The 110567-nt window shown below is 43.4% G+C and overlaps 1 protein-coding gene across 5 annotated transcripts; it reads left to right on the top strand.

The window, feature by feature from the left end:
* Positions 1-4029: 4029 nt before the first annotated feature.
* Positions 4030-59468, top strand: LOC123481191 (signal-induced proliferation-associated 1-like protein 2; the record flags this gene model as incomplete). Of its 5 annotated transcripts, none has more annotated exon segments than XM_045218754.1 (19): positions 4030-4204; positions 7038-7141; positions 10991-11148; positions 19281-19860; positions 22581-22855; positions 26506-26721; positions 30530-30679; positions 32662-32759; positions 33380-33477; positions 35341-35726; positions 39586-39810; positions 42711-42764; positions 43814-43934; positions 44821-45055; positions 47270-47401; positions 54742-54804; positions 56771-56891; positions 57373-57454; positions 58044-59468. In XM_045218754.1, coding segments are annotated over 19 exon segments (3423 nt in total), but the record flags the coding sequence as incomplete, so codon positions are not given.
* Between the last annotated feature and the right edge of the window lie 51099 nt (positions 59469-110567).

A 110567-nucleotide genomic window follows, 5' to 3' on the forward strand; every position in this document is an offset into this window, starting at 1 on the left:
CCGGTAGTGTGTGTGTGTATGTATGTATGTATGTATGTCTATATACTGGCCGTGATTGGTAGTCCGGGTTTGGCCGGTATAGGCCGTCATTGTAAATAAGAATTTGTTCTTAACTGACTTGCCTAGTTAAATAAAGGTTTAAAAAAAAAACATTTTACATGTTTGTCATTTAGCAGACGCTCTTATCCAGAGCGACTTACAGTTAGAGTGCATACATTTTCATACTGGTCCCCCGTGGGAATCGAACCCACAACCCTGGCGTTGCAAGCGCCATGCTCTACCAACTGAGCTACACAGGACCACATACACACACAATTTCCAAACGCCTGAAGGTACCACGTTCATCTGTACAAACAATAGCACGCAAGTATAAACACCATGGGACCACGCAGCCGTCATACCGCTCAGGAAGGAGACGCGTTCCGTCTCCTAGAGATGAACGTACTTTGGTGCGAAAGGTGCAAATCAATCCCAGAACAACAGCAAAGGACCTTGTGAAGATGCTGGAGGAAACAGGTACAAAAGTATCTATATCCACAGTAAAATGAGTCCTATATTGACATAATCTGAAAGGCCGCTCAGCAAGGAAGAAGCCACTGCTCCAAAACCACAATAAAAAAGCCAGACTACGGTTTGCAACTGCACATGGGGACAAAGATCGTACTTTTTGAAGAAATGTCCTCTGGTCTGATGAAACACAAATAGAACTGTTTGGCCATAATGACCATCGTTATCTTTGGAGGAAAAAGGGGGTGCTTGCAAGCCGAAGAACACCATCCCAACCGTGAAGCACGGGGGTGGCAGCATCATGCTGTGGGGGTGCTTTGCTGCAGGAGGGGCTGGTGCACTTCACAAAATAGATGGCATCATGAGGAAGGAAATTATATGGATATATTGAAGCAACATCTCAAGACCTCAGTCAGGAAGTTAAAGCTTGGTCGCAAATGGGTCTTCCAAATGGACAATGACCCCAAGCTTTCTTCCAAAGTTTTGCCAAAATGTCTTAAGTACAACAAAGTCAAGGTATTGGAGTGGCCATCACAAAGCCCTGACCTCAGTCCTATAGAAAATATGTGGGCGAGCAAGGAGGCCTACAAACCTGACTCAGTTACACCAGCTCTGTCAGGAGGAATGGGCCAAAATTCACCCAACTAATTGTGGGAAGCTTGTGGAAGGCTACCCGAAACGTTTGACCCAAGTTAAACAATTTAAAGGCCATGCTACCAAATACTAATTGAGTGTGTGTGAACTTCTGACCCACTGGGAATGTGATGAAGGAAAGAAAAGCTGAAATAAATCATTCTCTCTACTAATATTCTGACATTTCACATTCTTAAAATAAAGTGGTGATCCTAACTGACCTAAGACAGAGAATTCTTACTAGGATTAAATGTCAGGAATTGTGAAAAACTGAGTTTAAATGTATTTGGTTAAGGTGTATGTAAACTTCCGACTTCAACTGTATGTGTTTATCTTGTTGTTGGGTTATTACACAAATGTTTGGTGATCGACTAGGAATGCCTTGGAGATTGACCAGTCGATCGTGATTGACCGGTTGGTGGCCACTGGTCTAAAAGAAACAAATAGTTTCTTAGCAAAGAGCAATTTCTCAAGCAATAATTTTGCTAGGACTGTCTGGGAGTGGTCTGAGTGAGGAGGAGTAAACTGAAAACTAGATGTTATTGGCACAGAGGTTTGGAAATCTCTTTTTGGTCTATTAACTAATTTACTGCCTGGTGATGTAACCAGGCAGGCCAAAACTCCATCCCACAAAAACCTTCAGACATTTCTGGCGGTCTTTTCACATAGCTCATACACTAAAAGGGCATGATCATTGTCACAATTTCACAGTATTATTCCAACCTCCAAAAAAACACAGGATTTTGACTGCATTGGGCCTTTTAATGTGACTCGTAAATGACTAAGGTATTTGTATTGCAATAGAGCGCACAATATGACACATCCTACTACAATCACGTATGTTATACGTCACTGTTGTCACAAGTAAGTATTTCCGCTTACAACAAGGGATTACACTGCAGATTTTGATTGCTTTACTGTATTCAGCAAAAACCCATATTTGTAGTTTGCTGTTTTCGAGTCCTTATCATCAATCAAGCCCTTATGGATTTAGCATACTGCCTTTCGGGCTATGTCTGGCACAGCGGGAAACCAGGAAATGGTACAAATACGCAACTCACCACTCAGTCAGAGGCTAGAATTTAATGAAATGTATTTTCCCCTTTTGACTGCCATGCAAAGAAATCAAATTGCCACCATCTGAGGGGCTTTTCACATTCTAGTAATTATATTTCTATGCTTCCATGTCTCCGATATCTAGTATCAATATCGTGGAATATTCACTCAACTCTGGACAGGGGAAAAACAATAAGCGGTATTGCCATGTAACTGGATTTCTGGGTAACCCGAGACGTGCATTGAGACAGATCGATCCCTAAAGCATGTAACAGCAGGGGGAGAAATGGCATCGGGGTGCAATAACGGAGAATTGATAAGATCAAGTTTCATACAAGCCTCTTTCATTTGGGGAGCATGACGGGTGGTTTGTAAATCTATTGGAGAGCAAAGCTGGCGAGAGATGAGGAGGGGGAATCTTGACCTCAAGGAATGTCTAGGGGTCACATCTCTTACTCCTCAATTCGATTAAGTTCAATTCCATGTTCCTTAATTCAATGAAGTTTAAGTACATTACATTTCATTGATGTGATATTCATAATATCATAATGAGCTTTCACCGGTTATATCTACTGCAAGTAGGACTGGAATGCTATTATTGTTTTAACTACTCGGTAAGCAACCGTGGAGCTACGTAGTGAAGACAACCATCAATGGCAGTCTAACTTCGCTTTACCAGCAGTACTTCCCCCATCCCCCTCAAGTGTGAATCATTTACTAATCCAAAACAATATGGCCTTGCCTCCCACTGAATTTTTGCAGTGTTGCCACGACAACTGCCGTGGCGGCACCACGAGGCGAGCCCCTTTATTTCCTTTGTTAGGAGTGTTGGAAAGAGACCAGCCAAGCAAATTTAGACTTTTCTCGATTTAATACATTTTTCTTTTGACCGCTCGTCTCATGTTGCCTAGCTGTCAGCAGTGGGCTCTCCCACTGTCTTGTTATGAGGACCTTCTTTGAGTTTCGCAAGGGTCTGCTGATCCTGGTCTCGCGCACACACACACAGCCTCCCCCACACACACACACACACACACACACACACAACCCCCCAAGCCTCCCCCACACACACACACACACACACACACACACACACAACCTCCCCAATCCTCCCCCACACACAAAAAAACCTTTACATCCTATAGCATTTCTAAGATTAATAAATTATTCAGGACCAACAGTTAGGTGTTGTCTGAGGGCCACTCACACTGTAATTACTTCCTCTTTTGTGTGTCCAGTCCTCTGTTCAGATTGATAGCGCACTTAGCGCTAGCTATCTCAGCACCAGGTGTCAGGTAATAGTTATTGATAGCAGGAGATTAAATGCACTGAGCTGGTAAAACGCTTGGTTTATTCCTCCCTCCCTGAGTGCTTACAGGGGCGTTTCAGTCTAATTTGACACAGTATACCGGCGCCAGCAACCGTCTCTGACTCTACAGAGCATTTCAATCGAGTGTAGATAAGGAGGAATGAATTGTTGAATACTGTATGTCCCATCTCAGTGTTGCGCTGAAATAATGTCTTATGAAAAACTGCACCTGCTATAATGTTGGTATTGGTAATATTGGTAATGTTGGTAATGAGCCCAAACATTTTGAGAAATGTTTCACAAGCGTTATGCCAGGTATCTTATATGATCTGAATTGAGATTTTAAAAAATACGTATTTATTATCGTATAATAAACAGACATTAGGTAGACATAGGCAGGTCATAACCCCAGGTTATAACCCACCTCTATATTACAAGGTTCTTCCACCCATTAGCATGGCATAAACAGATATTGGGCAGACATTGGCATGTCATAACCCCACTTCTATTGTTCTTTGTGGTTCCAGTTGAGCTTCCAGCACAAGGTGGGCATTATGTACTGCCAGGCGGGCCAGAGCACCGAAGAGGAGATGTACAACAATGAGAGTGCTAGCCCCGCCCTGGAGGAGTTCATGGAGCTGCTGGGCCAGAAGGTCAGGCTGAAGGGCTTCACCAAGTACCGGGCCCAGCTGGACAACAAAAGTAAGAGTCCACGACTCAACACACACATCATTTGTTTATATATTTTATTATCATTTGATTTATCATCTGATCAGGGCCCAGCTGGACACATACAGTACATCACCTTGTACAGAAAAGAAGAATAATGCAGTTTTGAATTATTTATCTTTTGATAGGAGCAAACTTGGAAGTTAGTCCTTTTCTGTGTTAGAAAAAATTTGGTAGATTGCACAAAACAATAAAAATTTCTCTCTGTGCACTGAAAAATGCTTCAAAAGGCGTTACATGGCCAGGATTTTTTTTGAACGGTGCAAACTTAATACGATTTAAAAAAGAAATGATACACATAAGTGCCTTGGAGTTTTTTTGTAATGCAGCAAAGGACTACCTTCCAAGTTTGTTCCTATCAGTCAATACCTGTTTCCAAAGAGAACTGTTCCGCCACACCCAAACCCACGCAGCTCCTACCCTTTGTTTCTCTTTCGCTTTGAAAGTTTGGAGTATGTGAAACAAGTCATAATTTAATATAAAAACCGAGCCAATGTATATGGAGAAATGCCCAAGGTCTATGGAGGTACTGTATGAGTTTGGCCAACTTCAGATCTGTTGTTGCCTTCTGCTTAATTACATTTACATTTTAGTCATTTAGCAGACGCTCTTATCCAGAGCGACTTACAGTTAGTGAATACATATATATTTTTATATATATATACTGGCCCCCCATGGGAAACAAACCCACAACCCTGGCGTTGCAAACACCATGCTCTATCAACTGAGCTACATCCCTGCCGGCCATTCCCTCCCCTACCCTGGATGACGCTGGGCCAATTGTGCGCCGCCCATGAGTCTCCCGGTCGCGGCCGGCTGCGACAGATCCTGGATTCGAACCAGGATCTCTAGTGGCACAGTTAGCACTGCGATGCAGTGCCTTAGACCACTGCAACACCTGAGTTATGGGACTGATTCCCACATGGGCCATATATCCATACATATATACAGACAGGCAACAATTTCAAAGATTTTACTGAGTTACAGTTCATATAAAGAAATCAGTCAATTGAAATAAATTCATTAGTCCCTAATCTATGGATTTCACATGACTGGGCAGGGGTGCAGCCATGGGTGGGCATAGTCCCACCCACTGGGCAGCCAGGCCCAGCCAGATGATCCCGCAGGTGAAGAAGCCGGATGTGGAGGTCCTGGCCTGGCGTGGTTTCACGTGGTCTGCGGTTGTGAGGCCTGTTGAACGTACTGCCAAATTCTCTAAAACGACGTTGGAGGCAGTTTATGGTAGTGAAATTAACATTCAATTATCTGGCAACAGCTCTGGTGGACATTCCTGCAGTGAACATGCCAATTGCACGCTCCCTCAAAACTTGAGACGTCTGTGGCGTTGTGTGACAAAACTGCACATTTTAGAGTGACCTTTTATTGTCCCCAGTATAAGCTGCACCTGTGTAATTATCATGCTGTTTAATCAGCTTCTTAGATATGCCACACCTGTCAGGTGGATGGATTATTTTGGCAAAGGAGAAATGCTCACTAACAGGGATATAAACAAATTTGTGCACAACATTTGAGAGAAATAAGCTTTTTGTGCGTTTGGAAAATGTCTGGGATTTTTTGTTTCAGCTCATGTAAAGTGTTGGTCCCATGTTTCATGTTGCATTTACAGTTTTGTTCAGTGTATATTAAGATAGAGATCTATATTTATCTCTGCTAAAGTACAGGAATTTAGAAATACCCAGAAACATAGGGCAGTTCAGGCAAATGCAAGATGGGCTGGTCGCATGCACTCCATGCACTCCTCAGTTAAATTCCCCACTCTGCTTGGTGGAGAGGCAGTCTTTAGTTATTATGCCCCCAGCCTCTGGAATAGCCTACCAGAGAACCTGAGGGGGGCCGAAACTGTGGACATATTTAAGAGATCTTAAAAGTAATATTTTTAGCTTTGCTTTTCCTTAGGGTGCTTTTTAATCATTCAGTTTTTGTCACTCTTTAGTTTTTATTCTTATGTTTGTTGTGTAGTAAATATTTCAGCTTTTATTTTCCTTGTTTTTTATTAGTTTTTTCCTGTGAAGCACATTGCGTTGCATTCCATGTCTGAAATGATCTGTATAAATAAAGCTTGATTTGACTTGGTGTCTTTGGATATACCCGGGTGGGTCTTTCTATCTAGACCATAGCAACACTCTCTATAAATGAATTGTCATGTGTACCCTGTTGGTTCTATTTGCTTTGCAGTGTCTTGTGTAAAGCTCTTGGGAAAAGCATTCAGATCACTGTTTTTTGATTAATGGACTATTCTGGAGGTCTGAAATTCAGTTACAGGAATATAGATTTTAGGGCATCTTAAAGCTGTGTCTGTCTGTCAATCCTGATTCCTGGACATAACACACAAACTGCCCAGCGTTCATATAAAGCCACCTATACAGGAACGAGGGCCAGTATCATTTCCGAGCTCTAGGGAAAGAGAACGTGACATTTTGAAATACCCAGAAACAGACTGGCCATAGGGCAAATGCAAGATTGGCTGGTCTGTCTTAAGCCCAGTGGGCCTGTGTACATTTGTAAAAAAAAAATATATATATATTCCTATTTGCGCAGTATTATAATTATTTCACTCATAATGGGGGGCCTCAAGGAAACAAATGTTAGAAATGCCCATTTCTGGTCCCAGTCCGTCCCTGCCAATACCACAGGATTATTAGTGCAGTGTACAATGATCTTATTGCAGATCATGTAATTTGGTATTGTTTTTCAGAGACTACAGTATTCATTCTTTTCAATTCTATTGTTTAGAATGTCTCTGTCTGAGCTGCTCTGACCTAAATTCTTTGTTTGGGTGTTACAGCGGATTCCACTGGAACACATTCTCTCTACACTACTTACAAAGACTTTGAGCTGATGTTCCACGTGTCCACACTGCTCCCCTATACCCCCAACAACAGACAACAGGTGAGTGGACACACACAGGAAGTCTATGGGGATCTGCGGTAATGCTATCTCTAACTTCCTTCATACTGGACACAGATGCATAACATTTTTATTCAGAAGTTCATCTGACTCTGGGAAAGTAGATAAAGGGCCTCATTGCCAAAATCCCAAAGTATCCCTTTAAAGCAGCACTAGTCAATCTGTGTCCACCGACAGTGGGCCCCCAACATTTGTGTAAGTATACTGAGAGACTGGTCTTGGCAAATGTCACTGAGGTATCTGAATATTGTTGTAACTGCCCTTAAAGCCAAAACAGACAGATTTAGGAGTGCTGCTTCAAAAGAGCTATTTAACACTTTTTGATAATTAACACAAAGATCTAGTAGGTCATATTTTCAAAACATTAAGGGCTGAATCAAAACTTGATGTGCACATAACCCTCTTGAGTCAATTTCCGCGGTCCCGCAGAAATCTAATTAGCATAATAAAACAATCCCCATCAAAATCCGTCTGTTTAAGATAGTTGTCTTTTTTATGTTGTTGCATGGGCTGTCTCAATCCACCGCATCCGCCAATGGTGGCCTGCCGCATGTGTGGTGGAAGGTGGCTGAGCTACAGCAGTGTTAGTCAGACCATGAGACATCCCGTAGCGTCCGAACGGTTTGGCCTAATAAAAAGAATATGACCCTCTACAGAAAGATGAGATTTAGGAATACGTACATGTCGGTGGTTTTACTCCACAAGACTCACCTGAAGGCAACCTGGTACCAGTTTAAAAAATGAATGGAAGTATACAGTTGAAATCGGAAGTTTACATACACTTAGGTTGGAGTCATTAAAACTCGTTTTTCAACAACTCCACAAATTTCTTGTTAACAAACTATAGTTTTGGCAAGTCGGTTAGGACATCTACTTTGTGCATGACACAAGTAATTTTTCCAACAATTGTTTACAGACAGATTATTTCACTTATAATTCACTGTATCACAATTCCAGTGGGTCAGATGTTTACATACACTAAGTTGACTGTGCCTTTAAACAGCTTGGAAAATTCCAGAAAATGATGTCATGGCTTTAGAAGCTTCTGATAGGCTAATTGACATCATTTGAATGAATTGGAGATGTACCTGTGGATGTATTTCAAGGCTTACCTTCAAACTCAGTGCCTCTTTGCTTGACATCATGGGAAAATCAAAAGAAATCAGCCAAGACCTCAGAAACAAAATTGTAGACCTCCACAAATCTGGTTCATCCTTGGGAGCAATTTCCAAAGGTACCACGTTCATCTGTACAAACAATAGTACGCAAGTATAAACACCATGGGACCACGCAGCCATCATACCGCTCAGGAAGGAGACGCGTTCTGTCTCCTAGAGATGAGCGTACTTTGGTGCGAAAAGTACAAATCAATCCCAAAACAACAGCAAAGGACTTTGTGAAGATGCTGGAGGAAACAGTTACAAAAGTATCTATATCCACAGTAAAACGAGTCCTATATCGACATAACCTGAAAGGCCGCTCAGCAAGGAAGAAGCCACTGCTCCAAAACCACCATAAAAAAGCCAGACTACGGTTTGCAACTGCACATGGGGACAAAGATCGTACTTTTTGGAGAAATGTCCTCTGGTCTGATCAAACAAAAATAGAACTGTTTGGCCATAATGACCATGGTTATGTTTGGAGGAGAAAGGGGGAGCTTGCAAGCCGAAGAACACCATCCCAACTATGAAGCACAGGGGTGGCGTCATCATGCTGTGGGGGTGCTTTGCTGCAGGAGGGACTGGGGCACTTCACAAAATAGATGGCATCATGAGGAAGGAAAATTATGTGGATATATTGAAGCAAAATCTCAAGACATCAGTCAGGAAGTTAAAGCTTGGTCGCAAATGGGTCTTCCAAATGGACAATGACCCCAAGCATACTTCCAAAGTTGTGGCAAAATGGCTTAAGGACAACAAAGTCAAAGTGTTGGAGTGGCCATCACAAAGCCCTGACCTCAATCCTATAGAAAATATGTGGGCAGAACTGAAAAAGCGTGTGCGAGCAAGGATGCCTACAAACCTGACTCAGTTACACCAGCTCTGTCAGGAGGAATGGGCAAAATATATTGTGGGAAGCTTGTGGAAGGCTACCCGAAATGTTTGACTCAAGTTAAACAATTTAAAGGCAATGCTACCAAATACTAATTGAGTGTGTGTAAACTTCTGACCCACTGGGAATGTGATGAAAGATAGAAAAGCTGAAATAAATCATTCTCTCTACTATTATTCTGACATTTCACATTCTTAAAATAAAGTGGCGATCCTAACTAAGACAGGGAATTTTTACTAGGATTAAATGTCAGGAATTGTGAAAAACTGAGTTTAAATGTATTTGGCTAAGGTGTATGTAAACTTCCGACTTCAACTGTATATGGAAGTAGTTTAGTAGCAACATGTTTTTGGTGAAATATGTGTAAAATAAATTATTAAATCGTTTCCTGATCTTATATCTCAGACACTTCAAAACAATCTTCCTTTTTATAATATCTTATTTTTTTACTATCTGTTTTTCCATGTATGAATCTGTTATTAAATGCGTTTCTATTGGCTTAATGCAATAAGCCCAAAATCCTTGCTATGACCATCTTAAAACAATTCCATATGTAAGCTTAGTAACCCCCCCGAAACTCAAGTCAAGTGCACATTTTTTATGCTGCTCTGAAAAGGCTTACATTTTTTCACTAACTAACTGCAACCCTTTTTATTTTATTTATTATTATTAACATTACTTATAGTTTCTACCCATTACTACAACAGGTAGCTTGCCATCTTGATCCTTTAGTCACAATCTGCTTTCCAATATTAGAAATTGGCACTCATCATTTCGGAGTCGCGTATAATTTCCCCAGTCAGTCCCTTGTTAATTGGAAATACTATTGCTGGAGATGTTGCCACGACAACAATTTTGCATGCACTCCTCAATTAAATTGCCCACTCTGCTTGGTGTCTGTGAATATGCCTGAGTGGGTCTTTCTATCTAGACCATACCAACACGCCCTATAAATGAATTGTCATGTGCACCATGTTAAATCTATTTGCTTTGCAGTTGTATCTTACGTAAAGCTCTTGGGAACAGCATTCATATCACTGTTTTTTGATTAATGGACTCTTCTGGAGGTCTGTAATTCAGTTACAGCACTAAGGATTTTAGGCCATCTTAAAGCTGTGACCATCTGTCAATCCTGATTCCTGGACATAACACGCAATCTGCCCAGCGTTCATAGAAAGCCACCTATACAGGAACGAGGGCCAGTATCGTTTCCGAGCTCTAGGGAAATAGAACGGGCCAAGTGTCTTGGGCATCGCATGTGTCTTGGGCCTTGATTATCAGGATTTACTGGATTAGCAGTAAGCCCCCCAAGGTCTGCAGAGGCTCTGCCACTACTTGAGCCCCTTGATCCGGCCTATTCCACCCCTCATCCCGTTTGTTTACCACCTACACCAAGGGACTAAAGAGACTATGGCCTCCTGGTGAGGAGACTATTGCCCTGTTAAAAAACCCTGGACCCTAGCCACTGACCCCTTTAGCACTTCTGTCGATTGGCAAGGATATGAGAGGTATAAGCAATATGACAGTACTGTAGCTCCCACTTGCCCTCTGATAGACTCCAAATAAACATGTTTTACTCTCCTCCATATCCTTTCCTTGACCACTTAACAGCTTGACTCATGATAGATTAAGAATGGGATAGATTTCCACCATGTAGGTCTTCATCAGCCGTTTGAGACCATTGAGACATTGTCCTAGTCTCTCATGCACTGTAAGGGCATTTACTTTTCTGAATTCTAATGTGCTTTTTCTTTTCTGTTTCCTTTTCTTGCCATTTAGCTACTGAGGAAAAGACACATTGGAAATGACATCGTCACCGTCATCTTCCAGGAACCTGGTGCTCTTCCCTTCACTCCGAAAAACATTCGCTCGCACTTCCAGCACGTGTTCATCATCGTCAAAGTCCAAAACCCTTGCACAGAAAATGTTTGCTACAGGTGAGCAAAGCGGACCGCCGATACTTCTAAAATACTTGGTGTGAGAGATGTGTAGAGCTAGTTTAAATTACAGTTTTTTACAATCCCTTTGGCACTAATTTCAGAACCTTGACGTAATTTTTCAAAACTCTAGACACAAAACTCGAAACGGTCATCACTTGTAACACAGGCTGTCCAATGTTCAAAACATTGCATTGTGCATTCATATCTTTAAAGAAATCTTGCACTTGCACAATCATTGGTTCAAAAAACAAATTTATTGTGAAATACCAATGAAACTTTAATTTAGATCACCCACACACAAGCAACCGATAGTTGCACTGTGTCATTGTTCGTACAATCATGAAATATTGTAGTACAAAATAGGTGATACATGTTTCATTATGGTACTACATGTAAATACATCCCTGTAAAAGTACTGCAGTAGTAGAGAGAATACTACAGACACAGTGGAATCATTGAACAAAATCTGAAATATATTGATGAAAAACAATACAGTACTGTAAAACATCAAATGCAGTGTTCTTCAACTTGCTTGTACTGTAAAAAGCAAAAACATAGGAGTGATTACTGTACTTCTCCATTTTCATCAACTCGGTCTTGTGGATTTTTGGCCACAGGTTCTCATCTACATCACAATGGATGTTTTCATCAGCCAAACATCTTGGAAAAAACCTTCGGGCATGGCGAATCCAGGCCTGACACTGGTCTGCCGTGATGTCATTGCATGTGTCATCCATGGCCTGGAGAAGAGTGACTTGTTCATGAGGGCACCTGTCATAAACCTTCCATCTCCATGTGTAGAAAAAATTCCATCAATCGGGTTAAGGAAAGGAGAGTACGGGGGTAAATACAGGGTGGTAAATTGTGCATGGGCCTGAAACCATGCTTGCACCATATGAGCATGGTGGAACCTGACATTATCCCACACAGTGACATAGGTCACGCCATCGGCTCTACAGACCTGATCGAGCTCGTCAAGGAAGGTTACAAGGAGAGCTGCATTATATGATCCAATACGAGGTCTGCGTCCCACCACACCATCTTCTGATATAGCCGCACACATGGTAATGTTGGCCCCCACGTTGTCCAGGTACTTGGATGGTTGCCCGCTGGCCAATGAAATTCCAAACCTCTCCTCCTTGTCTTGGCCAGGTTAAAGCCTGCCTCACCCAAATATATGAATTTGTGATGGTTGTCGTCAGCATCCAGCTCCATCACCCTCTAAAAATACATTTTGGAAAGAGATTTACTGATTACTGTACAATGTAGAATTATTAGGGAATTTTATTACAACAGCCATCTTGAAACTGAACATACCTGAACATTCTCAGTCCTCATTTGCTTCACTCTGTCTGCATTTCTTTCAAAAGGCACACGGTATAGTTGTTTTAAAGACACCTGGTGCCTTTTCAGCATGCGTGCAATAGTCGGCAAACTTATGGATTCCACATTGTTAAACATGTCTTCATTGTCCAAGATATGCATGCGAATTTCTGTAAGGCGAATATAATTTCTGGCCCGAACCAAATCGACCACAGCCTGCTCTTGTTGGTCAGTCAAAATTTTGCCTCTGCCTCTCCTATTTGGCCTAGTCTCAATTCTACAGGGAACATTACAGTAAGAAGAAACTTGGTCACATCACCTACTCTGTGATACACATTGGTATGCAGTCATTTGACAGTTGAGAGTAGCATAATGCTGACGACTTACCGGTTCTCATTGCGGAAAGTTCGGATTATTGAAGCCACGGTTGACCTTCTGAGGTTTGGTTGTATCATTGTAGCCGCCTCAGTCATTGTCATGCCATGATTTATGACATGGTCTACAGCTATTGCTCGGATTTCATTGGTGTTGCTGCCGCTGTCTTGGTCCGTGGCCTTGTCCTCTACCACGTTCCCCCACGACCCCCTCTCAGAAGGGGTGCTTGTCCCCTGCCATTCCTTTGACCAACACGTCTTCCTCCCACCACTGCTTGACCTCTATTGTGACCTGGATCACCTGCCGGCTCCATGTTACAGTACGTATCGCTATGTTGTTGCAAGTGGATCCCAATCAATTCTTTATATACTCGTTCCACAATGTGAACTCATCAGTAACGAGTTGGCAGAATTGGACAAGCAATTACAAGGGCCTGCATCCGTACAGTGCAGTACTGTCAATACTGTAAATAGTCTGAAAAGGTGGTACATGGGACCATAGAAACGGTGTCTGATAAAGAATGATGATGAAATATTACATCCATAGATAATGTCGTCTAATTGGTTCATGCTCCACGCTAATTGGTGACAATGAATCTCGTTATCTTGAAACTTTCATGATCTAAACATGGAATATTGTTTGTCTGTTTCCATACAACTATGCATTAAGAGCAATGCAACAGTTACTTATCATTTTGAGCAGTTATATCAATTGATAGTTGGATAATTGTAATGAAATGAATAGACACTCATCTGAAAAGTAATGTGTGAATTGCCTTTTGAAATAGTAGTACTTTGATGTTAAGTTGTGTCATATTGAACAGGTGATTTTTGTTAAATGAACAAATGATCTTAGTTTTATGTGTATTGTATCCAAGCAATTGAAAAAAAGTGTTAGAGTTTTGAAAAATGTGCATTTTGATCATTGGTTGTGAGTTTTGTGTCTAGAGTTTTGAAAAATTACATCAAGGTTCTGAAATTAGTGCCAAAGTGATTGTAAAAAAACTGTAACTTGCATTGATTCAAGCATTCATGTACCTAAGGGCCCAATTTCAATACGGCTGGAATCCGATCATTCAGAAGTATGTTTATTAATGATTGTTGAATCAAGTGTCAACTCCCTCCATCGCTAACGTTCCTAGACAATAAAGTAGATGAGCTTAGGGCGAGGATCTCCTTCCAGAAAGACATCAGGGACTGTAACATACTCTTTTTTTTTTTTTATGTAATCATCGCTCTCTGCGGATATATTGTCCACGTCCATTCAGCCAGCAGGGTTCTCTCTGTCCATCGTGCAGACAGGAAAAAAAAACTCTCAGGGAAAAAGAAAGGCGGAGGGGTTTGTTTCATGATTAACATTGGGGCGGGCTACAAAGCCCTCCCCCGCCCTCCCTTCGGCAAATCGATCACACCTCTCTTCTGTTCCTCCCCACCTTTATAGGCAGAAGCTTAAACAGGAAGCTCCCGTGGTAAGGACTGCTCAATGTTGGTCTGACCAATCGAAATCTATGCTTCAAGATTGTTTTGATCACATGGACCTGGAAATGTTCCGGGTCACCTCTGAGAATAGTATTGACGTATACATTGACTCGATGACTAGGTTCATCAGGAAGTGCATAGAGGATGTTGTTCCCACTGTGACGATTAGAACTCATCCAAACCAAAAACCGTAGATAGATTGCAGCATTCACGCTTTAGCGCAAACCACCGTATTTAACCATGGCAAGGTGACTGGGAACATAGACGTGTACAAGCAGACCAGCTATGACCTCCGCAACGCAATCAAGAGGCAAAACAACCGTACACAGTGAAGTTCCATTAAACGGCTCAGACATCAGACATATGTGGCAGGGACTCCAGACAATCACAGATTATGAAGGGAAAGCGAGCCACGTCGCGTACACCTACACCTTGCTCCCGGATGAGATAAACACCTTTGCCCGCTTCGAGGAAAACAACATCGAGCTGCCGATGTGGGCCACCGACGCTCACGAGGACTCTGTGCTTTCGTTCTCTGTGGCCGACGTGAGTAATTTAAGCGTGTTAACCCTTGCAAGGCTGCCAGCCCAGACTGCATGCCAAGCCGCATCCTCAGAGCATGTGCAGACCAGCTGGCTGGAGTATTTACGGACATATTTAATATCCCTGTCTGTTGTCCCCACTTGCATGAAGATGTCCACCATTGTTCCTGTACCCAAGAAAGCGAAGGTAACTGAACTAAATGACTATTGCCCCGTTGCACTCATTTCTGTCATCATGAAGTTCTTTGAGAGGCTTTTTAAGGACCATATCACCTCCACCTTACCTGACACCCATACCCACTACAATTCACATATCGCCTCAACAGATCCCCGGGCGACGCAATCGCCATTGCACTACACCCTGCCCTATCCCACCTGAACAAGATAAATACCTACAATGGGGAGAACAAGTATTTGATACACTGCTGATTTTGCAGGTTATCCTACTTACAAAGCATGTAGAGGTCTGTAATTTTTATCATAGGTACACTTCAACTGTGAGAGATGGAATCTAAAACAAAGATCACATTGTATGATTGCCTATTGTCCTGTAGCCCATCCCAGCCTTGTGCAGGTCTACAATTTTATCCCTGATGCCTTACAGAGCTCTCTGGTCTTGGCATTTGTGGAGAGGTTGGAGTCTGTTTGATTGAGTGTGTGGACAGGTGTCTTTTATACAGGTAACGAGTTCAAACAGGTGTAGTTAATACAGGCAATGAGTGGAGAACAGGAGGGCTTCTTAAAGAAAAACTAACAGGTCTGTGAGAGCCAGAATTCTTACTGGTTGGTAGGTGATCAAATACTTATGTCATGCAATAAAATGCAAATTAATTACTTAAAAATCATACAATGTGATTATCTGGATTTTTGTTTTAGGTTCCATCTCTCTCAGTTGAAGTGTACCTATGATAAAAATTACAGACCTCTACATGCTTTGTAAGTAGGAAAACCTGCAAAATCGGCAGTGTATCAAATACTTGTTCTCCCCACTGTATGTAAGAATACTGTTAATCAATTACAGCTCAGGGCCCAGGGGCTTAACCCCTGCCTGTGCAACTGGGTCCTGGACTTCCTGACGGGCTGACCCCAAGTGGTGAAGATAGGCAACAACACATCCGCCACGCTGATCTTCAACAGGGGGGCCCCACAGGGGTGAGTGCTCAGCCCCTTCCTGTGCTCCCTGTTTACCCTTGACTGCGTGGCCACGCACTTCTCCAACTCAATCATCAAGTTTGCTGACGACACAACTGTGGTAGGCCTGATTACCAACAACGATGAGACAGCCTACAGGGAGGAGGTGAGGGCCCTGGTGAAGAGGTACCAGGAAATTAACCTCTCCCTCAGCAAAACAAAGGAGCTGATTGTAGACTACAGGAGACAGCAGAGAGAGCACTCCCCCATCCACATCGACGGGGCCGCAGTGGAGAAGGAGAAAAGTTCAAGTTCCTCTGCATACACATCACTGACAACCTGAAAGGGTCCCTTCACACAGACAGCGTGGTGAAGAAGACGCAACAGCGCCTTTTCAACTTCAGGAGGCTGAAGAAATTTGGCTTATCTCCTAAAGGCGTCCGCATGCTTCCCAGCCAAAACAGTTTGGAAGAGTTGTGCATATATGTGCATATATCATGACGACAATTTGTGGCGTTTTTGTTCGTTTCGGACTTCGTAAGAGTTTTTTCCGGCTGTTCGGGCACACACATTTTTCTCGAGGCCAGCCGAAGTTCGGGAGCCGAAGTCTACGCCCCTTTGTCCGTGATTGGTCAGCTGTAGGGATTCTTCAATAGTCTTTGTTGTCATTCAATGCGAGACGACTCGTTTCCATGCACATTTTTTCATTGAGAAATACTGCACCAAACATCCTAGTTAGATGTAAAATTGAGCAACTATAGAACTCCTCTGCAAAAATGTCAAAATGAATGATAGATTTCTTGAGTTATCTTAGATTAATTCAGACTATTTTGAGTAATAGCTACGACTGGCTACGGCGTCTCTAATAGGACAAACAGTACTATTGCTGCTTTTTTCTTGTTTTTCAAGCTAAGGTCTTTTAAGGGAGTATGCGAGCACACTCGTTCATCTAGCCGACTTCGGCTAGCCTCCAGCCAAACTGAAGCGTGCTGAAGCCTTTAGACCCTCACATTCAGTACCCTGCCCTGAACCTCAGCCACTGTTCTAGCTGGCTACCACCCGGTACTCCACCCTGCACCTTAGAGACTGCTGCCCTATGTACATAGTCATTGAACACTGGTCACTTTAATAGTGTTTACATACTGTTTTACCCACTTTATATGTACAGTGCATTCGGAAAATATTCAGACCCCTTGACTTTTTCCACATTTTGTTACGTTACAGCCATATTCTAAAATGGATTAAATAATACAAATTCCTCATCAACCTACACACAAAACCCCATAATGACAAAGTGAAACAGGTTTTTAGAAATGTTTGCAAATTTATACCAAATTAAAAACAAAATATTTACATAAGTATTCAGACCCTTTGCTATGAGACTAAAAATTAAGCTCCGGTGCATCCTGTTTCCATTGATCATCCTTGATGTTTCTACAACTTGTTTGTAGTCCACCTGTGGCAAATTCTGTTGATTGGCCATGATTTGGAAAGGCACACACCTGTCTATATAATGTCCCATAGTTGACAGTGCATGTCAGAGCAAAAACCAGTCATGATGTCGAGGGAATTGTCCGTAGAGCTCCGAGACAGGATTGTGTCGAGGCACAGATCTGGGGAAGGGTACCAAAAAATGTCTGCAGCATTGAAGGTCCCCAAGAACACAGTGGCCTCCATCCTTCTTAAATGGATGAAGTTTGGAACCACCAAGACTCTTCCTAGAGCTGGCCGCCCAGCCAAAATGAGCAATCAGGAGAGAAAGGTCTTGGTCAGGGAAGTGACCAAAAACCTGATGGTCACTCTGATAGTGCTCCAAGTTCCTCTGTGGAGATGGGAGAACCTTCCAGAAGGACAACCACCTCTGCAGCACTCCACCAATCAGGCCTTTATGGAGAGTGGCCAGATGGAAGCCACTCCTCAGTAAAAGGCACCTGACAGCCCGCTTGGAGTTTTCCAAAAGGCATCTAAAGACTCTCAGACCATGAGAAACAACATTCTCTAGTCTAATAAAACCAAGATTGAACTCTTTGGCCTGAATGCCAAGTGTCACGTCTGGAGGAAACCTGGCACCATCCCTACGGTGAAGTATGGTGGTGGCAGCATCATGCTGTGGGGATGTTTTTCAGTGGCAGGGACTGGGAGACTAGTCAGGATCGAGGGAAAGATGAATGGAGCAATGTACAGAGAGATCCTTGATGAAAAATTGCTCCAGAGGGCTCTCAGGACCTTAGACTGGGGCGAAGGTTCACCTTCCAACAGGACAATGACCCCAAGTACAAAGCCAAGACAATGCAGGAGTGGCTTCGGGACATGTCTCTGAATTTCCTTGAGTGACCAAGCCAGAGCCCGGACTTGAACCCGATCGAACATCTCTGGAGAGACCTGAAAATAGCTGGGCAGCTACGTTCCCCATCCAACCTGACACAGCTTGAGAGGATCTGCAGAGAAGAATGGGAGAAACTCCCCCAAAAATTGTTTTATGCTTTTGCTTTGTCATTATGGGGTATTGTTTGTAGATTGATGAGGGGAAAAAAACAATTTAATCAATTTTAGAATAAGGCTGCGTAACAAAATATGGAAAAAGTCAGGGGTCTGAATACTTTCCGAATACACTGTATGTACATATCTTTATGTTCAAGTCTCTTGTCTGCTATTACTGCACTGTTGGAGCTAGAAACACAAGCATTTCGCTGCACCTGTGATAACATCTGCAAATCTGTGTACACGACCAATAAACTTTGATTTGGATATGCTGCTGTACAATTCAAAGAAACTTCTGAAAATCCACTACAATGATTTCCGGCCCTTACTGTTAGAAGACCTGAGTCTTGAATCAGAATTCTGATCATACAGTAACACCAGTTGCTTGTCTCTACCTACACCACTGTGATGGTTGAAACAACCTATATTTGTTGAAACTGAAACCACACCTCTATTTATAATAGGTGATTATAAAAAAGCTTGTGTAGTCAGTGTTAAATTATATTCACGCGATGGAACAGAACTTTAGCTATCTAATATGACGTACAGTTGATCGGGAAACCACTTGTTCTGCTCTTGTAATTGCCCCCATCTGTAACAGCAAGTGCTCTTTGGATTAGCAGAACAACAGTTTGAAACCTTTCCATTTCCAGAGAGGGGTCGTAATGGCTGTAATTCAAAATCCCCCAACAGATCTCTCTCAAATGTATTGTCATGACCTATTTGTGTTACTTATAAAAGATTATGATGCAAAATGACAGAGGGATTAAAATGGCTGTTTTTCTTCATTTGGTTTTAGTGTGGCGGTCACCAGATCTAAAGACGTGCCCGCCTTCGGTCCTCCTATCCCCCAGGGGGTGCTCTTCCCAAAGTCGGCCATGTTCCGGGACTTCCTCCTGGCCAAGATGTTGAACGGCGAGAATGCGGTGCATAAGTCTGACAAGTTCCGCGCCATGGCTATGCGCACGCGCCAAGAGTACCTGAAGGATTTGGCCGAGAACTTTGTAAGCGCCACCCCCGTGGACTCTTCGGCGGCTAAGTTCAGCTTCATCTCGTTGGGTGTCAAGAAGAAGGAGCGCAGCCGACCCCGGCGGAACGCCCACCTCCAGAGCTACGGTGCGGTCACTTGGGCTGTGGTGGCACGGGACTTTGGCCAGTCGGCGGACATCGGCTGCCTGCTGGCCGTCTCCAATGAGTTTGTGGTGCTGATCGAAGAGGCGTCCAAGGAGGTGGTGTTCAACTGCTACTGCCGCGACGTCCTCGGTTGGAGCGCAACATCCGGAAGTGTCCGGCTTTTCTACGAGCGCGGTGAGTGCGTGGTGTTCTCCACGCAGGAAGGATGCTGGGACGACATCCGGGAGATCATGCAGAGGTTGGAGGTAAGAGGGTTGTGTGGGGGGCTAAAAGACCACATAATTCAGTGGTGGTTTCCTGTACACAGATTAAGCCTAATCCTGGACTAAAAAGCATTTTCAACTAAGATTTTCCATTGAGAATGATAATTTTGTCAAGGACTAGGCTTAATTTGTGTCTGGGAAACCATGCCTCAGTGTTAAAGTCCTTAAACCAGGGGTCACCAATCAAACATACAAGGAACATATCTGATTCAACCTCCAAGTATTTACTGAAGATTAAGTTTAGTTGATCACTTGAATTGGGTTTGTTACTGCTTGGCTGTACCCACACTGGCCCAGAGAGAAAATTGGCCACCTCTGCCTGAGACATACAGTGGGGAAAAAAAGTATTTAGTCAGCCACCAATTGTGCAAGTTCTCCCACTTAAAAAGATGAGAGAGGCCTGTATTTTTCATCATAGGTACACGTCAACTATGACAGACAAAATGAGATTTTTTTTTCCAGAAAATCACATTGTAGGATTTTTTATGAATTTATTTGCAAATTATGGTGGAAAATAAGTATTTGGTCAATAACAAAAGTTTCTCAATACTTTGTTATATACCCTTTGTTGGCAATGACACAGGTCAAACGTTTTCTGTAAGTCTTCACAAGGTTTTCACACACTGTTGCTGGTATTTTGGCCCATTCCTCCATGCAGATCTCCTCTAGAGCAGTGATGTTTTGGGGCTGTCGCTGGGCAACACAGACTTTCAACTCCCTCCAAAGATTTTCTATGGGGTTGAGATCTGGAGACTGGCTAGGCCACTCCAGGACCTTGAAATGCTTCTTACGAAGCCACTCCTTCGTTGCCCGGGCGGTGTGTTTGGGATCATTGTCATGCTGAAAGACCCAGCCATGTTTCATCTTCAATGCCCTTGCTGATGGAAGGAGGTTTTCACACAAAATCTCACGATACATGGCCCCATTCATTCTTTCCTTTACACGGATCAGTCGTCCTGGTCCCTTTGCAGAAAAACAGCCCCAAAGCATGATGTTTCCACCCCCATGCTTCACAGTAGGTATGGTGTTCTTTGGATGCAACTCAGCATTCTTTGTCCTCCAAATACGACGAGTTGAGTTTTTAACAAAAAGTTCTATTTTGGTTTCATCTGACCATATGACATTCTCCCAATCCTCTTCTGGATCATCCAAATGCACTCTAGCAAACTTCAGACGGGCCTGGACATGTACTGGCTAAAGCAGGGGGACACGTCTTGCACTGCAGGATTTGAGTCCCTGGCGGCGTAGTGTGTTACTGATGGTAGGCTTTGTTACTTTGGTCCCAGCTCTCTGCAGGTCATTCACTAGGTCCCCCCGTGTGGTTCTGGGATTTTTGCTCACCGTTCTTGTGATCATTTTGACCCCACGGGGTGAGATCTTGCGTGGAGCCCCAGATCGAGGGAGATTATCAGTGGTCTTGTATGTCTTCCATTTCCCTAATAATTGCTCCCACAGTTGATTTCTTCAAACCAAGCTGCTTACCTATTGCAGATTCAGTCTTCCCAGCCTGGTGCAGGTCTACAATTTTGTTTCTGGTGTCCTTTGACAGCTCTTTGGTCTTGGCCATAGTGGAGTTTGGAGTGTGACTGTTTGAGGTTGTGGACAGGTGTCTTTATACTGATAACAAGTTCAAACAGGTGCCATTAATACAGGTAATGAGTGGAGGACAGAGGAGCCTCTTAAAGAAGAAGTTACAGGTCTGTGAGAGCCAGAAATATTGCTTGTTTGTAGGTGACCAAATACTTATTTTCCACCATAATTTGCAAATAAATTCATTAAAAATCCTACAATGTGATTTTCTGGATTTTTTTTCTTCTCAATTTGTCTGTCATAGTTGACGTGTACCTATGATGAAAATTACAGGCCTCTCTCATCTTTTTAAGTGGGAGAACTTGCACAATTGGTGGCTGACTAAATACTTTTTTCCCCACTGTAAGTATCATAAAACACTTGCATGAAATCCTTGTACCTGCGTTTAGACAGGCATCCCAATTCTGATCTTTTCTCACTAATTGGTATTTTGACCAATCAGATCAGCTCTGTAAAAGATCTGATGTGAAAATATATGTTTAAGCTAAGTAGTTTACTGTGGGTAAACACTGCAGTGAGGTGATTACTCAAGTCATGGGAGCCGGCCCAAGTCACAGCAGTTTAGTCAGCAGGTCGGCATTTGTGCCCCTTTATACCTCCACCATACCTCAGCCTCACGACAATATGTTTGTTGTTAAAAGTTACTGTTCTTGAATCACTGATGGTAATAAAGGCCTGCTGGGGCATGTACTTTCATCCTGCTTCTTTTGCCAGGAATGGATTTAGTCGTTTGGTTGATAATTGTATTATTTAGGGGGAGACGAGAGGTTGTGTAGGATCGGGTGTCCCTCAGCGCTCTATCCCCGGCCATTTTAATTTCGGTTATGGAGCCCTTAGTCTTTTCAACCAACTTTAAAATGGAAAGGGATAATGGCTTAAGTTCTCATCGGCTTCGGTGCTATTAAGGTTTTGTATTTGTGTGGATTGTGTCAAACCACAAAGTTACTAATTACTGCCCCTCCTTAACTGGGGTAAAGGTTGACCTACAGTAGGCCTTATAAGGTAATGCTCATAACTTATCAAAACAGTTGCCAACATGGTTCAACCCTAATAAAGCCGTTGTAGTAGATCAGAGTATGCTGGAATTGACTCTCTTGGTCATGTCACCCTAGATTGTCACCCGGGGCTGCGAGACAGTGGAGATGACCCTCCGGCGGAACGGTCTGGGCCAGCTGGGATTCCACGTCAACTTCGAGGGCGTGGTGGCGGACGTGGAGCCCTTCGGCTTCGCCTGGCAGGTGGGTCTCCGTCCGGGTAGCCGGCTGATGGAGATCTGCAAGGTGGCCGTGGCCACACTGTCCCACGAGCAGATGATCGACCTGCTGCGCACGTCCAACACGGTCAGTGTGGTCATCGTCCAGCCCCACGAGGACGGCACACCCAGGAGGTAGGTTAAACACCACTTCCTTCTTCTTTGCACTTAACTTAAACTAAGCTTAATAGCTCTTACAAAAACATCTGTCCCAGTTTTCTTATACTGAACAAATATATATTCGCAACATGCAACAATTGCTATGATTTTACTGTGTTACAGTTCATATAAGGAAATCAGTCAATTGAAATAAATTCATTAGGGCCTAATATATGGATTTCCCATGACTATGCAGGGGTGCAGCCATGGGTGGGCATAGGCCCACCCACATAGGAGCCAGGCCCAGCCAATCAGAATGATTTTTTTCCCCACAAAAGGGCTTTATTACAGACAGAAATACTCCTCAGTTTAATCAGCTGTCCGGGTGGCTGGTTTCAGGCGATCCAGCAGGTGAAGAAGTTGGATGTGTAAATCCTGGGCTGGCATGGTTACACTTGGTCTGCAGTTGTGAGGCCGGTTGGGCGTTATGCCAAATTCTCTAAAACGACGTTGGAGGCGGCTTATGGTAGAGAAATTAACATTAATTATCTGGCAACAGCTCTGGTGGACATTTCTGCAGTCAGCATGCAAATTGCACGCTCCCTCAAAACTTGAGACATCTGTGGCATTGTGTTGTGTGGCAAAACTGCACATTTTAGAGTGGCCTTTTATTGTCCCCAGCACAAAGTGCACCTGTGTAATCAGCTTCTTGATATTCCTCACCTGTCAGGTGGATGGATTGTCTTGGCAAAGGAGAAATTCTCACTAACAGGGATGTAAAGAAATGTGTGCACAAAACTTGAGAAATAAGCTTTTTGTGCATTTGGAACATTTCTGGGATCTTTTATTTCAGCTCATGAAACATAGGACCATGTTTGTTCAGTATATAACCAATTCATTCTTTATAGGTACAATCTGTAACCTTTATTTTTCTCAAAAGGGCAGGGTTTTTTATTTTTAGCTTTCCTTCTTGGTGTTTGTAGTATCTTAAGTTGCCACTGGCAAAATTTAAGTTACAAATTGCTACTTTAAACACTCTGTTAGTATCAGTGTTTCATCAATGTCCCACGATTTCGACCACTATAACCTGTTGAGTTTTACATCAGTAATTCTCCTTTGCCAAGATAATCCATCCACCGGACAGGTGTGGCATATCAAGAAGCTGATTAAACAGCATGATAATTACACAAGTGCACCTTGTGCTGGGGACAATAAAAGGGCGCTCAAAAATATGCCGTTTTGTCACAACACAATGTCACAGATGTCAGAGGTTTTGAGGGAGCATGGAATTGGCATGCTAACTGCAGGAATGTCCACCAGAGCTGTTGCCAGATGATATAATGTTCATTTCTCTACCATAAGCCGCCTCCAATGTCATTTTAGAGAATTTGACAGTACGTCCAACCAACCTCACATCCGCAGACCACGTGTAACCATGCCAGCCTATCACCTCCACATCCAGCTTCTTCACCTACGGGATCGTCTGAGACCAGCCACCCGGACAGCTGATAAAACTGTGGGTTTGCACAACCGAAGCATTTCTTCAGAAACTGTTTCAGGAATGCTCAGCGGCGTGCTCGTCGTCCTCACCAGGGTCTTGACCTGACTGCAGTGCGGCGTCGTAACTGACTTCAGTGGGCAAATGCTCACCTTCGATGGCCACTGGCTTACTGGAGAAGTGTGCTCTTCACGGATGAATCCCGGTTTCAACTGTACTGGGCAGATGGCATGTATTGCATCTTGTGGGCGAGGGGTTTGCTGATGTCAACGCTGTGAACAGAGTGCCCCATGGTGGCAGTGGAGTTATGGTATGGGCAGACATAAGCTACAGACAACGAACACAATTGCAATTTTATCAATGGCAATTTGAATGCACAGAGATACCTTGATGAGATCCTGAGGACCATTGTTGTGCCATTCATCTGCCACCATCACCATATTTCAGCATGATAATGCACTGCCCCATGTCGCAAGGATCTGTACACAATTCCTGGATGCTGAAAATGTCCCAGTTCTTCCATGGCCTGCATACTCACCAGACATGTCACCTATTGAGCATGTTTGGGATGCTCTGGATCAACATGTACGACAGCGTGTTCCAGATCTAGCCAATATCCAGCAACTTCGCACAGCCATTGAAAAGGAGTGGGACAACGTTCCACAGGCCACAATCAACAGCCTGATCAACTCTATGTGAAGGAGATGTCGCACTGCATGATGCAAATGGTGGTCACCAGATACTGACTGGTTTTCTGATCCACACTCCTACCTTTTTTTAAAGGTATCTTTGACCAACAGATGCATATCTGTATTCCCAGGCATGTGAAATCCATAGATTAGGGCCTAATGAATTGATTTCAATTGACTGATTTCCTTATATGAACTGTAACTCAGTAAAATCTTTGAAATTGTTGCATGTTGCGTTTCTATTTATATATATCGTATTACTTTAGGCCAGAGCCCTATGGGGCCTGGTCAAAAGTTGTGCCTTTGAAAGGAAATGGGTCCCATTTGAGTATTAGACTAGGCCAACATGTATGAATCAAGACGGGGCTTTCGCGCTTTGCCATTTTTTTGAACATTTGAACTGTTGGATTGAGGACTTGAGACTTTCCAAATCATGTTTAAACAGGAATCAAGCAGAGTGAAAGACAAAACATTATCAATAGTTTGTACTATATGTGCTTAAGGAACATTTCTGGGATATTTTATTTCAGCTCATGAAACATGGGATCAACACTTTACATGTTGCATTTATATTTTTGTTCAGTATAGGAAATAGGGTACCTTTTGGGACCCAGCCTATATCTCCCAGCTAGTTCAAAGCTAATTATCTCTGTAGTCATGACCTAATGGGTTTGTTAAATGTATCAATATTGTCTATTAATGTTATGTATAATGTCATGTTTTCTTTGGACTCCTTGAAGAGTAGCTGCTGCTTTCGCAACAGCTAATGGGGATCCTAATAAAATACCAGTGTTATTGATGTCAATCGGCCACAGGCTTAGTCAATGCAGCTCATATCCATCAGCAAATATTTTACATATTTAACTGTAGCAAAGTAGCAGTAAATGTAGTCCCGTGTAGCTCAGTTGGTAGAGCATGGCGCTTGCAACGCCAGGGTTGTGGGTTAGTTTCCCACGGGGGGGGCAGTATGAAAATGTGTGCACTCACTAACTGTAAGTCGCTCTGGATAAGAGCGTCTGCTAAATGACTAAAATGTAAATGTGAATTGGGATGAAGTTGGACACCGACTGGTCCCAAATGCAATGGGAAGTTGGTCATCTCTTTCGCACCCAGAATATTGGGTTAATAGTATATTCTGATGGTTAAATCAAGCAAGAAAGAGGTGGAACGGGGCTGTACCACTTTGGAAACGGACGTATCAAGTAGTGAGGTTTGAGGAAAAATGACACAGGCAGTGGAAAATCTCTAAATACCAAACACTCAAAATGCAGTCCATCTGCCAAATCTCAATTTAACTCTCCCATTGACTTACAGTATAGCCTATTTGGCAAGTTTGAGGATTGTGTCACACTTTTTACATTAGATGCACTTAATAACACAGTAACAACACTTACTCATGCTCTTACAGTATAATGTAAGTCCATTAACTTCTACTTACCATTTAAGATTGTTTTGTAAGACGCTCCATTGCTAATGTGTCTTTTGATTTGTTTTATCAGGAGCTGCTCTGAGATGTACCGCATCCCCGTGGTGGAGTACAAGACCACCACGGCTGCTGGCTGGCACCGCGTCTCGGCCGCCCCGGGTGGCGGCCTGCCCCTGTCCCGGACCTCCCCTACACAGGGCCCCAGCCCCGGGCAGCAGATGTTTCACTACGCCCAGGGGGCCATCTCCCGCAGCACCTCCTTCGACAAGAAGCAACAGGACGGGACCAGGTACACCTCAGCACCCACCTCCATCTTCTTTGGCTCAATTGACTCATAGTTCCTAGTTCAAACCCCCTACATCAGAGGTACTCAAGTACTCAAAGTGCTGCCGGTTTTCTTTTCTAACAGAGTTAACTGACTGTCACTGGTTGGTTAGAGATTCCACTCACCAGCACTGTCTTAATCAGTCTCTACATAGAGAGAATAATTTATATCAGCAGTATTTGTCTGGAGATTTGTGTATCCCTGCCTTTGACGCTCAAAATCATGCTCAAAGTGTGTGACCAAAAGAAATACCGGTATATTACATCAAGCATGCTTCCTTGCTTGGCATAAAGAATCACTCAGATTCAGAACATCTTTTCAGATACATATACGTATTTGCTGGCCAATCATGTCTGACTCATCCCAAGGACCTGTACTAATAATTGAATAGGACCCATAGCCGACTTGTTTCCTTTAGGGCCACTGATTTGAATGGACAGGATAAGGTGAAAAGCAATTTGAACCCCAGAAAAGTAGTATTTCCTGTGTTAGCTTCAATTTTAACGCTACCCATTCTCAAGCCCAGAGTTTCTTCATTTAATTTATTTGTCATTTACATGCATTCTTTTTGTTAGTGAAATTGTATAATTTTCCCGACAGGACACAATGGCACCTCTATCCTTAGTATCACTCACACCGTACAACATTAGCATAGGCCGTGAATAATGAGGTCAAGGTTTTTGTAATGTGATTAGCATAAAATGATCAAGTGGCAAGTACATGACTGGGAAACCGAGACTAGGATCTGACAGGAAGAAAAACAAGATGGCGGAAGGGGCATGTTCATTAGGGAAAGCAACTGAGTGTTTTGAAACGATTTGCAATGGAAAACAAGAATGATCTTTTGTTATTTGACAAGTCTAGGTAAACCGTCCCTGTTTGTCTGTTTTCTACCGTTGATGAACTCGACCCAGCTCTACTTCCCACTCTAACATACTGTAGCTACTATACTTAAAGCAGTGTTTCTCACAGACCTTGGTTCAGATGGTATTTGCACACACAGTGGGTCCCAGGACTAGAGAAAACAACTGAATCAATAATGAATGTCGATGAGAAGCACTCTTTGGCATTGTGATATATTGCTAACAGAAAAACGAACAGAAAAGAGACTATAGAAGGTTATTCCTTGTCGTTTTGTTGTTGCCCTTATGTTGGGTCATTTTTTACACCTGGCATATCTATGGAGTGATTTTAGTGGCAACAGAATATTTATCCGAATTTAATAATTGAATTTGTATTATGACATGTTTCATTTTGTTATCACTAATATCACTCCATAAGCGTCTGCTTTTTTTTTAGCCTGTATTTAGAGTGACTGTTTCTTACTCTGTGTCTATTAGGAATGACCTCCATGTTGTGCCCCTGTTATTTAACACACGCTTTCACACACATACGCACACACACACATACGCACACAAACACACAGCGACAGCAAGCCTACCTCAGCACTGGTCTTTCGGGTAGTGTTGCATTACATTTCAGCTATGCAATTGTGCATCAGGTTGAACGCGTGTGTGTCCATGCCATTGCGTGTGTGTGCGCATGTCCTTTTACAACTTTGTGACAACTGTATGTGTGCATGTATACATGGGAGTAGTGCATTTGTGTGGGATCAGTTTGACCTTTTGTAGAAAGAAAAGCCTTTTTCCTTATAGTCATTGGTTTCACAGGAATGATTACGGCATGGATTGGCCTCAGGAGTGAAAACTCTATTTTCAGATTGGAGTGTCCTTGTATATGTCTGTATGAAAGACTTTACAAGTCTACACTGAGTGTATTAGGAACGTGTTCTTAATGTTTTGTACAATCAGTGTATGTTAGACCTGTCTCTCTCTCTTGGAGACATGGGCATTTCAAATGGAGTGCACTTCACACAGAAGAGGTTATTGTTCATTGCTGGGTAAATAATGAGAATGACCACGTATTTCCAAGACACCAGCCTTCTCAGTCTACCTTTTGGACCAGACCAGTTAATATACTGTAGTAACATACTGGTTCTTATAAGCACTGTGGAACGTACCGGGAGTCACCACACCATTACCAGCAGGAAATATAAAAACGGGTTTCTGGGTTATGATTCATGTAACATGACATTTCCTGCACACTTTTACCATACCATATTTGTCATATGTGACACTGTCTGGGTTCTACTAAAAAACCATAAGTGATATACTCTGAGGTAGTACAATGGAACCATTAAGGTGACATGTTTTCCTAAGGGAAACAGACATGGAGACACTGTGTGGGGGTTGTTCGAATTCCAACACTTTGTGGCTTCCTATTCTTAACGTGTCCCTTGGAGCTTCGGCAGCTAATTAAGAGGGAGTGGGACTCAATTTACATCTGCCAACGCCTTGCGAAGCAGGACTGCTCCGAAGCTGCTGAATATGCAGAGTTTTATTCCGCCCCATCTGGAAAGACCCCTCCTCCCTTTCACGCCCCCTCATCCCTTCCTCCCTGCCCTATATACCCAATATTATGCAAGCTTCCTGTCGTGGAAATGTATGTATACTGAGAGAGACTTGGACAATTATTCAAACAATCAATCTTTATTTAACATCGATTAATTATTGCAATAATGAAGCTGGTCGACCGCACACTCTGAAGCGTGTGTGCCGAGAGCTTGACCTTACAGAGGAATCCTGGTTCTTATATAGCTGACACTAAAATGCTTAGTCATGGCTGGTTCCACCCCTCCCATGCAGATCAAGTGGCATCATAAGCCACCTTGGGTTCATCCTTATGGTTATCTGCACCAGGTGTTGTTTTAACCCCCAGCCCGGCTTAGTTTCCCAAATGCAAGAATGATTAGAAACAATGAGGGGTTTAGCTCAAGCTATCTCTAGTGACCACACGCCCAGATTAGCTGCAGGGAGCTGGAGTAGAAACCATCCCTTTTACACAAACACAGCATTAGCAGAACAGAAATGTCTTACGCTTTGTTAAGTATATAATTGTTAACTATTAATATCAAACAAATCAGGTAAATACGGAATTTTTCTCTCACATTCCCCATTGCACGTTGACAATCTCATCTCAGCTTTTCCATATGATCCATGATTCTGTATTTTTCGAGGGCTCAGCGTTCCTCTCCGGGCCGGTGGGAGAGTTGGGTTTCACGAGTTGGAGGCTCGAGCATCTCCCACTCCATGGAGGCTTGGAACAGTCCGTTCAGGCTAAGAATAGCGCCTTGCCTAATTGTTACTTACACTATGTTCCGCAAGTATTTCCCCAAGCACTCTTCATAAATTGGTGGGATTCTAGAAGTCCAGTTACTATTTATGGTCACAGTACAGTGGATGACCCCTGTTCCACTATTTGTATTGTCCATATCTAATAAAACGTTGTCTACACTGTTTAATTTGACCTTTGGCTTCACAGTGGCATAACAGACATGGTGAGACACAAAACTAACAAACATCAGGAGCACAATCATACACCGGATTAGGTGTTGAGTTGTATTGACATGCCTGCATTGTCATGACGGCTCTTTTATTTTGTTTGACAACTCTGAGAATAATAGGAGTGATAACATAGTCGTTTAGCAGATTTATGTGTTTAGTGTTTAACCAAAGTGACCCACCCAGTGGGCAATATAGTTTTGTCTGCTAGGTACAGTCAAAGTGTTTTCTTAGACCTAATGTATGTGGCCCTTTTGAGAATCCAACTAACAACTAACCCTTTCCATTCAACTGAGCCATTGGAGCTGTAGCCTACAGGTGGGGAACTTGGGTGGTTCGAGGCCTCTAAACGTTCCTTTGTTGGTTTTCAGGGTACTGCAGGAATATGAGATATCCCCTACGGCCTCCTGTAGCAGTCGGGAAGCAGGACAACTCTACTGCAGCTCCCCCAGCAACCAGTCCACCTCCAGCGACCCCGGACCATGCGGCACCTGGTCCCAGAAGGCAGGATACATTAACGGGTAAGTGCATTACATTTTATGACGGCTATGGTATATATTTTAGGACAACTACGGTGTGCGTTTTAGGACACTCTCAACCTCATGCCTCACCCCTCCATGGAGAGTTACGTACACAGCAGACTGGGTTTGAATACAATTATATTCAAATACTGTATCTGCGCTTGATTGAGCTTGTCTGGGGCAATGGTACCGATGGAATAGTACCAAAAGTGCAAACCCTGCCCACCTATCTGTTTAAAGGGATAGTTCAGTCCAAAATCAAAGTTTTGTTAGATGTTTCCGTTCCTCAAAATAATCAAGTCCATATTTGATGGCATCTTGTGTGTACCGGTTACCGATAGGCCTACAGCTATGAGAGCATTAAGAGAAATCTACAGACCCCAAGCCCAAATGAATGGGAGAAATGGCTATCATCTAATAAGATGCATTTAGGTGTTTTTCTTTGCTCCGAGATTAGATCAACTTTATTATCCCAACAGGGGGAAATTCATTTGGCAGTGTGCTTAAAAAGACAAAGTACATAATACATAGAGACACAGTTAACATTAATATGAAAAGTGCAACAGGCTACATATTTACATCGAAAGTGCAATACATATTTACACTCCTATCAACCCTCTTAAACCAGACTATCCCCTCCTGTGCATAGATGGCACATAGTCTATAGAGAAAGAGGACCGTAATAATAATACTATGGTCATTTAGCATTTTTATCCAAAGCCATTTTCATAACTGTTCGGCATTGACAGTGACCCATACTGTATATGAATCAATCAAATTCAATCACATTTATTTTAAAAGCCCTTTTTACCTCAGCAGTTGTCACAAAGTGCTTTCCAGATACCAGCCTAAAACCCCAAAGAGCAAGCAATGCAGAAACATCAGTGTAGTGTTTATTCAGTACATCAGCCCATACTGGATATTCAGCATAGTGTATATATTCAATACATACATATATTCAGTATATGTAGTGGGACCAGTCGTGTGTTATATGATAGGCCATCTCCTCTATCTAGGACAGAACAATGCCATTACCACCCCCCATCCTGGTTCTTCCAGAGACGCCATTCCTTGACCTTCTGCAGTCCAGACAAGTCTATAGTCGTCAGGCCAGAGGCCGCAGCTGGACCCTGGCTCTCAGGTTGCAAGGCATTCCTTCAATATCCCAACAGCATCCGTTGTGGAAATGTGTCTGGGCAGCCGCAGCTTAACGGATACTGTTACACACCAAGGGAAAGGTTTCAAATAGCTCTGTGCGACTAGCCAAGTGGTGAGAAACAGTGAAACAATGGCCAGTGGTGCGAAAAGCAGGAAGTGGGCCGGATAAGTGTTACAATGCACTTTTAAAGGTTCCGATGCAAAGCAATGGCAAAGCGTTGAGGATGCTGTGGGAGAATACTATAATTTGAACACATTTTCTCAATTGTAGTGTTTGGGAGCCATGATATGCTGGTTAGCATTCTCTTTTCTCTTTGAGGTGTGAGTTTTGGACAACGATTCTCATTTGACAGAATTATTGCATTGAAAGTTGATACAGTTGTGATTAGGTAGGGCAGGGGTAGGCAACCCTGTTCTTGGAGTTCCGCAGGTACCGCAGCATTTTGCTCCAACAAGGTACCACACCTGACCAACTGAGGTAATTGATCAGTTAAATGATTGCATAAATTCACCTGGTCTTCCAGGTCAGTTAAATCAAAAACATGAAGTGCCCGCGGCGCTCCAGGACCAGGGTTGCCTACCCCTGAGCTAGGGTCTGGCAGCTTTACATTGGATCATGCAGGTGCGGGTCAGTAAAAGAAAAACTGGGAGTCTGTTCGGGTAAAAAGAAAAAAAAATGGCTGACCTGCGCGTCATTGACTGACTGTCTTCATGGTTAGAATGTTCAACAAAGACGTCATATCTTGCCTCCCCCTTTTGCAGATTTAAACCAGTTTGCTGGTACCTCTAGCTTTATGTCGTGTCCTTCTTTCATGCACCTGTAGATGCCAGTCCCCTGCACTGCTCCTGGACCAGCCGAGCGACAAGGAGGGAGAGGGCCGGAGAGAGAGGGAGCCCAAGCTGGAGAGGACCAGATCTGCAGGTATGGGTTACTCTTCTTCATCACCAGCATCATGTTTCAGCAATATAATTATCAGCATCATCATCATCATCAACTGTGCTATGAAAGAGACTCGCCAGTCAGTAGAAATGCACTTAGCAGAAAGGTCAGCTGGAGACAGACAAAACAGAAAGCAATATTAACTGTCATTCTTACAGATTCAAGATTGGCATTCACACTAAGTGTTACCAAACGTGTCATGATTATGTGATGTCAACAAATGACAAATGTGCTTTCATAGCCTATACCATAGATTAGAATGACCAAAGAACTGCCATTCCAATACATTTTGGGGCATTTCAGGAACTGCATTGAAAAAATGCCAGTAATGGCAACTAGGGTCATATTCATTAGTTCACAATGTATCAAAAGGTTTTGCAATGGAAAATGAAAACAAGCGTTTCTTATTGGACAAATTCAGGTAGTCCCTCCCCACTTCAATCTGTTTGCTTCCATTTGGTTCCTAGTGAATATGACCCAGTTCAAGTCCTGAATTTATGGTGAATTGACCTGACATCAGCTCTGGTGGACCACAAGTATTTTAATGAGAAAATGATATCTCAAAGAAAACAATCACGAATTGTCTTCTTCCTCTTTTGCAGAGGCCAAGTGGCACCATCCCTCCACAAAGATTCTGAACGTGAGGGAGAGAAGCCAGCCGAGACAAGGAGCAAAGGACTCCCCCAATAAATACCAACATGTGAGTACTCATACTTGGAAATAGTTATTTTAATGTTTAATGAGGGTTGCCAGGTTGACTTTGATTTTACACTGTAATGCTTTTTTCTGGTCATGTTGGATTTGGGTTAGTTTGTTGCGTCTATGTCATCTCATGCAATAGCCTACATTTGAGCATCAAAGGAAAAAATGTCTTGTAACACTGTTTCAGGACAAAAGACCCTTTAAATAAACAAAGTAATTAATTAATCATATGTTTCATTGGTTTCATATGAAAGCATTAGTGTCATCCAATGACAGAACATCATGGCTATTTGGTGAACGTATCCCGTAGGAGTATGTCTCGTCAATCGGAGAAAAGGCTTCGGTAGACCTACCTATGCGCTCCCAGAGCACCTTATCCTCTACTAGCAACATTCATGGTCTTAGGTTTGGACCGCAACACAACACCCTTGACAGATGGGCCATGATACCGTATGTATAGTAATCTGATCTTTAGGGAGCTGGGTGTCACACCCAGCAGTAGAGAACTGCTCGGTTACCCATACAGCCCCAAGGCTACACAGTACGATGGTGTGTAGCGCTATGCCTACAGAGAACGAGGCCCCCCTCCTCTCGTCAGGTTGACTAGAACTCTCCTTGACGGATCAGGCTAGAAAAGGTCAGCTTACCCTTGTCGGTGATGACGTTTTTGCTAACAGCAAACTGTCGCTTCGGATCTGTTCTCCTGTACTATCCCCCACCCACCCCACCTAATCTGGAATAATTTAAAATGTGTATTGGAAGTAATGGAGACGCATGGTGAATATCGATTTATGTGCATTATTTATTTGCATTATCTGTGCATTAATATTTCTATAAATGAGGAAGCATCCCAAAAATTGTTCCTGGAAAAATATTGCAATGTTTGAAGCTTGAGGGGATGCTGCTTCTATTGCTAATAAACAGAACGTGGGGGAGAATGTATTTGTCTCCCTGTGCAGAGCGCATTAAAGTTTCATATGCCCTCCTAACTCAAATGGAATGGCTTGGTTTATGGAATTTCAGTTAATTGCAGCTTCAGGAATTATTTATCTGACTACGGTGTAGTGTAAATGGGACCCGGGTCGGCTATGAATATAGCTCTCTCTTAATAGGAGTAGGAAGCTCAATGCTCTAGTAAATCAAAACGTGAATGGTTTAAAGTCCAAAACGCGTATCATCCAGCAACAAGAAAAGTATGTTTTAACTGAAATGCAGTTTTGTTACTATAAAGGCCTGCGAAGTGGTATGTTGATCATTTTCCCACACACCTTATTGTTGGATTAGATTAGGGTTAGGATTAGGGTCATTTACTGCTGTAAATGCATTGTAACAATGAAGAATTACAATAGAACAATATGAACACTGTAAAGTGTACCAAACATTTCCAGGATCCCAATTCCATCATTCTCAAGTTTTAAGCGGTTAATAGGGAAAGGAAAGGGGGATACCTAGTCAGTTGTACAACTGAATGCATTCAACTGAAATGTGTCTTCCGCATTTAACCCAACCCCTCTGAATCTGAGAGGTGCGGGGGCTGCCATAATCGTCATCCACGTCAATACATTCCGAAACAGTGAATAAACCCACAATGTGTTTTTCCGCTTTTATCTGAGATTTGATTGAATTGTGGCGTAAGGATACATAGCCTATGTATACTAGCTGCCGAATCCTTGTTTCCTCAATTCCTCTCAAAGCTCATTGGAGGTCGGAGGGAGGGTTCATGGATCCTTTACGCCAATGCGCTTTGAGAGGAACTGAGGAAACAAGGATGGAGGAAGCAAGGATTTGATCGCAAATTTACAGACAAATTAATGCCGATAACCATTAACTAGTGTTGTTTGATCTCCATCTCTTCTCCCAGTCTGGCTCCAGCCACTCCAGCAGCAACACGCTCTCCAGCAACGCCTCCAGCGGCAGCAGCGACGACAAGGACCCCATGGACCCCGATGCCCTGGGCCTCATCTACATCAAGGGCGCGTCCACCGACAGCGGCATCGACACGGCGCCTTGCATGCCCCCGCCGCCTCCCCCTCTACCTGGCTGCAGCAGAGGTGGCGTACCGGGGGTCTCAGCCGGCCGGCCAGTCCCCCAGGATGCCCGAGGGGAGCAGTGGGTGCTGGAGTACCCCAGGACGGGGGCGCCGGAAGGAGGGTTGACGTCGCAAGGCTACAGCACCCAGGCCACTTCGGCTGGGCACGTAACGGACGGGAGCCTGGGCGACCTGAGCGAGATTTCCTCCATGTCCAGGTAAGGTGTAGCTCCAAGATAAAGTTCCCTAAGTACAGATCTAGGATCAGCTTCCCCTCCCCCAATCCATTAGTGGGGAAACCGCAGAACTCACCCATGATCAACGTCGAGGGGCAACTTCACCCTATACCAAGAGGCTGACTGGATCCCTCTTGTCTGACCAATGACCAGTGCTTCAATTGTGACCACGGCTCACCGATACGGAGTACCAGCATCTGAAATGTTCTTCTGCTTGATTATTGGCACCTCTTGTAGAATATTCACTCTAAAATGAACCCTGGTACTGTAAAATTGAAATCAGTACTGGTACCCTTTTCATTCCAATTCAACCACTGCCAATGACACATCGTCAGGCTAAGTAATGTGAGGTCAAACTGCCCCTGTTTTCAATGTCTGTCATTATTGGCTGCGAGTTATTTTTGCTCTAGGCATGTACACATTACACATTGGCATGATGAGTAAGCAGGGACCGCCTAGGACAAAACAATTGCCCTGGACTTTGACCCAGACTTGCCCACCACAACCAGCCCACGGATACACCACCGCCCCCGCCGACGCACACACACCAGCCCCTGATACCACCACCTAGCTGCACCACAGCTATTGTACACTAATGCAGTACTATTTTCAGAGTGCTACAGAACACACATACACACGCGCTGTACACTGTTAAAAGAGTTCTACAGAACACATCCTGAATTGTCATGATTGAACAACATCCCATCATCTGAAGCCTAGAATAAAACCGAGAAGGTATAATAGCTAGACATAGAACACTGGCTGGCTGTTTTTCAGGGAGGGATCGCTGGCTTCACTCTGTCTAAAGTAGTACAGACAGCCTAGTGAACCAAGAAAAAGACACCCGAAATGTGCGCGTAAAGAGAATGGTAAGTAAGCGAGTTCTAGAAGAATATGGCCTGGCTACCTAATTGGAGGATCAGGTTTCTCAGCAGCACACTTTTCTCTAGCTTAGCACAAAAATTCTGTTGTAATTCATAGTTGTTTTAGCTACAGATTATAAATATAGCAACATAGTGGAAACAATAGCTTCATAGTCAGAATTAATCATCATAAAATGAATGAATAAAAGGCGGCTGTGCTGTGTCAAGGACTGACTTTACAACCATTTCACTACACCCGCAATAACATCTGCTTAATATGTGTGCGCGACCAATACAATTTGATTTGATTTGACTAATGTCAATAGTAGGGCTTCAAACAAACATGAACCTGTTGAATGTAATGTAGAATTCCGCCTAAATATACATTCCCAAAAGTAATTATTTTTCATGAGTGCCATAAACAATAACTAGTAATGCTGCGTACTTCCAAGAAATAAAAAAAAATCGCAACTTTCTGGTCAAAATAGTTAGAAATTGCTGCGGTGTACTGACTTTTAAAGTTCAAGTACATAGCAAAACTATGATTTAAAATATGAAATATCATATGTTGTAGTTCCTATTGAACAAAGTTGAGGAATAGGGCTTGAAATGACTCTGTCTGGCATGTACATCAATCAACAAACTGTCTGGCTGGCATCATGTTACTGGTATAGTTAGCCTAGTTAGTTTGCCCAATATTGATGTTGTGTTATCCATGTCTCCCTCCCTGCCCTTGATCCCTGGATCCTACCGCTTCGGCTGCACTGACTTTTGCTTGTGCTCACAATCGTCGGCTGTCCTCATCTTCTGCTAGAACTCTTTGACCCGGGGCTGTGGCGTCCTCCTCGGCATGGGCTACATGCACGTTGACGTTAGCATTGGCACTAGCAGCAGCACTACCGAATAAGTCTGTTAATTTCCTACATTCGGCTGCATCTGACTCAAGGGACTTTTTTGTCCCTTAACTTTCCAGCCCCACCTTTTGCGTTTTTTTTTTAGTGTGGTGGTGTTACTTTTCCATGTTGATTTGGGAGTTTTCCTACGCGGACTTCTCTTGATAGCTAGCTCAACTTCTCGTGAACGGGAGCCCCTGCTCCCGCTAGTTTTTCTCCACACTCTACTTGGTTCACTATCACTACGACTCTCTGGTTCGTTCGTATGTTGTCTGGGCTGTGTTCAGTGAACGGAAATGTTTGGAACGTTGCAGATAGAAATTTAATAAATAGAGCTGACACGATTCTCTAATGTAGTGTTAGCCATTTCGGTGCTCCAGGTGGCTAGTCTGCTACTGTGAGTAAGGCTAAATAGGTCATTGTTGCGAGGCTGTGCCTGCACTATTTGTTATTCATTCACATAGACACCGGGCACATCAGCAACGATAATGACGCAGCTAAAGTAGCCAGCTAAGCTACTTAGCCAGCAACTAAGCAAAAAACACCATGTCGTCATCATCACAGAATCTCCCCACCAGATTTCCAATCCATTATTCTCGCACTTCCTCTCTAAGCTTGTGCACAGTAGCCTGGAGTCAAGGTTACCTTTCCAACATTTCATGTCCTTCATTTTTGGGTCAGACAGAACGAAACAGAGTATACACTTTCCTGCCCTCTATTTTGGGGTCAGACAGTATGAGCCCAACTCTGCAGTTTCCTGCTGGGCTAGGCTGAGAGGTGACACCAGTTCCCCCATTTTGGGGTCAGATACGACCAGATATAGTCTTCATTTTCATGCTGTGCCAGGCTGAGTCAAACTGCAGTTTCCTGCCGGGCCAGACTAAATGTAACCCTCCTCCTCTACCTATTGCGCACAGCCTATATAAGCCTGGGCTATCAACCACTCTAAGTTGGCCTTAGTGGGAGTGGCCATAGAATTCTAATACTTTACTCAGTGCTCTACTGAGTAAAGTATTTGTCATTTAATTTTAGCGAATCACACGACTTCGAGGCGTGCCTCTGTGCTTGTGATGTGCTAGCATACGGGGAGGGTTACGTGGAAAGTGTTCTGGGAGATGATTGGTTTTTAGATTAAGCCAATGCCTATGCACCGGAAGTTTCTCTGGGCTCTCTGTATTGGCTAACAAAGGCCAAGTTTGACGTGTTGGTCCACCAGACTCTTTGTGCATTTGGGTCGAAAGTGTCTGGGAACAAGATTAGGCTAAAAGGTGACGACCGGTCTGCCATGTTGTGGCAGGCTCACTGTGGCCATGGCATGATCCTGCCTCCCCCCGCAGTGTGCACAATGCAGCATTTAATGAGGTGTGACACATTTGCCCTTCGCTGCCAGCGGCACCAATGCAGTTTCATCATGCCCCAATTCGTATCACTATGTTGTCCACATAGGCAGGGTTGGCATGAATTCTGCTGTAGTACGCTAGTGGAGTCATAGGAGTTGGGATCAAAACCTGCTCCGAGAATCACACCGAGCCCATCGTGAGGAGAACCACTGATATGGGTGGCAGGGTTTGGTTCAATTCAGTCAATTCAGGAGGGGAATTATCCCTCCTGATAATCCCCTGATTTGACTGATATCAAATGGACTGACCCCAACCCTGGTACCTATACAGGTAGTAGCTGTTTTCATCATTGTTGGACCCCTCTGTGAGCAGGTTTTTGTTGTTGCCTTCATTTTGTCCTGTATAATTTGACCTGTTTATTGACTATGATGTGGATATCTTAAGATGAATACACGTACTGTAAGTCGCTTTGCATAAAAGCGTCTTCTAAATGACAACAATTTAAATGTATGTCATACTGTATCAGGGTTTCTCACTTGAGAGAAAGATACTTTAAATAAATGTACCTTAGTAGATTTGAAGGACTGTAAGCAGGTCTGTACTAATGATGTGGATTTTCTGTGAATATGGTTTGGAATGAAAGTAATCTTACACATTTGTCCTCTTGTACTGGATTTTTGGTTGCCACTCATCTTTGACGTAATTGGCCAACTGTGATCACATGCTTCTGTCTCGGTTTTCCTAGTGGCTCACGGCACTCTGGCAGCCCTTCGGAACGTGTTCCGAAGACCTCCACCTCGGTCGACTCCTCCAAAGTCTACACAGTCGTCTCCGGCGGCACGGCGACAGGGGCGGGGCTTAATGGTCCCGTCCATGCCCGCCAATCACCAGGTGAAGAGTATCTGATTGGCTGGAAGAAAGCTGAGGATGGCTCTCCAATGGAGGATCCGGGCAGGCCAAAAGACTATGGGTGAGTAAAGAAGCAGTGTTTTGTGGGGTTGTATTCTTACTTGGACATAAAACTTGTTCCTAGAGTGCTGTCAACATGCTCTATAGCACAGTAATAGTTGCCAGTGCCACACGTCCTTTTTCTCCCTCCCTCCCAGACTGACAATTTTTCAACCTCGACTCTAAGTAAACCATTGAAATAAACCCCATCGTCCTATTTTAATAAAGAAGCCACAAGTACGTACGTGCTAACCTTTGGCCAGGTCGCCCTCGCAAGCAAGGCTTCTAACGTCAAGGGTCTTTCTTGGTTAAGTTAACTTAACTGGAAAAAAAGATGGCGCGCTGACAAACTGTCTGCCTTGGTCCTGTTGAAAATGTGGCAAGCCATACCAACCAAAGGCCCCCATTTTAGACAGGTTCTGATCAAAGGGGACAGCCATATTGAAAGTAACCTCTGATGACCTGATGCTCTGACAGAATCCTCTTGACACATGTCGCATCTTATTAAAAAGTTGGAATTGAAGCAGTGTCCTCAGGTACGGTCTCATTTAACTAGTGTCAAGTGTCCTTCGGCAAGTGCAACCTTTTCTGATCTTTTCTGTTCACAAAATAGCCCTCGTAGTGGGCATTGTGGCTCCAAAATAAACATAACATTTTAGATGGACGGGACTGCACATAGCTAATACAAAACAAGTTTGGATTCCTGCTGCTGCTGTAGCATTAGCATTGGTGGACAGTTGTCATTGTTTTGTTGTATTATATCATGGCATGACAGATTTCATTGTAATTTTGATGGTTGGTGGAGGATAACAAGAGTAGAGCAGTATTTTCATCCACACTTTACACCACATTGGCCTTATTCCAAGGTAACTATTATGTAGTTTGTGCTAGGTATGTAAGAACAAGTAGTTAGTGTACTTACCCCTGTAAATACAGAAACAATTAGCACAAGTAACAGATTTATTACATACAGTGCATTCGGAAAGTATTCAGACCCGTTAAATGGATTAAATAATTTGTTCCCTCATTAATCTACACACAATACCCCATAATGACGAAACCGAAGTTTTGGCAAATTTAAAAACTGAAATATGACATTAACATGAGTGTTCAGACCCTTTACTCAGTACAACCTCCTGAGTGGCGCAGTGGTCTAAGGCACTGCTTTGCAGTGCTATCTGTGCCACTAGAGATCCTGGTTCGAATCCAGGCTCTGTCGCAGCCGGCCGCGACCGGGAGACTCATGGGCGGCGCACAATTGGCCCAGCGTCGTCCAGGGTAGGGGAGGGAATGGCCGGCAGGGATGTAGCTCAGTTGATAGAGCATGGCGTTTGCAACGCCAGGGTTGTGGGTTCGATTCCCACGGGGGCCAGTATAAAAAAATTAAAAATGTATTCACTAACTGTAAGTCGCTCTGGATAAGAGCGTCTGCTAAATGACTCAAATGTAAATGTACTTTGTTGAAGCAGCTTTTGGCAGAAATTACAGCCTTGAGTTTTCTTTGGTATGATGCTACAAGCATGGCACACCTGTATTTGGGGAGTTTCTCCCATTCTTCTCTGCAGATCCTCTCAAGCTCTGTCAGGTTGGATGGGGAGCGTCGCTGCACAGCTATTTTCAGGTCTCTCTAAAGAGGTTTGATCGGGTTCAAGACTAGGCTCTGGCTGGGCCACTCAAGGACATTCAGAGACTTGTCCCGAAGCCACTCCTGCGTTGTCTTGGCTCTGTGCTTAGGGTCATTGTCCTGTTGAAAGGTCTGAGGTCCTGAGCACTCTGGAGCAGGTTTTCATCAAGGATATCTCTGTACTTTGCTCTGTTCATCTTTCTCTCGATCCTGACTAGTATCCCAGTCCCTGCCACTGAAGAACATCCCCACAGCATGATGCTGCCACCACCATGCTTCACCGTAGGGATGGTGCCAGGTTTCCTCCAGACAGAATCTTGTTTCTCATGGTCAGAGTCCTTTAGGTGCCTTTTGGCAAACCCCAAGCGGGCTGTCATGTGCCTTTTACTGAGGAGTGGCTTCCATCTGGCAACTCTACCATAAAGGCCTAATTGGTGGAGCGCTGCAGAGATGGTTGTCCTTCTGGAAGGTTCTCCCATTGTCACAGAGAAACTCTGGAGCTCTGTCAGAGTGACTGTCGGGTTCTTGGTCACCTCCCTGACCAAGGCCCTTCTCCCCCGATTGCTCAATTTGGCCGGGCGGACAGCTCTAGGGAGAGTCTTGGTGGTTCCAAACTTCTTCCATTTTAAGAATGATGGGGACCTTTTTTTGGTACCCTTACCCAGATATGTGACTCGACACAATCCTGTCTCGGAGCTCTATGGACAATTCCTTTGTCCTCATGGCTTGGTTTTTGCTCTGACATCCACTGTCAACTGTGGTACCTTTTATATAGACCGGTGTGTGCCTTTCCAAATCATGTCCAATCAATTTAATTTACCACAGGTGGACTCCAATCATGCTGTAGAAACATCTCACAGATGATAAATGGAAGCAGGATGCACCTGAGCTCAATTTCGAGTCTCATAGCAAAGGGTCTGAATACTTATGTAAATAAGGTATTTCTGTTTTTAGTTGTAATACATTTACAAAAATGTCTAAAAACATGTTTTCACTTCGTCATTTTGTGGTATTGTGTGTAGATTGAGGGAAACAATTAATTTAATCAATTTTAGAATAATGCTGTAACGTAACAAAATGTGGAATAAGGAAAGGGGTCTGAATACTTTCCGAATGCACTGTAGATACTAAGGTATTTATAAGGCCAATGTTATGTTGTGACCATATTTTCTTCCTAAGTAGCATAGCAATTTGGACAGCTATATGCTTGCATATCAGCCATGTACATCTTTTGTTTACATCTCAATGTACTTTACCATTATTTCCCTCCTTTTTTCACTTTGGATTTTCTACATCAGTGGAGTGGAAGGCGTATTGTCTTACCTACTAAAGACTCTTACACTGAGATCCAGGTACACTAGCATTACGGAACCCTGTTTGGTTCAATAAACCTGGATGTACACTTTATTTTACAGTCTGCTATTTCCGTAGTATTTACTAAGAAATGTCATTGTAAAACTGAAACCTGTTTCTTTTAGATTAAAACCACCATTTGGTTGTATGGAAGTATTTTTAAGTTAAGTGCATCATTTCTTAGTAAATATCGGACAGAGTCCGGTTGAAATGGGGTGGTAAAATAAATCGTTACCCACTTTGTCACTCGCATGGTGTCTGTATACAATGCAACCTGTGCCTCCTGTAACACCTCAACCCCACTCTGTGTGTTTGCCTGGAAACGGCTGCTCCCCAAACTAGATGCCCTCCAGTTGAGGAACTGTGATTTAAGTTTGGCTCCGAACAGCATATTGTAAAAGTTTACGCCCCCTGTTTGGGGTGTGTGTGTTGATATTCGACTTTCAATAACCCTGTACTGTAGTTATGGTAGTATCCTTCTTTCTTATTTTGTCTTTCCCAAAGAGCTGTGTAATGTGCTGCCTGGTCATACTTCTGATAGTTTTGTTTCCATAATCTTACTGTGGTTTGGTCTTACTTTTCTTCAGGAATGTCCTTGCTCTCCCACACGTGTCACTGTGCCCCCTCCTCTACCTCACCTTTGTTGGCAAATCACAAATGACCCCCTATTCCACATGTAGTGCACTGACCAGGAATGGGTGTTATTTTTGACACGTTCTTTGTTCAGGAGAGACTGCCTTCCACCTACCCTTGTAAGAAACTGCAATGAAACTGATGAGCTTGTCTCTAATTCAATTCTCCTACCTTTGTTTTTGCCCCCCATCTACATCCTCTCCCTGCCTGTTTCTCATCCCTCTCTCTCTTTCTTCCCTTCTTCCTCCACCTCACTTTCTCTCTTCCCTCACTTTTCCCTCTACATTCTCTACATTCTCTACCATGTATCGCTTTCTCTCTCAACCCTATTTCACTCTCTCTCTTCACTCTCTTTTCTGTTTCCCCTCTTCGTCCCCCCTGCCCATTGCACCCCCTGTCCTCCCCTGGGGAGCAGGCTGCGGGCCATGCTGGTTGCAGATGGCCAGCTCCAGAAGGTCCAGCCCAGCCTGACCAGAGAGGCCTTCCTAAAGATGATGCTGCCCGACAGTCCCCCCGGGGAAGGGGGACGTGGCAAGGTGAGCCGCTGCTCCCGCTAGTTTTTCTCCACACTCTACTTCACTATCACTACGACTCTCTGGTTCATTCGCATACTGTCTGGGCTGTGATCAGTGAAGGGAAATGTTTGAAACGTTGCAGATAGAAATGTAATAAATAGCGCTGACACGATTCTCTAATGTAGTGTTCCCCTTTTCCTCCTCTGACAACGAGTGTCTCGCTTTAATTTCCCTCCCTCCTTCAGTCGTCTCCTTCCTCCGCTTGACATAATCTATTCAGATTGGTTGTGATATTAAAAATCAAGGCTGGCATCGTTTTCAAATCAACTGAAATTAAAACCAAGGGGGGGTTATAAGGCGCCAGACTCGCGCTAACCTTTTCCTAGTGCAGCTTCCCTCCGCCTGTTGAAAGGTTAATTTAGACGTCTCCTGTTCAATGCCACCTGCCAGGGCGACTAGCGTCAGGAAAAAACCCACCACTTGATGTAAAGGCTCTTGGGTAATTAGAAGAAGACAATGTGGCCAGGAAACAAGTGTGGAGGTGGAATGGGAAGGGGTTGATAGAAATGGATTTTATCTGGGAGCTAGCAAGCTGCTCTTCAGACCTCTTTGTTCTCTGATTGAAAAAGACATCACAGGACAGAAAGAAAATGGTATTGATACCAACTACTATGCACAGGGAAGCTATCATCAGATAATTGAGGGGAAATTATTGACTCTCATTTTTGGCACTGTGGCAGACCGACGTTACTGTTTTGCCAATTTTGTGATAGATTCAACCAGTTTAGCACATACCAGTTGGCGCTTGAATCACCCCTTCCGTGGTGCAGCCCTCCGAGATGATAAATGTATCATAATATTCTGTCTCCCTTTTTCCCTCCTTTATTTTCTCCATCCCTTCCCGCAGAGTCTGACTGGTCCTGGTGGCCTGCCCATGTCCCCGCGGAGGTCCCTGTACCGGACCCTGTCAGACGAGAGCCTGTGCAGCAGCCACAGGAAGTCCCTGGTCAGCTCCCGAAGTTCTCTCCTGGACCAGGCCCTGCCCAACGATATCCTTTTCAGCACCGCCGCTGGGCCCTACCACAGCACCCTGCCACCTCGCATGAACCTCGGCCACAGCCACGGGGCGCCCCTACACAAGAGTGAGTGTCTGCCCGTTTAGGGTTTAGAGTTTCGGATGTTTAGGGTAGCTGGCTAGCTAGTCGGTCTTGTCGGTTGTGAGCATAGAATTCAATAGAACAGATAGATAATAGATACTTTAATGTATCTCTATGGTTAAGCGGGAATACGGATGGCCAACCTTTCTCCTGGAGAGCTGCTGGATGTATACGCTTTTGTTCCAGTCCTGCTCTAACCCACCTGATTCACCTAATACAGTTTTTTCAAGGCCGTTTTTACCTTAAAATCAAAACATGTCCAAACTGTATAGTCAGTGTTAAAGTACCAAAGTCTGCTTTGCATGTATTATGTATTAGTGAAACCTTGGAGTTCAATTAGGAATGGAACGCGTGTTACGAAATCAGTCGTCCATTAATGTATCTACCAAAGATGGAATGCTCCTGAGGTGTAGTAACAAGTCAAATGGTGCTGAGTGGACAGCTGCATTCATCTACTCCTGAAAAGCCCACTCTGTGATATTTACAGTCACTTTTATATTTCTCCAGCCCCATTCCTCAGCTTTATTTTACATTTACATTTTAGTCATTTAGCAGACGCTCTTATCCAGAGATAAGAGTGAGTGCATACATTTTTTTAATATATATATATTTTTTTTTTCATACTGGCCCCCCATGGGAATCGAATCCACAACCCTGGTGTTGCAAGCGCAATGCTCTACCAACTGAGCTACACAGGGCTTTATAGTAAACAAAGTGGCGGGGCAGCCATTTTGAGTTTTAAATTAAGGAGTGGGCCATAGGAATAAAAATATCTAACTGTGAGCTCATTGTGGTCAATTAAATGCAAACGCCCTTGCCAGTCTGAAGCTGAACTTTACGAGACCTATCGTAAAAGCTACAGCATATGCCATTTTCAATTTCCCATCTGTCTTGTATTAGGTGAGAATTCGTAGGTGTTAAATTGATGCAAACCTATTTTAAAAAGCTGTCTGTTTTTAAGAAACACAGCAAGATATTGGATCTTTTCCACTGGGAAAACATCCCAGTATGTGCTATGTATCCCAGTATGAGGTAATTGAGTATGCAAGATATTAACACTTTCACTGTCGGTCCTCCTTGCGTTCTTTGTTGAAACATTCTAACCACTGGATGTATTTCACAATGACACAAAGGGGCTGCCCCCCATTTACATAACACTGTAATAGGTGTCTCCAGCGATCACATGTCAAAACGTGAGAATTCCGGAATGGACCACTGAGGCGAATGTTCCCCCTCAAAAAATCACCACTCAAAGGGTTAGCCAGCCAACAATCACAAATCCACTGCTTTCAGCTCATTATCGCAAGCCGTGGAGGTGTGTGTGTGTGGATATGTGATTGCTGTGTCTTATTCAGATCACCTTTAACTCTGTCGGGGGGCTGTGCTGTGCTGTCTGGGATCAGAAGCCAGAATGAAGGATCATGAACCTCCAGCTGTGCAAATGACTGAAAGCCTGTGCGTGTGTGTGTGTGTGTGCGTACCCGTGTGTGTGTGTGTGTGTGTTTCTATGCACATATTTGTGTGCCTAGGTTTGTGTGTGTCTGTTCGCCAAAGCTGACCTCTGTGGGCATCCCCTAGATGCAGGTTAATTGTCTGTCTGGCGGGGGGAAGCTCCCCCTTCCTCTCTGTCCTCTAATCAGCTTTCAACAGCAGACTGTGACATTGGGTAAAAAAAAAAAAAAGTTACTGTGTTCTTGGCAGTTTTCCAAGCAGGACTGCAATTTGAGTATGTCATTGTTTAGCATTTTTTTCACATTTTGGGAGAGGGGGGTTGTCTCGCACAGTCAATTTGGTGTAAATTGAAAAGGCTGAATTGTATTTGCTTCAAGGGGAATTGCAGATGCCTCTTAAAAATGTATGTTAAGGTGATACAAGTCGTATGGATACCTCTGTGAGATGTTTGTCTTACGCTTTGATGGAAAGTGCCCATCTTTCATTTTTTTATTTTGTTTTTACTGACTTTGAAACCTAAAACCCTGAAATGACTTTGTAAATCTGCAAGCAGTCCGGGCTTAACATAGGAGCAGGTGTTCCATGTGGAGAATGGATGATGTCTCATTATCGGGAGGGAGAGTGAGAGCAGGAAGGAGGAGGAAAGAAAGGAGGGAGGAAAGAGGGAGGGAGCACCAACTGTTCCCTTCACCCAAATCGGTGAGCCTGTCGGTCACTTATCTAAACCAAAATGTCTCATCTCTACAGATGAGCTGTGGTTTTCTGACAGCTCCCTGGCCGACCGCTGCAAAATGGCCGACGGCAGCCTGATGCCCCTCCCGGAAGCAGTGTCTGGCCTGGACTGGTCCCATCTTGTTGATGCCGCAAGGGCTTTTGAAGGTAAGGACAACATCTAGATTCATCATACTCCTGCATGGCATTAAACAAAATGGAGTGCTGATTCACTGTTTGATCTTTTGATGCTCCCTAAAACGTAGATACGTTTGAACAATGTCAAAAGGAAAACGTTATGTGTTGTAACTCAACATTCAAGGAACATCCTTTTGGACTGACTTTCTTAAAGCACTTAAAAGCTGGACCAACAAAGGTTATGGGAATGTTATCCTCTAACCTACCAGAAACGTTGTTCCCTAACCTACCAGAAATGTTCTGGGAATGCAGAAATGTTAGCTAGGTGTAAGTGGTACCTGATTTAACATTTGCTGCTACCAAGGTCCCTGTCAGGTGTCATACTGTCAAAGGCTGTCAAGTCTTTTGTCCCCAGTTCTCATCAGGCTTTCAGAGCTTGAACTGTTACCATTTTGTTCGCTCAGTAGAACAATTCCTGGCCTTTATTCAGTGTCTAATTTGTACTCAATGTTTTTTTTCCATTCTGGTCAATTTGGGTATCTAATTTGGCATGAAATTCAAAGTGCGAAAAGACCATTATAAAAGTTGTTTTTCTTTTCTCGTAATGTTCAGATGTGAATTCATTGTCCGTCGTCCAATTAAAGTCTGCCAAATTCATTTGCTGAAGCGACTGGACATGAATTAAGATTGACCCCCAATATCATCTTGACCCTGTCAAAATCTTCAGTCTCTCCCATTATCTGTGTCTGCCTTGAACTCAGTCGGTCTACCTCGAGGTGCTAATTAGCAGGAAGTGGAAGGAGAGAGAGCGTATTTAGTGTCTTGAGAAACAAAGCATTATCACAATGGAGCGCACGGCAAGGAACCATTTTGCCAAATGACTCAACGCCACCTCCCGCCGCAATTGCACCCCTTGCTTGCACACTTTCTCTGGCAATTATAGCTTCACTACCTCGTCCAACTGTGTTCAGGGGAAGCTGGGGAGTGTTTTTCTGGTAACCTAGAATGACGTGGTGAGCAACCGGGTGATATACTCCCATTTATTTATTTTTTATTTTATAAAGTTTTCTGCAAATAGCTTCTGCTTCCTTCGTGACCATCTGATGTTTATAGACTGGATAGGTTGGAACCGGTGACCACATTTTTTTTCACCCTGAGCAGCGAGGGGTAGGGCCGGGGACGCCATTGACTAGCATCGGGCTGCACAGCAGCCTTCGATTTGCATACATGTCAACAACAGAGAAAAGAGGGGGAACTAATTTGCTTGGAGAGTCGCGGGAGTGCTGACCCTGGCATTATTGACCCTGGCATTTATTAGCCCAGGCTTGCCGTGTCGTTTAGTTGGCTTGTTTTGTTTCGTGGTGCTCGCTGTGTGCTCTAAAGGCAGTGTTGCTAAGCACGCAGAAACTCTAGCATGCTAGTCCTCATTAGCAATGCCTGGGGGCAAAGGGCGGGGTGAGCATTAGTAGCGACTAGCGAGCATTATTTCTGTTTCCGTAGACCCACGCATACTAGAACAGGACGAATGGTTGACATTCACAGCCAAGAGTGCAGCAGAACAGACAACACAGACATTCCTCTCTCCTTGCGTGTCTCATTACATTTACATTTTACATTTTAGTCATTTAGCAGACGCTCTTATCCAGAGCGACTTACAGTTAGTGAGTGCATACATTATAATTTTTTAGAATTGTTTTTTTATTTGTATTTTTTTATACTGGCCCCCCGTGAGAATCGAACCCACAACCCTGGCGTTGCAAACGCCATGCTCTACCAACTGAGCTACCTCCCTGCCAGCCATTCCCTCCCCTACCCTGGACGACGCTGAGCCAATTGTGCGCCGCCCCATGGGTCTCCCGGTCGCGGCCGGCTACGACAGAGCCTGGATTCGAACCAGGATCTCTAGTGGCACAGCTAGCACTGCGATGCAGTGCCTTAGACCACTGCGCCACTCGGGAGACTCATTGTTCAGTTGTGGTTCATATTTATCAATGATAACTTAACCTCAAGTTTTATCTTAGACCGTTCGTTTTTTCCATATTGACCATTACATAAAATGTCATGGGATGTTGTTTTCGTTGTTTCCGTCTCAATATAGGCTAGTCCTTTTTCTAAAGGAAAAGTAAAGATCTCCCCCTCTTTTACTTTCTCCCTTGTCCTCCTTTGTATTCTTTGTTTTCCACCATGATAATCACTTCACCTGTGATTTACTTCAGTCAACGTTAAGCCAATGTTGAGACTGTCAATTAGAACAGAGAGTGATTGTTAAAAGGGAGAAAGAGAGAGATGTGTAATTATGGGTGAGATTTTCACAGCTTCAGTCTCTCGCTCTCACTTATCTTTACTGAGAACCCCTTTCATCTCTCTTCCCTCTCTCGCGCTCCCCCTTTTCTCACTCCTTAGCGAGAACAATCTTAGCAAGAACGGCTCCCATCTCTTTCCCCTTCTCCCTCCTTTCTGTCCTCAAATTCCGCATTCCAAACCCACGTCACCTCTCAACACTGTCCAACTATTGAGAAGATAGACGCAGGTGGGGGGGTGGATGGTGCTGCCATTTCGCTAGAAACTTAACCTACATTTCCTCACTAAGACCCCCAGCTTTCTAAAGGGATATGTGACTCGGACATCTGCTAGGCTGTTCTGACTTCTCACAATGCCCCCCCCCCCTTTCTTGTTTTCTTCCCTATCCAGAATTGTCCTATGCTCTCTATCTGGAAGGTAACAATAGTGTGCTGTGCCGTGTCGGTTACTACGGAAGGGGACTGGCTTCTAGTGTTTCTCAACTCGGTAACCCATTGGACTGCACTTCATTGTTCTAGCCCAGTGCTAACGCACTTGATTCATGGAATGTTTGAGTTGTTGAATCAAGTGTGTTAATGTTGGGTTAGAACAAAGATGTGCAGTCATGTGGGTCTTTACAGCTGGAGTTGAGAATCACTGGCTTACAGTGCCTTCGGAAAGTATTCAGACCCCTTAACTTTTTCCACATTTTGTTAGGTTACAGCGTTATTCTAAAATTGATTAAATTGTTTTTTTCCCTCATCAATCTACACACAATACCCCATAATGATCCAAGATGGCGTAGCAGTGCGGTCGTGTTCTCTGTTGTGTGTCCATGTAAATAGCCAGTTTTTTGTATTTTTTTGTATTTTACGTATATATTTCCCTATCACACTTTTCATCCTTCTACTAAATATACTTTCCTGCAACCCGCCTAACTCAATGTGGAACGGATTATATTATTTACTCACCTTTATCTAGAATCTCCAGTTGAAACTAGCTAGCCAGCTAACTAGCTACTTGCTATTAGCCACCGTTAGCGGTTTTCATCCAGAACATCGGATTTTCTGCCGGAATAACTGAATCACTGGACCTTAACACCGGATCGCAACTAGCTAGCCGCAACCGAATGGATGTTGCTGTAGGCTAATCACCACTGCCCCCGAAGCAAGCACCAGTTAGCCTTGAGCTAGCCTCGAGCCAGGCCCATATCCCGGCTATCTACCTCTTTGTCTACCGGACGGGAGTAGCCAGCTAACTAGCTACTTGCTATTAGCCACTGTTAGCGGTTTTTCACCATTGTCCGTGGTCTGCACTACCTACCAGCCAGCTCTAGCCTGGACTATTATCGGCCAGTCTGCACTGTCTGCACAGTGCGTTATCGACCCAGAACATATCGGATTTTCTGCCGGAATCACTGAATCACTGGACCTTTAACACCGGATCATCGCAACTAGCTAGCTGCAACCAAATGCATGTTGTTGTTGGCTAATCAGCCTTGAGCTAGCCTCGAGTCAGGCACATCTCCCGGCTATCTACCTCTCTGTCAACCGGACAGGACCTCCTAGAGTCGACACGGAGCCCCGCCGATCCATCACGACTGGTCTGCCGACGTAATCGTCTGTGGTTTCAACAGGCTTCCCGTTGCGACGACCACGAAGATCCATCTGCTAGCCCCGGCCCGCTATTACACGCAAACTTCAGCCGTGCTTCCTGCTCGCTGTGCTGTAGCACCAATTCGAACTGCTCTCGGACTCACATATTGCTGTTCACTGGACCTTATGATCACTCAGCTGCACAGCTGATGCCTGCTGGACTGTTCCTTTACACGGTACCCTGTCCTGTTTATCTGTTTAGCCTCAGCCCAAACTTTCATCGCCATTACCAGTTGTTGTCTTAGCTCTCTCTAATAACACCTGTGATTGCTTTATGCCTCTCTCCCAAGTCAATATGCCTTGCCTATTACTGTTCCAGTTAGTTCTTATTATACAATTTCACTGTAGAACCCCAAGTCCCTCTCAAACTGCCTCAAATAGCTCCTTTGTTCCACCCCCCATACACGCCGAGACCGGCTCAATCGGTGCCTCCAGTGATGCTATCTCTTTCAGCGTTACCCAATGCTTAGGTTTACCTCCACTGTACTCATATCCTTCCATATCCTTGTCTGTACATAATGCCCTGAATCTATTCTACAACGCCCGGAAATCTGCCCCCTTTATTCTCTGTACCCTACGCACTAGAAGACCCAGTTCTTAATGCCTTTAGCCGTATCCTTATTCTAGTCCACCTCTGTTCCTCTGGTGATGTAGAGGCTAACCCAGGCCCTGCAGCCCCCAGTATCACTCCTACTCCCCAGGTGCTATCATTTGTTGACTTCTGTAACCGTAAAAGCCTTGGTTTTCTGCACGTTAACATCAGAAGCCTCCTTCCTAAGTTTGAGTTATTCACTGCGTTAGCACACTCCGCCAACCCTGATGTTCTAGCAGTGTCTGAATCCTGGCTTAGGAAGGCCACCAAAAATTCAGAAATGTCCATCCCCAACTACAAAATTTTCCGTCTAGATAGAACTGCCAAAGGGGGTGGAGTTAGCCTGCAGAGCTCTATCATACTATCCAGGTCTGTGCCCAAACAGTTTGAGCTCCTACTTTAAGTCTCTCACTGTTGCCGCTTGCTACAGACCCCCCTCAGCCCACAGCTGTGCCCTGGACACCATATGTGAATTGATTGCCCCCCATCTATCCTCAGAGTTCGTACTGCTTGGTGACCTAAACTCTGATATGCTTAACACCCCGGCCATCCTACAATCCAAACTAGATGCCCTCAATCTCACACAAATTATCAAGGAATTTACCAGGTACAACCCTAAATCTGTAAACATGGGCACCCTCATAGATATCATCCTGACTAGCTTACCCTCTAAATACACCTCCGCTGTCTTCAACCAGGATCTCAGCGATCACTGCCTTATTGCCTGCATCCGTAACGGGTCCGTGGTCAAACGACCACCCCTCATCACTGTCAAACGCTCCCTAAAACACTTTAGCGAGCAGGCCTTCCTAAATGACCTGGCCCATGTATCCTGGATGGATATCGATCTCATTCCGTCAGTAGAGGATGCCTGGTTGTTCTTTAAAAGTGCTTTCCTCTCAATCTTAAATAAGCATGCCCCATTCAAAAAATTCAGAACTAAGAACAGATATAGCCCCTGGTTCTCCTCAGACTTGACTGCCCTTGACCAGCACAAAAACATCCTGTGGCGTACTGCATTAGCATCGAATAGCCCCCGCGATATGCAACTTTTCAGGGAAGTTAGGAACCAATATACACAAGCAGTTAGGAAAGCAAAGGCTAGCTTTTTCAAACAGAAATTTGCATCCTGTAGCACTAACTCCAAAAAGTTTTGGAACACTGTAAAGTCCATGGAGAATAAGAGCACCTCCTCCCAGCTGCCCACTGCACTGAGGCTAGGAAACACTATCACCACCGATAAATCTATTTTGCTACGGCTGGCCATGCTTTCCACCTGGCTACCACTACCCCGGCCACCAGCTCTGGGCCCCTCAAGGACATTCAGAGACTTGTCCCGAAGCCACTCCTGCATTGTCTTGGCTGTGTGCTTAGCGTCGTTGACCTTTTGGAAGGTGAACCTTCGCCCCCCGTCTGAGGTCCTGAGTGCTCTGGAGCAGGTTTTCATCAAGGATCTCTCTGTACTTTGCTCCGTTCATGTTTGCCTCAATCTGGACTAGTCTCCTAGTCCCTGCCGCTGAAAAACACCCCCACAGTATGATGCTGCCGGCACCTTGCTTCACCTTAGGGATGGTGCCAGGTTTCCTCCAGACGTGATGCTTGGCATTCAGGCCAAAGAGTTCAATCTTGGTTTCATCAGACCAGAGAATCTTATTTCTCATGGTCTGAGAGTCTTTAGGTGCCTTTTGGCAAACTCCAAGCGGGCTGTCATGTGCCTTTTACTGAGGAGTGGCATCCGTCTGGCCACTCTACCATAAAGGCCTGATTGGTGGAGTACTGCATAGATGGTTGTCCTTCTGGAAGGTTCTCCCATCTCCACAGAGGAACTCTAGAGCTCTGTCAGAGTGACCATCGGGTTTTTGGTCACCTCCCTGACCAAGACCTTTCTCCCCTGATTGCTCAGTTTGGCCGGGCGGCCCGCTCTAGGAAGAGTCTTGGTGGTTCCAAACTTCTTCCGTTTAAGAATGGTGGAGGCCACTGTGTTCTTGGGGACCTTCAATGCTGCAGACATTTGAAGATCTGTGCCTGCATGGTTTTTGCTCTGACATGCGCTGTCAACTGTGGGACCTTATATTGACAGGTGTGTGCCTTTCCAAATCATGTCCAATCAATTGAATTACCACAGGTGGATTCCAATCAAGTTATAGAAACATCTCAAGGATGATTAATGGAAACAGGATGCACCTGAGCTCAATTTCGAGTCTCATAGCAAAGAGTTATGTAAATAAGGTATTTCTGTTTTTAATTTTTAACCTGTTTTCGCTGTGTCATTATGGGTATTGTGTGTAGATTGCTGAGGATTTCTATTTATTTAATCTATTTTAGAATAAGGCTGTAATGTAACAAAGTGGAAAAAGTCAAGGGGTCTGAATACTTTCGTAATACTGTATATTATACTGTGGGGCCTTAACTGTGTGAAATCCAGTTAGCTCTCATATTTAACCCACCACCTGCACGTGCGATCCCCTTCACTCACCGAGAGAGTGGATCCAGTTGTTATATACAGTGCCGTGAAAAAGTATTAGAAAGGGGGCAAATACTTTTTCACAGCACTGTAGCTCCATAATTGTTGCTTTTAGAATAGACGATTGCAAAGGTTTAGGGATGGGAGCTAACTATAGCACTTCCACAGGATCCATTCTACTCTACATCATGCTCTCCACCTCCAAGGTTGCAAGAATGGACTGCTTAAAAGGGCTGCGCCAGAATGTGCCTTTCCTTAGAACATTGCTTTTGGAGCATTTAAGAGCTACTGTAGCTTATTTGCACTGAAAGTGCACTCTACACAGTGTGGGTAGCTGAACTGTATCTGAGGGATGTGCTGTCTCCTCTCGTGTTTTCAGGTCTGGAGCTCGACAAGGATGCCAGTCGTCTGTGTGATAAAGACAGTCAGAAAGACTCACTAGGTGACCTTGACATTTTGCTCAACAAAGCACTTGGTGCTCTCTACTCTTTTTTTAAATTCTCCTCTTCACTGGAATTACTTGACTTTTACTACCACTCTAGTTAGTTACTGCCATTAGAGCTTCTTTCACCTTTACTGCCATTGGTGCTTTTGCTATTACTGCTATGGAACCTCTACAACTACTACTTTTATTTAGGATGAAATCAAATTAGGGTTTCTACCTATTTCTGGCAATACTACCACAGCTACTACTACAACAGCCAATGCTTCTGTAACACTACATTGGTTACTACTACCACCACCACTATTACTACCACCCCCTTCTACTACTAGCTGCCTAGTGTTACCTCAACCACTTCTTGTATTGTGATGTTTTCTCCTGCTAACTTTTGTTCCAGCCTAGCACTAACACGCCTGATTTTAAACTTCTAATCTGGCATTTCCAAGCAGTTAGGGACATTCTTAGTCGAGATGTGTGTCATGGTATTTAAAGATGCACTATGCAAAAATCGCTCTGCAATTTCCTGGTTGCTAAAATTCTAATAGTTCGCCTAATTTCAGTTTATGTGACAAAACAAGCAATTGTAGTGTAGAGAATCATTTGACCATCTAAACCGCTGTGAAATCTATTTTCCATAACCAAAAATATTGTACACTGAACAAAAATAGAAACGCAACATGTAAAGTGTTGGTCCCATGTGTCATGAGCTGAAATAAAAGATCCCAGAAAATTTCCATACACACAAAATGTGTATTTCTGTCAAATGTGGTGCACAAATTTGGTTACAACCCTGTTAGTGAGCATTTCTCCTTTGCCAAGATAATCCATCCACCTGAAAGGTGTGGCATATCAAGAAGCTGATTGAACAGCATGATCGTTACACAGGTGCACCTTGTGCTGTGGTCAATAAAAGACTACTCTAAAATGTGCAGTTTTGTCACACAACACAATGCCACAGATGTCTCAAGTTTTGAGGGAGTGTGCAATTGGCATGCTGAGTTAAGGAATGTACACCAGAGCTGTTGCCAGGGAATAGAATGTGCATTTCTGTACCATAAGCCGCCTCCAATGTCGTTTTAGAGAATTTGGCAGACCATGTGTATGGCGGCGGGTGGACGAGCGGTTTGTTGATGTCAACGTTGTGAACAGAGTGCAACATGGTGGCGGTGGGGTTATGGAATGGGAAGGCATAAGCTACGGACAACCAATACAATTGCATTTTATCAATGGCAATTTGAATGCACAGAGATACCGTGACGAGATCCTGAGGCCCATTGTCGTGCCATTCATCCGCCACCATCACCTCATGTTTCAGCATGATAATTCACGGCCCCATGTCGCAAGGATCTGTACACAACTCCTGGAAGCTGAAAATGTCCCAGTTCTTCCATGGCCTGCATACTCACCAGACATGTCACCCATTGAGCATGTTTGGGATGCTCTGGATCAATGTGTACGACAGCATGTTCCAGTTCCCGCCAATATCCAGCAACTTTGCACAGCCATTGAAAAGGAGTGGGACAACATTCCACAGGCCAAAATCAACAGCCTGATCAACTCTATGCGACGGAAATGTGTCTCACTGCATGAGGCGAATAGTGGTCACGGACTGGTTTTCTGATCCACGCCCCTAACTTTTTTTTTTAAGGTATCTGTGACCAACAGATGCATATCTGTATTCCCAGTCATGTGAAATCCATAGATTAGGACCTAATTACTTTTTTTCAGTTGATTGATTTCCTTATATGAACTGTAACTGAGTCAAATCATTGAAATTGTTGCATGTTGCGTTTATATTTTTGTTCAGTACATTTTCAGTTGTTTGAAGCTGGTGTACAAAACACAGTGAAAGTTGCAAAAAACGAACCTTAAGAATGGGGAAGCATAGAAATAGTGCACATAGATCAGATCTACCGCCCAAAAGTTACATATTGCAGCTTTAATAGTATTGTGTGTGTGTCTTTAGCAGCGGACCAGGGTTCACTCTGCTCCATGTTGGACGTGGAGCAGGCCCAGCAGGCCATGGAGCTGTCCCATGAGCTGAGTCGGAGGGTGGCTGCGTCGGAGGCCGCCATCTTGGAGGCAGGGTAGGTGTATTGTGCCTTTGGGTGGGGCAGGCAGTTAAAGGAGCTTGACTTAGCAGAGAAGGGGATTTAGTTATTGAAGGTCTTACATATAGGTATGTTTAACACTACTTACTGACTGAATGCCGAAACATTCTTCATCCTCCTCTAAAGGAATAACTTATATTATCAAAATATTATAATTAAAGGCCCAGTGCAGTCAAAAATTTGATTTTCCTCTCTCTCTGTGTGTGTGTATTTATTTATTTTTTCATACTGAGGTTGGAGTAATAATGTAAAATTATGATAATGCCCTTGTGTGTAAGAGCAATTTGAAAAGACTTCCTAAAATGTCAGCCTGTTTTGGTAGGATGGAGTTTTGGCCTGCCTGGTGACATCACAAATTAGTGTATAAAAGCATATACCATCAAAGACCGACATAACGAAGAGGTCAATTTCTATAGACTTGCAAAACTTAAAGAAGCCTGTCTCTATCTCTATATAGGGACGGCTCACCTGCTCTGCTCACGGGCAAAGTCATCCAACTGGAAGAGATCCTCAGACAGCTTCAGTTCGACCTACGAAAGGTAAAGTCAACTCCCCGATGCATATCGGTGACATGTCCAGTGAACCACTTAGCATGTATAACAATAATAACATGGTCATTTAGCAGATTACCTTTATCCAAAGGGATGTGCAGCTAACATATTAGTCAATATACTACTATGATGTACTAGAATGGTCTGTACAGTTAGCTGCTGTTCTAAAATGTACGCTTCTCTGTTGGTGTATTTTGTAAATCATACAACCCCAGCAGGCAAAACCAGTTGTCATGTTCAGGTTGTATACTGATTGTAAAAGGACGTTTTGTCAGTCTTTTCAGCAACCAGAAAAATGTATTTATCTGACCAGATAAACAACCAGAAAATGATTGCTTTCCCATGATGTGTTGACATTGTCATATAATATACATCTTTACCTGGTTGTAACAGAGACCAGTTGGTTGTAATCTGGTTATATTATGTATTCTCATTCAGAAAACCAGTGTACAACCAGACAATTATGTCATAATGAAGCCAAATGTTGTCCACTGTGCCAAATGGTGATCATATGTATAGCCAATGCCGTCATGCCAGGTTGCGTAATAAGCGAAGTGTGTGTGTTCCCTCTCCACAGGAGCAAGAGGACAAGGCCATGTTGCAGGAGCAGGTCCAGCACTTGCGTCAGGACAACATGCGTCTGCACGAGGAGAGCCAAACGGCAGCCGCCCAGCTCAGGAGGTTCAGCGAATGGTTCCTACACTCGGTCGACAACAAGAAGCCCTGAGCAAAAAAAAACACTGACACATACACACACACTGACACACACTGCAACATGGCCGTTAACTCCACATTACCTGAGCCAGTGGCATGTCAAGAGGGACGAAGTAGTGATTCAAAGTGGATAGCCATCGCATGAGAGTGAGAAGTTGCGAGTTAGCGTGCTAATGCTAGTTGCATTGTTTTGAAAGCAAAACAACATTAATTAGTGTAAATATCTCAAGGGGCCGGGGGGAGGGTAAAGCGATACATTTATAGAAGGTTAAGATAAAGGGGAAGAGGGGAAGAATGTAGCAGACCTCATGTTTTTTTGGCTATTTGCGGAGAGGAAGGAACATGTGAATTAAAAACAAATGAATGTAACTTATGTGAAATCTATATTATTTTGCCGAATAAGGCAAGTGTAAAACTTATGAGTTCCCTCAGTAAACAACAATTTAAAAAAAGTTCACCCAAATAACATTACTAAACTTTACCTTGACATTAAATGTATTATAAAACAACCAGGAAATAATTAAGGCGTTACAAGGTTCTTGTATAAAAAAAGCTAATCTTTAGTAAGTTTTGTAAAGTACTCCACTGTTTTGAACAAAAAAAATAGAAATTGTCCTAGCAATAAATATGGTGATAGTCACAAAACTGTTATTAATGGTTAGCACTGATTGTGGTGTTGTCGAGACGTGTTTATTTTGCAGGAACAAAAACGTGCCTGACTTTAACCAGTGGTGTATGGATACTGTAGTCTTTTCTGTTGTTGTAGTCCCTCATCCTTTTCCAACCCCACGCCTTGTCCACTACTCTCACTAATGATGACTACCATGATGTTATTACCCTTCTTTTTTTTGCCACAGAAATGTATTCTTATGCAGTTGACCCCGAACTTGTAGGTACACAAGGTACCACCAAGTGTACGAATTATGTATTTTCAATGCCAAAATGTGTTTGATGGTCTTTGTACAGTACTTCAGAGAAAGTGTCTTGTATTTAACACTCTTATTTAAATTTACCCTCCAAATTGTTTATTTTAATATTGAATATTTTGTTCCTTTCTGCACTAAAAAAGATTAATGGCTCCTTATTGGCAATATCTGTATAGTTGGCAAGAGATAAAATATAAATACTATATACATATAAAGGGTTATTTCTGGGAAGTCCAACGTTTGGATGCTGCTAGAATACAGCCTGTTGTTTTGTATGCCTTTCTTTCTTTGTAAGATGTTTTGTTAAAGATGGGACAAATGGTTTGCTTTTTTAATAAATGTAGGATGTTGAAAAAACAAAATGGACTCAAGTGTCATTTAATTCCAGCGACAACGTTTGCGTATTAAGGTATTTTTTTTGTATAGTTGGGTGCTGTTTTGTGGACAGAAAATGTTATGTCTTAAACATACAGCCTATGGTATGTCCCTGATGAACTGGATAGTTGACATTCTTGACAAAATTGTATAATCAGTGCCGCACTGTTTGATAAGTGCCATGCAGTCATTTGGAGTATTGAATTATAGGTAACACTTGTACAGGGATCACATATTAGGCACAATTGGGAATCTGCATAGTAGCATATGTGCCTTCCTTTTTTATTGGTCAGGCCATTATTCAAAACAGCTAAAGGATCTAGCAAAAGTGATGGCTGGATGGACGCAGGTGTTCTGGAGTGTAGCACACTCATCTCTTATTAGACCCAGATGGGCCTTCAGTGTCCACAAGAATCACCCATATGAACCTTTTGAATAATTCATGGATAAAGTATTTGGCTCAGAGGGTCTCTTGTACCCGAGTAGGCCTACCAGCTCTTATGGCAATGTGGCACAAGTGCAAATAGCTGGCAACCTTGCGTCTTGTACTTCACTTGATATTAATCGCACTATATTTGTTTTTATTCCTCTTTGGTTAGACTTCACATATTGGAACATTTAGTTTGTTGAGTATTTTCCTAAAACACTGCACAACCAAACTAGCCTCTTATGAAAACCCTGAATACAAGTTTAACTCTCATGTCCAATTAAGAAGGCAATATACTCCCATTGTGTCCAACAGATGAGCCATTATTTATGGCAGATCGAGAACACTCCCCATCCCTTAGGGACAATAGCCTGTGGTTTGGTGGGGGGTGGTGGGGGAAGTCTACAGTTGTCATCCCAGCCTGACTACAACAGTAGGCCTATGTCCCAGATGGCTCTACTGCAGCCTCCAGCCACCCAATTTACGTCCCATTACCTCACCTCTCTCCATATGGTTTGAACGCAGATGTAAAAAGTGGAGGAACTGAGAGCGCGACACCCACTCACACATGCAATTGGTAGCAGACACGCACATGCACGTCATTGAGGTCCAGGAGGAGGAGCAAGGTTTGGTTGGAGATGGGGAAGGAGAGATATTCTTTTTAAATGAGTGCCTGAGAGAAAGGAGAGGAGAGATCAAACAGGAGAGGTATCCTACAAGGAGGGGAAGACAAATGGGCCAGTGAAATAGTTCAAAGTAAGGTTTTTTAAAAGATGAATGGTAGGGAAAAGGGGAACGTTGGATGGATGGAGTGCTGGAAAGTGAATATAGTGCTGAATAGTGAATGGAGTGCCATAGCGCAATCAAGCCGCCCTTTTACTCTAGCTCATGTTTCACCTTCCATTTCAAAACCCCAGCGTTCTCCTCAGTGGAGCCAATCAGAGTATTTTCATTATTGATTGAACACTTTGGTGGTTGTGTGGGATATGTATGGAGCACCTGCCGCAAGTGCTTTTAGGATGAGAGCCCTGACTCGAGTGTGACACGAAATGAGAAGACGATGCGTCTCCTTCCTCCCAATGAACCTGTGTTTTGAACCAAGAGTTGACTTAATGGAACAACACTTTACAAAGATGCTTGCGAAGCACAAGGCATGCTAAATCCCGAACAGAAGCGTTCAACAGAAGGAGGAAAAAGAAAGCTGCGCAATGTTGCCAGTGCCGGAGTTTGTCATGGAGGGGGATCTATAATTCATAGATTCGATGACCTGGTTTCCCGAAAAAATGCTGAGAGAAAGGGAAAAAATATCAATGCATTGGTGTTTTTCACTGTGTTCTACACACACAATGGAAAGCAGGAAGTAAGACAAAGAGAAAGATCAGAGACCTCTATGGCTCGGGTTGAAGCTGCAAATTGCGTAATGTTTTCAGCGGTGGTGCCCCGAAGGTTTGGGCTTTCTAGGCCAGAGAGTATTCTCAGAAGTGAGCCTTAGGTGAAAATGAGAAATGTTTTACTAATAATGATCATGGGACTGCAATGGTAATTTGGAGTATATTGTTGTGTATGTGACCAACCGTGTATCGAAGCTTCATCTAAGCATCATTAGGCCTCCATCTTTGCTCTTCACTACACAGTCCTTTCAAATACTGTAAGTTGGAACATTGTTTCTCCCCCGAACTAATCAAGGGCTTGATAATAAGTTGAGTGGTTGGAACAGTTAAAATGGGGTAAAACAGAATAAGTTAATTGTGCAACCTTTCGGTACTCAAGGACCAGGATTGAGAAACGTACAGTGCATTCGGAAAGTATTCAGACCCCTTGACTTTTTCCACATTTTGTTACGTTACAGCCTTATTCTAAAATTGATTAAATTAAATGTTTCCTCATCAATCTACACACAATAAGTAAGTATTCAGATCCTTTGCTATGAGACTCGAAATTGAGCTCAGGTGCATCCAGTTTCCATTGATCATCCTTGAGATGTTTCTACAACTTGATTGGAGTCCACCTGTGGTAAATTCAATTGATTGGACATGATTTGGAAAGGCACACACCTGTCTGTATAAGGTCCCACAGTTGACTGTGCATGTCAGAGCAAACACCAAGCCATGAGGTTGAAGGAATTGTCCGTAGAGCTCTGAGACAGGATTGTGTCGGGGCACAGATCTGGGGAAGGGTACCAAAACATTTCTGCAGCATTGAAGGTCCCCAAGAACAGTGGCCTCCATCATTCTGAAATGGAAGAAGTTTGGAACTACCAAGACTCTTCCTAGAGCTGGCCGCCCGGCCAAACTGAGCAATCGAGGAAGAAGAGCCTTGGTCAGGGAGGTGACCAAGAACCCGATGGTCACTCTGACAGAGCTCCAGAGTTCCTCTGTGGAGATGGGAGAACCTTCCAGAAGGACAACCATCTCTGCAGCACTCTACCAATCAGGCCTTTATGGTGAGTGGCCAGACAGAAGCCACTCCTCAGTAAAAGGCACATGACAGCCCGCTTGAAGTTTGCCAAAAGGCACCTAAAGACTCTCAAACCATGAGAAACAAGATTCTCTGGTCTGATGAAACCAAGATTGAACTCTTTGGCCTGAATGCCAAGCGTCACGTCTGTAGGAACCCTGGCACCATCCCTACGGTGAAGCAAGGTGGTGGCAGCATCATGCTGTGGGGGTGTTTTTCAGCGGCAGGGACTGGGAGACTAGTCAGGATCGAGGCAAAATGAATGGAGCAAAGTACAGAGAGATCCTTGATGAAAACCTGCTCCAGAGCGCTCAGGACCTCAGACTGGGGCGAAGGTTCACCTTCCATCAGGACAACAACCCTAAGCACACAGCCAAGACAATGCAGGAGTGGCTTCGGGACATGTCTCTGAATGTCCTTGAGTGGCCCAGCCAGAGCCCGGACTTGAACCCGATCTAACATTTCTGGAGAGACGTGAAAATAGCTGTGCAGCAACGCTCCCCATCCAACGTGACAGAGCTTGAGAGGATCTGAAGAGAAGAATGGGAGAAACTCCCCAGATACAGGTGTGACAAGCTTGTAGCGTCATACCCAAGAAGACTCGAGTGTAATCGCTGCCAAAGGTGCTTCACCAAAGTACTGAGTAAAGGGTCTGAATACTTATGTAAATGTGATATTTCCGTGTTTAAAAAAAAATACATTTCCATTTCTTTTTAAAAAAAACATTTTTTAATACATTTTTATACATTTGATTAGGGGGGGAGACTATTTAATCAATTTTAGAATAAGGCTGTAAAGTAACAAAATGTGGAAAATGGAAAGTGGTCTGAATACTTTCTGAATGCACTGTAGATATCTTATCTTCTCAGCAAATCGGAAAGCCAACAGAGGTTTTGGGCAGGGGGGGCAGCCAGACAAGTGGAAGGGTTCAGGCGAAGTCACATCTCCCGGCGGTCCTACAGGGGGAATTCAACAGCTCTACTACCAAGGTTAGCCATGTTGACAGTTTGGTCCGGTGCCCTGAATGAAAAATTCCCGAAGCTATCTATCAGTAGAGTTGTGAATTGAGAGACCACAATATTATGTTAGCCTGCTGAGCTAAAGCTAGCCAAAGCAAATCTTCAGGTCTCAGGAAGGTTACTCATCACATGAGCATGGTTCACCAAAGCACCTCCACTGTACTCAATCTTTGCCAATGTCACAACGGTGGCAAAGGTTAGTCCGGTGGACTAAGTGTGACATTCCCGAAGCTATCTGTCCTGTAGAAATCAGGAATAGTTCTTGCTTCTCTTTTGCTATTGAGTATGGAGGAAGAGAAGCAAGGTCCTTCAGTAGGTAGTTCATTTTACTCTACACTCGTCCTACAGAAGGCAAAATCAAATCCTCCCTTTTCAAATGATGGACATTTTGGGTGAACATAACAGCCAAGGGGTCTTTAAAATAATCATCTTTCAAATGAAATATTTACACATAAGCTGTAGAAGTTAAAATCTACAGTGCAGCGTGTATGTGTATGGGAAGAAATCAAAGTGAGCTAGAGGCCACCATTCGTTTCACTTCAGTATGCCCCCTTTTCTTTTTATCAATTATAGACATACATTGATCAATCAATAAACCATTGTAATAAACAGTCACTAATCATTAGATAGTAACCATAATATTAGTGGTTGGTGAACAGTACAGTATGCGTGAGTGGTGAGCCTGCATGAGGATGTATGGGTGTGCATGCATGCAAGGATGATTTACATCCTAAAAAAAACTATCAGGAAAGCTCACGGGAATGTCAGTGAAAATGAGCCACATCAATTAGTAAATTATTTTCCTTTTGTTTCCGATTTTTTGACCCTGGATCTCACAATTACAATATTATTTCAGTCCAAAAAAGTATAATTTGTTAATTGGAACATACAGTGGGGGGAAAAAAGTATTTGGTCAGCCACCAATTGTGCAAATTCTCCCACTTAATAAGATGAGAGACCTGTAATTTTCATCATAGAAACACGTCAACTGACAGGACAAATTGAGAAAAAAAAATCCAGAAAATCACATTGTAGGATTTTTTTATGAATTTATTTGCAAATTATGGTGGGAAAATAAGTATTTGGTCACCTACAAACAAGCAAGATTTCTGGCTCTCACAGACCTGTAACTTCTTCTTTAAGAGGCTCCCTCTGTCCTCCACTAGTTACCTATATTAATGGCACCTGTTTGAACTTGTTATCAGTATAAAAGACACCTGTCCACAACCTCAGACAGTCACACTCCCAAACTCCACTATGGCCAAGACCAAAGAGCTGTCAAAGGACACCAGAAACAAAATTGTAGACCTGCACCAGGCTGGGAAGACTGAATCTGCAATAGTGTAAGCAGCTTGGTTTGAAGAAATCAACTGTGGGAGCAATTAGTAGAAATGGAAGACATACAAGACCACTGATAATCTCCCTCGATCTGGGGCTCCATGCAAGATCTCACCCTGTGGGGTCAAAATGATCACAAGAACGGTGAGCAAAAATCCCAGAACCACACGGGGACCTAGTGAATGACCTGCAGAGAGCTGGGACCAAAGTAACAAAGCCTACCATCAGTAACACACTACGCCGCCAGGGACTCAAATCCTGCAGTGCCAGACGTGTCCCCCCTGCTTAAGCAGTACATGTCCAGGCCGTCTGAAGTTTGCTAGAGTGCATTTGGATGATCCAGAAGAGGATTGGGAGAAGTGTCATATGAGTCAGATTAAACCAAAATAGAACTTTTGGTAAAAACTCAACTCGTCGTGTTTGGAGGACAAAGAATGCTGAGTTGCATCCAAAGAACACCATACCTACTGTGAAGCATGGGGGTGGAAACATCATGCTTTGGGGCTGTTTTTCTGCAAAGGGACCAGGACGACTGATCCGTGTAAAGGAAAGAATGAATGGGGCCATGTATCGTGAGATTTGAGTGAAAACTCTCCTTCCATCAGCAAGGGCATTGAAGATGAAACGTGGCTGGGTCTTTCAGCATGACAATGATCCCAAAAGTGGCTTCGTAAGAAGCATTTCAAGGTCCTGGAGTGGCCTAGCCAGTCTCCAGATCTCAACCCCATAGAAAATCTTTGGAGGGAGGTTGAAAGTCTGTGTTGCCCTAGCGACAGCCCCAAAACATCACTGCTCTAGAGGAGATCTGCATGGAGGAATGGGCCAAAATACCAGCAACAGTGTATGAAAAACCTTGAGAAGACTTACAGAAAACGTTTGACCTGTGTCATTGCCAACAAAGGGTATATAACAAAGTATTGAGAAACTTTTGTTATTGACCAAATACTTATTTTCCACCATAATTTGCAAATAAATTCATAAAAATCCTACAATGTGATTTTCTGGAGAAAAAAATCTCATTTTGTCTGTCATAGTTGACGTGTACCTATGATGAAAATTACAGTCCTCTCTCATCTTTTTAAGTGGGAGAACTCCTGCACAAGTGTTGGCTGACTAAATACTTTTTTTCCCCACTGTATAGGCCTATAGCGCTTTTAGTTACAGAAAGATGCTTACAGGAGTCCATTAACGCAGACGAAGGATATCAAGGATCTGGAAAGATTCTGTATGGAGGTCTAATATCCTCCCCAATGTGTTCTCCAATCTCATAAAACATTTTAGAAAAAGGCTCAGTGTTATTATCCTTGCAAGGGGAGGGTGCTGCAGTTTTGATAACAGGGGATCCAATCATTTTTACCCCTATCTTTTTGAGATTTGTTTTATTACTTGTTAAACAAAATATATTTCTCTGTGCAATTGTATTAGTATATAATAATATAATTTTCACATTTCAGTTGAGCATAAAATATAGCTCAGTATTTGTATTATTTATTTTATACAGTCTTTTTTGCTTATCTTTATCAAGGAAGCCAATATTTCCGGACCCCACTGTATATGTAAGAGGGTACACAGGACCTTTGGGTCTGACCTTTCAGTACATTAAACGTAGACCTAGTTTAATGACGGACAGTAGATGCAGAAAGTAAACAGCATAGTGGGTACATTTCCACAACAACTAACAGTGTTGAAGTGCGAGGCTCAACTTCTCCGCTGTTTTGAACAGAGTGAAGCGAACCCGTGCACATGCGCAGATACTGTGTGTGACTGTGTGAGAGCGAATTCTTGCATCTCGCTCATCTCAATATCTGCGGTGCTGCTTGTGGCAACGTCATTTCGCTGAGTCTACCTTTAAGTAAGCATTTCATAATAAAATACAATAGAACTTGTTATTGTAAAATGGAAATGTGTCTTTGCTGTGTTATGGTGTTTCCCAACCCCTTCATACACTCACACAAGAGCCTGGAAGCAGCACAGGGTCAGCTGAAGAGGAGCACCCTGGAGCAGTTTAGGGATGAAGTGCCTTGCTCAAGGGCATAACGGCAGTAGGTGGCACCTCACTCTCGCCAGATTGTTCCCCGTCAGCCCTGGAATTTGAACCGGCAACCCTTTATTTACTGGCCTGCCTCTCCAGCCTTGAGGCTACTGCCTCATACAAACTAAACATATTTTGGTCCCACTTTAAACTAAGTATAATTTATAAAGGCTTCATATAGCATACATAAAAGGCTTATAAGCACTATATAAATGCTTTACGAATCATCTATAAGCCTATGTCATACTCTATAAATGGTGTATAAAGGGTACATAACCATTCCCATAGTATGGTGAATTGCCAAATGTAACATTCTACAGCATTTATAGAGTATGACATACGCTTATAGATGATTTGTGAAGCATTTATATAGTGCTTATGAAGCCTTTATGTATGCTATATGAAGCCTTTATAAGTTGTACTTCGTTTAATGTGGCACCCATATTTTCAATAAAGTGTTTAAAGTCACTTATGTTATGAGCTATATGTGCATGTGATAATGACTTGAACAAAAGCATCAACTAGATCTGCTCTGAGTTGTTGTACTTTGACTTTCCCACAGGATGTGTCACCATAGAAACTCAGCATTCCTTTTATAATCGGCACTAGAACACATAAAAAGAATATGGCTTCTACTGTGGCATCGATGCATTGAAAACTGTCAACGTCTCTCACAACCACAATACCGGTCCACACATGGCGACAATCCAATCAGGAGACCCACAGGTCCAGATGGCAATGTCTCTGTGTACAGACCATCTCCCGTGTAGCTCAGTTGGTAGAGCATGGCGTGTGCAAACGCCAGGGTTGTGGGTTCGTTTCCCACGGGGGTGCCAGTATGAAAAAAGTATGAAAATGTATGCACTCACTAACTGTAAGTCGCTCTGGATAAGAGTGTCTGCTAAATGACTAAAATGTAAATGATCTTCAAGAGATCCTGCAGGCACATTTTTCTGCGTAGGTTATCTAAGCATAGGTCTTTACCTGTTCAATTGTCATTTTAATGAATGATGCACATTGATTATTTAACAACTTTTATGCCTTAGGAGTTTAGTACAGCTGCCTCACTGGCATATACTATCATAACCCAATAATTAAAGCAATTTTGTTTTCTAAAGTCTACCAACCTTGCCAGCAGTCATGCCAGCTAAGATAGTTAGACAAGCTACTTTAACTTGATTTATATCCTGAAATGGCTTGCTAGCTAGTTATTAGGTTGGGAGATTGGGCACCTACTGTATCTAGCTGGCTAGTTAAAGCCTACTTCATAAAATTGCTAGGTGGGTAGTATTACAGAGAAAAACCAAAACAGTTTCGTTTTGATTTATTCATCAAAAAGGAATCAATAGACTACATAGCTTGATCAAATTCATTTACAAACATGCCTCCTCGCGAGTCCTGCCCATCCTCAACATCTCTCTCCTCCACTGATGATAGTATATGCACGCACTAGAGAATCTAGCGTCCGGCCTAGCATACCTTTGTTCCGTGATGCACCTTGGGAGAAAGCGCTGACAGATCTTTTTTTATAAATAATTATGATCGAACGTGGGCTTAAAAATGAAGTTCAGTAAATAATTTAACATCTGAAAAGTTAAGAACAGGACAAATCTGAGGGGCACATGCCCTTGTGCCCCTATGGGCTGACGCCTCTGGGTGTGCTGTAATTCCGCATCAGCCAGTGGGTTTTGTAATCGACACCATTTATGTGTGACGGAGAGTGGATGTCTTTGTCTCCTCTGGACTGGAGAAATAAAAGCTTATAACAAAGCCACGTGGAGATACACGCATGTTCCATCTGTTTTTGTCTTGCTAAAAACATCTGGGCCAATTCACATAATACTTCTTAAGAAAAAAGTACTTTGACTTTCCCACATGATGTGTCACCATAGAAACTCAGCATTCCTCTTTATAATCGGCACTAGAACACATAAAAAAGAATATGGCATGCTACTGTGGCGTCGATGCAGTGAAAACTGTCGCGTCTCTCACAACCACAATACTGGTCCACACATGGCGACAATCCAATTAGGAGACCCACAGGTCCAGATGGCAATGTCTCTGTGACAGAACATCTCCCGTGTAGCTCAGTTGGTAGGAGCATGGCGTTTCACCGCCGGTTGTGGGTTTGATTCCCACGGTGGGCCAGTATGAAAAATAAAACAAAATTTATGCACTCACTAAGTCTGGATAAGAGTGTCTGCTAAATGACAAAAATGTTATGTTTGGGGCAAATCCAATACAACACATTACTGAATACCACTCTCCATATTTTCAAGCATAGTGGTGCTTGTAATGCGTTAAGGACTGGGCTTTTTCCAATAAAAAATACAGCGATGGAGCTAAACAAAAAACCAGGGAAAACCTGGTACAGTACTTTCCACCAACACTGGAGATGAATTCACCTTTCAGCAGGACAATAACCTAAAACACAAGGCCAAATCTACACTGGAGTTGCTTACGAAGAGACAGTGAATGTTCCTGAAAAGGCCGGTACAGTTTTGAATTAAATCTGCTTGAAAATCTATGGCAGACCTGAAAATTATTGTCTAGCAATAATCAACAACCAATTTGACAGAGCTTGAAAAGAATAATGGGTAAATGTTGCACAATCCAGCTCTTAGAGACTTACCCAGAAAGACTCACATCTGTAGTCGCTGACTCAGGTGTAGTACTTATGTAAATTAGATATTTCTGTATTTAATTTTCAATAAATTAGCAAACATTTCTCAAAACATTTCACTTTGTCATTATGGGATATTGTGTGTAGATGGGTAAGAAAAAAAATATGTTTGCTCCATTTTGAATTCAGGATGTAACACAACAAAATGTGAATAAGTCAAGGGGTATGAATACTTTCTGAAGGCATTGTATGTAACAATACCATTCTGTTGCCCTTGACTTGTACCGTTGTACTCCAGGTTACGGTGATCAGTCAGAATGAGAAAAGGGTGTTGAGCCCCCTCAAGCCAATGCCTCCACACCTTTAGGGCCTGGACTACAGCTAACAGCTCCCTGTCCCCAGCGTCATAAGTGCGCTCCGCCGAGCCGGGTTCTTGAGTAGAGCGCACAGGGGCGGAGCTTGGGTGGCGTGCCGGACCGTTGTGACAGGACTGCCCCAATACCGGTCTCGGACGCGTCCACCTCTGCTTGGAAAGGCAAAGGATCCGGATGCGCCGGCAACGGGGGCGAACAGGTTCTTCAGCTTGACAAATGCCCTGTCCGCCTCAGCTGACCACTACAAGCGACCGGACCCCCCTTTAGCCGGGGACGTGTGGGAGCTGCAACCTGTCCAAAGCCCCGGATAAACCTCCGGTAGTAATTAGCAAAACCCAAGAACCTCGCTGCACCTCTTTTACGGTGGTTGGAGTTTGCCAATTACGCTTACAGCCCGATACCCGATCTACCTCTATCTCCACGCCGCCGCGGACAACCGATAACCCAAAAGAGACGGACTCCTGGAAGAACAGGCATTTCTCTGCCTTGACATACAAGTCATGCTCAACCAGTCGTCTCAATACTCGACGCACCTGGGCTACATGCTCGGCTCGTGTTAGAAGAATACACTTAGAATGTCGTCAATGTACACCACCACACCCTGCCCATGCATGTCCCGGAAATCTCATCAACAAAGTTGGAAGACTGAAGGAGCATTCATTAACCGGCGACATTGACGAGATACTCGTAATGAGCCGAGGTGGTGCTAAATGCTGTTTTCCATTCATCCCCCTCCCTAATGCGCACCAAATTGTTGCGCGCTCCTGAGATCCAACTTTGCGAAGAACCGCGCTCGCGTAATGCGGCTCCGTCATCGTGCGCAATCAGTGGAAGTGGGTAGCTGTATTTTACTGTGATCTGATTGAGGCTACGGTAATCAATACACGGCGCAATCCCAGTCCTTCTTCTTCACAAAAAGAAACTCGAGGAACCGGAGATAGAGGGCCGTATGTATCCCTGTGCCAAGGACTCGGCTATGTAAGTCTCCATAGCCGCAGTTTCCTCTTGAGACAGGGATACACATGACTCCTGGGAAAAGCTGTCTCCGGTCTGGAGATTTATCGCACCCAGTCCCCCTGTCTATGAGGAGGTAGCGTGCTGCCCTCGATTTGCTAAGCGCTAGTGCTAAATCCTCATACTCGGGGGAATGCGCATCGGGAGCACTTGGTTCGGACTCTCTCGGTAATCGCCCCTATGGAATCACGTAGACATCTCCCTACACACTGGGCAGACCCACTCCATAAGAGCCCTCTGTTGCCACGCTATGGTAGGATCGTGGGTGCTTAACCAGGAAGCCCCAACACCACTGGATGCACCGGAGAGTCAATCCAGATAGAGACTGAATGATTTCCTCGCGACCCCCTGCGTAGTCATCGTCAGCGGTGCTGTACGACATCCCTGATCCGACCCGAGCCCTTCAACAGCGGCTGTCTAATGCATGGACAGGGAATGGAACTTCTACCGGCCGAAAGGGGAATTCCTAACCTAACACAAAATGCTCGATCAATAAAGTTTCCCAGCTGCGCCTGAATCTACTAGCGCCTTATGCTGGGAATGAGGTCGCCACCTGTGGAAAACGCTACAGGAATACTCATGTGACCAACAGAGAGCTCTGGGTAAGTGGGCGCCTACTCACCTGAAATGACTCCCCAGTGCGTGACCTGTTGTCCCCTCTCTCAGAAACCCTCCCAGCACCTGGCCGCGGTGTGTCCTCCACGGCCACAGTTGGTGCAGGTGGCCCTCCTCGGGTTCTCCCTCCTCCTCTCTCTGGCGCCAGCACCCCGAGCTCCATAGGAATTGGCTCGGAGGTGCTGGAGGATGGAATGGGCAACCCCCCCTTTCGGACGTCGCGGGTGGCCAGCAGGGTGTCAAGCCGGATGGGGGTGTCCTCCAGCTGGTCGAAGCATGGGTTGGTGTCCCTGCAGGCCAGCTCGCGGCGAGCGTCCTCTGCCAGGCTACACCGGTACTGGTCGATGAGGGCCCTCTCATTCCATCCCGCATCCGCAGCTATCGTCCGGAACTCTCAGCTGCGAACTCCTGTGCGCTCCTCTTCTCCTGTCGGAGGTAGAACAACGCTCCCCGACGCCCTTCCCTTCAGGTGGGTGATCGAAGGCTGCCCGAGCGGGCGGGGAACTCACGTGGGCGATGGTAGCTGCGCTATTCTCCTCCATTCGGCGTTGGCCCATTCCACGCCTTACCGGATAACAGGAGATGAGGCGGAGGCGCTCTCGTATCCCGGGCGCTGGGTGTATAGCTAGCCAGGTATAGTTCTATCTGCAGGAGGAACCCCTGACACCCGGCTGCCGTCATATGCCCTCGGGAGGCCCGCTGCCACTGGGTTCCGGCGCTGAGAAGGAGGATTGACCGGTGGCGATAAGGATGGTGTATGATGACGTGGGCACCTCTCCACTGAGCCGGTGCAAGTGTTGGACCCGCGCCTAGAACGGCCTCCAGTTGCGGATCATGGAGTCCTGCTGACTGAGCCGCTTCTAGTGCCAGGCTGTCGTCGCTGATCCTGCTGACTCCATAAGTGGTGTGTTGTTCTGTCAGTATGGTACCGAGTGGATGTGATGAGGAGTCAGGCGCAGGACACAGAGGTTTAGTCCAACAAACTTTACTATTAGTTAAAGTGTACAATAATCCATACCGACCTCGAAAATACAGGCGAAACAGTACGCAACATGCGTAAAACAAATACCATGAAGAAGCAAAACCACGCGGCTCAAAAAACAGCGGACAACAACACACAATATAACTAACACAAAACAGAGAACTTATAGGACACGTAATTAGGACACAAACAGACACAGGTGTACCAGACAGACCAAAGCAATCAACACCTCCGAAACATACAACGGTGGCCAGCTAGTATTCCCGGGGGCGGCGACGCGAAGCCTGCCCGAACCAGGAGGAGGAGGCAGCCTCGGCGAAAACCGTGACAATCCCACTAAACTGCAGTGGGGTTGCCAAAAAATAAAATAATTAAGAGTACAGATTATTATGTGGGACAATATATAAAGGTTTTAGAGAAGAAAATGTTTTTTGTTAAGTAAATGTATTTATTCGTTTCTTTTTTTAAATTAACCGATTTCAAGGTTGTGTCATTCGATTTGGGGGTGGAGTGGGGTTGTGAGACATTCTTGGGAAAAAAATGGGGTCTCCTGAAATTCTGGCAGAAAAAATGGGGTCCCAGCTGAAAGGTTTGAATACCAAACCCACATGAAGAAAAAATACAGTTTATTATAGAATACTATAGTACTTACTATAGAATTCTATAAATTATGTAGTAAAATGTAGTAAACTGTAGTATACTGTAGAATACTATACTCCCAGACTGTAATATCGGCTTGATCATGTTTAGTACTTAGTATGGAAGTTTTTTAGTATACTATAGTAAATATCCCACACTACTATCTGAAAAAAAACACTGTAGTAAATAATACAGTAATGTCTGCAAAAACATGACACATGTCTCATAAAAACGCAACCGTTTTGAAAGGCCCAGTGCAGTCAAAATTCAATTTTTTCCTATGTTTTCTATCATATTGTACAACAGCTGATAAAACTAACACTGTAAAAGTGTGAAAACATTTGATCAGTGTTATTTCCTGATAGTTGCTGGTTGAAAATAAATCTACAACCTTCTAATCGCTAGGTTTGCATGGGCGGGAGTTTTGGCTTTCCCTGGTGGCATACATGCGAGTAAATTGGCTTATAACCCATAACAAAGAGAGTTCCAAACCTCTTTGCCAATAACAACTAGTTTTCAGTTTTCCCCCTCCCCTCTCAGACCACTCCCAGACAGTCCTAGAAAAGTCTTGCTTGAGAAATAGTGTTTTACAATAGCGTTTTTTACCCATATCCCAATTTGTGCCACCCACTTAGTGAGAAACCTACATGCCAGGTAGAGACCATATATTGTGTTCCCTTCAGGTAATGGAAAAGAGCAGAAGCTCTGAGCTATCCATTCAGACTTCAATCCTACCTACAGTTTATGGAAAATTAGCTCTTTTAGTATTTGTCCAGTGGTTTCCTCAAGTCACGGGATGGTTTTAAAATGGCTTTTGTCAGTATCTCACAAACACATTGTCAGCTGACGTCTCTCGTTGCCTACCTTGGCCCCTCGGCCTGTGCCGCAGTGGGTGGAGTTAGCCGTTTGAGAGAGTGGTGAATGTGCTGTAAAAGCCAAATCCGGAATGCAAATCTGGGGACGCAGCGAACCTAATGGACAAACCACTGTTCCACGATTCCATTCGTTAGCAAAAAGAGGCAGGCGCGATTCGAACAAGAATATAAGCAATCTGAGATTTGACCAATGCTGGGAACCACATTTAGATGTTGACCTGTAATTGATTTTCTTTATTGTGTACAAAATATTTATTTGTATTATTATTATTATTTAATTGTATTATTTATTTATTTGTATTGCGGGTCGGACCTTGGTGTCCTCATATGTGTTACGGCCCTGCTGATAACTGTTAGCAACTTTGCATAGTTGAAGCAAGCAGCAGACTTAAAACAAATAGTCTGCAAATTTCCAAGCGCAAGAGTGAGGGATGCAAAGTGGAAACCTAACTCACCAGAGGAGGCTAACAGTAACTTTGTTTGTCATATCCTGCAAGAGGAGGCTTACAGTAACTTTGTTTGTCATATCCTGCGGGTGACCTGGTTACTGTGCCAACAAATCATGTAATTCGGCACTGAAGTTGCCACCCAACAAGGCCAGTCTTCTCATATCCGCCGAGCATTGCGTCAGTGTACAGTACACAACATCCACTTCCCTTACGCACGAGCCCGAGATTTACACATGGAGTTCAGAGAGGGATACAACATACTGTGAAAGGCTGAAATAATTGTATGCGTGGGAGTCGCACCGTTGCAGGAAAGCGTGAAGCTTTTCGTTCACGGAAACAAACTCACATTTGCTAATTCCCCCTGTGGGTGGAACCCAACCTTGGCGTTCAAGCATGTCATCGCTCTACCAACTCCAGGCCTCACATCCCTGGCGGCTCTTCCCTCCCCTACCCTGGGCCATTGTGCGCCGCCCCGCATGGGTCTCCCGGTCGCGGCCGGCTACGGCCGAGCCTGGATTTGAGCCAGGATCTCTAGTGGCACAGCTAGCACTGTGATGCAGTGCCTTACACACATTTAATAAGGGATCACTTCGCTTTCCCCTCAGCTCACCTGGTCAGTCTATGTCATGGAAAGAGGTTTGTACACTCAGTGTATATATGCCATTTAGCAGACCCTTTTACCCAAGCGACTTACAGTCGTGCGTGCACTATCCTGGCATAGCAAGCACCATACTACCACCAGCTGAGCTACAGAGTTTTAAACTATTCCAAAACCCACCTATCTGTGTACCAGATGGCCTTATTCACCAGTAGGCTTTTTTATCTCATTTCGTGGTTTCACCAATGTGTCGGAAGCTGGCTTTTTAGAATGGTTATGTTAGGCGATTTTGTTTTATTCTGTTATTAAAAACGGAAAACATTATTTTTAGTTCCCGTTATGAGAAGAGTTTTGTCCACCCCTAGCAGACTCAATACATTCCACTTTGGAAAGCTTCACTGCCCTACGAAGCTTTTGACATATAATTTGTACTTCTAGCGTCCTTAACTTATTCATGAAAATCCTTTGGATTTTTGCAAAACAGCTTAATACACTGACCAATGTTCAAGGGTTTTTAGGCCAAATGAAATGTAGCAATTACATTGCTACTAAAGCAATTGGAGTACAGTCAAATGAAAAGGATTTACCGGATATGGCTTGATTGCCTTTTGTGCCTATCCAACCCAGCTCACCCGTGATACAAGTCAGTATTCGGCGTCCGGCGATGTCTGGGGATGATCGGGAGATGGCGTGAAACAAGCCACTAGGGAGCCAAAGGTTTCCAGTTGATCCAGCGATATAAAGTTTTTGTGATTTTTGTTTTAAGCCCATCCCAAACTTTAACCCTACACCTTAACCATTCGGAGTTCATGCCTAAACTTAACCTTAAACATTAGACACTTTACATTTGCTACTAACTTGAACACTTGACGTTTGAGCTTGGTGACGTCTAATTCTGGCGATGAGACTGTGAGAGCTAGTTGGAAATAAAACAGAATGCAGAACACCATTTTGTTAGAATTGCCTGTAGTTCTGTGTCCCTCAATCAGGTAGGCACATTACTTCATATGAGGTGGGAGTGCCCTGCAGTTCCAATGCTTCTGGGAAGAGTTACAAAATGTGTTTTATGTGCAAAGAATGTAAATATTCAATGCTTTGCACTCTACCATGTTACTTAACGATGATAGCTCCCTTGAATCTCTAAATCAATCAGAGATGAGTACTGCAACTGGCAGGCAGCACTGCCGCCCAGGAGGTGGGGTGGTTAGACGGAGACATGTTGGATGGGTGGGGGTTGGGAATGAGATGGGATGGGGTGGGAGGTTGGGGGTGGAGGCTCACTTCTTTCTGTTTCTCTTCCTTTACATACTACATTTTATAATTACTTTTGAACTCTGTAATATGATCAAAATGATCAATTCTTTGTATTTATGTAAAATAAATGGTACGTATGTCTTTGGAGAGAGCCCGAACGGTATATATATATATATATACAGTATGTTTAAATTAACGAATGGAAAATAATTATTGGAAAATACAATATGAACTGAATATGAAATTATATGTATGCATATGTGGGTACCTGTAAGTGTACCTTAAACTTTTCCTTATCTTTCCAAACTTTAGCGCAAAGCTCTCTCTTCTTATCCATTTGTCATATCCAGTACATGTAACAACTCCAAAACAAACAGCTTGGCAAAGGTCATTGGCTAAGAGCAAGAAACTTTGACGGTGAGCAGCACAATGATGGATTCTTCGGAGCTGTCTGTGTGCCAACAAAACAAATCCATTGCCAGCCTTGTCCACGACTCCACGAAGCATTGACAGATAACCATCCTAAAAATAACTTGGAAGAGACAGAACATAGAAAAAATGGACCGAGGGCGCTCAATCGCTCTCTCTCTCTCCCTCTCTCTCTCTCTCTCGCTCTGTAATGCTGTGCGGAGAGAAATGGGGGTCAGTTTTATTTGTTATTTTTAGAGGGTTGATGATGACACCTTTAAAGATAAATGGTGTCTACTTTTGGTCTTAGTTGACAAAGATTGATGGAGAAAACGTCTCCCCCACCAAGGGAGTAGGCCTCCACACACATAAATGTGAACACACACACACACACACACACACACAAATGCACACACACATTTTACTCTTATAGGGCCTATACCGGCGCTGGTAAGGGTCTAAGAATGTTGTCTTTAGTGCCCGGAGGAACTGATATGCCGCCATGCACGTCCTATCCTGTCAATCGCATGTTGATTGACAGAACAGAAACCACAGGCAATTGTCCCAGCCGTCAGTCTCCTGTCTGTTCCGATCATTTCTCTCAAAGACATCAACCTTCCCACTGACTTCAACACCCATACAACAAACATGTCTATACTCTTTTCAGTTTTGTAGATTGTCTCTGTGTTTCTTCTTGGATCTCCCTCTCCATGGTCTGCTGTCAAAGTCACGTTTATCTTTTCTTATTTTTCAATGAATCTGCACATTTCATTTTAAGAATTTGTAGCATTTTGTACAGATTCTAAAACAATAGTGGGGACCTACTGATTTGTCAAAGTAATTCTGTAGGATGGTGACTGGAGGATACAAAAAAAACTGCTCCAGTCTTACAGTACACTAAAAAAGGCCCCTCTCTTTCCATTGTCAAAAAGACTGCCCAACAATTTCTAAAATAGGCATGCATGGAAGCACAACCAAAGGACAAATACGCTAACCTTTTTTGTCCTATGGCGCTGGTGCTGCCTATCCAGTTAGGAACATATAGCGTGGCTGCCACTCATGGTTGCCATGGGATCTATATTTAATGTGCCTTCCTTTTCCTCATACTGCCTCTGTTTATTGTGCAACCTGGCATTACAACTCGGCTCAGCAGGACCCGCCAATGGCTTCCCTTTTTAGGATGCTCCCCTCTTGCATTCTCTTTGTTGACCCCTTGTCATTCCCTGGTCCAGTTGATGAGAGAAATTAAAGAACATTTATTTATTTTGTCTGTGCCATAAAGCAGAGGAGAGAAATAGCCTTTGGGTGACACTGCGGTTTTCCTCACGACAAGCATCCCCTGGTTCATTTGCATATGGGTTTTATCAATCTGTCAGAGTTTTTGTGGAGATTGTGGACATTTTTCTTTCTCTGTCTTCCCCTTCAGTTTAGATTCTTGTGAGATGGGGTAGACCTTCTCTGTTTGCTTTGTGGAGGTCATTTGAATGGCGCACATTAGCATAAACAAGCGTGCTGTAATGTCCGAATAGGCGGGCATGAGAAAGAGGTAGTGTTGGCAGGTTTTCGTCTCTATGGATCGTCTTATCGCAATGCATCAATTCTTCGTAAGATTATTCCGAATTTGTGATCATTCGTCTTTGTTTTTATGTTTATTACATGGAATATTAATTAATTCAGCCTCGTCCCATCTGGCGCTTTCTGCCAACGCGCTATATCATAGCATGACATCAATAGACTATGGTGGTTTTGTTGATACCGCGCTCATGTGATAAGTAACCTTGCCTATGACCTGGAGAATTCCATTAGCTCAGTATAACACAGTCTTGTGGCGCATTATGCAGAGCCAGGTTCTAAATCCAGTCGGTCATAGTGATTAGAGTGCGAATATGGTCCTATAAGGGCCCTGGTCAAAAAGTAGTGTGCTATATAGGGTGCCATTTGGGATGCAACACTGAGAGTGAGACTTCATAGACACATCTGTCTGCTTGGCTTTGCAGCAACAAGCGGAATTAACATTCCAACACTTATATATAGACACTGCAAAACCATTGAACTGACACATTGTCGCGGTGGGAGTTTTTTGGACACAGCATGGGCCAACATTAGCCGCACTTGCGCAGCGTATCCGACCGAAAGAAAACTACTCGGTACATGCCAAGAACAGCAATTGGTGGGAGGAGTGTGTGTGTGTGTGTACGTGCGTGCATCTCTTGTGTGTGTGTGTCTGCGTGTGTGTGTGTGTGTGTGTGTGGTAATACTGAGTACTTAGCAGCACCAACAGGACAAGACCGCTAGACATTTGTGTGCTTGCTATAAGATGTGTGTAGGCAGCAGCCATCTCTGGCCCCCCTCCTGTAACACATCAAGAGGCATCAGCTTAAGTGAGACCGGGTTGTCTCCACTCATTTACACTTAACACAGTGTGGTTTGCTCCAGGGACCCCATCATATCCTATGGGACTAGGCATATAGAGTAGAATAGAATGTAGAACATAAGATATGCTAAAATGATTAAATAATGTCATCAAAGTGAAAACAACAGAATTTCATGTTCGTTTTTGCATGTACACAGTTGCATGTTAGAAAATACACCACACAATAGGATATGCAATACACACCAAAGACAGACAGAAGACTCAGAGTCAGAGCAGTTCTGCAAGTGCAAAGCCTTCTTACAAAAGTACCCAACATTCGTGTTACTAACCCTCACTAACCCTTAGAGACAGATTATATTAACCATATCAGCTCCAAAGGGAAGGGGCTACACTACATGAAGGACAGACAGGGATTGTGTCCCCAAATGGCACCCTATTCCTTTATAGTGCACTCTACTTTAACCAGGGCCCATAGGCTCTCGTCAAACGTAGCACACTATATGAATAAGGTCGCCATGTGGAATATCCGAAACCATGTCAGTGGTTTCAATACATTTCACATAGAATACTATCTGAGCTGAATGCTATTAATTATACATACAGTAGACAATTATTGGCCAGTAGTTAGCTATTTTTTCTTGAAGTTGCTCATCTAGCGAAGCACCTTTTATTCTGAAAACAGAAGATCAGCCCATACTATATTTACTATGTACTATGTATTCTTTCCAGTTGGAATGGTGGCCTTCTTGTCATTATGGTGTTGCAATGCTGTGCTGTTCATTGGTGAGGGTGATGCAGTGTGGCTCAGTTGGTAGAGACATAGCACTTGCAATGCCAGGGTTGTGGGTTTTGATTCCCATGGGGGCCAGTGCGAACAAATATGAAAATGTATGCCACTCACTACTGTAGTCGCTCTGGATAAGCGTGTCAGCTAAATTACTAAAATGTTTTTTAAAATGTCTTATGATGAATCATGTGACTCATTTTGTTAGTTGCGGGAAGAAGCAGGTGGGCCGATCTAGTGACGACATTCATGTTTCATGAACATGCCTGGAGAAATGTCTCATGTGGAAAAGTAGAACTTTGCTATCTCAAGGGCTATTGTATGAATCTGCTCTGATGTTTTCCTTTGCCTGCTGAGTACCCATCTGCAGTACTAAGTAAGAACTCTGTGGTGATATATTGAGGCTTTGTTATAGGCTTGTGTTACTGACACTTAGATCTTCTACAATTGGGACTTACTAGACCTAAGCGCTTTCACTCACATGATGAGCATACAGTAGTAGGTCATTAAAAGCTTTTCGCTATACTTATGTTTTGAAAGAGTGACTAGCCAAGCTTGAATTAGCTGGTGATGCATAGCAATGAAATCACTCAAGTGTCACATCAGGTAATGAATAAGTCGATTGGGAGATGACCCCAAGAGGTCAGTACCAATGACAAGTCAATAACCTACACTACTGACCCCAATGAAACATATCCACGATTTTCAGAGGAAGAAAAGGCCTTGCTTGCAGCATGGTTGTAGACTTATACAACATAAGCACATTCTTATATTAACAGCGTCTGATTATTGCTAATCAGTGCTAATTCAATAGGTTGTCATTCAAAGATCAAGACCATGACAAAAACAAACACACGATTCTCATCTCCAGTCGCTACAGCCTTGAGAAGGGAGGTGGTGAAATGGCCCCTATCTCCATTGCTGGATCAAGCAGACACCTTATTGATAGTGTCAGGGTGAGGCACTTCTGGCATTGAGACCAATTAGTCGAGATGCCCATGACAGGGGAGGTATCCCATGGGAGCTTACACGCCCAGCGCTGTTAGACAGCCCTAGCTACGACAAACCAATGAACAAGGAACTTGGCGCCAAGGACATAGAGAAGTGGAGGGAGCCTCATTGTGGCCAGATGTCCCAATGGGGATGAAGGAGGATTAAGTAAAGTTGAACAATGAATAGTAGTAGTCTGGGGAGTACTTGATCTAACAGTACTATTAGCTATTAGTCTCTAGTGCTGTACAGTAATGACACATCGTAATCATTGTACTCTATTGGTGCATTCTGGAGTTCATCAACAACAACAAAAAATCGACTATCTTCCAATACACTTTACGGTAAAATAGACCCACTATCAGAGGTTTGTAGGGGTTTGCTTGTGGTGGAATTGCTAAAATGCCTGCTCCTCAGTATCACATTCCCCACAGAAGCCATCACTGAACCCTATTTTCTGGAGGAGTGCACTCATGGCCAAATTCGATATCTTAGAATGAACTCAGCGTAAAATAAACAATAGTATATCTGTATTTTCCAGCATACAAATGGATGCAAACTCTGTTTCCAGTGGGCATGACGCCTCTTACACACACCACACCATACCGTACACAAATGGTTCATAGGCGTGGGTTGATATGGCTTGTGTCTCTTCTCTGTAGTCAGTGAGAATATAGTAGGGCTGCTGGATGGAGGATACGCTCTCTTGGAGATGCCGCCTGCCGCCTTGCTGTTGCTTCTTGCCTATTGGCTGGGCGTTATGCCCAGGCGTTCTCCTTGGGAGTGACTGCCTGCATCCCTGGGATGTGTCGCATCGCATCTCGTATATAGGTCAGGCTGTCTTCAGCTGTTGTCAGCAGTCTCTCTCTCTGACACACTTTCCAGGGCATATAACTCATGTCCTTCCCTAAGTGTTTTAGTGTACTAGAAGATAGTGGTAAAGCGTGTTCCTCAGGATCTGTTCATAGTCTTCTGATGTTCCTTTGTGTTCCCCACTATGATCCAAGAAGAAAAAAAATATCCTCCTGCCAACTATTTCTCATCTGTCTTTCGTTTGACTGTCTTTATTTCAAACACTATCTCACATGTTCATTTGGGCACCTATTAACGGGCGATTATGATATTTTCTTTGATGCCTTACCCATTTCTTTCTCTGTAGATATCTTTTTGTTTGCCCTTTAGATTTAATTTATTGCTCTGGGGTTTTGTTTGTGCTTATTTGGCTGCTTATCCTGAACATGGCACTGACTTCATCGTAGACTACTAAGTAAAAGCTACAGGTCTGATTACAGAACCTTGCGGTATGCTGCCCAAAATGTTTGCAGTGGATGTTGGATGTTATAATAACCAGCATACAGTACATCTAACCTATCATTGTCAGGGGATCAAGGTGTATATATTACAAATCACCGATTCTATGAAACAATCCATCTAAGACAAGGGGAATTATCAATATATTGACTGCTTATACAACACTGATCCTATGGTTGAGGAGGTCAAGGCTAGGTTAAGCCAGGGTTGGATAAAATGAAAGATTATGACCCCCTTGCTCACAGTTTGTAGATTATTAAACCACCTGGTTTTGAAGGCTCACTTTGTGATATATACACCCGTTTCTGATAATTTAAAGTGATCTTTATAGCAAAATCAAGTGGTGGGGCTGCCATTTTTGTTGTTGCAAATTAAAAGTGGGCCTTTAACAGTTGTCTATGCACAGCCTATTGGGTTATTACTCCAATCATAAGTGTGTTGTTTTGTCATTACTCAGAATTTTTAATGCAATATCGTTAAGTGAGGTTGCTGTCATTTTCTGCTATAACCAATGGATATATTCCAAATATATCATATAGCTACACCTATTCCTAAGAGTCCCAAGGCTATGCTGCATATTGTTAGCTGTTATGTCAGCAGACTAGCTGTGTGGTGGAGTGGGAGCATGCATATGGGGATCATACAGTATGGCATTGGTGGCATTCTGTATGCACTTCCAGGTTTAAATAAAAACAAAGTTGACCTCTGACCTATAGCAGAGCCAAAAAAGGATAAGGATTTTTTTATGATCACTGAAATTGTCTCCCAACATTTATAGGCGAACCTATTATTCTGATATGACCCCCAAGCTAAATGAAGTCTGCTAAATGTGGTAGCGGAAAACAGGCTCGGTTTCAACTTGGGTAACTTTGTTTCATACAACTGTGTGTGCAGCTTTTTGGTGTGTGTGTGTGTATGTGTGTGTGTGTGTGTGTGTGTGTGTGTGTGTGTGTGTGTGTGTGTGTGTGTGTGTGTGTGTGTGTGTGTACATGGGGTAGGGGGCGCTAGGACCATCTGTGCCTGCTTTTCTCACCCTATCTCGCTGAAATCCTTAGCCTTGGCATCCGTTAGCATCGCCTTAGCATCTGGAACCTCTTGTGTAGCCAATCCTTTGCACCTATTCCCTATAATGTATATTGCACTACTTTTGCCCATGGCCCATGTGGCTCTGGTCAATAAGTAGTGCTATAGGAGCCTCAAATTCAAATCTGGACCTGGAAGCCAGTTCCACTGCATGTATTCATTGTTCCCCTCTATTCAGGGACTGGTTTAGACCCCTGGGGTGGAGTGCAAATAAGTGTCGGGTAGAACAGAAAACCAGCAGGTTCCCGGACCTCGTGGGAGTGCACGAGTTAGTACCCCTGATATAAATAGGATGCTCATTTTGGGACATAGACAGTAATCATTTCAACCAAAGTTTAGGTTTATGTGAACATCTTGGTACATATGGAAAGCATTACACATAAAATGTGATGTCATACAATATAATACACATAGGTAGAAATCTAGTCTACCTAAATATATGGATAGTGCATCATCAATAAATAAGTCATACACACAAATTGGCACACCACCAATCTGATTGTGCTTTGTCCACAATGCACATTTAAAAATGTTTCCATATTCAAAGAGACCACAAATGCGAGTAAAGCTGCATTTAGTAGGCTCCAATCGAACATTACCTTTAAATGGCACATTGTTTAAATCTCGATCAAATTGAATCCCTTGATTAATAAATATGCATTGAGGATATTACATAGTGGTTGTCCCAATAATGCCTGTGTGTAGATCCACGTTAAGTTTTGCTGTCGGTTTGAGGTCAGTTCTAACCTCTTTATTTATGCAGAAAGGACTAATTTACATTCATGAGTCAGTACTTTATGTTCCCGTATTTCATGAAACGTGGTCAATATATTTATGCAACTGAAAAAAAATCGAATAAAAAGAATACAAAAAGCGGTGTGTCTTTAGGCACAAGTGGCCAGCTAACAAACATGGTATTTATTCTGCGGTTTTACCATTTGCTCAGTATGTAGAGTCTGCTTTTTTATATGACCTTGCTGGCTATTGAGTCCGAGTGGTGTTAGCGCATGTCGTCTGCACGTTTCTGCAGTGTGTGCATTGAGAGATGTCCTCTGAGCAAGCCCATCACCATATGCCCCTCCTCAACCCTCTAGGGAAAGGATCCATCTCCATTCACTGTTGATGTCTGGGGCTGTCTCATGTGGGTGTGTGTGCAAACACACACTCTCTCTCTCTCTCTCTCTCTACATCTCCCCTCTCTCCGTCTCTTCTCTGTCTCTCTCTCTCTCATACACACACAGTCTTTCTCTCTCTATCTGAGGGGCATTACCTTTTGAAAATGGAGACCCACCTGACAATTAAGTGCTGGGATCCTGCTTGACCTACGGGTGTTTGAGCAGGGTCACAGCCCTTCCTATAGTGTTACTCAATAGTGGAGTCCATTACAAAGAGATCTACATCAATATCACCACATGCCGGGCATTTTCCCGCCTCTGTTTGATCTAATAGTCTCTCCTAATGACACCGTAGACATGGTGATACAGCCTCCTTTACTCCCAGACACAGACTTCCTACCTTCTGGGCCCTAAATAACCTAAAGATTCGACCAATCAAAAGAAAGAAAAGATACGTTTCTTCATGTAGCATGAAAGTATCATCACAATTTCGCAGCACTTAATGATATATTGTTTCTGGATCATCTGAAGACGTTTCTTTTACAGTAGGTTTAATAAAGGATCATCTCAACTTCTGAAGTGTTTTGATATTGAAATAGCAAATTGAGACTCTGGAAGGGGACTTGCTTTGGGATTCGTACAATAGGTTGTGTGGGGATGTCTCTCTCTCTCTCTCTCTCTCTCTCTCTCTCTCTCTCTCTCTCTCTCTCTCTCTCTCTCTCCCCTCCCTCTCTCTCTCTCTCTCTCTCTCTCTCTCTCTCTCTCTCTCTCTCTCTCTCTCTCTCTCTCTTTCTCTCTTTCCACATATCCTAAGCTCTCCTGGCTGATCGTTAGTCGCATTGACAGAGACAGAGAGGAGGGTGTTGAAAGCGGAGAAAGGTGGGGGACCAAACAGTAGCCTACTTGAACGGCGAGGAGGGGCACGAGGAGCGATGAAGTGGAGCCAGACTATATGGGCCCTAAGCAGAACACATTTCCCACGTGTTAAAGTAGCAAAAATGCCCCCCGTACGTCAGAAAGGTCAGGCTTCAAAGTAAAGTGTTTCAGCTTTGAACAGAAGGGTTACATACACAGTGCCAGCTTATACTGTGAAGAGTAAGCGCAACATATTCGTACATGAAATTGTTAAGCTAATTGAGACTTGCTGTTGGCTGAGTGAGAAGAGCAAGAATAGCTAATATTTTTTGATGTGTTTGAGATGATGAGAGAATCAAAGACAGGTGCATGGAATATGGTTTATCTTGTAATACAATGATTTCCCCTTCTGCATCTCCTTTATCTTTTATCTACAGTATCTCCATTGTCATATGAAACAGCAAAAAAAAAATTCTACATTATTACAGTTCTATGATATAAAATGACTTCCAGGTTTTACAGCGATATTGCAAATATGCTCTCCTATAACAATTCAAGGAAAACAGGACAGTAGGAAATTTGCAGGTGTAAATTAAATGAAACTAACAGCATTTTCCGACACATTGAAAGTCATGGTTGTATTGTCTGCCGACAGATTGGCTCGAGGCTTCCAGGCAGCAGCAGGCAACAGGAGTTATTTTTGAAAACAATTGTAATTAAAATACAGCACACACACACACACACACACACACACACACACATATACACACAAAACCCATTTTAAAAATACTCCCAATACGCTAGAACACCTATTATGTCCGAGCCAATTATCCGTATTTCATTTCTGGTTAAGTAGACGATTGCTTGAGAAAAAAGATGGTGCAGACAGCAAAGAATAACATTGTACCAAAAAACCATATATCATTCCGAGTTGCTAAAGGTAGTATGCATACTTACTCCTAATTAAAAAGGTATCAGTGATAACTAACACATGGTAAAAAAAAGCATCCTATTCAACATTTCTAATGTGCAATCAAAAATAATGACCAAGCTTATGACTAGGCTTCAGCTCAGGGGCTAACACATTCTTGTGGCGCCCAGAGACCACGTACTTGCAGTCCTATCACGTCACCAAATTTGGCGATATGCTGCTAGAACCAGACAATCCAGGATTCACACTGTCTGTCTCAAGATCGGGTGCGTGGAGGCCACCCACAAACAACACTGTCTGTCTCGAATCGGGGGTGCTTGGAGGCTACCACAAACAATACTGTCTGTCTCGAGATGGGGGCGTGCTCGGGGGCCTCCACAAACAACACTGTCTGTCTCGAGATCGGAGTACTCGGGGCCACCACAAACAACACTGTCTGTCTGACGGTGTGGGGGGCGCCACAAACAACACTGTCTGTCCGGGTGCTGGAAGCCACCACAAACAACACTGTCTGTCTCGAGATCGGGGTAGCGGGGGCCACCACAAACAGCACTGTCTGTCTCGATCGGGTGTCGGGGGCCACCACAAAGCAACTCCACTGTCTGGCGAACTCCACCATATAAAACCTTTACTGTGTCTCCCTTTCAAAGACTAGTGGATATGTGATCTGCATCCCAAATTACACCCCATTCCTTATATAGTGACTTCTTTTTGCCAGGGTTCTCTGTTCAAAAGTATATAGGGAATAAGTGCAATTTGGTACATACACGTAACCTTCCCCAAACAAAAAATCCCCCTCTCCTTCTGCCCGCACTCTGCCGTTTGCTTTGTTATTTTGCTTGCGGCGTCTTATTTCTCTCTCCCGATGCTAGGGATGAAGTGGGGGCAGAGTTCAACTCACCGATTTCCTTGAGGCTGTGGGCCTGAATGACTCTCTATGACCCTGATTTGAACAGATCATCTTATAAAAGCATAGCTCTCTGATTATTTTTCTCTTTCATGGGATACAGACAGTTATTATGTAGGGTTAGGCTTTGCGTTTTCGTTTTGCATTGCTGGTGATGGTGAGGGTAGCGTTTGTTGACAGGTTGAGCAGTCTGCTGGCCATCTAGGGGGGGTGATCTCGTTGTCCTCGTTGTCTCTGGTTCTTCTTGAAAGGCCAGTCACCCATATTGACCCTCACTCTCAGAAGAATGGAGTCACTGGTGTACTCAATATCAGACAACTTTCAAGTTGTCTTCCTCTCAGCGGTGTCACTTCTCCTTCTCGGCTCTGATGACTGACTGGTCTTGCTCTCAGTTTGCTTGTCCCTCAGGCTTTCTGTTGCTGGTGTTCCTGTTCTGTTGGTTCTTCGCTGAAGCTGTCTGTCCTCTCTCAGCTGGGGGGCACTAGGTGGTTCTACTCGGACTCCCTCTATATATACAGTTCATTCAAAAGTATTCGGAGCCCTTCCCCTTTTCCACATTTTTGTTATGTTACAGCCTTATTCTAAAATGGACTAAATATTTTTCCCTCTCATCCAATCTACACACACTACCCCATAATGACAAAGCAAAAAAACAGCTTTTAATTTTTTTTGCAGAAAAAACACAAAAAAACAGAAATACCTTATTTACGTATATATTCAGACCCTTTGTTGTGAGACTAGAAATTGAGCTCAGAGTGCATCCTGTTTCCATCCTTAAAATGTTTCTAAAACTTGATTAGAGTCCACCTGTGTGTAGTTCAGAAATTGAGCTCCAGGTGCATCCTGTTTCCACTGATCATCCTTGGGATGTTTCTACAACTTGATTGGAGTGCACCTGTGGTAAATTCTATTGATTGGACATGATTTTGGAAAGGCACACACCTGTGTCTATATAAGATCCGAGTTGACAGTGCATGTCAGAGCAAAAACCAAGCCATGAGGTCGAAGGAATTGTCCGTAGAGCTCCGAGGCAGGATTGTGTCGGGAGGCACATATCTGGTGAGGTACCAACAGTTATTGTCTGCAGCATTGAAGGTCCCCAAGAACACAGTGGCCTCTACCATTCTTAAATGGAAGAAGTTTGGAATACAAAGACTCTTCCTAGAGCTGGTCGCTCCGCCTAACTGAGTAAAACCGGGGGAGAAGGGCCTTGGTCAGGGGTGACAGAAGCCCGATGGTCACTCTGACAGAGCTCCAGGGTTCCTCTCGCCGGAGATGGGAGAACCTTCCAGAAGGACAACCATCTCTGCACCGACTCCCTGTAATCAGGCCTTTATAGTGGAGTGGCCAGATGGAAGCCACTCCTCAGTTAAAGGCACCATGACAGCCCAGCTTAGGTTTGCCAAAAGGCACCCAAAGGACTCTCAGACCATGAGACACCCTCCCTACGGTGAAGCATGGGGGTAGCAGCATCATGGTGTGGGGATGTTTTTTTCCCAGTGGCAGAACAGGAGACTAGTCCGGATCAGGGAGAAAGATGAGCGGCAAAGTAAGAGAGATCTGCCGGTGAATCCTGCTCCAGAGCGCTCAGGACCTCAGACTGGGCGGTTCACGCCTCCAGCAGGACAGCGACCCTAGGCACACAGCCAAGGCAACGCAGGAGTGGCTGCCGAGACAAGTCTCTGAATGTCCTTGCAGGTGGCCCAGCCCAGAGCCTGGACCTGAGCCTGATCAAGCATCCCTGGACAGACTTGAAAATAGCTGTGCAGCCGAAGAACTCCCCATCCAACCTGGGCAGAGCGGAGGGATCTGCAGAACAGAATAGTAGAAACTCCCCAAATACAGGTTTCTGCAAGCATGAGTGTCATACCCAAGAACACCGAGGCTGTAACCACTGCCAAGGTGCTTTAACAAATTACTGAGTAAAGGGGTCTGATACTTATGTAAATGTAATATTTCAGATTTTTTAATAAATTAGCAAGCATTTCTAAAACCTGTTTTTTCTTTGTCATTATAGGTATTGTGTGTAAATTGATGAGGAAAAAAACAATTTAATCAATTTTAAGAATACGGCTGTAACGCAAAAAGCTGTGGAAAAAGTCAAGCGGTCTGAATACTTTCCGAATGTCTCTGTATAGATCCTATATACATAGGACTCTGGGTAGTCCCGAGAAGGTAAGTGGCTGGTTTTGATCACATATGGTGCATTTGCTGGGTGTTGTTACATTCTCTGGCCTTGTGGCCCAAGGGATCCACTCAAGCGCCTGCACTTGATGGTTGTGCATTCTTTGGCTTGATGGTCCAGCAGGATTTTACAGATGAAGCAGAGTAGGACCTGTCTGGGGTAGAAAAAGCCCTACCACTATAGGGGCCCAAGGCAATTGTGTTCGCTTCTCTAACAGCTCTCCCGTCTTCCTTCTTACTTCACCCTCTGTGCTGTCTCCTCCGTAGCATAGATACCATACTTATCTACAGGCTTCACAGCTGGCTGTAGAATGGTGCAGTATATCTCCGATCAAGCCGTCGACATCTTCCATCAGCCACTCTTCCGTCCAAATTTAACCACAAGATTCTTCTCATCAATGTTCATTGAAGATTTCACCTGCCAGTGCTTCCACTTCTCATGTGCCTGTGACTTGGTTGCATAGATTTCAGGAAGTGGTGCCAAAAGGCCCTGCGTTAGCGACCCACTGGGCACAGACATCAGTTCAGCGTCTGAGGTTTGATTTATTGGTTGAGTTGTCAACTAATGTGAATTCAACGAAATTAACCAAAAATGTGCCACTTGTCATTGGATTCAGGTTAAAAGTTGTGTGAAAGAAAATACAATTACCTTACGTCGATTACTTTTTGCAAATCTAATCAGTTTCCGTCGATTCAGCGTCATCACCTTGATTTTATTAATTTTTTTCTTGGTGTGGAAACAGCGTTGATTCCAACCAGTTTTCGCCCAGTGGGTGGTTCATGTTCGGCTTCCTAAAGGCTATGAAGCTATGTAGATGTCACTGGCATTAATCCATTAATTCTGCTGTGGGCCTTCAATTAGCAGGCGATTCAAAAGAAGAGGGTATAAGAAGATTATTGGACAATTGCCTTAGAGAGTAAGACAAAGTGAGTGGAATGCATTATTTCAGCACGTCAAAGGAGTCCCTCTCCTCTCTCTGCAACGTTGGTGTCCACACCTACAGTCCTATTTCAAAGATCGATCAGGAAGTGGTTGAGGAACAGTGGCACATATTACACAGTGACCCCAGCTTTGGTAAAGTGTTTGAATCCCCCGAGGTTTTGCTATAAGAACACTCAAATTCTACGGGATTGCTTAGTAAGGTCAGATTGCCCAGAAAACAGCATCACATTTCACCTGTATATCATTCCAGATAGCAACTTCCCATATGTCACAACTGTCCACTGTTATGCCATGACCAGAAGAACTCTCTTATCCATCCATTCGAGAGGAGAATAACATATAACTGAAATATGTTGTACAGTGAGGGAAAAAAGTATTTGATCCCCTGCTGATTTTGTCACGTTTGCCACACAGACAAAGACTATGATCATGTCTATAATTTTTAATGTTAGGTTTATTTGAACAGTAGAGAGACAGAATAACAACAACAAAATCCAAAAAACTCATGTCTCAAAAATGTTATCAATTGATTTGCATTTTAATGAGGAAATAAGTATTTGACCCCTCTGCAAAACATGCCTTAGTACTTGGTAGCTAAACCGCTTGTCGGCAATCACAGAGTCAGGCGTTTCTTGTAGTTGGCCCACCAGGTTTGCACACATCTCAGGAGGATTTTGTTTCCACTCACTCCTTGCAGATCTTCTCCAAGTCATTAAGGTTTCGAGGCTGGCGTTTGGCAGCTCAAACCTTCCAGCTCCCCTCCACATATTTTCTATGGCATTAAGGTCTTTTGACTGAATAGGCCACTCCAGGACCTTAATGTGCTTCTTCTTGAGCCACTCTTTTTGTTGCCTTGGCGTGTGTTTGGGGTCATTGTCATGCTGGAACACCCATCCCACCCATTTCCAATACCCTGGCGCTGAGGAAGGAGGTTCTCCCCAAGATTTGCGGGTACATGGCCCCGTCCATCTGTCCCTTTGATGCGGGGGGTTGTCCTGTCCCCCTTAGCAAAAACACCCCCAAACAAAACGTCTCCCACCTCCATGTTTGACGGGGGATGGTGTTCTTGGGGTCTTAGGCAGCATTCCTCCTCTCCCAAACACGGTGAGTTGAGTTGATGCCACAGAGCTCCACTTTGGTCTCATCTGGCCACAGCACTTTCACCCAGTTCTCCTCTGAATCATTCCAGATGTTCATTGGCAAACTTCAGACAGGGCATGTATATGTGCTTTCTTAAGCAGGAGGGGACCTTGCGGGCAGCTGCAGGATTTCAGTCCTTCCACGGTGTAGTGTGTTAGCAATTGTTTTCTTCATGTGACTCTGGTCCCAGCTGCCTTGAGATCATTGACAAGATCCTCCCGTGTAGTTCTGGGCTGATTTCTCCACCCCGTTCTCATGATCATTACAACTCCACGAGGTGATATCTTGCACTGGAACCCCAAGCGAGGAGATTGACAGTTATTTTGTGTTTCTTCCATTTGCTAATAATCGCACCAACTGTTGTCACCTTCTCACCACCCAGCTGTAGCGATGGTCTTTGTAGCCCATTCCAGCCTTGTGTGAGGTCTACAATCTTGTCCCTGACATCCTTGGAGAGCTCTTTGGTCTTGGCCATGGTGAGAGAGTTTGGAATCCCAGTTGATTGATTGCTTCTGTGGACCAGGTGTCTTTTTTCCCAGGTAACAAGCTGAGATTAGGAGCACTCCCTTTAAGTGTGCTCTAATCTCAGCTCGGTACTATACAAAATTTCCCTGGAAACCAGAAATCTTTTCTGATTGAGAGGGTCAAATACTTATTTCCCTCATTAAAATGCAAATCAATTGATAACATTTTTTGACATGCACTTTTTCTGGATTTTGTTGTTGTTATTCTGTCTCTCACTGTTCAAATAAACCTACCATTAAAATTATAGACTGATCATGTCTTTGTCAGTGGGCAAGCGTGACAAAATCAGCAGGGGATTAAATACTTTTTCCCTCACTGTACTATCTCCTTAAGTGTTCCTGTAGCTTTTTATTATGTGGGTGGTATATTAGTTTGTATTTTAAGAATAATGACTAAAGGATTTCACCCCAAATACCAGTATAAATGTGTGAACGGTGTTAGAGGTTATAATGTATTGTCAACCCACTAACAGAGGGGGAGTTAGAAACTGTTAGAGAAAGCATTCCCAGGGTGAAGGGGACTAAGACGGTTTAAAGGTGGGCAGAGCAAAGTGCCTTTGTGTGTGTCAAGGGATATAAAAAGCTTGTATGTATGTTTTTAGCGAAGAGCTCTCCATGAATTAAAAATACAGATCATTCTTGCTGGTTGCGGACCTTTGTTTAATTGTGATTAAACCAGAATTTACACCCTCTGGGGTATTCCAGAGCACTAAGTTTGATTAATTAGAGATAGAAATTCTCGTGACAGTGGGTAAGACAAAGCGTGAACTTAAGACAAAGGATATGTGAGCATAAGAGCTCCATTTGCGACCATGATGAAAAATCACCTGTTGCAGGCATTTCAATCAGCCAAATCATGAACTAAGTTCCTTGCGTTAATACAGGTATTGAATTGGTGAAGGGGCCACATGAGAGGAGGAGATGGGGATAAATGACTTCTCAAAGAGAGACATATTGGATAGATCCGCTTAGGCACTCCTGCCCTTTAGCAGGGCATAATGTGGAATGTTATTTTTCTTGTAGAATGTTTTTTTGTGGTAGGTTATAAACAGGCCAAGCATTTAGGTAATTACATCACAATGTATTTGTATTGTGTGTCTATCTTTATTTGATTTTTATGGTTTCCCCACAGCTCCTATGCCGGGATCTCTTGAATTGGGCCAATACTGACTGTGGATGATATAATTATGCCCAACTGTGTGGTATTGATGTTGTGACATTGGTTGCCATTGCAGCCTTGACACGCTGAAGGGCTCCATAGCCGAAAGCGTTCATTGAGGCATAAAAAATATGTCAGCTTCAAGTTTATTTACAGAGTCCAGTCTATTTCGGTTCTTTGGCCTTGCCTTCAACTTTATCTCAGCCGGGCCCAGTGCTTTCTTTGCGTGAACTGCAGAGCCGCTGATGGTAAGAGCTTACTTTGGCTGATCACTTGTGGGACAATGGCTTACATGCCCCCGTCCCGGCGTGGTGTTCACTAGTTGAGTTCAACTTCCCTCCTCCCCCTCCATCAAAGACTAATACGTAGAACCAGAGAGGGTTCAGGGACCCAGCTAAGTGGATGGCGGTTCTGTGTTTATTGTTGTGGAACAGTGGAGTCATACTAAATAAGCTCTTCTGAGCTTATTTGGGCTGACCCCATGACAACTTCTCTCTACACACTCCTCTCTCTCCCAGTACCTAACAAAAACAACAGTCCTTTCATCCATAATGCAAAGATAGATTATGAATTATAAATAGATATGCTCTTAATAGTAGTGTCGTGAAAGCTACGCTGTTATCTCAACCTGGATCTCAAGGATCTAAATACTGTGGACCAAAAGGTCTTTAATACTTTTCTTGTTGTTTTTGAGGGTGAAGATAGAGAGATAAATGAGGATAGGTAGGATGAAAAAGGGAACCTACGGGCAGACCCAGGATCCGAACCCATGTCTCTAGGGGTAACATGGGGTCCAGAGTGGGCTCTGCACTGCCGTCCTGACCAGACTCCAGCACAGTCTATAGCTTTCATTTCCCTTGAGACCAATAATCCAATAGGGTTTGACGGATGAAAAGCTCGTGAAAATGGGAGAGGTTGAATACTGCTTGTTAACTGATTCTGTGTATCTATTTAACATGTTCCCTGACTTAATGCCAGGTATCACCTGTGCTTCACTAATTAAAAAGGAGGTGTGGCTTCTGGCAGAAGAGCCAGAGTAGAGAGAATAGCTAGGAGAGCAGCTGCAATCTGCTTAACCGAAATCAACCACTAGCCCCAGACCCTTACCTGAGCACTTGTGTAGATCTGAGAGATTGCATAGATGTTAGCAATATAAGTGGTAGCTCCATCTTGCCGCCTCTGATAGGCCTGGTGGAGATTGTGGCCATATTGCGGAGGCATATCCAATCCTCTCCAGATCTAGTGCCTCACGGGACAGGGACCAGGGGACATTTGGTATTCAGAAAGCACACGTACCTACCGCCATGCTGTAGCATTGGTAGCAGCAAGTTTCCGTTGATTTAAAAAAGAACTGGTTAGAAATTTGAGGGAGTCCACTTTTCAGCTTCAGTGGCTTGCCACCAGTGAGTCCAACTACACACAACAACTTAGAAAGATACTGCGCTGCTCTGTCCCCCTCGGTCCAATCTTGGGAAGAAAAAAAAACCTGTCACATGCAAGCATGACCCAACAGAGAAAGATGAGTCGCTTTACAATATGGGAAAAAAACACACAAGAAAGAAACACACAACTACTGTGGGGTTGTATTCATTAGGCGCACACCATATGCAAAACGTTTCAAAGGCGTGTAACAATAATGACTGTTCTCTATAGATGAGTTCGGGTTGCTCTCCCGTTTTATTATACCTCGTTCTTCCATTTTGTGCAGTAACACAACCAAAGATGAAGGAGTTCTAGATTAAATCCAGCTGTTTGCTTGGATATATCTGACTGCAGCAGGCTTGCAGAGCCAAGTAAGAACACCCCCAAATCACTTCTTCTCTTCTCTTTGCCTTAAGCCCTTATTAAACTGACATTAGTTATGTTTCCATGACTTGTCCATAGATGTTTAGCGAACATTTAGAAATGTTGCAAAGAAAATAAATGCGACAATTGCCTGCTGAGGTGCGTTTCCATTTTTAACTATCTCGGTGTCGATAAAAACAGCTGGATGAAATGGCGTCACGTTAAACATATTTTTTTAAATGGTGTTTCCGCTTTACCCCATTTAGGCAAATTGCGCAATAATAAACTGGCCTGTATGCCGTCCTACCTATCTGTTTCATGTCTCAGATAGCCTGCGAAAGCTCAGCCAGGATAAGAATGCAATAATTCCTTATATTTGCCGTATTCTAATAATTCTTATGTGCAGCGTATTGTCCCTGACCCCGTGCCAGCGGTGAAACTTGCCCTCCTGTAATCTGAAATAATTGGATGGTGGTAATACTTGCCTGCCATACAAAAAGCTAAGGTAGGAAGCAATTCAGGCATTCTTGAAAGTCAGAACAATCCTTGTCCTGCAAAGAAACATTATTTCTATATGTTGAAGAAGTTGATTTTGCAAGCAGTAGGCATTAAGAATTAAATGTGGGGTGAAGCTTTATAGTTAAGTGATGACATCAGGTGCCCGCTATACCTTCAAAAATTCTTCGGCAATCATATTTACTCGAAAAAACATTTCCATCATCATTTTGTCGCAATACAAAGAGAAGGTTCAATAAGGGGCCTGTTCTGTTTGCGTTCTGCCGCCTCGGTGAGACACAAATATATTTTCGAGACAATGCTTTTGTCGAATAAGCCTGGGCCAGTGAGCCTGTCTAGTTCTTAGCTGGACACACTAGCACACGTGTGCGCGCTCTGAATTGATATGGAACATAGCCATTGGTCGGTTTACTTCACTGACAGGATAGTGAACAGAGTTGAGAGGTGCAGTCAGTCCAGTGGCCCTGCTCCCACCACCAGGGTCTTTAGGCACTTGTGTAGATCTGAAAAGGATTTGTATTTATTATGGATCCCCATTAGCTGCTGCCAGCAAAATTAAAGCAGCTATACAATTTTAAAACATTACAATACATTCACGGGTTTCACAACACGCTGTGTGCCCTCAGGCCCCTACTCCACCGCTACCACATATCTACAATACAAAATCCATGCGGTGTGTTTATAGTGTGTATGTTATCGTGTGTATGCATGTGTCTGTGCCTATGTTTGTGTTGCTTCACAGTCCCTGCTGTTCCATAAGGTTTATTTTTATCTGTTTTTAAATCTAGTTTTACTGCTTGCATCCAGTTGCTTGATGTGGAATATAGAATTCCATGTGGTCTGGCTCTATGTGGTACTGTGCGCCTCCCATAGTCTGTTCTGGACTTGGGGACTGTGAAGAGACCACTCTTGTGGCATGTCTTGTGGGGTGTGCATGGGTATCTAGCTGTGTGCCAGTAATTCAAACAGACAACTCGGTGCATTCAACATGTCAATACCTCTCATTAATACAAGTAGTGATGATCCATCTCTCCTCCACTTTGAGCCAGGAGAGATTGACACATGCATATTATTAATGTTAGCTCTGTGTACATCCAGGGCCAGTCGTGCTGCCCTGTTTCTGAGCCAATTACAATTTTCCTAAGTCCATTTTTCTGTGGCACCTGACCACCCGGCCGCAGACAGTAGTCCAGGTGTGACTAAACTTGGAGCCTGTAGGACCTGCGCTTGTTGTTAGTGCTGTTAAGAAGGTAGAGAGCAGCACTTTATTATGGACAGACTTCTCCCCATCTTAGCTTCTGTTGTATCAATATGTTTGACCATGACAGTTTACAATCCAGGTTACTCCAAGCAGTTTAGTCACCTCAGCTTGTTCAATTTCCACATTATTTATTACAAGATTGAGTTGGGTTTGGGTTTAGTGAATGATTTGTCCCAATACAATGTTTAGTTTATAAATATTTAGGACTAACTTATTCCTTGCCTCCCACTCGAAACTTTCTGCAGCTCTTTGTTAAGTGTTGCCAGTCATTTCAGTCCGCTGTAGTAGCTGATGTTTATAGTGTTGAGTCATCCCATACATAGACACACTGGCTATACTTATGTTTTTCGTTTTACCCCATATGTAACTCTGTGTTTGTTGTTTTTTATCACACTGCTTTGCTTTATCTTGCGCACCTGATTGTACAATGAGAACTTGTTCTCAACTGGCTTACCTGTGTTAAATAAAGGTGAAATAAAAATAAATAAATAAAATACTCAAAGCCAGTGGCAAGACATCAGTAAAAATTGAAAAAAAAGTAAGGGGCCCAGACAGCTGCCCTGGGAATTCCTGATTCTCCATGGATTATCTTGGCGAGGCTTCCATTAAAGAACACCCTCTGTGTTATGTTAGACAGGTAACTCTTTATCCACAATATCGCAGGGGGTGTAAAGCCATCTTCATACGTTTTCCGCCAGACTATGATCGATAATGTCAAAAGCACTCGCACTGAAGTCTAACAAAGCAGCCCCCACAATCTTTTTATCATCAATTTCTCTCAGCCAATCATCAGTTATTTGTGTATAGTGCTGCTGTCTTGTTGGATGTCCTTCCCTATAAGCATGCTGAAGTCTGTTGTCAATTTGTTTACTGTAAAATAGCATTGTATCCGGTCAAACACAATTTTTTCCAAAAAGTTTACTAAGGGTTGGTAACAGGCTGATTGGTCGGTATTTGAGCCAGTATGGGGCTTTACTATTTTTAGGTAGCGGATTGGATTGGTCTAATTTCTCTTGGCCTATCAGAGGGTGGTGGGCTTCGCCTTCTGTTTCTCAATCCTTCAATAGATTAATAAATCCATCTTTAGTAGAGATGTGAAACATATTATTGTTTTGGATATTTCGAATGGACATATTTCACTTGTGTCCCTTCCAAATAACATTCCTCACTGCAATATATTTCCTTTCTGTTTATTAATTCTACACCTGAACAAAAAATAATATATGCGATTTCACATGACTGGGAATACAGATATGCACCTGTTGTCACAGATACCTTTAAAAAAGGTGGGCGTGGATCAGAAAACCAGTCAGTATGTGGTGTGACCACCATTTGCCTCATGCAGCGTAACACATCTCCTTACGCATGAGTTGATCAGGCTGTTGATTGTGGCCCGTGAAATGTTGTCCACTCCTCTTCAGCCGAGCTTGTGCCAAAAGTTGCTGGATATTGCGGGAAACTGGAGCGGTGTCGTGCACTGTCGCTCCCAGAGCATCCCAAACATGCTCGATAGGTGACATGTCTGAGTGAGTATGCCGGCCATGGACCAATCAATAAATAAATGTTTTATAAAGCCCTTTTTACATCAGCAGATGTCATAAAGTGCTTATACAAGAAACCAGCCCTAAAACCCCTCAAACAGCAAGCATTGCAGATGTTGAGAAACTTGCCGTCGCTCGGAAAAACTCCCTAGAAAGGCAGGAGCGTAGAGAAGAAACATAGAGAGGAACCAGGCTCTGAGGGTGGCCAGTCCTCTTCTGGCTATGCGGGGTGGATTATAAGAGTACATGTTCATTTAAGGTCAGATTGTTCTTCAAGATGTTCAAGCGTTCATAGATGATAATAATATGGTTGTAGAGGCTGCAACAGGTCAGGATCTCTCGGGTGTAAATGTCAGTTGGCTTCTCATAGCCCGAGGCATTCAGAGGTCAAACAGCAGGTGCGGTAGAGAGAGAGTCGAAAACAGCAGGTTGTGCCCAAGAACTGGGGAAATGTTCAGCTACCAGCAATTGTGGACAGATCCTTGTGACATGGGGCCGTGCAATATCATGCTGAAACATGAGTTGATGGCCGGCTGATGAATGGCTTGCGACCAATGGGCCTCATGATCTCATCCACGGTATCTCTGCGCATTCAAATTGCCATCGATAAAATGCGGTTGTGTTCGTTTGTCTGTGGGTTATGCCTGCCCATACCATGGCCCCACCACCACCGTGGGGCGTCTCTGTTCTAGCGTTGACATCAGCAAACTGTTGCGCCCACCGGCGCTAAACATGCTGTCTCCCACCATCTGCCCGGTACGGTTGGAACCAGGATTCATCGTGAGGCACACTTCTCAGCGTGCCGGTGGCAATCGAAGGTGAGTTTGCCCACTGAAGTTGGTCACGGCCGCGATCTGCAGTCAGGTCAAGACCCTGGTGAGGGGCGGCGAAACACGCAGATGGGCTTCCCTGAACGGTTTCTGACAATTTGTGCAGAATTGTTAGGTTGTGCAAACCCAGTTTCATCAGCTGTCTGGTGGCTGGTCTCAGATGATCCCGCTGGTGAAGACGCCAGGATGTGGAGGTCCTTGGCTGTTTGTGGTTACACGCGTGGTCTGTGGTTGTGAGGCCGGTTAGGCGATGCTGCCAAATTCTTTAACGACATTGGAGGAGGTTTAAGATAGAAAGAAGTACCATTCAATTCACTGGAAAATTCAGCTCTGGTGGACATTCCTGCAGTAGCATGCCAATTACGCGCTCCCTCAAAATATGGGACAAATGTGGCATTGTTGTGTTGTGGCGACAAAACATGCATTTTAGATTGTCATTTTATTGTCCCCAGCACAAAGGCGCATCTGTGTAGCGTCATGCTGTTTATTGGCTTCTTGATATGCCACACCTGTCAGGTGGATGGATTATATTAGCAAGTGAAATGCTCACTTACAGGATGTAAACACATTTTTACACTAGTTGAAAGAAATAACAATTTTGTGCATATGGAACATTTCAGGGATCTTATATTTTAAATCATGAAATATGTACAAACACTTTACATATTCGCGTTTATATTTTAATTCAGTATATATTCTGTGTGTATTTATTTTTTTTAGCACTTTTATCTCATTCTAGCTCACATACGAGCCTGTGTGGCTTCGCTCAAGCAGAAACATTGGCCTCGTAATCTAGCGGGTGATGGGTGACCACTGCAGAAATCAAATTCACTAGTCAGTAAAGCTTTCAACTACCGTGGCTGACGTGCTGCTTTGCCGTTGGGCCACCAGTGAAGCGTCACATGAGACATACTGTTTTCACCCCTAATGATATTTGGGGTTGTTACATATAGCAGCTGTTAGAAAGTGGAGGGTATATGTTACATGTGTTTGGGCATGCTATCATATGCTATCATGGTATGGTACGGCATGCTAGCATCATGTGCTTTATCATTAGTGGTTTGATTAGACTGGATAAGAATTCATTGTTTATTGATCCTGTGGGGAGATTGAGGCTGCAGTTGACGCGTCACTAGTTCCCCAATGCTTTGTGTTAAGGGCATCATTGTCCATCTTCTTGGTAGTTCTGATACATGCAAACTGTGTGTGCATGTGCATGTTTCTAGTAGCCACGGAATATGCACTTTAATCTTCGGGCCATATGGTTTCGATCATTTATCTTTATCAAAAGCTGCTGCAAGTCTTCACTGACATGTTCTAAGTAGGTGAGTGTGCATTTGTTTTTGAAGAGATGCACAGTATTGACGTAGTGATACAATGTGGAAGAAGTTATATTAATATTTTTATACAGCGTTACATCGTATTAATCTACACTCTGTGATGTGTAGCGTGTCTTAATTCATCAGCGTATCGCTGCATACCAAGTGAAATCAGTTTGAGTTGATTCATTAAAAAAGCTAATGCAATTCGAAAACCTAAGAAATGTACTATTATCTCATTATAACATATGATCACATAAACAAAAATGCGGTGAGTTCACTCATCCTGCCTTTGAAGAGGTTATGATATATTACAGTATGTGCAGATCATAAGCAATTGTATAATCCAAACACAAAACACAGATTAAAATTTAAGCTTGAGCTGAAAAAGTAGGAGATATCTTGACTGACTAGTGTAGATATAGACCTAAATACAAGATATAGGGCGTCTCAGTTAAATCTTGACTGTTTTTAATCCCTGCAATAATTCAATTTCTTTCTCACACAATGCAAATGCTAAGCACATTCTTGCAAAAAAGTAAACGCAACTCTCTACAAAAAGGCGCTAAACTCAGTTGAGTAAATCATGACAAACAAAATTAAAACATTTGGTCGGCAGCTGATACAAAGTACTCCCATGAACATGAACCACTTCTGCATGTGTTCAAAGCTTCTTACCTGGTGTTCAATCAGCTTAATCAGTCCTTATTCATACATAAAAAGAGTCACCTCTGAGTTGCTGTTTGCATGAATGGACAGAAGTAAGAGTGAAGGACAAAAAAGGTAGGGGGGGCGCATAGGAAGATAGTTCAGCTCTCAGTTAAAATGAAATAGGTAAAATAACATTTTGTTTCTGCTGTTATTCATGCTCTTGGTGACACATTCTTTCTGCATTGGTCATCTTTGGTAAAATCATTTACAGGAAAAAGGAATTCTGAGTAATGCTGTGATAATATGTTTGCTTGCCTTTTATAATTGCATACTATAATTATAGTATCAACACTTGTGGCCCCGAGATATAAGAGGATAACCGTGTTGGGATATATTGATAGTTAGTATTTATTGGGCCATTGTGTAAGTTGATTGAAATAACTTTTCATTAGATAACAAGTTTTATGTGTCATGTATTTAATGTTATGAATGTCATTTTTGGCAATGTGTTTCCAGTTTGGGGATGCGTGATTAATTGTTTGAAAAAAAGTGAATTCTGTTTGGATAGATAATGTGCTCAAGCAATCAAAAGCTGTAATCAACACTTCCCAGTGTTCACATCAAAAGAAAGTTGTAAAAGAGCCCATTTTCATTTGTGGTTCTTTCTACACACTGTAGTCCCTGTTACTCCTTTAGCAGACAATGAAGTAAGTCAAGAAATGTGTGAATAGGCAATTGGGTGGCCCAAATATCTGCCTAGTAATCCACCCAGACTATAGCCATGCGAGATATTCTCTTGGTAGTCAATTTCAGCAATTCAGACAACGTAAGTGAAAATACCCCATTATAGATAATTGACTTCCTATCACCTCTGCAGGGTTTTACGCTAACTTACCTTTGTAAAAAAGTGGAATTATCTTTAGGTTGCCATGGCAGCCCTCGGTCGGGGGTGTTGGTCTGTGTGTGTGTGTGTGTGTGTGTGTGTGTGTGTGTGTGTGTGTGTGTGTGTGTGTGTGTGTGTGCTGTGTGTGTGTGTGTGTGGAACACAATCTGGTGTGACGTAAGGTGTGCCCAAGAAGTGTAAGTTAGGTGAGCCAATGAGATCATATTAACAAGCGTGAAGCCTCGGTTGCCCAGAGATGGCTCATGCGCCGTTGGTCTGTGCTGCATGACCATTCAACCATTTTAGGCACAGTTTATTACAAATGGCGGCTTTATCACCAAAAACCATGTCAAGACAAAATGAAATAACTTTTTCCGTAATTGCCTTGTTTCGGTCAATTCCATTCTCTAAAGTCAGGTAAGGGCTAAGGTGAAATTCAAATCATGATTATTTCAGTATAAAATCTTTCCAAAATCATTGTTTGTGGTCGGCTTGCTAATTCAAATTGAAGTCAATTTGAATTGAATTTTAAAATCTCTGTTAACCTCTCATCAATATGCCGTGTTTCTCTTTTTGCAACAGTTGGCTTGCAAGTAAATATCAGAACAAATTGAGGAGGAATGACAGAGTTGAAAAGCTGCCGATTTGGGATTCAAGCTCACATCACCAGGGGGACATGCTTGGTCCAGAATCAGCAGACTTTTTCACCACTAGACTAGCCCATTCAAGCACTTTGGCCTGTGTTGTTTGATCACACTTTTCATAGCCTAATAGCCTGCACATCTGTGTTTTTGGATTAATCAACACACAAGTGGGATGCGCCCCAAATGGCACCCTATTCCCTGTGATGTGCACTGCCTTTTTCCAGGTCCTTGGGTCCTGGTCAAAGTAGGCACTAAATATGGAAAGGTCATTAAGTACGGGCTGTGATATCTGGTGCCGGATGTCGGGTGGTTTGTCGTGGGCACTTCCAAAGCGTGCTGGCGCTCAGCTGATATCTTCCATCATTTCAATTGGATTGAGCTTCTGGTGAAGACTGTGGTGAAATCTAAATGGAGTGTCCTTGAGTGAAGAAGGGCGTTTGGGGACAGCTTGTGATCTCCTACTACTGGCGTCGGAATACATTCAAATTCTATTCTAATGGTACAATTGCCACTTAACAAGCCATGTGTACTTTGTGCTTAGACTTTTGTTTTTCCTGTGTCTTGGATGACAAATTTCAAAAGGAGTCAGCGCAGCCAAAAGAAATAAGGCAATACAAAAATATTTGTTGTATTTGTATCTCTTTTTATATTATTTTGGTCGCATTGCCACAATGTTTTCATCATGCTCCATGCTAACTACCGTGAGCAGATTTAGGCCTCTAAAAGAGCGCAGTAGGCCTAAAACATTGACTGTGTGTGACTCTTGCCTCTGGCCAATTCCCACTTATATTTAATGTATCATAAGGGCTTAATTCCGCCACTTTTCAACCTCATATTCATCATCTCTTTCAAACCAGTGTTACATTTTGTTGCATATGTTAAAACATATGTGTTTCTATGATATGTGGTTAAAGGATAGAAGAAAGTTCTAAAAAATTGCTTCTCTGTGACAGGTTTGAAGTTTTAAAAAGCGTGATTTTCCAATACCTATAGACTTTCTAGCCAAGGAAGGGTAATTTCTTGCTCTCCCATGCCTACACGAATCTCATAGTGTTTGAAAATCACTGTTAAATGTTTTTATTGTTGTTGTCACGGGTAGAATCTCTTTTACTTATTTATTATTTATTTGTAGAAATACACCGTTTTCATATCTGAAGAGTTTATTTTCAAAAGCGCTATATCCCACAATTTTCACCTGATTGTTTTTCCACAAAAATTTATAGTTTTTAATGTTTTTAATGGAATGTTTGTATACTGTACATTTGATGGTGGTAGTGTGGTTGTTTCACTAGCTTTATCTTAAGATCAATGCACCCTCTAACTGTATGTAAAGCTCTGGATTAAGACCATCCTGTAAATGACTAAAATGTCAAATGTAAATGTTTTTCGTACAGATCTAATATTACTGATATTAAATATTGATGTCAGCAAATGTATCGTTTCTACAGTTCTTTATAAAAAAATAGTTATGTGTTACATTTGACTGTGTAAAACCAAGTAGTATCTTATTTTCTCTGAGTAGGCGGATATATTGCTGTAGTGTTTTGCAAAAACACAAGTTAAACTCACCTGATACATTTCAAACAAATACATGTCTATCATTTAAACAACCCCCATACCATCAATTAGATAGTGAAAAAACATACCAATAAAAGCTTTCATAAGTTCTTTCAAACATTAAAAAGCTAATTTACCAAGCATTTCTAAAAAATGAATACATATGCGTTTAGAACCAAACTCTGTTCCACGGTATTGTGCTAGAGATAATAAGAAAATGAGGTTGAAAAAGTGGTGGAGTGCAGCTTTTACACAAAGCAGAACACTGGTCGTGGGTCCTTGAAGAGAGAGATCAGGTACTGTCTGATCTACTCTGCCATCAAGCAATAATACATGTTGCCTCCCTTCTTTTTGAGAATCACATTTAAGACATCTATGGCAGCCACCTGTATCTCCTCAACTGCCCCCTCACCGGGTGCCCCATTGCGTGTGGGAATTGCCCTCACTGCTTGCCACCGCCACAACACACCCCCTGTACTCTGTGTTTGTTTGTTCCTGCTGTGTAGTGACCACCAAAAGGGGTTTCAGTTATACATGTCTGCCGATGGTATAAAGGTGGATTTTGGTCCAAAGTGTTCTTAATGCTAAGGAGATGTGTTTCTGTTTGCATGTTTTTGGCGGCCATTTTGGGAGTTGATTTAGTTAATAGAAAGTGTGTTTACTATTCTTATCATACCTTCCTGTCAACTCACGTCCACTTCTTGGTCAATGCGTGTGATCTAGTCACGTATGTAGCATCCCTTGCAACACCTCCCCTGTTGTGGGTGTCTCATCAGCAGTTCATCACCGGGTACCCCATGCTGCATCGTAGAGTGGCTACTACACCACCACTCGCTCTGTGGCTCTGGCTCTGCATCCCAAATGGCACCCTATTCCTTATATAGTACATTCACTTTTGACTGAGTCAATCGCTCTCTGGTCCTGTAAGTCGCTCTGGATAATGCATCTGCTTTAAATTACTAAAATGTCAATGTAATGCTCAAAAGTAGTGCAATATGTAGAGAACAGGGTGCCGATAGGGATCTACAACCTCTGTTTTGGACAGAGTAAATGTCATGACATAAAAACAGTGTGCCTGCATGGATTCATTAAGCACCAAGGAGATAAAACAGACTGCACGAACTACCTGGACCTTCTATAAAAATCACTATTGATGCAAATGTAAGACCATAGTGCCTTTAAAAGTATTCTTACACATACCTTTATCACATTTTGTTGTGTTTCAAGTGAGAATAAAATATATCTAATTATCAGTTTTTGTCAACGATCTACCAAAAATAGTCTGTAATGTCAAAAGTGGAAGAAAAATTATAACATTTGTAAATAAAACACTAATATATCTTGATTAGATAAAGTAACTCAACCCCCTGAGTCAGTGTATGTTAGAGTCACCCTTTGGCAATTGCAGCTGTAAGGTCTTTCTGAGGTAAGTCTCTAAGAGCTTTACGACACCTTGGTTGTGCAACATTTACCCGTTATTATTTTTAAAAAATTGGAAATGCTATCAAATTGGTTTGTTGATCGTTGGTAGACAACACATTTTAAAGTCAACCATAGATTTTCAAATAACTCGGCCACTCAGAATTTTTATTTATTTCACCTTTATTTAACCAGGTAAGCATTGATTGAACAAGTTCTCATTTACAACTACGACTGGCCAAGATAAAAGCATAAGCAGTGCGATAAAAACAACTTAACACAGAGAGTTACATATGGGGTAAACAAAAAAATCAAATCATCCAACAGAAAATATATATACACAATGTGTGCAAATACAGCAAGTTTGGAGAGTAAGGCAATAAATAGGCTATAGTGCAAAATAATTACAGTTAAGTAATGTAACTGGAATGATAGATGTACAAGAGATGATGTGCAAATAGAATGCTAGAGGGTGCAAAAGAGCCAAAAATAAATAACAATATAGAGATAGATGATTAGTTGGGCGGGCTAATTTCCAGATGGGCTTTGTGCAGGGTACAGTGATCGGTAAGTGCTCTGACAACTGATGCTTAAGAGATTAGTGGGGAGATAAGTGTCTCCAGCTTCAGAGATTTTGCAATTTGTTCCAGTGATCGTGGCGGCAGAAAACTGGAAGGAATGGCGGCCAAAAGTGTTGGCTTTGGGGATGACCAGTAGAGATATACCTGCTGGAGCTTGCTACTCACGGGTGGAGTGTTTGCTATAGTGACCAATGAGCTAAGATAAGGTTGGGATTTGCCTAGCAGTGATTTATAGATGGCCTGGAGCCCAGTGGGTTTGGCCCGTGAAGCCCGATATGTGGTGCGGACCCAGCCAACAAGAGCGTACAGGTCACAGTGGTGCGGTAGTATATGGGGCTTTGGAGACAAAACAGATGGCACTGTGATAGACTACATCAATTTGCTGGAAGTGTAAAGTGTTGGAGGCTTTTTGTCAGGTATTCGCCGATGTCAAGGATCGGTGGGATAGTTAGTTTCACGAGGGCATGTTTGTGCAGCATGAGTAGAGAAGAGCTTTGTTGCGAAATAGTAAACGATTCTAGATTTAGCTTTGGATTGGAGATTCTTAATGTGAGTCTGGAAGGAGAGTTTACAGTCCTAACCGGATACGTAGGTATTTGTAGTTGTCCACATACTCTAGGTCAGACCGTCGAGTAGTGATTCTGAGTCGGGTAGGGCGGGTGCCCAAGCAGCGTTCGGTTGAAGAGCATGCATTTAGTTTTACTAGTGTTTAAGAGCAGTTGGAGGCTGAGGTGTTGTATGGCATTGAAGCTCGTTTGGAGGTTTTGTTAACACAGTGGTCAATGAAGGACCCAGTGTTATGCAAATGGTGTGCGTCTGCGTAGAGGTGGATCTGAGAGTCACCAGCAGCAAGAGCGACATCATTGATCTACACGGAGAAAAGAGTACGTCCCAGAATTGAACCCTGTGGCACCCCCCACAAAGAGACTGCCATAGGTCCAGACAGCAGGCCCTCCCGATTTACATTGAACTCTATCTGAGAAGTAGTTGGTGAACCAGGCCCAGGCAGTCTTGTGTGAAACCAAGGCTATTTGGTCTGCCAATAAGAATGCGGTGGTTGACAGAGTCGAAAGCCTTGGCCAGGTGCGATGAAGACTAACCAGAGCCACGTAGGGTATTTGTGAGTTTGTCCACATACTCCTAGGTCAGACCGTCGGAAGTAGTGATTCTGATCGGGTGGGCGGGTGCAAGCAGCGTTGGTTGGCGCGTGCATTTAGTGTTGCTAGTGTTTAAGAGCAGTTGGGAGGCTACTGAAGAAGGTGTTGTGATGGCATAAGCTCGTTTGGAGAGGTTTTGTTAACAGTGTCCAATGAAGGCCAGATGTAATACAAAAGGTAGTCGTCTGCGTAGAGGTGGATCTGAGAGTCACTAGCAGCAAAAAGCGCATCATTGATATACACGAGAAAGGGAAGTCGTCCCGAATGATCCCTGTGGCACCCCCATAGAGACTGCCGCTAGGTCCCAACAACTAGCCCTCGATTTGACGTGAACTCTATCTGAGAAGTAGTTGGTGAACCAGAAGCGAGGCAGTCATTTGAGAGACCAAGGCTATTTGGTCTGCCAATAAGAATGGGTGGTTGACAGAGTCGAAAGCCTTGGCCAGGTCGGTGGAGCGTGCACAGTGCTGTCTGTTATCCCGTGCGGTTATAAATTAGGACCTTGGCGTGGCTGAAGTGCACCCCACGGCCAGCTCGAGACCGGATTGCATAGCGGAGAAGGTGCGGTGCGGATTGAGTAATATCGGTGATCTGTTTGTTAACTTGGCTTTCAAAAAAACTTTTGAGCAGGGCAGGATGGATATGGGTCTGTAACATTCTCTTTCTTCTTGTTAAAGCAACTCCAGTATAGAATCTGGCTTTGTGTTTTAGATGATTGTCCTGCTGGAAGGTGGGTGCATCTCCCAGTGTCTGGTGGAAAGCAGACTAAGACCAGGTTTCCTCTAGGATTTTTGCTGTGCTTAGCTCCATCACCGTTAATTTTATCCTGAGAAAGCTCCCAGGTCCTATGTGTGCACACATACCCATAACATGTTGCAGTCACCACTATGCTTGAAAAAAATCCACCACAACACTTTTATTCAGGGTAAAAAAGTTAATTGCTTTGTCAAATGTATTGCAGTATTACTTTGTGGCCTTGTTTCCAAACAGGATGCATGTTTTTGAATGTTAGTACAGCTTCCTTCTTTTCACTCTGTCAGTTTAGGTTAGTATTGTGGAGTAACACTACAATGTTGTTGATCCATCCTCCCACGTTTCCTCTCCCTATCAAGCCGTTAAACTCTGTAACTGTTTTAAAGTCTACCATTGGCTCAAAGTTGAAATCCTGGATCGGTTCCTTCCTCTCCAGCAACTGAGTTAGGAAGGATGCCTGTATCTTTGTAGTGACTGGGTAAGTATTGATACCACCCATCCAAAGTAATTATGCTTCAACATGCTCGAAGGATATTCAATGTCTTTTTTTCCATCTACCAATTGGTAGCCTTCTTTTCAAGACATTGAAAAGCCTTAGTGGTCGTTTGTGGTTTGAACCTGTGTTTGAAATTCACTGCCGACTCACGGGACCTTACAATTATCTGTATGTGTAGGTAGGATGAGTAGTATATCAAAAATCATATTACGAACTATTATTGCATACGAGTCCATGCAACTTGGTAACGTGACTTGTTAAGCAAATATTTACTTCTGAATTTATTTAGGCTTTGCTATAACAATGGGAGGGTTGAATGCGTGACTCAGAGACATTTCTAGCTTTTAATTTTAGTAATGAATTACAACTTTCTGAAAAACTTCTTCCTGGTCTTTCCCAAGCAGCATTTAACATTTACATTTAAGATAACTTACATTTGAATATCTTAAAATACGTTGAAACCTACATATTAAGATTTAAATGTGAGGGGCTAAATACAATATATTGCATAATTTAATTCAAATGAGACCATCTATACACTTTAAATAAATTGAACCGAGAGAAATTAGTAGTTGTATTCTCTGAAATCGAACAGGAATATGTGTTTGTGTGCATGAAAGAAAGGGATGAGGGATGAAAGAAGAGAGAAGGGGAGGGAAGAAGGAAAAAGAGAAAAGAATTTTGGAGTCCCTCCTAGTTGTATCACCAGAACAAAAATATAAACGCAGCGTGCAACAATTTAAATTTTGCGAGTTACAGTTCCTTATAAAAAGTCAATTAGAAATTAGTTCATTAGGCGCTAATCTATGGATTTCAGATGACTGGAATATAGATACAGTGGGGAAAAAAAGTATATTAGTCAGCCACCAATTGTACAGTCTCACTTAAAAATCAGAAGGCCACTGCCAATTTCATCATCCAGGTGCCGTCAGTATTCGAAACAAAGACAAATTGAGGGAAAAAATCAAAAAATCACATTGTAGGATTTTTATGAGTTTATTGCAAAGTGTGGTGGGAAAATAAGTATTTGATACCTACACAAACAAACAAGATTTCTGGCTCTCCTGAATCTGTAACTTCTATCCTTTAAGGCTCTCCTTTCCTCCACTACGTTACCCTGTATTATTATGGCCTGTTTGAACTTGTTATCAGTATAAAAAATCCTCCACAGCCTCAAACAGTCCCCTCCAACTCCTGCTTACCCAAGACCAAGAGCTGCTCAAGGACACCAGAAACAAAAGTGTAGATCTGCAGGCCTGGGGGGGCCAATCTGCAGCAGCTTGGTTTGAAGAAATCAACTGTGGGAGCAATTATTAGAAATGGAAGACATAAAGACCACTGATAGTCTCCCTCGAGTCTGGGAGGCTCCGCATGAGATCTCCCGCCTGTAAGGTCCAAATGATCTCAAGAACGGTGAGCGCAAAATCCCAGAACCACGCAGAGGGACCTTGTGAATGATCTGCAGAGAGCTGGGACCAAAGTAGCAAAGCCACCATTAGCCAACACACTACGCCGCCAGGACTCAAATCCTGCAGTGCCAGGCGTGTCCCCCTGTGCTTAAGCCAGTACATGTCCAGGCCGTCTGAAGTTTGCTAGAGTGCATTTGGATGATTCCAAAGAGGATTGGGAGAAGTGTCATGGTCAGATGAAACCAACCCAATATAACTTTCGGTAAAAACTCAACTCGTGCATTTGGAGGACAAAGAATATTGCATCGAGAGCCCCATACCTACTGTTGAAGCAGTACAGAGTGACGTATCATGCTTTGGGGCTGTTTTTTTTTGCCTACCAAAGGGACCAGGACTGACAGATCCGTGTAAAGGGAAAGAATGAATAGGGCCATCGTATACGTGAGATTTTGCAGTGAGCTCATCTTTATCACAAGGGCATTGAAGATGAAGCAGTGGCTGGGTCTTTTTCAGCATTAGTGTCCTGTTAATACACCTGTCGGAGCCGCGAAGGAGTGAGCTCGTGAAAGCATTTCCAAGGTCCTGGGGTATGGCCTTGCCAGTCTCCAGATCTCAACCCCATAGAAAATCTTTGGAGAGGTTGAAAGTCTGTATTTGCTTAGCGACAGCTAAAAACATCACTGCTCTAGAGGGAGATCTGCATGGAGGATATGGGCCAAAATATAAAAGCAACAGTGTGTGGAAACCTTGTGAAGACTTACAGAAAACATTTGACCTGTGTCGTGACATTGCCAACAAAGGTATACAAACTATTGAGAAAACTTTTGTTATTGACCAAATACTTATTTTCCACCATAATTTGCAAATAAAGTCATAAAAA

Source organism: Coregonus clupeaformis, unplaced genomic scaffold (assembly GCF_020615455.1).
Source record: "Coregonus clupeaformis isolate EN_2021a unplaced genomic scaffold, ASM2061545v1 scaf1783, whole genome shotgun sequence".
Taxonomy (NCBI): Eukaryota; Metazoa; Chordata; class Actinopteri; order Salmoniformes; family Salmonidae; genus Coregonus; species Coregonus clupeaformis.